At 45.1% G+C, this 121981-nt stretch overlaps 16 protein-coding genes and 1 pseudogene across 29 annotated transcripts; 7 read left to right on the top strand and 10 right to left on the bottom strand.

Moving 5' to 3' along the window:
- Positions 1–8573: 8573 nt before the first annotated feature.
- LOC133922802 (uncharacterized) lies at positions 8574–10530 on the bottom strand. The gene is made up of 4 exons (XM_062368294.1): positions 10110–10530; positions 9944–10006; positions 9729–9800; positions 8574–9149 (listed from the first exon to the last, which is right to left on the bottom strand). The coding sequence occupies exons 1-4, from the start codon at positions 10455–10457 to the stop codon at positions 8829–8831; spliced, it is 804 nt and encodes a 267-aa protein (XP_062224278.1). The 5' UTR covers positions 10458–10530; the 3' UTR covers positions 8574–8828.
- Positions 10531–14144: 3614 nt separating this feature from the next.
- On the bottom strand, positions 14145–20923 carry LOC133922801 (uncharacterized). Of its 6 annotated transcripts, none has more exons than XM_062368287.1 (13): positions 20489–20923; positions 17816–18012; positions 17687–17741; positions 17070–17197; positions 16843–16984; positions 16498–16750; positions 16336–16414; positions 16181–16247; positions 16021–16078; positions 15851–15932; positions 15352–15639; positions 15093–15257; positions 14145–14976 (listed from the first exon to the last, which is right to left on the bottom strand). In XM_062368287.1, the coding sequence occupies exons 1-13, from the start codon at positions 20499–20501 to the stop codon at positions 14689–14691; spliced, it is 1815 nt and encodes a 604-aa protein (XP_062224271.1). In that variant the 5' UTR covers positions 20502–20923; the 3' UTR covers positions 14145–14688. The 6 variants fall into 6 exon arrangements, with proteins under 6 accessions (XP_062224271.1, XP_062224274.1, XP_062224275.1 ...); XM_062368290.1 differs by having other exon boundaries at positions 14145–14973; XM_062368291.1 differs by having other exon boundaries at positions 16498–16747.
- A 1908-nt stretch (positions 20924–22831) lies between these two features.
- On the top strand, positions 22832–32955 carry LOC133922796 (putative HVA22-like protein g; annotated as a pseudogene).
- Positions 29712–30123, top strand: LOC133922800 (pentatricopeptide repeat-containing protein At3g22470, mitochondrial-like). The gene has a single exon (XM_062368286.1). It carries the CDS (start codon positions 29857–29859, stop codon positions 30121–30123), a length of 267 nt encoding a protein of 88 aa, XP_062224270.1. The 5' UTR covers positions 29712–29856.
- Positions 30161–30665, top strand: LOC133922799 (pentatricopeptide repeat-containing protein At1g02060, chloroplastic-like). The gene has a single exon (XM_062368285.1). The coding sequence runs from the start codon at positions 30161–30163 to the stop codon at positions 30542–30544; it is 384 nt and encodes a 127-aa protein (XP_062224269.1). The 3' UTR covers positions 30545–30665.
- A 377-nt stretch (positions 32956–33332) lies between the features above and the next one.
- LOC133922797 (histone deacetylase complex subunit SAP18-like) lies at positions 33333–35915 on the bottom strand. The gene is made up of 7 exons (XM_062368284.1): positions 35752–35915; positions 35501–35640; positions 35278–35310; positions 34625–34735; positions 34348–34443; positions 33639–33710; positions 33333–33557 (listed from the first exon to the last, which is right to left on the bottom strand). The coding sequence occupies exons 2-7, from the start codon at positions 35612–35614 to the stop codon at positions 33525–33527; spliced, it is 459 nt and encodes a 152-aa protein (XP_062224268.1). The 5' UTR covers positions 35615–35640; positions 35752–35915; the 3' UTR covers positions 33333–33524.
- An 8246-nt stretch (positions 35916–44161) lies between these two features.
- Positions 44162–47650, top strand: LOC133922793 (UTP:RNA uridylyltransferase 1-like). Of its 2 annotated transcripts, XM_062368280.1 has the most exons (7): positions 44162–45060; positions 45184–45546; positions 45757–45980; positions 46081–46144; positions 46243–46407; positions 46630–46826; positions 46948–47650. In XM_062368280.1, the coding sequence occupies exons 1-7, from the start codon at positions 44380–44382 to the stop codon at positions 47159–47161; spliced, it is 1908 nt and encodes a 635-aa protein (XP_062224264.1). In that variant the 5' UTR covers positions 44162–44379; the 3' UTR covers positions 47162–47650. The 2 variants fall into 2 exon arrangements, with proteins under 2 accessions (XP_062224264.1, XP_062224265.1); XM_062368281.1 differs by lacking the exon at positions 46243–46407.
- Positions 47560–66678, bottom strand: LOC133922794 (protein DETOXIFICATION 46, chloroplastic-like). Its single transcript, XM_062368282.1, has 14 exons — positions 66192–66678; positions 65780–65874; positions 63803–63911; positions 63307–63362; positions 58660–58715; positions 57934–58072; positions 57005–57142; positions 56860–56928; positions 56659–56769; positions 56025–56153; positions 54996–55073; positions 48572–48643; positions 48188–48250; positions 47560–48089 (listed from the first exon to the last, which is right to left on the bottom strand). The coding sequence occupies exons 1-14, from the start codon at positions 66556–66558 to the stop codon at positions 47988–47990; spliced, it is 1584 nt and encodes a 527-aa protein (XP_062224266.1). The 5' UTR covers positions 66559–66678; the 3' UTR covers positions 47560–47987.
- Positions 66679–67754: 1076 nt separating this feature from the next.
- Positions 67755–72614, bottom strand: LOC133922795 (uncharacterized). The gene is made up of 6 exons (XM_062368283.1): positions 72355–72614; positions 71048–71169; positions 68926–69074; positions 68562–68712; positions 68295–68454; positions 67755–68169 (listed from the first exon to the last, which is right to left on the bottom strand). Exons 1-6 carry the CDS (start codon positions 72365–72367, stop codon positions 68072–68074), a joined length of 693 nt encoding a protein of 230 aa, XP_062224267.1. The 5' UTR covers positions 72368–72614; the 3' UTR covers positions 67755–68071.
- Positions 72615–72950: 336 nt separating this feature from the next.
- On the bottom strand, positions 72951–79847 carry LOC133922792 (protein ACCUMULATION AND REPLICATION OF CHLOROPLASTS 6, chloroplastic-like). 3 transcript variants are annotated; one of them, XM_062368278.1, is made up of 7 exons: positions 79425–79845; positions 78784–79014; positions 78456–78680; positions 77439–77699; positions 76468–77341; positions 76105–76238; positions 72951–73781 (listed from the first exon to the last, which is right to left on the bottom strand). In XM_062368278.1, the coding sequence occupies exons 1-7, from the start codon at positions 79713–79715 to the stop codon at positions 73488–73490; spliced, it is 2310 nt and encodes a 769-aa protein (XP_062224262.1). In that variant the 5' UTR covers positions 79716–79845; the 3' UTR covers positions 72951–73487. The 3 variants fall into 3 exon arrangements, 2 of the variants coding, with proteins under 2 accessions (XP_062224262.1, XP_062224263.1); XM_062368279.1 differs by lacking the exon at positions 76105–76238 and having other exon boundaries at positions 73636–73781; positions 79425–79847; XR_009910539.1 differs by lacking the exon at positions 72951–73781 and having other exon boundaries at positions 76398–77341; positions 79425–79847.
- Positions 79848–84586: 4739 nt separating this feature from the next.
- On the bottom strand, positions 84587–85812 carry LOC133922789 (uncharacterized). The gene is made up of 2 exons (XM_062368274.1): positions 85168–85812; positions 84587–85081 (listed from the first exon to the last, which is right to left on the bottom strand). Exons 1-2 carry the CDS (start codon positions 85645–85647, stop codon positions 84743–84745), a joined length of 819 nt encoding a protein of 272 aa, XP_062224258.1. The 5' UTR covers positions 85648–85812; the 3' UTR covers positions 84587–84742.
- A 436-nt stretch (positions 85813–86248) lies between these two features.
- On the bottom strand, positions 86249–87127 carry LOC133922791 (calcium-binding protein KIC-like). Its single transcript, XM_062368276.1, has one exon. It carries the CDS (start codon positions 86997–86999, stop codon positions 86601–86603), a length of 399 nt encoding a protein of 132 aa, XP_062224260.1. The 5' UTR covers positions 87000–87127; the 3' UTR covers positions 86249–86600.
- Positions 87128–88377: 1250 nt separating this feature from the next.
- On the top strand, positions 88378–90312 carry LOC133922790 (histone-lysine N-methyltransferase ATXR6-like). Its single transcript, XM_062368275.1, has 4 exons — positions 88378–88952; positions 89076–89383; positions 89471–89784; positions 89867–90312. The coding sequence occupies exons 1-4, from the start codon at positions 88679–88681 to the stop codon at positions 90024–90026; spliced, it is 1056 nt and encodes a 351-aa protein (XP_062224259.1). The 5' UTR covers positions 88378–88678; the 3' UTR covers positions 90027–90312.
- Positions 90313–91029: 717 nt separating this feature from the next.
- LOC133922788 (serine/arginine-rich splicing factor RS41-like) lies at positions 91030–95014 on the bottom strand. 2 transcript variants are annotated; one of them, XM_062368272.1, is made up of 6 exons: positions 94887–95014; positions 93587–93721; positions 92276–92388; positions 91953–92188; positions 91449–91811; positions 91030–91370 (listed from the first exon to the last, which is right to left on the bottom strand). In XM_062368272.1, exons 2-6 carry the CDS (start codon positions 93690–93692, stop codon positions 91349–91351), a joined length of 840 nt encoding a protein of 279 aa, XP_062224256.1. In that variant the 5' UTR covers positions 93693–93721; positions 94887–95014; the 3' UTR covers positions 91030–91348. The 2 variants fall into 2 exon arrangements, with proteins under 2 accessions (XP_062224256.1, XP_062224257.1); XM_062368273.1 differs by lacking the exon at positions 94887–95014 and adding an exon at positions 92570–92902 and having other exon boundaries at positions 93587–93724.
- A 1082-nt stretch (positions 95015–96096) lies between these two features.
- On the bottom strand, positions 96097–100454 carry LOC133922787 (ribosomal RNA small subunit methyltransferase, chloroplastic). The gene is made up of 11 exons (XM_062368271.1): positions 100181–100454; positions 99952–100101; positions 99254–99310; positions 98882–98974; positions 98523–98618; positions 98122–98206; positions 97267–97319; positions 97033–97116; positions 96803–96913; positions 96566–96718; positions 96097–96468 (listed from the first exon to the last, which is right to left on the bottom strand). The coding sequence occupies exons 1-10, from the start codon at positions 100406–100408 to the stop codon at positions 96653–96655; spliced, it is 1023 nt and encodes a 340-aa protein (XP_062224255.1). The 5' UTR covers positions 100409–100454; the 3' UTR covers positions 96097–96468; positions 96566–96652.
- Positions 100455–100540: 86 nt separating this feature from the next.
- LOC133922786 (glutathione S-transferase T3-like) lies at positions 100541–103963 on the top strand. Of its 2 annotated transcripts, none has more exons than XM_062368270.1 (4): positions 100541–101006; positions 102040–102125; positions 102727–103161; positions 103239–103963. In XM_062368270.1, the coding sequence occupies exons 3-4, from the start codon at positions 102742–102744 to the stop codon at positions 103803–103805; spliced, it is 987 nt and encodes a 328-aa protein (XP_062224254.1). In that variant the 5' UTR covers positions 100541–101006; positions 102040–102125; positions 102727–102741; the 3' UTR covers positions 103806–103963. The 2 variants fall into 2 exon arrangements, with proteins under 2 accessions (XP_062224254.1, XP_062224252.1); XM_062368268.1 differs by having other exon boundaries at positions 100541–101631.
- Positions 103964–117049: 13086 nt separating this feature from the next.
- LOC133922785 (uncharacterized) lies at positions 117050–119689 on the top strand. Of its 4 annotated transcripts, XR_009910538.1 has the most exons (3): positions 117076–117138; positions 117257–117352; positions 119283–119689. XR_009910538.1 is itself a non-coding variant. In XM_062368267.1 (2 exons), exon 1 carries the CDS (start codon positions 117515–117517, stop codon positions 118154–118156), a length of 642 nt encoding a protein of 213 aa, XP_062224251.1. In that variant the 5' UTR covers positions 117359–117514; the 3' UTR covers positions 118157–118670; positions 119283–119634. The 4 variants fall into 4 exon arrangements, 1 of the variants encoding a protein (XP_062224251.1); XR_009910537.1 differs by lacking the exon at positions 117257–117352 and having other exon boundaries at positions 117050–117138; positions 119283–119634; XR_009910536.1 differs by having other exon boundaries at positions 117055–117352; positions 119283–119634.
- The last annotated feature ends 2292 nt before the right edge of the window (positions 119690–121981 follow it).

Raw genomic sequence — 121981 nt, 5'->3', positions numbered from 1 at the left:
CGGACGGCGGCGCCCTGACGGGGCTTCCCACTGAGGGCACCGCCGGGGTCCCCTGAATTGAGTTCGAGGTTTCCCCTTCATCCTGTTCGGCAGGCAGGACGGAAGGCCGTGCGAGTCTTTCTTCAAAGACTCCGGCAGGGACGCGCGCACGTGATGAGGCCAGGCGAGAGAGCTCGTCGGCCGGAGCATTGTCGCGGCGAGGGATATGCCGCAATTCGAGGCCGTCGAAGCGTCTCTCGAGCTTTCTGACTGCAGCCACGTACGCCGCCATTTGAGGATCCGTGCACTGGTACTCCTTGGACACCTGGTTGACGACCAGTGTGGAGTCCCCTTTGACCAGGAGGCGACGAATCCCGAGCCCCACCGCAGCTCGGAGGCCGGCGATGAGACCTTCATACTCCGCCATGTTGTTGGATGCGCGGAATTGCAACTGTACGACGTACCGGAGCTCTTCACCCGTTTGGGAGGTGAGAACCACTCCGGCCCCTGCGCCTTTCAGCGAGAGGGAGCCGTCGAAGTGCATGACCCAGTACCCAGGCGCGTCGTGCCCGGGATAGGCAGAAACCTCTTCTGGGAGGACGCAGGGGACGGGCGTCCATTCTGCCAAGAAGTCGGAGAGCGCCTGGCTTTTGATTGCCTGGCGACTGACGAAGTGTAAGTCGAACTCCGCCAGCTCTACTGCCCATTTGACAACGCGCCCGGTGCCTTCCCGGTTCCGGAGAATGGGTCCCAGTGGATAAGTGGTAACCACCGAGACTTTGTGCGCCTGGAAGTAGTGGCGCAGCTTCCGGGAGGCGATGAGCACGGCATAGAGCAGCTTCTGAGCTTGGGGATACCTTGTCTTGGCCTCCCGGAGGACCTCGCTGACGAAGTACACCGGTCGCTGTACCCGGCGGGCCCGGATGGTAGCCCCACCCGGGGGGCTGCCACAGCCCCCAGGGTCGGCGGTATGGTCGGGGTTGGCCGGGCACTCGAGCTCGATTCCTTGGCTGGGAAGAGCAGTGTGCTCGGGCTCGACCCCTCGCTCCGGGGGAGCCACGAGGACAGGTGAGTGGTCGGGGGCCTCTGGGAGCTGGGACCCAGCACCCGGCCCTGAACACTCGTCTCGCTCCACCACCAATACTACGCTCACAACCTGAGGAGTGGCTGAAACGTAAAGCAGCAGGGGCTCACCTTGAGAAGGAGCCACCAGCACGGGTGGCGAAGTAAGGTACTTTTTTAAGTCGTGGAAGGCCTGCTCGGCTTCCGACGTCCAATCAAAACGACCGGATTTCTTCAAAAGCTTGAAGAGGGGGAGCCCTCGCTCCCCGAGCTTGGAGATGAAGCGCCCGAGGGCTGCCATGCAGCCGGCGAGGCGCTGGACCTCCTTGAGTCGAACCGGGGGTCGCATCTGCTCGATGGCCCGGATCTTCTCCGGATTGACCTCGATTCCTCGGCCAGAGACCAAGAAACCAAGGAGCTTGCCCGCCGGGACCCCGAAGACACATTTCTCCGGGTTGAGCTTGAGGCGGGTAGAGCGGAGACTGTTGAAAGTCTCGGCAAGGTCCTCGAGCAGGGTGGCGCGGTCTCGGGTTTTGACCACGAGATCGTCGATGTAGGCCTCGACGTTGCGGCCAACCTGCGAGTTAAGAGTGATACGAATGGCGCGCTGGAAGGATGATCCAGCGTTGCGCAGGCCGAAAGGCATTGACATGTAGCAATAAGTCCCCACCGGGGTAGTAAAAGCAGTTTTTTCCTCGTCCCCTACGGCCATGCAAATCTGGTGATACCCAGAGTTTGCATCTAGGAAGCACAAAAGATCACATCCCGCAGTTGAATCTACGATTTGATCAATGCGAGGTAAGGGGAAGGGATCTTTAGGACAAGCCTTGTTAAGGTCGGTGTAGTCCACGCACATGCGAAGCTTGCCGTTGGCCTTCGGGATGATGACTGGATTTGCTAGCCAGTCGGGGTGGAGGACTTCTCGGATGAATCTGGCGTCGAGGAGCTTGCGGACCTGCTCGCGGATAAACTCCTGGCGCTCTGGCGCCTGCCGCCGGACCTTCTGCTTCACCGGGCGGGCGTCCGGACGCACAGCCAAGTGATGCTCGATCACCTCCCTAGGGATCCCGGGCATGTCGGACGGTTGCCAGGCAAACACGTCCACGTTAGCCCGGAGGAAGGCGACGAGCGCGCTTTCCTATTTGCTGCCCAGGTCGCTGCCGATTCGGACAACCTAGGTAGCGCCTTCGCCCACCTCGACCTCCTTCGTTGGAACAGAGGTGTCGGCGGCGAGTCGGGGTCTGGATGAAGAGGGTCCCGGGCCCCCCAAAGAGCCATCAACCTCGGCCTGCGCTGAGACTAGAGCCATGTATGATTGTTCGGCGCAGGAGACAGCGCCGCCAGAGTCAGCGATCACGGAGATAGAGCCTGCGGGGCCGGGCATCTTAACCGTAAGGTATGCATAATGCACGGCCATCATAAACTTGGCGAGCGCCGGACGCCCGAGGATGGCGTTGTAGGGGAGAGGGAGCTCCGCGACATCGAAGAGGACGCACTCCGTGCGAAAGTTGTCCCGACTCCCGAACGTGACAGGCAGCTCAACCTGCTCGAGGGGCAGGGAGTGCCCGGGAGTTACTCCACAGAAAGGGAGTGACGGCTTTAGGCGTCGGGAAGATACTTGCAGCTTCTCAAAAGCCTCTTTGGAAAGGAGGTTGAGGCCGGCACCACCGTCGATCAGCACTCTGCCGACCTTAACATTGCAGATAGTGGGAGACACAACCAGAGGTAGCCGTCCCACGGCTGCAGTACTGACGGGGTGATCTGCCATGCTGAACGTGATCGGAGCATCCGACCACCTCAGGGGTCTTGTGGCCTCCTCGCTCGGGGTTGCCGAGCACACTTCGCGCCGCATGACCTTGATGCCACGGCGCGAGCAGGGTGTGTAAGCGCCCCCGTCGATGAAGGCAACCGCATGCTCGGGCTCCTGGAAGCCGAGCTCGGCGTTGTTGGGGACGACCTCGGCATCGCCTCCTCCGTGGGACTCGTCGCGCTCCCTCTGGCGCTGCTCCACGAGTCCTTTGACCGTACGACACTCCGTGAGGTCGTGCCATCTGGTCAGGTGTATGGGACACCATTTACCTGGCTCGGGCCCCGCGGGAGCGGGGACCCTCGCTGGAATAGGAGCTCGGCCAGGGGCCGGGGCTCTTGCTGGAGCTGACGCCCTAGCCGGTGCCGGGGCCCTCGCGGGCACAGAGGCCCGAGGAGGAGCCCGAGCAGGGGCCCTGACGGGGCGCCGATCGACACCCGGCCGACGCTCTTGCCGGCGATCGGGCTCTTGCGGCTCCCTGTGAGCGGGGACTTGGGCTAGCTCAACGGGAGCGGCCTCGCGCTTCCTTCTCTTTTTCTTTTCCCGCTTATCAGAGCGGGAAGAACTTGGCTGGTCGGAAACGGGGCGAGGAGCATGCCATGCCCTGGCCTCCGCAGCCTTGGCGCACTTATCGGCCAGTGCGAAAAGCTCCGCAGGGGTCTCGATCTCGTGCGTACCTAGCTTCTCGAGCATCCGCTCATCACGGACGCCCTGCCGAAAAGCAACAATAACAGCATGGGGGGCCACTCGCGGAATAGTGTTGCGAACCTGGCTGAAACGCTGTATAAATCGCCGTAGCGTCTCCCCTTCCTGCTGTTGGACGGCGTGGAGGTCGCACTCCAGACCGGGACGTGCGAACGTGCCCTGAAAGTTGGCCACGAATTGGTGGCACAGGTCATCCCAGGAGCTGATAGATCCTGGGGGTAAGTTCATAAGCCAAGAGCGGGCGGAACCCCTCAAGGCAACATCAAAATAGTTTACCATCACCTTTTCGCTGCCTCCGGCCGCTTGGACGGCCGTCGTGTAGATCTGGAGGAACTCGACGGGGTCGATGGACCCGTCGTACTTCTCCGGTAGCTCGGGGCGGAACTTGGAAGGCCACCTCACCCGGCGGAGCTCGGCGGTGAAGGCACGGCAACCGGTGCCGTACCCCGTAGCACGAGCGGGGGTTCTTGGTGGCGAGAAGCGGCGAGCCGGGGATCCCCGGTGGTCGTGGGCCGGGAGAGAGGAAGCCTGGTCCTCTGCCCCAACCCCCTGCCGGGTCTCCCGCTGACGCTCGAGAGTGACTCGGGCATCCTCGTGGCCCCTCCGCTCGTCAAGGTGCAAACGTAGGTCTCGGGCTTCTGACACGGCCAGGGGGACTGCGCTCCGCCTGGAGACCCCTCGGCCCGTGCGGGTGTTGCCCGCTGAGGTGCCGGCTCTGGCGATACCATGCTGAGAAGTGGTGCGAGGACTCCCGGCCTGCACCTGGCGACGAGCAGTGCCGACCAAAGCGGCGACATCTTGCATCCACCGGCCTTCCGGAGTGTTTGGCGTGGCGTGAATGGGCGGGTGCCTGAGGAGAGCTTGTGCTGCAAGCAACGCGCTCCCTGGGCTGGCCTCACTGAAAGCGAGCCTGCGCCGAGGCGGCACCCGACGTGGTCCAGAGGCGGACCTGACGGCCGGGGTCCCGACCACCTGCTGGGGGTCGGAAAGTACGTCGGCAGCGGTGCCGGCGCTGGTGAGCCCAGCGCCTTGATCCCCTTGGGCGGGAAAAACCGTACGCGCGGGTGGCGGCTGCCGCGGGCACGCAGTAGCGACGGGGCTTTCTCGATCGTCGGGCAGCGCTCCGTTACTGGAAGTGGAGCCGGAACGCTGGAGACGGTGCCCACCGGCCATCTTTTCCTGTAAGAAAAAGGGAAACAAACAATCCAGGGATACTCCCCCCTACCTGGCGCGCCAGCTGTCGGAGAGTAAACTCCTGTCGCAGGGATCCCGAGAGACCCCTTTTTAGAGATTCGGCCGGGGGGATGATCGTGGAAAAGCTTGTTTGGGAAATAAGCGGGAACGGAAATAAATGCGATGGCTGGCGGGAGACGATCACCCTAATGCAAGAAAAAGTGGGTACGCCGGGTTTTAGACAGGTTCGGGCCGCACGGAGGCGTAACACCCTACTCCTGTATGAGCACTATATTTATCCTTGAAGGGAATTCTTCAAGGAGGTATCTGGTTCTAAGGGGAGAACTGTTCACAAAGAGCTTGAAGCTCTTATGCTCTAACTTAACTTGAGCTGGTTCGAGTGTCCGTCGATCTATCTTTGGCCTGGTTCGTCGGAGATTGTTGGTCGTCTGGTGGTCGGGGGCCTTTGCTCCTTGCTTTTAGTGTTCTCCATCCTTTCCTTTTATAGGCGCGCCGACCTCAACATATCCTGAATGGGAAAGAGGGGACGCGAATGCCAAGGTGCCATGGAGAAAGGCGTAATCATTTCATCTTGGTGAAGTGACAGGGGCGGTGGAGAAATGCGGCGCGCATTCGACCACCAGCCGCTGCGGAAGCCTCGGGGCGCCCTAAAAGGGGCCCACCGGTCAGCCTCAGAGGTGCCCAGTGCGCCCACCCTGTCTTGTTCTTCTGCCAGGGCAGGGTGGCAGGCGGAGTGCTTCGATTCTGGCAACGTTATCCCGAGGCACCTGGATGAAACGGGACGGGACCCGTGCATTTAATGGACCCACGGCCCCCTGCTAGTGCATGGCAGGGTCTGACACTGGGGCGTGGGCAGTTGAGAATGTCAGGATGTCAGGATGTCAGACCGCGCGTGCCTATTAAATACGGCATTGGGCCTTTGACTGGATGACACCCTGACGACGGGACCCTTCGGGTCGTTGAATGATCTTGCGCGAACCTTCGGGGCACCGAGTCCTCGGGGGCTGCCACGTGCAGCCCCGAACACTCTCTCCCGAGCACTTCGGTGGGACCTTCGGGGCACCGAGTCCTCGGGGGCTGCCACGTGCAGCCCCGAGCACTCTCTCCCGAGCACTTCGGTGGGACCTTCGAGGCACCGAGTCCTCGGGGGCTGCCACGTGCAGCCCCGAGCACTCTCTCCCGAGCACTTCGGTGGGACCTTCGGGGCACCGAGTCCTCGGGGGCTGCCACGTGCAGCCCCGAGCACTCTCTCCCGAGCACTTCGGTGGGACCTTTGGGGCACCGAGTCCTCGGGGGCTGCCACGTGCAGCCCCGAGCACTCTCTCCCGAGCACTTCGGTGGGACCTTCGGGGCACCGAGTCCTCGGGGGCTGCCACGTGCAGCCCCGAGCACTCTCTCCCGAGCACTTCCTTTTCGGTATTTGGGCTCTGCGGATCATCGGGGAACTAGGGTGCTCGGGAACCAGAAGCGGCGGCCCCGAGCATCTTCTCCCGGGACTTAGCTTCTACCTACCTTGCAGGGTGGTGACATGTGGCGGATGGCCGGCCTGGCCTCGGGACTTAGGGACCCCTGGTTCTAAATACACCGACAAAGTTATTCAGCCTTTAAACCTTCATAGAGATGATGATGAATAAAGATCATAGCCTTAGCTTTATCATGATCAGATGCTTTATTTTCTGCTTTGATTGTTTCACCAAGACCATTGACATTCAAGTGAATTTCAGCATCTAGCACTCTGGGCAAGTAGTTCTTGCCAGTAATATCCAAAGCCATGAAATCAAGTTTGGCAAGATTCGACATAGCAAGCTACAATCTAGGAATGCAAAGCATAAATATAGAACAGATACAATATATAAATTAAATACACTAGAAATAATATTTTGTTGTGAAAAAGGATACGACGATCAGCAAAATATTTTTAAAGAAATGTAATTTGTGATAGCTTGAAATGTCACCTAGAGGGGGGTGAATAGGCAAAATCTAAAATTCTGCGAACTAAAAACAGCGGATTAGAAAAAATGCGGACCTTTCGCACTTTTTTTCGGAACCTCTGCACTTATGCAGAGGTTCCACAGAACAATGCGGATACTCTGGACTTTTGTGGAAAACTCGAACTGGAACAAACTCAGAGATAAAGTGTATCAATTTTACAAGTTACCAAGCACCAATAGATGTATATCAATCTGTATGACCAATTACCTGCAGCTCAAACCTTACAACAAGATGGATCGGGTTTAAACCCTAGAATTCAATTCAAACAAGAGAGTATATCCAAATACAAGAAATGACAAGACTGACACAAGGATTTGTTTACCGGAGTTCGATCACTCCACAAAGAAGTGCCTACGTCTTCGTTGAGGAGCTCACAAAGAGTCGGGTCTCTTTCAACCCTATCCTCACCAAAGCGACCGCAAAGATCGAGCTTTGGGTTTCTTACTCAACTTGTCGGGATGATACAAACATCCTGGGACTCACCACAAACTTGGGAAATCAATGGGCGACGCCTAGCCGTCTAGGTGGACGAACCACCAAGAGTAACGAATTTGAAACCACTGGCTTGACGAAGAAACGAGTGCTCAAATGGATGGCTTTGAATCTCACTAGCACTACTGCTTAATCTCACTCAACCCTAGCAAAGATCTCAACAAGAATCACAAAGGGGAGTGAGAAAGGAGCTTTCAATGAGCTAGAGGCCTTTTGTCTCAAGGTTGGTCAAAATGAAATGCCTGGGTTGTTGCTGTATTGAAAGGTGTGAGGTTTAAATACTCCACTCTCAAAACTAGCCGTTATTCTCTAGAAAGTGCGGACCCTCCGTATAAGTCCAGAACCTCCACATAAATGTGGACACTCCGCAGAATAGTGCGGACCTTCCGCAGTTAGCTGAGAACTCGCTAAAGTGCGGACCCTTCGTATTTTTCTGTTTCATAAGATTTATGGCTAACTTTCTATGACTCTCATGTGTTTGTTTGGACTTTAAGCACTGTTTCTATGCAAACAAGTAAATTTCATGTCCCACTTTACAGTACGACATACTAAACTCAAATTCAAAGCATAAAAGAATTTAAGAGTCATAGGAACCATGCCGTTTTCCTTTTTCCCTTTTTTTTTGGTTCACAACGCATCACATTTTTCACTTGATGGAATTAACATCTGTCCATAACTCATAAAACTCATTAGTTCTTTAATTATTTTGTCATTATCACCAAAACCCACTTAAGAGCCTATGCACTACCATAGCTTATAAAGACAATTATGCTAATAACGTGTTATATACTAACTACTTATTGACTATCGAAAATTAGTATGCAAGAATATAGAGAATAAAGAGAACGAGAGATAAAATCAGATATTCGTATTGTTTTTCTATCATATACATGCATACTTCTATATATATAGCTATACAATATTGTTTCAAGAATTGATGCTACGAGAGTTACATCACTAATACTATAGAGGTTAAAGATTTGATGATATAGAGTTTATGAATATCCACATAAATGAAAATTTCACAACTTATTATTATTATTATTATTATTCATTTTTGTTAGTAGAAGAAGATTAGTACTAGCCGAATTACATAAGAACCCAACCAACATCATGCGGATTACCTTACAGAAAATGTAATCAATTGCTTGAACTCGCCTTCTTCAACAACTGTACTGTGCCCTACTCTACTCGTCTTCTTCAACAATTATACTGTGCCCCTAGTAATGGAAAGATCAGTATGGAGTTCCTGCCGCTATTACTACAACTTATTTGCCTGCACTGGATATAAATTCATTCTTTCAATTTGATTAATTAATCAATCGATCAATCAATCAATCAATTAAATAATTAATAGTGATGATACTAGTAGTTATACGGATCAAAATCTCACAATGTTCCAATTTTAATTAATAGTGACGATCACTCACTCGCAACATCGATCAATCTAGCTAGGACGACATGAATATGATGAATAGCAGCTCCCTATCCCTCTCTCATCGCACAACAATTCTACTTACTATAACAGGTAGTGCTAGTCCGGTTCGACTAGCCTGCCAGCCACGCTCAAAAACCAATCATGCCACCCTCCATCCTCTCACCCCACGCGCCGCGTCCTGCTCGACAGCAACGGCGAGGCAGCCACCTTGGCCCGCAGGATCTCCAGCCGCCGCCGCCGCGCGTCCGCGGTCATCGCCGCCTTCTGCAATGCAGCCCGCTGCTGCCCCTGCCGGTACCACTCCTCCTCTGCCTGCGCCCTCGCCGCCGCCGCAGCCTCCTCGTACGGCGCCCGCGGCGCCGGTTCGTTCAGGTCCAGCCCCAGCGCTACCGCCCGGGGATCCGCACCCGGTGCCGTCCCCTGGCGCTGCGCTATCATCCGCCGCTCCTGCTCCCGCTCCAGCTCGCGCTTCTGCCTCACCTGCCAAAGTGACACGTAGCATTGCTCCGTTAGTTTGTTGCTCTGCTCCCCTTTCCTATTTCTTCACCCTTTTCTTTCTTTGTTCACGTGTGTGTCCATGATAACATGCCATGAGGCCTAAATTGGGAAAGGCAGCGACCGAAAGGAGGAAATGCAGTCAATGGCGATGGGAAATTTTCCTTCTTTTTTTAAAAGAAGGAAAGGAAACTACCGAGACATTGTTCGGAAAGGTCTCGTCTTTCTTGGGACAGTTGGAGTTGGTTGCCGTGCTGCCAACACGCAAGCGCCGAGAATTGAGCGGCAAGAAACTGTACTCCAACTGCGGAACAGTCTCCGTGGCAATTACGAGTACAACTGGATGGGACCTGATCCTCTGCAGTCGGGCGGTGAAGCAGAGTCGCACAGCAAAAACGCACGATGCGTTACTGTAGCGATTTACCGTCCAAAGAAGCACTGTGGCACCCGATGTTGTCCATCCATTTGAGATGGACTGCTCACTCGTTTGAAGTCACTGACTTCACACTCGGAGGATCTCAATTCAACTTGATGAGAGAGAGAGAGAGGGGGAAAAGATCGCACCTTGTGCAGCTGCTTCAAGCTCTGGTTGGTGCTCCTCGAGCTCTGCAGCCGAGCTCGGTACTCCTCGATTCGCTGAAATTAACAAGAAAGAAAAAACAGTGTTAGGAGTTGAATTAAACAGCGCGAATTTCTAATCGCTCGAGGTAAATGGAGCTCACTAATCACGAGACTAATCAACGAGAAAAATTCTATCGGAAAAGATGGGAGGAGACGACCTTGAGGAGATGCGCGTTCTCCTCGGACAAGCTCGCGACCACGCCGCGCTGCTCCTGCACCCACTGCAAGCAAACAACAGATTATTTTTTTTTTCAAAAAAAGGAGTGGAAAAGCAAGCGACGAAGACGAGAAACAGTAGCGGCGCAGATCTCGCAACCGGCTCACCTCCGCGTGCGTCCTGGCCTTGTTGGCTTCCTCCTGCTCTGCCGCCGCGTCGTCCCCGCCGCTCTCCGGGAAGGCGAGCGGCGTATCGGGGCTGGCGGCCCCGTCCCTCTCCGCGACCACCGCAGAGCCAGCGGCGGAGGCGGCGGGCTTGCTGTCCTCCGGCATCGACCTCGGCCTGCGCCGCCCCCACGAGGGTATCTCCGGGACCGACTCGCGCCGCTGCATCCGCCGCCGGTCTCGCGCGCGCAGGATTCCCTTAAGGTTGCAGAGAATGGCGGCCACCTCCAGCTCCACCTCCGTGAACTCCTCCTCCCGTGCCGCAGCGACGCTCTCCGCCGCCGCCGCCATGGGGATTGGGATCTTATCTTGCTGCCGAATCGGGGACGAGGCGAAGCAGCAGCGAGCGATGTGCGCTGATTGCTTGCTCTGCTCCTGGTTTAATAGGGGCGGGCGCGCGGCGTGGCGCCACGTGGCATGGCGGGCGTGGGGATTGGGTGACTGCGGGGAGGATGACAGGTGGGGTCTGGCGGGCGGGGGAGTCGGCTTGCCGTGCGGCCTGCGGACTGCGGTGGGGCCGGCTTGGCTGTTGGTTTCGTGCTTTCCCCGAGATTTTTGGCTCCCCGATTTTTAGGTACTTTTGCTTGTGTGTTTTCTGGCGTTTCCTTTTCTTTCAGCATTTATTTATGTGACCACAATGTTGTTTTCCATGTCTTATCACTCAAGAAATTTTGGTTTCTTTGCAGTTACTACCTCCGTAAAAAAAAAATAGACTCATTTTATTTGAGCTCAGTCTTTTAAATTAGATTTTAATTGAGATTTTTTTATAAAATATATTATTTATAGCTACAAAATATATATAGTGTGAAGTTATTTTGAATTATGAATCTAGCTTTATAATTTATTTGTACAAGACATTATTATAATTTGATTATACATTAATCAAAGTACACAAAAGTTTAACTTTTCTAAAAAGTAATACGTTTACTATTTATGAATAGAGAAAATACGAATCTATCACGTTTGCTTAGTACTGATTGCAGAATGGCATGGTTAACAAAATACCACTTGGTGGCCAATGATATGTAGGACCAGGACTGACATGTCATTGGTGTAGGTGATGATTTTGTGGCAACCATACGGTTTCACCTTAATTCAAGCCGACCCCAATAAACACAAGCACAGATTCAAAACCTATAGGTACATCCTTTTGATGTCTGAAACAATTGCTTATATTTGAAATGAATCGATAGGATAGCCGCCGATTATATTAAGAAGGAGAAGCAAAGTTTATAAAACTGTTAGAAAAAAGAACAAAAAATCCGACCAAAAAGGCCGATCGGATAAGGCAGAAAGACATATTCTTCCGAAAAGAGACGCCCTAAGCAGTGGGCTCCTTTTGATGCCCAATGATTGCCTCCTCTATAATCCTTTGGGCTAAGCTAAGCTAGATTGCTCTATCTTCTTGAAAATCCATCCTTTTGCGCTCTTTCCAAATTTCCCAGCATGAACGAATAATAAGGGATTTTAATCCCTTTTTAGGGATGTTTTGGGCTGGTTAAAAGAGATCTCCACTGTTGTAGCATGGTTGTTAACGGTATCCACGAAGAAGAATGCAAAGCTAGTTGAGCGATCCGATCTGCAATGATGTCACAAACCCTTTTAGAGAATCTACACTCTACAAATAAATAATAATGGCTTTCCAGGATGCGTCTGCAGAGCAGGCAGAGTGGATTGTGAGGCCATCCTCTAAGAGGAAGCCTTCTTTGAAGAGCCAGTCAAGCAAAAAGATTACATTTTGGAGGGGCCAAACCTTCCAAATGATTTCATGAAACTTGGTGTCCAAGGCACCTTAAAATGTGCTTTGTATGCGGAAGCAGACGATTATTCGCCTGAAGATGTGAGCTTTCAAGTTATGTAATCGCAGACGCTTGGACGTAGCTCGACCCGTTGGACTGCAGTCCAAAGGTCCACCATCTCCGTGATAAAGCGAGCAGTCACTCCCACTATGGACTCAGGACACAGTATTCATGCATTATTAGTAAACACCAAAGGAGCTAAATTCTTTGGGTGTTGTCCTTGAAGCCAAGCCGAGCGCCAGAAAATACGCTCACCATTCCTAATAGTGATGGTGGTACACGCTGCAAATAGAAGCTCACCCGTACTATTACCAAAGTCATTTGAGACAAAGGCTGCTCGCAAAGCTCTCTATGTTAAGAAAGCCTAGGCCACCTAGGCTTGTCGGTCTATATATTCGTTTCTGATTAACTTTACATTTGCTACATGTTAGTTCTTCTATGTCTGCTCAAAGGAAACGCATTCTAATCTTATTCGGCATCATAAGGACTTGCTTTAGAGGATTAGTGGAAGAAAGGAATAAGATCATTTGAGATGAGAGAACCATCTTGATAAGGGTTGGTCTCCCACTTGGCACCATAAGCTTTCCTTTCCACCCAACGAGTCAAGCCCGCGCCTTATCAAGCACCGGCTATAAATGCACATGCTTCAATCTCAATACTGTTAGGGGAACCTCAATGTACTTTATAGAAAAGGCAACTATCTTTGCATGTAGTGTAGCGAGGATATCATACAAGGGGAGAACTTTGCATCTTATCGGCACGACCGAAGACGTGTCATAGATGTGTGATTACTGAAGCGGCTTAGGGCATGTACAACCCACAGACAGGGGGTCGTCTCTAAGAGACTAGAATCTGACATACAGACGATTAAAAAGACAGGTCGTACAACCCATAGACGGGGGGTCGTCTGCAAGCAGTTTAATGCATTGCATGAAGCCAAGATCAATCATGAATATCAATTTGTATACCATTGTGTTGCCGTTTGATGGAAGACGGTTCAAGCATAAATAAGATGAACATAATTACAATATTTTTAAAACCATCAACGAAGGAGAAACCGGATCAACGCCGGCCGAATCCCACCAAGCAGTAGATGGTGAAGGGGGGAATGGAAACCCACTGTTCGACGATGGAGCCGTCGCTGCGCTGGGGAAGGCACCTCCACCAGATCTATCAATGGAGGATGGAGGCGTCGCCGCGCTGTTCCCGAGGTTGCGGGTCGCCGCCGTCGAGACGGTTCCGCGACCGAAGGTGTGCGCCGGGAACGACGACACCGCCGCCACCGACGACGCAGCAGCCGGGGCGCCCTTTCTCTTCTTGTTTGCAGCAGCTAGCTTGCTCTTCCTAGCCGAGGCGCTCAACATCGCGGCCGCCAAAGTTTGGGGTGCCCGACGAGGAAGAAGAATGGAGCTGTGTCGCCTTCACCGGTGATATAGGGAGACGAAATTGGCGGGATTGCTCCCTCCCGCGCGCGCCCAAACATCAACCGCGCGCACGAGCGCCCGGGATCCGCGCACCGTCGAGACGAGGAGACGGCCCGTACAGCGCTGCTCGAGTCGTCTCCTTTGCATCGGAGCACGGGACGAAGCCGTCACCTCGCGAGACGACGGAAGAGGCGTCTTCAGGCTGAGACAGGGTTTTTTTTTGAAAAAATAGCTACGAAGGGACGGAGTCAAGAGACCCGTTGTACTTGCCCTTAGAGGCCCTTGGTCGACCGCCATATTAATGAGGCGTTTGAAGATGGTCGATAGCCAAAATAAAGAGCAATAAAGATAGCAGATTGCCCTGCCTTATCCCCTTTCATGCAGAATGGACGCATTTGGGTTCCGTTGAGAAAAACTCTTAAAGAGGCCGTACTCAAAAGGCAGACGAGCAACTTGCCCCTTCCCCTCCAACGATGGCAACGACGAGGAGGCCGTGATGCAGTGATCCCTGGAGAAGCTAGCTAGAGACGAAGGTGCTCGATCGATCGCGCGACGTGTACGTGAATGCCATATTCGATAAACCACGCCGGCGGTGGCGTTGGACCTGAAGTTGCCGCCGGCGACGAGTGCTCCTCCTCCGCCCCGCCGCCGTCGCGTAACCGTCTGGTACCCAAGGATTCATTCAGAGCCCTATTCTACCTTCACTTTTCCGCAGTTAAATTTGATCGTTCCACTTTCACCAGAATAATCAAGCAGATGCCAAAAACATAATGCCCCTAAATTTGTGGACAATCGAACGATCTAACCCGAGTCGTCGAAGGCCTTTCTAACAAATGCGCTACCCATGGGAAGCAATCTAAAAAAAATTCACGCATCCATACATTCTTATTCAATCTCTTTTCGTCGAACTATTTTTTTCGACTACAGTACAGTACACCCATGGCAAATGCGCACAAACCAAGCCTAGAATTACCGAGGTAGGGACGATCAATCTGCGGCCTCCAGTGGTACCTCGCGCTAGAACCAGCTACAATTGTGTCAACTCAGCTCCAATTTTTTAGCAATGGAAAGAACAAGATTGCCAAAACTGAGAGAGAGAGAGAGAGAGTTGTATTATGCAACTGCACTGCAATTTTTGTTAATTATAGTTCAGCCCCCTCCAGCCCGAACACAATCCTCTTGTTGCTAAGTTAAACACAGCAGCAGCAGCAGCATGGATTCTCTTCTGTAAGTTTAACACCGCACTTCTGCATCAGCAGCATCCCAGTAAATTAGTGCGTGCGTCTAAACGCTAGAAGACTAGATCAACCTGAGCTGCTGTGGCTGCCTGCTGCCGCCCTGATACGGCGCGCAGAAGAGCTCCATCTGCGGTGGCATCGCCGGGGGAGGAAGCATGGACATCGGACGCAGGGAAGACATGTTGTGCCATGCTGCTGGTGGCGCAGCATCCGTCCTTGGTTGGTAGTGAGGGATTTGAAACTGCCACATCTGCTGCTGCTGCTGATGAAGCTTCATCATGGCTGATGAGCTCGGGGGATGGCCGGGGCGCGGAGCGTAGCCCGGATTGCACATGTACTGTGGCATCTGCTGCTCCACAAAGAGAAACATAGTGTTGTGAGACCACATTTTAACCGTAACAAATTCCGATCTCAACATTGTAAGAATATTATGACATGTTCAGAAGCAATGAGTAAAGAAAGAACCTGTTGAAGTGCTGCAGCAGGTGCTAAATTCCCTCTGCTATAAGGAAGATGCGGAAACGGGTATGGCATCGCAGTCCGGGGTGCGATCTGAGGATGCATATACTGAACATGTTGCGCCCCTGGTAGCGCCGTCGAAGTGGGCAGGTTCAGGAAATTACCACCGACCTGAAAGAAGCAACATGCCACAGCTTCAGATAAAAGGTTCAGAGGAATTCAGTTAGCATTTTAGCAGAGCCGTAGCGAAAGTAGTCGCGCTCACGATCTTTAGCCGACCAGCACTCATGTCGCAGACGCCAGTAGATGGCTGAACTGGGAGCCGTACATCGAAATGCACGGCGTAGAATGTATCATCTTGTGCATTGTTCTTGTGTAAGGTAGAGCCGTTTGGAGACCTTGAAGTGCGGATGTGTGACATTTCCTCTGGTTTTACTTGGTTTTGTGATGCCTTCTCCTTGTTCAAATGCATTTGGATTATATGACTCACATAGACATGGGTAATACTTCTCTTCCATGCCTTTGTTGGGCCGGCATTTTTAACCTGGGAAAGCTGCAGAGAGGAGTGCTACCGCCGTCAGCTAAATATTCAGAGTCTTTTCAGGGAGTTTTGACCATAACAGTTGTACAGAATAAAATATGAAACCATGAACAATGCAATGCTTGAAGATGAATTTTAGCAATCAACAGAGGATATCCCTGTCAAATTTGTTGAATAAGGAAACGTAAGTGCGTAAGCAAAGAGTGGAAGAGATAATACGAACCTTGCCATGATTTCCAGCTGCAGTAAATTTACAAGTTTCAGAAATAGTATTTGCCCGAGCTGACGATTCGCTTGAAGAGGGCCTGAAAAGGGGCATACATTTACCATATTCGTAGAACCCAACTAAAATTTTAATCGGAAAAGATGTCATTGGTTTAAACATAAAATTACTTTATTAAGTATCCATCTGGGGTACAAGGCAGTGGAGACTGGACCAAAGGCACAATTTCTGACAAAGTAACAACATATTTTAGCAAAGAAGTATTAATAATAACTGGTAGTTAGCATAATGTAGTTAAGCTGTTATGGCATTCTAGAATTGCAGGAGTACCTTGTGCACTGTTATTCTTGGCCTTCTCCCTTTCATGTGGCGCGCTATCAGAGTTGTTAACATTTACCTGTATAAAAATCATATTGCAGGAAACAATGAAGCATTAGGACCAAAAAAAATTACATCAGTACTTCAGACAGATAACAGGGCAGTACCAGCCAAAGAGGAGCCTCCGGCTTCTGTGCTGGATAACTTAGACTATCATCAAATTGCACTTTCAGATGCTTTCGCGCTCTGCAAACAGAAATAAACATGAGAATGCAGTTTACAGAAGGACAATATAAGGTACCTTAGGACATCCTTGAGCAGTTCTCGACCTGTTATTGGAGGAGTCTTTAGGTGGGCTTGGCACATTAGCGACAATTCCCAAAGAAAGGTCCTGTATTTGCTCATTTTCTGACAAAGGTGGATTTATGTTGTTGAGTTGATCTGTACCATCAGGCACTGGATTTACATGTGGAACGCTGCTGCCGGTTCGTCCCACTAGTTCATCTATGCAGGCAGCTCGGCTAGCCAATTCATTAGCAGCACTTGGCAGTATGACTATTTTGTCGCCATCCTTACTAGCTACTGCAGGGGTAATCACACCAGAGTTATAAACATATTCTAAAAACTGCAATACTCAATTGTTAGTACGATAGTAAGAAAAAGTGCAGACAAACCTTCTGAATAAGAAGTTGAAGCAATATTTATGTTTGAGCTATCTGCTACAGCCTTGTCAGCCGCGAGTTCACAAAGAGAGTGTATTTGAGATAGGGACAGCAAAGCATCAGCGATTATTTCCTCCTCTTCTGTAAATAACTGCTAAACAAGAATGTGTATCTCACTTTCAAATTTCAGTCTTTCATCATGACCAAACGATGAAATGCTTGCTGCAGAAAATACTTACCGAGCTTTCATTGAATCTTGTTTCCTGATCCACAAAAGAAACCTGAGCGCTGATAGCCGAAAGATGACGTATCTTCTTGACATGCCGCGATGATGCAGAAACAAATCGCCCGACTCTCTTATTTATGGCTGAAAGTAGGAGGCTAAAAGTTGAAATATTATCCTGAAGCTAAAAAAGATCCCCAGATTATGAAACTACCCCTGCCAATGTCACAATTCGTGATCAATTGCTTATTACAACATGCCGTTTGTGGGTGCACCAGAACACTTGGAAAGAAACAGCAATGGATTATTCGCGTACGCACAATCACTTAATCAGTTAGGTCAGGTTTTAGGTGGTCACTAGCAATTGTCCCCTACCTAAAAATAACAACATTACCCAATTTCTCCAACCCGATGTTTAATCATATATGGTAGAAGGCAAGTAACAAAGTAAACACTATATTATTTGTTCACTTAAAAATACCAGGAATATTTATCGACCATACCATCTGTAAATGAAAAAGATGAAAGAAAAAATGCCAAAGTTGCCTAAAAAAACGAAAAAAAAGGAAAGTCAAAGTTGCCCATTGTGTTTTCGGGCCATGCAAAAGAAGAAACACAGTGGCTAATAAGTACCTGATCTTAATTTTCTTGGAACTGGTGGATCAACAGAATCACAGTGCCCGGCAACCTTTGAAACAGCAAAATAAACATGAGCAAATGATTGAACACGAACAGCATACAAGGCCAACCAAGGGTCCTCACCCTTTTCCTACTAATCAGGCTCCTGAAGCTGGCTGTACTCAGTGAGCAGAGGACTGTATCATCATAGGTCCCTCCTGCATCTGCCTTGCCGTTCATGTCGCTGTTGCTTGATCTCCGCTTCAAGGTCTTAGCCTTCAACTTCTTCTGCCTCAATGCTGCCTTGTGATGTCCACCTTCACTCTCGTTTCTCTTACAACCTGGACACAGTATGAACGGACAATTGACGTTAGAAAGCATGTGGTAATTTAGCGGTTAAAACAGCTAAACACAGTATTTCACTGCTCCAGCTGTTCAACTAAGAGCTTTTTAAATAAGAAAACGAAAGGAACAGGTGATGCCATCCAGTCTTTTGGAAATAATCATTATCTGAAAAGTTCAGGATTGTAAGTCTTTAATACTAAAAAAATAAGATAGCAATACAGTGAATCATAGAGAAAAAACATGATTGTAATCTCCCTTAAAATCTGAAAAAGCTGGAGAGAAAAAACTTAAAGTTCCATGCTTTCTTCCATGTATTTATGTTTCATCAAGCTGTATGGATCCATATTCAATAAGGAGCATTTGTGAGAAAAGGACAGCAAGCTCAAGCTAAAGGCTTGAGCATATTTATCTACACGTAGGCAGTAGGTGACAAGCGTTACGATCCAAGCCAACATCACCATATATTGGAAATGTCTTCACGAAAACTTCACCTAATCGAACCATCCAAAATCAGAGAAAAATCTGAAACGCTCCACAGAAAAGGCAAAAGGGGGAAAAATGTCTCTTGTGGTCAGGGGCCGTGAATCATAAGGAACACAACTCATTACGTCAGAGCAAAAGGAACACAGCTCATCGACCGAAGATAGTAATTCATCTTATGCAGTGGCGGACCCAGGGCCCGGCGACCCTGGGCACCCGCCCGGGCTCCACCCCGACTCGCCTCTTTACTTCTATACAAGCTATAAGTAAATTCGTGATTTGGATCGGTCAAATTTTGGGCAAAACACAACTTGTACGGGCACGGTCTGTATTTAGCCCAGGCTCACTGAAATCTCTGGGTCCGCCACTGATCTTATGGTTTATACCTACTGCTATTAATTTTTCAGAAATTCAAATTTAGAGAAATTTGAAATAGTTTGTTTAAGCAAAGAAATTTGAGAAGAATGAGCTATACTGTATAATCGTTTAGTGGAGGCCTATAGGCTATGCCAACCCCTAGTACATGGTATTAGTCTCTAGACAATGCTCTTGACCCATAGCTTAGTCCAAAGCAATAATAAAAGAGGCTATTTTCCCAAGAAAAAACCTTAACACCAATCACAAGAGCACACTATATCAAGGTGATCAGTGGGCCCGGCACCCCCACCAAGTGAAGAAAAGAACAAAAAAGTTTGATACTTCGAGGGTGCATTAGGAAAAGGATAAGGGGCATTTTGGGGACGATGAGAGAGAAAGCCGCAGAGTTAGCTCACTGTAGCCATCTGAACACAGGAGAGAAACCACTGGGCCACAGCAAATGAAACGGCACACACACATACCAGCAGGAGGAGAAGAAGAGGAGCAGATGACACCTTGTGAGCCCAACCACCAGCTTCTCCCCCTTCTCCATATTCACCATCCAAAAAAGTTACCAGCTCAAAAAGATCTCATAACTCTCTCTCTCCTCTTCTATCTTCTCCATACACACAAGAAATGCCGAGTCAGAGAACTTGAGCAGATAGACATGCACATACAGATACGGGCTCTCTCTCTCTCTCTCTCTCTCTCTCTCTCTCTCTCTCTCTCTCTCTCTATTTTTTTTTTTTCTTATGGGAGTGGTGGTACTGCTTGGACTGACTGAGACAAGGAGACAGCATCCAGTGGTCAGTGGTATATTGGAAGCAAAGTCATGACCAAAAGACAGGATAAAAAAGTTGTTAGCAAGCTACTTGGTCCTATGAACGCAGAGGAATCAGATGCTGGGAAAGCCGATGAGGGAGATGGAAAAGGTGGTGAAAAAGATGGATTTTTTTCTTTTTCTTTCTGGTGGTGTTTCTTCCCTGAAAATGATTCATGGATCTTTAGCACCCCCAAGAATCTGAAAAGGAGAGTGCATTTGGAAATCTTTATCCAGACCAAATATAGAACCTTTTCTCAACTATTCAGGTAAAAAAGCAGAGGAAAATCAGATTTTGCGCCGGTTAGCTGTGAGCAGAACAGATGGAACGGACACGATGAGAACTTTTTATTTGTCAACATGATTGTAATATCTTAGACACCGAATTCACCCCCCTAGGAATCGTTTCATTTTAACCTCAAATGCTTGACTCTTTTTTTGGAGGAACTGCTTGCCTCTTTTGAAACAGTAGGATTCATTCAACTGAGCTACGCCCGAAAGATAGAGGGTCTTGTTAGCGCTAAGTTTGTCAAGCCTAAGGTTAGTTAGGTGTAGTAAAAAAACTAGAGGAATCAACAGGAAAAACCACGCAAAAACAGATGAAAACAACATCATAATTAACTCCAGAACTAAAGTTTGTGTAATTAAGAGACAGGGAAGAAGCAAACTCCGGTTGAAACCCCGATGAAATTCTAGCCGTAAAATCGCAAGAAACAGAGCAGAATTTCAGAGGGCGTGAAATGAACACCGACTCCCACTCCAAAACCTGAAATTTCTTCACTCCAATCCGCAAGCCAAGCCAAGAGGAGACTGACCTCCTATCTGCATCTCCTCGAATCCTTGCAGCAGAAAGAAGAGCAGGTAGACGGGAGGACGACGCCGCCGCGAGCGCGAGCAGGGGGAGGAAGAAAGCGGCAGGGCAAATCACCGGGCGGCAGAGAAAGCGAAAGCGGCGAACAAACAAGTGTGCCTGCGTGGGTGGTTGCTTGTGTTCTTCTCGGTTCTGACGAAAGGGGAGGAGACGAATGGAGAGGAGAGGGTGAGTGGTAAATGCGAGGCAACGACGGCGCAGGCAGGCACAGCCACTGCAGCCAGGACGTCGCCCTTTTTGTTGGCCGCTTTGGCGTGGGCAGAAACGGAAAGTTGCAAGCTTTGCACTCGCCCTGTCCTTTCTCTTTCCCTCTCCTCTCTCCAGAGTCTCTCTCTCACTAGCCACTCTCTCTAGCTAGAGAAGAGACACGTACGGTACGACATGCCTGCTGCTGCTTCTGCTTCTGCTTCGATCCCTGCTTAAATATCCCTTTCTTTCTTCATAGTAGAACTTATCTGCTGCACATAAACCTCAATCAAGACTGGCAGGTTATGAGTTCCATCCACCATCTGCAAATTAAAGTGAAGCTCTCCTCGGCCTGAGAAATTGTACTGCGCGGATTTTGCTCTGATCGCTGTACATGTACTACTCATGTACGCGGTGTGTGTACCCCTATCTCCTTATTCAAGTACCAAGATACCAACATGCAGTGCTTCTTCAGCTTTTCCTCGTGAGCTTCAACTACGCTTCAGAGAAGATATATAGTGCTGTCGAGTTACCCTCGACGTACGCGTGTTTGGTTGGTAGCTTGCACATGATCGATGTACAGCTGCATGCATGCATTCATATTTTGATGGGTGTGAAAGTGTATCTAGTTTTTATGTGTGATTTTAATAATTAATGATAATATTTATGGATTAATAATAGTGTTTAGTTTGTTAGTAGGTTGTTCCATATGTGATATATGGATGAGAGATATGTATGAGAGATATGTGAATGGTGAGATTGAAAATGCATCAAGATGAATGAGTTTTAGGTGATGCTCGGGTAAGTGATGACAATATTTATAGACTAACAATCATATTGAGAATTGCTATTAGGCTATTTCATAGAAAATGCATAAATGATGAAGCATGAATTCTTTGAGAAATGCCATGAGTTAAAAGAATTGCATAAAAAATTATTGAGATTTTAGTGATGCTCATAAAAAGAAGAAGAAGCTCAACAAGATTAACAATAAATTTGAAGGCTAAATTACTTATGAAGATCAAGTAACTAAAGATATAATTTATTAATAGAGAAGATATATATAGTGCTGTCGAGTTACCCTCGATGTACGCGTGTTTGGTTGGTAGCTTGTACATGACCGATGTACAGCTGCATGCATTCATACTTTGATGGGCGTCGTTCAGAGCTTTCCTAAATCATGCGGGAAATACAATTTCTTGTGAGATCTGCGTGAAATCGCAACAGACAAAAGAGATATGCTGTGCTCCATCTAGAAAAAGAGTGTGATTCCAAAAAATATAAAAAAAAATATACTACTTTCTGATATATATTTTTTATAAATAAATTATATATTACTTTTTGAGAGATATATATACTATTTTTTAATATGTATATACTATTTTTTAATATGTATATATTATTTTTCTAAAAGCCCGTTAGAGTAGTAACTAGAAAAATGCGTTGCCGCGCTCGGTGATCTCACCTGCTGACCGCTGATCCTCATCTGCTGACCCTCGTTACATGGTAAGACCATCTCCAACAGCTACCTCAAATCTTCATCCTCAAAATACTATTACAGCATCCCCTATCACTATTACAGTATCCTCTATCCCTAACACTGTAGCAGTACTGTATCACTGGATAGAGGATCTATTGGAGATGGATTTCTAGTGCTACAGTATACCGCAAAACACTGTAGCACTAGAATCCTCAAATTTGGAGACTCCGTTGGAGATGGCCTAATATATCATTGAAAGTACAAGCAATTTTGATTATGTTTCAAAAGGCAATTATATGGTAATATGTTCTGTAAGGATTATCTTTCAGAATTATTTTATGATAGAAACTGTGAAGAGAAACTGTTAGAATGTTGAAGAGAATAAAAATTTTTTTGTAAAGAGATTTTGATCCGCAAAGAGAATCCTTGAGGATGCCCAAAAGATTTTTAGGACCTAGCTCGGGCCTGAGATTGTTTCAGGCGAGGCTTTCCAGGCCTGGCCTTTCTTGGGCCCCAACCACGGCCCTGTCACGTCGGATTGCAAGGGCAAGGCGGAAAAAGATATGCTTCCCTTCCCCGACTCTTCTCTCTTCTAAGCTTGGCGGCTCGGCCCACCTCCTTCCGCAGCACGCCTCCCCGCTTCGAATTCCTCCCCTAGACCCCTACTCCTCCTCCTCCTCCTCGTCGCCCTCCTCCTCCCCTCTACTGGTCCACGCCAGCTCTATCCGGACACGGGCGGTTCCTTCTTCTCTTGGTAAGGAACCCTAGCTTGCAGCTTGCTTCCATGGATATGGATTCCCTTGCTCTAATTAGAGTTGTAGAGCTTGTTTGATTGCTGCGACCGCGAGCATTCAGGTACAAGTGTTTAGGGTCTTCTCTCCATTCAGTTCGTCGTCGCGGATTTGTTTGTTTGCTGCGCGGTAGCCTACTAATCCATCCATCCTTGCGTCCGTTCTTCTTCCTGTTCCACTTCTTCAGGTCGCGAGAGATCGATTTTGGTTGACCGCGTAGGACGCATTCGGATGTCTTCGACCCTAACCTAGTGCTACTGCTACCAATTTATCTCCCAAAATAAACATGCCACACGCTAACTCATCCGCTGCCCCTATCCCGTGTAGCCTTTGTTGCGATGAATCCAAGCTCTACATGAAGGGGAGCATATGAAGTATGTCAGTAGCACGATTGAATGGCGCTTTCTAAATGTGTAGCGTTTGCAGTAGTGAGCGGGATAGAGGCGTGGTATGGAGTATCAGTTACTAGTATATCAGCCCCGTTCTAATTATCGTGTTTGCTTTTGCCTGTGGACGGCCATATCATTATATTTCTGCTAGCCTTATTCGTCTATGCTGTTTTTGGCAGTTGCTACTAATCTAACGGATACAGGGCTCAAGATGATTGGTTCGTTCATTACCAGAGCTTTAACGTAAGCAGCAGCACTGATCCTTTTTTATATTCATTGCGATGGGGCAATGTTTTTGGTCAGACCTGTCATCTGTTTGCTATTTTTTTCTCTGTTTGGCAGGCTTGTTCTTGGATATGCATACCCAGCCTATGACTGCTACAAGACGGTGGAGCTGAACAGGCCTGAGGTTGAGCAGTTGCGGTTCTGGTGTCAGTACTGGTTCGTCAAGGGTGCTATTCTGTTTTAATGTGCACTTGAATTTGTTTTTACTTCATCTTAAAGGTCATGGGTTTTGCAGGATTTTACTTGCAGTTCTCACTGTACTGGAGAGATTTGGGGATAATTTCGTGTCATGGTAATACCATGCTCCTTTTGGAGTTGCCATCTTTAGTAACCTTTAAGGAGATTAAAATCAGGGTATAAGTTATGTAGTTGCTGATGGTTCTGTTCTTACACAGGTTACCAATGTATAGTGAAGCAAAGCTGGCATTTATTGTGTACTTGTGGTATCCAAAGACACGTGTATGGTATTCTATTATGCTTAATAGTTAAAAATATGCTTTCCCATGGTTTGTTTGTAACAAAGGGTGATTTCAGGGGACTGCCTATGTGTATGAGTCATTCTTCAAGCCATACATTGCCAAACATGAAACTGAGATTGATCGAAATCTGCTTGAATTGAGGACAAGAGCCGGTGACATGGCAGTTATTTACTACCAGAGGGTTGCCAATTATGCTCAGACAAGGTCCTATGAAATCTTGCAGTATATTGCCTCTCAGTCACAGACCCAAAGACCTCGTCCTCAGGTTTTGCTTCCTTGCCATTTCTTTCTGCTGTTATATCTATTTTAGCCAGTGGATTTGTATCTCTTGCTCCTTAGCTAATGTATGTGTTTCCTGTCCATTACTCGAGACATCAAATTTGTGTGGCTTTTCTCGCATGAGTTACTTTGTGTTTTTTTACAGATATAATGGTGTTAGTTGGGTTTCCTTGAGTTTAAGTTCAGATGTTTTATTCTCACAATATTACTCGGAATTGGGCATGCTTTTCCACATATCTCATGTATTAAATCTAGAAAAGCAGCTTGTATCGATTTCCTCCATTTTTTTTGCAATGTACTCCAGTTCTTGACTTCTTGTTGCTCATGCATCTAATTGCTGAGTGTAAAGAGAGGCAGAGCCTAGTTCACTTTTTTTAATAGCCATAACTTTACTCAGAATGTCAAATACATGCTGATGTTTGGAAAGCATTAATATTTGCATTCCAGCAATTTGACAGAAATAACTACCTGTCAAGTACTAATGCATACCTGTTACCAGAAATTTCTCCGCATGTCATGTCTACCATTAGTCTTCCTATTTCCAATTTATTGAACGAATGCTATTCATTATGTACTTACAGTAAGAGTTAACTAACCACTATTACTTGGGTAAGAAAAAATTGTATTACCAAGCTAACTGATAATTTATTGTGGAAAGTTTTGGCATCTCAGTTCCTCTTAGTGCTTGAAGAATTTGTGCTACTGATTGATATATTATGCACTTATTCTGGTCATGTGTGACTTTTTAATACTAGCAATCGATTAATTCCACAGCATATTGCAAGGTTTCAGAAAGATTTTTAACCTAGTGTCTGGTTGAGTATTCTCTCAATGGTACCCTTTGAAGAATTTATGTGCAGCTATCTAGGCTGCTGGGCTTGAGTTTGTTGTTTATAATGTTCATGTGAACTGATGGAATAAGTTTTACTATGCCATCAGCTCCTAATGGTATTATAGACAATATTATTCCACTGATTAGATTGCAAAATAAGAGATGTCCAGCTTTCTAAAATCAAACTGCTTAAAATTTTCAAGATATTGGCCATTGATCTATTGGTGGTTTCTATTGGTTGCCTGCCTTGGTGGCGCCATCCTCCCACCTAGTGTCTAATCGCTGCGGGTGCATAACCTGCCTAGGCACTGATTAGGTGCTAGGTGCCATGCCGCCACCCATCTAATGCATTATGCATAGCACTTTTTAGAATATTGTGGTTTTGTAGTGGCATGTCCATTCAGTTTCTGCACTGCTATACCTATTGTGAAAAATCTGACAGTAGCACCATTTATCCTATCCATTAGGCTTCTTTACTCTTAAAATATCTTATTGAATTTCTTTGTCTGCATGGACTTCCCGGAAGTCCAATTGGTTATTGGATATTTGGGTTGCATATTGCAATCTTTAAGAAGAGGATAACAGACTGCCATATTATTCTTCCCTCAAGAAAACTAACTATGGTTGAGAGGCTATTTAGGAGCTTTCATGCTATAGGGCCTACCTGTGCAGAAAAAAGGCTTTTCGATGAACCAAAATGAAAATGAATGCTGCTGAATCTAGTTTGTCAGATAGCAATATCTTTATGTGGTTCGTGGCTTCTGTAGTTCCTAGCATGAGATAATGGAAAGCTTCTGACATTGAAGTAGACATGAAAAAAGAGGCAGAGCCTAGCCAAGTGGAACCCTAATTCATTTAGGTTGTGAGGTGTGGCATATCAATGGCGTTTTATCCTTGCTGGTGACTAGTCGTGTCCTGGGAAGTACTTTTGTATCTTTTATTTTTTTTCATTTTATTTCTTTCACTTGATTAATTCTGAGTGGTTCTATAAACGATGTACCACGAGTCAGTTTTTGGGGCATTTAGTGGTATGCTGTGAACTTTCTTTTATGTAGATAAATGGATGATTCATTGACGTTGTGCTCTGTGCTTTTTTGCTTGTAGCCTCCTAGTTTGGTCCATGCGTCGTTTTGATCATGTACTGTTATATGAATAATAGTAAATTTGTTATCATGTACCATTTCTTGAGTTAATGACTTGAGAAGCACAGATTATCCCTCTATTGAAGTGTGATACGACTGATATAGTGATATCTGTTCTACCATTTCATCATGCCATTTTCTGTTCATTCTGTTGACAAATGATGTGCCCTTCATGGTTGTTGCATTATAAGCTGACCTGTAAGAATGTGGTTATGTTTGCTGATGTCCTGGCTAAGTATTTACCGGTTCCAGGATTAATATGATTCTCTTGTCCTCAACTGATGGTTAGCAATATGGATAAGCAAACAATTCATTTAGGGTCTGTGTGTTGATGCCAGTTTATATCTACATGGCATACTGACTTATCTTCACTGTTTCTTCCTTTCTGCAGGCACAGCAACAACAGCGTCCACCACCACCACGGACTCGGCAGGTGAATCCTTCACCCCCACCTGTTCCCACACCGTCGGCTCCTCCGCTGCCAACACAGCCTGCCCAAGTTCCTCCCACTCCACCAAGGCCCCCAATTCCAGTTGCCCCCGCCGGTGCAGTTCTTCCTGCTCAGCCACAGCCACCACCTTTTCCTGAAGCTGTCGCCACGAACGGTCCTCAGAACACCGAGGCCATGCAGGTCGACCCGCCCCGCGCATCGATAAGCAGCACACCTCCACCACTACCACCAGAGGAGACGCTCATCGAGGAGGTGATTCAATTGACGCGAGGCCGGCTCAGGAGGCGCATGGCCGGAGGATCTGGACCGCCACCAAATTAGCAGCTGCCAAGAGTCATTTCTCACCATTCGCTCTATGCCGAGCTAGTTCCGGAGCTGTTGCTCAACTGACAACAGAGGGAATGCTGGGTTGGTCGTACAGAATCCGGTTTTCTCGCGTACTGTGCACGCATTCCTACTTGTACAATCTGGAACCAGTTTCGTGTTGTTTCATGGCTCAAATTATGAATAGATCCCAGTTACTGAAGTAGACGCTGTGATGCCCATGGATCAGATCACTAGTTAGGTACTAGGAGGTGATTGAGCTTGATCTGTTACAAACATGTATGAAGTGGCCGGGTTCTAGCAGTAGTAGGTGCGGCATGTCTGGATACAACAAGGTAGGTCTGGTCCTTGAATGAATACAAAAAATAAAAATAAAAAAATTGCATGTATGCATCAGCAATGATACTACTGATTCGTTATTTGGAATCCAAATATGAAAAAACTGTTGGAATACCAGTGCCTATGTTTACATCTGGGTGTCGGTGTCGGTGTAACCCAGCATGAGAGTCACATTGTGCTGGTAGTGCCATGCCACGTCATCACCTGTGGCAGCAAGTGGGCGCTGACTGTGCAGCCACGCTTGACTGGTTGCGTGTCGAGGCGCTCCGCCGTTGTGGCTCCATCCGCACTTCGCCGGCGTCCAAAACGCTGCTGCCTAGTGACTTTGACCTCCAGGTAGCTTACTGAGCTTATAGTAACTGTGTATATGATGGATATATATACCAGCAAGATGCATAGATTGAATCTTTTTCTTTGTGTTCCTCAATAATGAAACCGTGTGTGACCCTAACCCTAGTGTGATTTTCCTGACGATAATGACTTGGCTAATACTGTCCGACAGTTTCAGGCTTTGAAAAGCATATATGTGCTCACTCTCCATGAAACGCGCCGTACCAGGAGGGCCTGATGAACGTGCAAAAGATTCTGCATCGACGTCGGAAGAGCGGCCGGGAGATGATGGCCAACGTCGACAACCTCAAGCGCCTCTGCATCGACCACTACTTCGAAGAAGAGATCGAGAGCGCCATGGACGCCTGCATGGATCTCGTCCACAGCGATGATCTTCTCGACGCAACCCTTGCATTCAGGCTCATGAGAGAGGCCGGGCATGATGTCTCAGCAGGTCAGTACATATAGAGAGAATTGCTCATCCCAAACATATGAAACTACTTTTCGAGACATTAATATATCTACATGCATCATTAGAAAATAGAAAAAGATACCGATGCTCAAATTTTAAACGGTACCTACGATTTTGAAGCAGGCTATTGAAACGCCATTGTAGCACCGGTTTTGCCATGCACTCCTCTGCCATGTGAGAAATTTGATGTGCTTGAAGTCCGACGTGCTGGAATTTTGTACGATTTCTTTCCTTCCAAATACACCAACAAACGTAGATGAAGATGGAGTTGGCCATTTTTCGAGAGGGTTTGCATGGTCATTGGCACAGAGCAAGATTTTAACGGGCGACAAGTTAGCTCTTAGGAACTGGCCATGCCAAGCAATCTGCTCCTTATGTGATCAAGAGCAAGAAACGGCATTGCACCTGTGCTTACACTGCAGCTATGCTAAACAAGTTTGGGAGAAGGTCAGACTGGAGAAACGACGCCATCACCGTACCAACAGCAGGACAGACCATGCAGGAATGGTGGAGCGGCTCACTGCACCTCGGCCCTGCTCTCCTCATGTATACGGCATGGAGCAAGGGTGCAAATTGGCGTAAGGACACCTACCGATCTTCTTTAGTTTAATTAAGTACATTAGTTTTTTTTAAATTACTTAATTTTTTTAAAAAGTAGTATTATTAGTTTAATTAAAAAGGATGATAGATATCTTTAGGCTCATCAATTTACAATCCTGGTATTGAGCATTTTATTTGGAAAGAGGGTAAGCGGAGAATATTCGAGAACAAGACATGACCAAATTCAAATATGAAATTGCCCTGACAAGATTGGCTTTTGGGCAGAGTAGTGGAAGGTAGTCTGTGGTCTAATTCGGTTCAATCTTTTTTTTTCGGAAAAAAAAAACTCGAGAGGGTTTAGGAGTAGAAGCAATCATGGTTTCCCACCAATCCGCAATTGTACAAAACAAGTGCAAGAGCAAGCGCGATTCGACGTCATTTTCCCTCTTCAACCTGATGATGGCCACGGGCGCACCGCCGGAGCCGGCGTCGGTGGCGGCGGCGAGAAGGCTGCACCACCTCCTACACTCCCGCGACCTCCGCCCGGCGCTCTCCTACCTCCGCACCCTCCCCCCCCCCCCCGGCTCACCTTCCTCCCCAATCACGCCCTCAACGCCCTCCTCCGCGCGCTCGCCGCCACCGGCCGCGTCCGCGCCGCCGCCTCCCACTTCCGCGCCCCCACCCCGCACTCCTTCAACTCCCTCCTTGCCGCCCTCCTCCAACGCGGTCGCCGCCGTGCGGCATCCGCGCTTCTCGCCGCGTTCCTCCGCTCCCGCGACGCCTCCCCCGACGCCGCCACGCCCAACACTCTCCTCCACGGCCTCTCTGCCGCCTCCCCACGCCCGTCCGCCCCCACGCTTCTCAAGATCTTCCGCTTCTTGCCGGTGACGTACACCTTCGCCCCTGACGCCATCTGCTACAACTCCCTGCTCTCCGCTCTGTACCGACTACCGAGCGGGCGACCTGACCACCGCGCGCAAGTTGTTCGAAGGAATGCGCGCGAACGAAGACGGCAGGAAATGCGACGGCTTTCCTTATGTTATCACCTACACGACCATGATCAAGGCGTACTGTGCAAAGAGACTCGCCGACGAGGCGCTCGCGGTCTTCAAGATGATGGCTGCAGATGGTGTGGCGCCGAATAGGATCACCTACAACACAATGGTGCAGGGCTTCTGCGAGGCCGGAAGGATGGAGCTGGTGAAGGAGGTGTTCGAGATGGACTCTTTAAGCCAGACATGTGCACATTCAACACGCTGATGGCTGCACACTGCAATGAAGGGCGGATGTTGATGCAATGAAGGTGTTTGATCAAATGGCAAAGCTCCATGTGAGACGGGACTCTGCAAAATATAGCATGGTGATCCGGGCATTGTGTGAGAGTGGCGAGTTTGGTCAAGCTGAGGAGCTTGTGGATGAGCTCTTGGAGAAGGAGCTTCTCAAGAAAAGAGATGGTTGTGTACCGCTTGTGGCGGCATACAACCCAGTTTTTATGTACTTTTGCGAGAAGGGGGAGGCAAAGAAGGCCAGGATGCTGTTTGGGCAGCTGTTGGATCAGAGGAGCAAAGTCGATGTCCCAGCATTCAAGACATTGATCCTAGGACATTGCAAGGAGGAAGATTTCGAAGAAGGGTACCAACTGGTGCTCTCAATGTTGAAGAAGGATCTTGTGCCTGAGTGAATGCTATATTGCCGTAATAGATGGTTTTCTACAGAGGGGAAGGATGAAGTTTGATTGGGAAGCCCTGCACAGAATGTTAAATAGCAGTCTTCGGCCTAGCACAAGTACATTCCACTTGGGGCTTTTGAAGAAAGATGGCTGTGCAAAAGAAGCTGCCGATTTGATTGAGATAATGCTAGAGAGGAAGATCCGGCAGAATCTTGATCTTTCAACTAATCTGATTGACGTATTATTCAAAAATGATCTGAATGAATGTGCATATAAGATTACTAAGAGTCCGTATGATAATGGCCACTCGGGCATTATTTCCAGAGGAGTTGCAAATGGATCCGCCATTTCATCAAGATGGAAAAACTAATTGCAACACTTTGCAAGGAAATGAAGTTGACAGATGCAGCAGAATTTACTTTGTTTAGCTTGCAGAAACGCCATGAATTGGATGTGGCAGTTCACAGTCTGGTTCTGGATGGCCTTTGCATGGATGGTAGAGCTTCAGACGCGTTCCGGCTTTTCTATGAACTAATTAAGAATGGAAACACTTCAGCTGCTGCACCTCGTGTTAGCAATAATCTTGTCATTAGTGCATATGCATGTTATTTTGTTCATGTGCATGTAGCAAACTATCTGTATAGGCTTTGCATATGGTAGTAGTGAGCGGCACCGGCGAGAATACACGGCAGTATGTGTGATAGGTACGTATCGTGAACCGTGCGATACGGTCAAAGGGAGGTGCCACTATCTGCGACGTGCAAAGGCCGCTGCATCAAGAGTTCGTCTACAAACTAACCTGGCGGCAGTAGCGATTACTAGCTGCGTGGAATCAGTTGTGTGGTAGACCGTTTCCACTGGAAGACACGTTTGCATGTAAGTGTGTGTAAATGGGCATGAAGTGCTCTAGTCCTGGTCAAGGCCGTGAAGAGATTTCGTGGCAGGAGAATAGGCCGGATAGGCTTGCATGTCATCTGCACGTTGCATTAGTTTAGGAGAGTATGGCGCAGTCTACGTGTGGACTGGCCGGCAGTTATCCTTTTGCATGTACTTCAGTTTATATATATGAATGAAAACGACGAGAGCTGTGTGGCTTGCGTTAACAAAAAAAAAGACTTACTTGTGTTGCTGTATTCTTGCGTGTGTGAGTGAGCCACCAAAAGGCTAGTGTGTTTGTGATAAACACCTAGAGAGTGAGGAGTGATTCCAACACCTCGCAGTTTAGTCATGCTTCATCATGCACTCGAGGAAGCTGGAAAAATGAAAGAAGCTGATTTTGTCGCTAAACAGATGAGGCGTGTAACTGCCAGAATTAGGCAAAGGATCTAAGGGTTTATGCAGTTCCAAGAAACATTGCGAACTCTGGACTGCTACAAGTCATCAACATAGTGTGGACTTGAAGAGAGAATGGATGCTGAAACTGGATATCAAGTAAGTTGCCTGATCAGCTGTCAGATAAGGGACAGATCATCTTTCATCAAGGGCTGCTTGATGATGAAAGATTTTAGATTAAACCTATCTACACTTCGTCAAATGATCATGGTTTGACTTCTTGAATTTGCCCCTATCATCAGATGGTACATGATCATCTGATGGTCAGACCTCAAGACAAGCTAACCTGTGTTATCTGATGGTCAGACCTCAAGACATGCTAACCTGTGTTTGCAGATAGTGTGTGATGTGATTATGATCTCACTAGACACTGGATGAAAGGAACTGCAGGCCAGACAATAGGGTTGCTGCTGCTTCTCCAAGGACTCAAGCAAATAGCTGTTGAAAATCAAAGCGCCCAAAAAGAACTCCAGGCAAAAAGCCTATGAGATTTGGTGTGTGGTACTCCTTTCTAGTTTTATTTTCCATATAGAATGTTAAGAACACTCACGATATATACTAAATAGTATTCCAACATTGTCGTTAAACTTTTGGATCTGGTTCTTTCCAGTGTGCAAGTGCTCATGCGTAACCTTTTCCTCTTGCAGAAAGTGCATCTGCTGCTCTGACTTTGAGATATACCTAAGGACTCGGCACTGCCAAACACCCCGGGAAGTAGTCGTGTTTGGAACGTGAAGAAAGGATAGCATAGTGTTGGACTGTTGCGAGCTGCATGTTGCTTTACCCGAAGTTATCACGACGTTGCTTGAGAAGCCATCTCTCTCTCTCAGAATCCTTGTCTCTCCCTCACTGGATTTATAAGAAACCATGTTTGGTACTCAGAACTCCAGACCGAGAGATTTTACAAGCCACTTGGGTATTGGGCTTCAGGCTTCAGAAGACAAATTTTGTTGTCAACGTTGGTTCCGTTGTCATCGTCTAGTTTGCTTGCTGCCAGTCTGCAACATGTGTTATTGGTGTAGAAATGTGGAGCACGTGGTGAAGAAAATGAACAATTGTCCATTTTTTCTTGTCCTGCTTTGAAACTGTTATTACCCGTGCTCCATGCCTCAGTTTATCTTTTACATGCGATGGACGCTTCGTTGTAGTACTATTTTTGATAATTTAAATCTAATAATCTATAATGCAAGTTCGACAAGCACTTCAAATCTAGGAATAGCTGTATCTTATGCATTTGTCTAAATTCCATCTCAAATTTAACATGAAAACATCTTGTGGAACTTTTGTACCGTTGTACCCACATCCTGCTCAACAACATTGAGAGGCAGTAGCAACTGTAATGAGCATCTTACCCGACTCAGTGTTACCAGTTACTCGTCGAGGTGGACGTATAAAATTTGAATACCTACCCTAGTCAGCATGGAGACATTGGCGTAAAATTCCATGAAATATGCAGAATGCTCAGATATGACAACTCCAAAGACACAGGTTATAGCAAGCAATCACACCAGATGTCTTATGTCCAAAATGACGAGTTAACCCCAAAGCTACCACTATTACAGGCAGTTTTTTTGTTTGTTTCAGTTCTCTAGTACTAACGAGAGATACATCCCTTGCCCCAGCTTTAGACATCACGCAGTTGAGCACAATGGGGCATCGCTCACAGGATTGCGACACTCAAGTAATCACCAATCTGCAAAACAATGTGGCGTAGGTCAATAAATTGTGTCAATAAAAACAGATTAATATAGCATAATACAGCACTGATGCATACCTGGAAGCCCAGTTCTGCAAGAGTTTTGGCATCATCCCCTCTTCCATGACCGTAGGAGAAGGTCGAACCCACCTTCAACATCCAATAAGATGAGTTATCACAGCTTGAAAGGTTAGGAAGGCAAAGGAACATAAGTAATGGTACATGATATTTATGACCGTAGCAAGTTTGAAACTTTGAATGACCTAACAAAGTAACAACCAGCAGTTCAATACAAACTTGGTGACCATCACAGTGTGAATGGACTCTCTGGGATGGCCACAAGGAAAGGGCCTAGTTGGGCCAATGCCATTGCTAGGTGTGCATGCCTATGAACATAATTATTTAATGGTGCGAGCTGCAAATACTAGTTAATTAAGGACAGACCAAGAATGCCTACAGGATTTGATATCAATGGAAGTATACAATGAAGTAAGCTCATAAAAGGTATTTTAAAAATGAAACTTATGGCCAATGAATGTTTGACTCATTCCCAACAGTAGAACTGGCAATTTCTATCATCAGTCAAAGAATGTGGTGGTGTCAGCATAAGAGCCACAGGCTCTGCATTTTAGCAATGGCACAAATGCATCACTAATGGATTCCTTAGAAGGATAGACCTTGACTATTGATCTACATATCCAGTACAGTAACTGAATTGCTTGACATTTGTAAATTGAAGAGAAGAATTGGTAATGGCAAGATGGTTACAATGGGAATAAACTCTTACCTGTCTGACAACAAAACGACCATTCTTATCGGGGTATACGAAAGCAAAAGACAGCCTCGCATTTCTTTTCCTTGCTGCAAGAGCAACCTCTTTCACCTGAAAAGCAAACATATTGTGCTGATAAGATATTCATTCATAACACTGGTGAGTAATTGACATGTTGTCCCAGGCCCCATTAATCAACATCACACAATGTGAACTTCCACTTTCCCAGTGGTATAAATCAAATATTATTTTCCTACAGATGAAAGAGGTAAAATCTGTGGGGGGAAATTACGAGATCAGTGAGCTCGCGGAGTGTGGCATCCTTCCACGTGTAAATCTGAACCTCATCTTTTGGTTCCTTCCCTCTCACAGCAAACTCTTCGTTTTGGTGATGGCCACCAACCTGTAAGTAAACCAACACGATCAGTTTTCTGCAATCCAGGGAGTTTTTTTTTTAACAATCTCTAATACAAGACACATGTTTTCCTTCTGGCCACTGCTAAGGCTTTATGTCAATACATCCCAATGACAGAAAACCAGATGATAGACAAATGCTTGGGTTTCTTACTGCATAAAGTTGATTATTGGTAGTTAGTTTCACCATCAAACAATTCTATTTGAGTGTAACCTACTACTGGCGCGTAGGTGCCTTATGGATGAACTTCTCTTTACAACTCACCAAAACACTGCAGCCCATACTTCTATAAGGATGCCCAGGCCATGAGCCCAAGTAAATTGATAATGAGATTGCATTTGTAGTAGTGTAGTTTGAATAGCGACACGGATTTTTGTAATTTTCTTATGGACAATTCATACCACAATCCATTTCAAAGTTCAATTTGTCAAGTATTAACAAATAAATAAATGTAGAACACTACAACTTCTCTAAGTCTTAACACACTAAGGTGAGGTGCTCATGAGCACTAGTAGCTGGAGCATGCTTACCTTTGTGAAAACCCGAAGCAGGAGAGGACAGGTCTGCACAAAAGTCGGGTAATCAGTGAGCATTCTGTCAGCATTCACATCCATAGATGCAAAACCTAACGTAATGCAGTAGAATTGCACATCCAACAATCCATCTACTTCTACAAGCACAACTACACCGCAAGGGCCATGCCATGATCTGGAACAATGGCAAGCAGGCGCTGAGAGGGGGCGGGGACCTGACCTTCTCACGGTCGATGGGTTCGGGGCGGAGGCGCGCCATCGGAGGCGGCCCTCGGTGCTGCATAGGCGGGCCCGGCCGCGCCGGCCTCATCGGCATATCGCCCATGCCGGCCATCTCTCCTCCTTAACGACGACAAGGCTCTGCCGAGATCGATCAGCGGATCAGGGAGGCGCGTAGAACACACGCATCAATCTACTGCTTTTGGTCAGGAGCGATGAATCACTAGCTGAGAAGCTAAGGATCGGGCTGACCTGCTCTGCTACCGCGTGGCCGTCGACAAGGGAAGCCGTTCGCCGCCGCCGCCGACTTTTCGCGGGGAGAGGTGAGTGGTGAGGGGAGTCGACGGTTCTGGAACCGGAAGCGAGGCAGATAAAACCCTAGACTTTTCAATTTCCCCCTCTTTTTGATGGAAATTCCATACTACAGCTCGGGAGCCTTCAGAAGTTTGTCAAAGTACGAAGCAAACAATTGTTTTCAGATGGAAAGAAGGAAGGACACACCTAAAAACTATACATATCATAATTTAGACTTACGATATGTATACCTATTTTTAATAAAAAAAATGTCTAAACATAAACATCTTATTCTATTTTTGAATTTTTTGCATCCGAACCTACAACACTTACCTATGACATACTTCAACATGTGGCAAAAATAGAGAAAATGTTTGATAAAAAATCCATCTATATGCCTGCTCTTAAATGCATTGATGCAAGCAACTTTGTGAAAAATTGTAAGTAACTTAGAATGGATCTGTGATCAATTTAAGAAAAAGTTTAAGGCAATTTAGATCGGATGTTCAATAAATTTGTAAATAAATTAGAACAATTCAAAGAAAATATCAGATCTAGCTGCTACATATGTTCAATAAAAAATTAAAACAATTTGTGAACAATTTTATTACAAGCAAATTTTAAAAAAGCAAATTGATTCAAACTTGTAAATACTTTTGTATACTTCTAGGAGTAAAATAGTTGTGCGTGCTATAAGACTGTCACGGCTAGTGTTTTCGGGAACCAGAGAAGAACACACAAAATTAATTAATTAATTAATTAAAAATATCTTCGTCTCTCTCCCCTCGGTTTGTCATCAGGCCACATCGTCACCCCAACTTTATCACCGTCCTTGCCATCACCATGACCTCATCACCGCCAACGTCATCGAGTCCTCCCCGCCGATGTGACCCTTCCATCGTTCGCGTCACCGTCCTTTTACGCTGCTATTGCTTCTCCCCGCTGCCATCACCACCAACCACCCACCATCTTGTCGCGTCGCGATGTGCACATCACGCAAATCACGTCAGCACCATGTCCTGGCACCATGCGGTCGTCCTCGATGAGCCCCTCCTGGCCACCTATTTAATGGGCCGAGCCCCTATTCTTCCTCATTCACATCGAGCAAACCATCACATCTCCCTCAATCCCTCAACCGAGCACCATCTCCACCCAAACTCGACACCCGAGCTCGCCAATCCGAGTCACGCCACCGCTGGTGAGCTCCCCCATCTCCTTCCTTCCCTCTCACCCAAAATCCCCAAACTCGATCCACATAATGTCGGTGAATCAGGAACCAGGGGTCCCCGAATCCCGAGGCTAGACCAGCATTCCGCCACGTGGCGCCCTCTCGCGGGGGTTATCGCCGCGAGGTAAAAAAGATTAAGTCCCGGGAGAGGGCGCTCAGGGCCACAGTCAGTGGTCCCCGAGTACCCAGGTTCCCCGATGATCTGCGAAGACTAAGTGACCGGGAAGAAAGTGCTCGGGGAGGTGAACAGTGACCCCCGAGCACCCAAGTCCCCCGACGACCAGGAGAACCGAGTACCGGGAGGGATGTGCCCGGGGCTGCGAGCAGTGGCCCCCCGGGCACCCGAGTACCCCGAGGACCCAAGGAAAGTAGTTCCGGGAGAGAGTGCTCGGGACTGCGAGCAGCGGCCCCCGAGCATTCGGTTCCCCGAGGATCCATACAGTCAAGCCCGGGAGAGAGTGCTCGGACCATGAACAGTGGCCCCCCGAGCCCTCGGTTCCCCGAGGACCGAGAGAGGGCGTTCTCGGGAGAGAGTGCTCGGGGAGGTGAACAGTGACCCCCGAGCACTCGGTTCCCTGACGACCCAGGAAGCCCCCCGTCAGTGGCCCCCACAGGGGTCCAGCGATGAGGTGTCAGCCAATGAAAAGCTCGATACTGCATTTAAGAGCGCGTGTGGCCTGTCACCTCCAACTGCTCCCGCCACGCTCGGTGTCAGTTCCTGCCATATTCTGGCAGAAGGGCGTGGGGACATTTAATGCACGGGTCCCATCCCGTGCCATCCGACGCGCCTCGGGATAGCATCGCGAGACCCGAGGCGTTCCGTCTGCCGTGTTGCTGTGGCAGGAGAACAAGACCGGGAGGGCACGCCGGGCCGCTCTTTGGCTGCCCGGTGGGCCCTCTCCACGGCGTCCGTTGCCAGCGCCATCATGACGACTGAAGACCGGGCGCGAGGCGCGTTTTCAACCCCCGTCACTTCGCGCAGAGGCCATGATGACGCCCTTTCCATTTATGGCGCCTTAGAACTCGTGCCCTCTCTTTCGGGGCACGCTACCGCCGGCGGGTATTTAAAGCAGTCGGCAGCCCAGACAAAGACAGAGGCAGATCGAACACAGTCTACGGCAAATCCAAGCTCAGATAAGCGCACACAGAGCCAACTGAGTCCAACAGAGATCGGAAGCTCAGACAAGCACGCACAAGCAAACAGAAGGACTTAGAACAGAGGGCGCTCGAACTCTCAGACTCGCTCAGAGATCGAAGAGCCCGAAGCTGTAGGATAGACAGACATTCTTGTAACTAGCACATTCCTGAGAGTCATTCTCAGAGCATTTATAGCATCCACACAGGAGTAGGGTATTACGCTCCGCGCGGCTCAAACCTGTCTAAAAATCCCTCCATTGCATTTACTGCGTTCTGCATTAGATCATTCCACCCCACCTGCCATCGCATTTACATCCATTTATTTCTCCAGCAAACATATTTAGAATCATTCCCCCGGCCGAATCTCTAAAAAGGAGTCCCTCAGGATCCCTGCGATAGGAGCTAACTCTCCGACACATACCTTAGCCACATCGTGAGCTGCCTCCACCATGGTGTAGATAGGGCCGTCGTCGACCCATTTTGGTCGGTCGTCGGAGCCCGCCGCCATCATCTACCATCGGAGCCACCGTCATCCCATCTCCTCTCTCCCTCTGTCTCGATTAGTCTCTTTGCTCGATTCACCTAAGCCGTCCAGAGCTGTCGCCTCCTTATCCTCCCCTCTCCCGCCTGACGTGTGGGCCTCACCTTTAGCCGCTGAGCTGAGCCGTGAGCTAGTGAGCCGAGCCACCTCCAAAACCGAGCTGAGCCGACCCAAAAAAAATGAACCAACCGAGTGGAAGGAATATCCTTTATTCTGTTTCCAAATTAACCTCTCGGCAAATCTTTCGAAGTACATTTCTCCTTCGTTCTAACTCTGTTTATGATGATTCTTCCACCGATATTCATCTAAATTCGATATCTACCCAACCATATCAATTTCATAATTTTTTTAATTTAATTAGTTTTTAATATAATTAATTGTTTGATTGTTTGTGTATGCTTTTTGCCGTTTGTTGCGTATGTTAGAGGAAGGCACGTTTGAAGAAGACCCGAATGATCTGGAGTTTGAAGAAGAAGCGGATGAGGACTTTAACGAAGGTAAGTTCTACACTATTAATCATATTGAACCTATATTTTCAAACACATCCAGTAGAGCCATTGTTTCAAACTATAGTAATATGCACACTTAAGTTAATAACTTTATAACCTAGCTTGTTTATTCCATATCTTGTTATTGTTACATTTATTCCGTTGAAACTCTAGAAGGTCCCTAACATCAACTATATTGATTGTTTGTATGAATAATTGTTTACTAGGATGCTTAGGATTGCTTTGCTCAAATGAAAGAACTATGATAAATACACATGTTAATTACGTCTTTTCGAAAAGTATGAAATGTTGTGTGATTGATGTGTGTGTGTGATGAGAAATGTGTTAATGGAAACCATAAAGTGTGATTTGACAGGGGCGAGTAAGGTGTCCGATAAATGTGAGAATTATTTTGGAGCAAGGTTCGCCTTCATGATGTTCTTGTTGGAAGACACTTGCCTCGATCGTATAAGAGCCGATTCACCGTGACATCCTATCTAGTATTCAGTCATACAACCATATGTCCTGCATGTGGCATGACCTGACCTAACCCTTTAAACTTAGTTCGGTATCCACTCGGAGGCCGATAGTGAAAACGGAGACCATGAGAGGACCCAGGCTGTACATAACCCGAGGTCCAGCTGGTGTTATTGTTAAAGGCATGTTAGAGCCTTGGGATTACTATTTAATGGTCTTTTCCGTGATTATTCTAAGGCCTCCAATATCTTAGTACTCCGCGGGTGGATATCGCGGCTATGTTGTGAGGACGTTACGTTTTATTATGATAGTTCCACTAGTTGTTAAGGTTGGAGTCTATGCATATCTTATCTGGATATCTGTTTATCGTGATAGTTCCACTAGTGTACAATATCTGCAGATAGTTTAAACCTATTTGGATAGCCATGTCCACGGTTATGGACATGCTATGATTTGATCATAATGATTAGCTTTTGGTGTGAGTATCTCCTTGGCATGTAAGTGGACAATATACCTGTATTTTCATAAAGTGTATGCTCTATGCCTTGAGTTGGCTCAAACTGTGTGTCCACCAATAACTAAAACTTAGAAACTGGATAGAAGTATCTCCCCAGAGCTAAGAACCACACAATATTAAACTCAACTATGTTTTTCTTAACTGTTTAAAAAGGTTTTTGCAAATTGAACCCCTGCATAAAAATTTGGTTTTCCGCAAAACCTAAAGATGCTATAACATATTTCCTTGTTCTACCCATATGCATCTACTTATTTCCCTTAAGGTGAGACTTATTTATTACCTTATGTACTCACTCCTGCTATATTTGGATTCGGATGAAGAATCATAAGCTGATTTCATCGAAGATGAAGATGAAGAGTAAAAAAGTTATGTTTCATCTACACTCAAGTTGCTTGTAGGGCTTAGTCGCTTTTGCGTTATTTCCATTATGTTGTAAGACTCTGTTTAATTAAAACTACGTGCTATGTTATAATGAACTATGTATTATACATACCATACTATCGTATTTTAATCGATGTATGTATGTGATGACTATTTTTGTTAGAAAGATGTGCGTAACAAATATTAATTTAAGAATTAATATAACTTGCACAAGGTAATTCGAATGAGGGGTCTGACAAAGATTAAAATATGCACGTGTGGTTTTTAGATTTTACCGAGAAAGAAATTATATTAACTTTAGGCCGACATAACATTGGCGAGGGAATTACATCTGCTGGAGCAGAAGTGAGCCACGTCGCCACCTGACCCAACATTAGCTAGCTTATGAGCCACTCTAGAGGGTTATGCAACATCAGAGGGGCCAGTAAACACAATAAACTTAATTTCTACTTCAGCCAGTCCTAGAAATATTTGTTTGTCAGAGAGCAGTAGTCAAGTTTCTAGAAATATTTGTTTGCCAGACAGCAGGAGTCAAGTTTTTTTTTAAGTATAAGACTGACATATGTATATATCATATTCATATCCACACATATATAAATGCATCTTAATATATATCTAAATATAATTAGAATTATACCTTCATGTAGCGCGAGCATGATCCATCTGTGTATATACTATTTCTCTTAAGATTTAATTTTAAAAATACAAATACCCGTGATGAGTTTAGACTGACCTAGACGAACAGGTTCCGCAGCAAGAATCTAACAAACTGACCTCAGTTCGCCACGAGTGGAGTTTCTTTTTATGTCCTGCTCGATCTATTTGACCTCCTCGCACCCATTGGAACCTTTCCTTTACCGTCGTATATTGGAGGTTGTTTGGGAGCTGCGACAGGATTCGCTCAAGCATGTGTCATCGCCTGTTTCCACTCGTTGCCTTACCATGCTTCTACAAAACTAGAAAGCCTGCACCATGCCTCAAGAGCACATGCATCCACTTAGGGCACATGCATCTACTTAGGGCTTATTTGTTTGAGTTTTTATTTTTGATTTTTCTGAAAAATTGTGATTTTGATTTTTCTAAAAAGTTGTTTTTGGAAGTAGACTGATGGTTTTTATTATAAAATTTTAGCTTCTCAGGACATAACTTTTCAGAAAAGCTATTCTCAGCAAGCTTCTCGGTTTCTAGTTCATTTTTCTCAGAAACAGCTTCTGACTTCTTCAAAAATCACTTCTCAGCAAATCCGTTTGTTCTGACTTCTAGCTTCTAGGCTTCTGACAGAAACAGAAAAAAGAAGTAGCTGGAAACAAATAGACCTTTAAAAGTAGAAAGGACTTGTGTTAAATAAATGGGTAGTGAAGCCTCGATTTGACATTTTAAACTCTGCTTGTTTCGAAGCGAGATATCACCGACGCAGGTTTGGTACGTAGGGGCACTTGTTTCCAAATTCCTTTTTCATCACATCATTTAAACTATTTTTATTAAAATTATTAGTAGTAAAAATGTTATTTATAGTTGAAACTGACTGAAATAATGGTTTATTATAATCGGTTTTTAGCCTTTGGTCATCCTAAGTCTATAAACGGATTAGAATAAAAATATCTAAGTGGGTTTTAAAAATGGGAAAACTGTAAAAACCTCCCCAAAAGTCACTTGGATTTTGACTTTCCCCCAAAAGTTGTTTTGTTACAAAAAAACCCTCCAAAAATTTAACTTTGTTGCAAAAAACCCCCTAAAAATTCAAAAAAATAAAAAAATCATTAAAAAAATTCTAAAAAAACTATAGAACATTCTAAGACCTTATGTGAAATTTGTTTTCAAAAATAATATCCTTTGCATCATATTTCATGGAGAGGAAGTTTGGAAAAAAAAGAAAAATGTGCAACTCATTTATTAACTCATGCTATTTTAACTTTGTCATGTCTACCATTATTTTTCCTACACAAATAATTGTTTAAGTAAACTAATAAAAGTGGTTTCACTAATTTTGGGGGTGTTATGGATTAGTTATGAATTAATCTATCTGCAACACATTTACTCAATCCTGCACGTTACAATAACTATTTCAAGATTTCGTGTATTTTTATAAGATAGAGAATCATGTAATAAGACTAAAAAAATTGTGTTTCATGATTTTTGGATTAGTAAATAATTAACTATGCATTTAACTCGAATTAATAAATGAGTTGCACGTTTTTCTTTTTTTTTTCAAACTTACTCTCCATGAAATATGATGCAAAGGATATTATTTTTGAATTTTTTTTTCACAAAAGGTCTTATAATTGTCTCTAGTTTTTTTTTTAGAATTTTTTGAGATTTTTTTAATATTTTTTTTGAATTTTTGGGGGGTGTTTTTGCAACAAAATCAAACCTTTGGGGTTTTTTTTGCAACAAAACAACTTTGGGGGGAAAAGTCAAAATCCAAGTGACTTTTGGGGTTTTTTTTGCATTTATTCCTTTAAAAATTGACTGGATTGTCATTTTGGAGCGGGAAAAATGCACAAACCCCCATAAGTCACTCCATTTTTAAGATTCCCCCCATAAACTATTTTGTTGCAAAAACCCCCCACCAGTAATTTAGATTTGCAAAAAAAACCCCAGCAATTGTTTAATCCAGAAAATAGATTTTCTTTAATATAAAAAATATGTAAATTCTTTAATAATTTAGATAAAGGTTTTAAAAATGATTCCTTTGGTGAAATAAATAAAATGAAATGTTTTTAATTCTATTAATCTTATATATATATATATATATGTTTTTCAATGATAAAATAAATGTTTTAATTATGAGAAAAATTTAGAAAATCTAGAATAATGTTTTAATAGGTTTTCTATATTTTTAATTATGGAAAAATGGTAAATAATTAGAAAATAAAGGGAATTTTTAATTTTTCTAGGTTTTCTATGTTTTTAATTTTAGATAACACATAAGACAAACGTATAAGTTGCAATGGTATAAAGGAAATCTTCTCTAATTTGTCCGGCCGGCCTACCCATTGGCATGGCACTTGATCGCATTCCAGCGCTGGGCCTCTCTTCCGTAGATGCAGAGAGTTCGGCAAGATTTAGCATCAGTCTCCATTGATTTGTCGTTATTTATGAACACAAATAATAAATAAAATTATATCCTTATTCCTCTAAAGGACATAATTAAAATATTTATTTTATCATTGAAAAACATATATATAAGATTAATAGAATTAAAAACATTTCATTTTATTTATTTCACCAAAGGAATCATTTTTAAAACCTTTATCTAAATTATTAAAGAATTTACATATTTTTTATATTAAAGAAATCCTATTTTCTGGATTAAACAATTGCTAGGGGTTTGCAAATCTAAATTACTGTTGGGGGGTTTTTGCAACAAAATGGCTTATGGGGGGAATTAAAAAATGGAGTGACTTATGGGGGGAGGGGTTTGTGCATTTTTCCCTTTTGGAGGCCACTAAGATTATAATTTTCTTAGAGTAACTTAGTTTAATGCACATGTTTCACATGTCAGTGAGCTGCAGCATGTGATGTGGGTCCACACGGGGAGCGGAGCAGAATAAAAGGCGAGCGGGATTTTTGGAAGTAGAACACCGGACGAACGAAATAGTATGTGTTTTTTTTAAATAGTACATATTCGCATTGTGACCCGTCAACCCGTCAACCCGTTGCGTACCTGGACTCCACCGCGGCCGATTCAAAAGCGAAGCCGAAGCAGTTCCAGTTCGTCCCCACTCACCCCAGCCAGCCTCCCTCACCTCACGCCTTCCTCGCTCGCAGCCACGACGCAGCAAACCACCACCACCCTGCCTTCGCCGCTGCCGCCATGGATGGCGACGCCCATGCAGGCGAAGGCAAGCCCCTCGCGGACGGCTTCCTCCGCTTCCTCCTCCCGGCCCCCAAGCCCCGCCCCGCCGCGCCCTCCGCTCCCGCGCGCCTCGTGCCGCCGCACCGCCTCATCGCGCCCCCGCTCCCGACCCCGCGCCTGCGACCAGAAGAACGCCTCCTCATAGTCCCGCCCACGCGGCCCGACTGGCTCCCACTGCCCTCTCCGCGCTCTCCGCCTTCTGCCCCTTCACCGGGCACGGCGGCGAAGCCGCGGCCTTTCCCGCCGCGGAGCGAGCCATGGACGCGCGATGCGGGTCGCTTCGTTGGGAATGGAAACTGCGCGACGGGGAGGAGCTCCGCGGCGTTCCTCGCGAATGGACGCCGCACTGGTTTTCAGAGGCCTAAGGCGGCGGCGCCTCAGAAGGAGAAGAAGGCGTGGGTCGCCGTGGAGAAGAAAGACGAGGATGCCGGCGACAAGGTTCGAGCGGTGGTGAGCGAAGGATATTCGAGTAGGGATGAGGGGGGTGTTGATGTCGAGGAACAACTCGAACTGGAGAGCGAGCCGGAGCGCGGTGGTCATCGCCGGCTTCTCGATCGGGAAGACAACGTGAAGAATTCTCTTGCCATGGCTGGTAATCAGGAGTGTCCTGACAAAGGCGGCGGCGAGCGGCCAAGCGAGGTAGGACAAATCTGCAAAAAAATATCTTGACAATGAAAATGCAAATGCAATGCATTCATCGATCGATCATATTTGATTTGCTAGAACCTCTTGCTGAATTACGGGTGTTAATCTGTTCCGCAGCACCTCATGTCTCAGTCGAATCAAGCACCGCGCTTTCAGAGTAGAATGCGCAGATGGCAGGTGGAATGCCGCCACGACATTGATAACTTCACTCCTGGCTTGCTCGCGCTCTACGAGTCCCTGAAGCCATCAGAGGAGCACAAGTCCAAGCAGAAGCAGCTTGTGGACTCCCTGGCTAAGTCTGTCAGCAAAGAGTGGCCCAATGCTCAGCTTCATCTCTATGGATCATGCGCCAATTCGTTTGGAACATCTCACAGTGATGTTGATGTTTGTCTTGAAATGGAGATTGGCACCGCAAGCACGGCTGAGGTTCTTTTGACATTAGCAGAGATATTGCGGAACGACAATTTCGAGAATGTGGAGGTAATCCTTCTTTGTATATGCGTGGAGTTTTACAGTTGAATGTTGCAGCATTCTCATCCAAAGTTTTTGCGTGATTCTTTACTTGGTGTTCTAATTCTTATTGCATATTTACTCTGGATTTTGAAGATTTGCTTTCTCTATCTTTGATTGATTTAAGGTCTGCTCATGCTGTTATTCTTGGTCTTCTAATGCGCTTTAACATTTATGCAGGCAATTACCAGTGCTAGAGTTCCGATCGCAAGGATGTCTGATCCAGGGAGTGGCTTTTCTTGTGACATATGCATCAATAATTTCTTTGCTGTTGCTAACACAAAGCTTCTCAAGGATTATGCCCAGATAGATCAGAGGTTGCTTCAGCTGGCCTTTCTTGTAAAACATTGGGCCAAACTGAGGGGTGTGAATGAAACATACCGTGGAACCCTCTCTAGCTATGCGTGAGTAAAATGATATTTGTGCATTCTTTATTTTCCTTCTCATGACTATGTGGTTTTGTTGAAAATTTGGGGCCTGATCTTTGTCTATATGAACTTGCAGGTATGTTCTTATGTGTATTAACTTCTTGCAGCTACGAGAGCCGAAGATTCTACCATGTCTGCAGGTTTTGTAGCTAACTTTATCGAATTCATTTGACATCATATTTTAGGATAAGATCACTCCTCAATTTGCCCTGCATTTTGGTTCATGATGTTGATGTAGGTAAACCAACCAATTATTTGCATTCAACCCATTTCAGTTTTAAACCTTATTTCTTTTCTATTTGATGGTGGAGTGCTATGCTCAATTCGCCCTGGATTTCCACCATTTGGCACTCCCTTCATATGCATGCTTCTTTTTGGATGGCTCGCTCATCATTCAACTATGGTTGGTTGCTTTTTCTTTTCCTTTTTTACTCCCTTTTCCCTTTTTGCGGCAAAGTAGGTCCATTGTTATGTATGCTTTTTTCCAGTTATTATATGATTCAACTGTGAGTGCATTTAGAACTAGAATTGCTCGTATAGGTTGGAAGGAGCAGTCGACGCCAAAACACTATCTTGTTTTGAGCTTCATGCCTTATATTGGTTTGTCGATTTCATCCTGATGCAGGCCATGGAACCAACATATACCCTGAATGTTGATGGCACAAAGTGCACATATTTCGATGAAGTTCATCAACTCCACGATTTTGGTGCTGAAAACAAGGAGAGCATCGCGCAACTGCTCTGGGCGTTCTTCCGCTACTGGGCATTCCATCACGATTACAGGAACGACGTCATCTCCGTCCGCTTGGGGAAGACGATCAGGTAAGAATAAACGATATTTTCTAAATCATAAACTTCCAGCATCGGTTTTGTCAGATTTCATGCAGGATTCAAAGAATTTTACAAATTCACTTAATTCGGTGCGATGTGCTATGAATAATAGCAAGCAGGAGAAGAACTGGACGACCCGCATTGGAAACGACCGCCATCTAATGTGCATCGAGGATCCATTCGAGACCGGCCATGATTTAGGCCGTGTGGTTGACAGGCAGACGATCAGGATTCTCAGGGAGGAGTTTAAGCGAGCTGCTGCCGTGCTGCAATATGACGACGACCCCTGCGTTACTCTTTTCGAACCCTATGATTACGAACTTTGATCAACATAAAGCAACTGACCTGAAACTCAGATATCAGTTCACCCAACCGCAGAAAGGAGTTAGCATTCAGATAAGAAACTCTTTTATTTGGTAACAAAAAAACGACTGGTTGCATTCAGAAAAGAGGACATTGTGTTAGGTGCATTTACTTGTCATAATAAGAGTATAAGATTCTTTATGATACGTTTCAGAGAGAACGATCGCAAGGACCGTGAAGGACGTACTGTAGCTGCAGGCTGCCATGAGTCACTCGCACTTTCACGTTCTATGCGCCGCACTCCTGAAAAGGCAAGTCAATTATCTGATTTGGGGGAGATGCCAACACTGATGGCATCAACTGTATTTAGTTACAACTGGAAACGCCGGAAGTGGCCAGCTTTGCAAATTTGCAAATTCAATTTCCCAGATTTCTGAACAACTTCAATAATGTGAACCATCTTGTATTTTTTAACATTTAACAAAAAGAAATTAATCGCTTTGTAAGGCTCACTTAACTCCACTTTTACTGTGTTGAGTGTTTGACAATGGAACCACTAGCCTTCTCGGTACCAGGAATCTGAGGCATAACTCCTAGAACAAAAGATACTGAAAACATGATGAATTCTACCCTAGACCTAGAGAGCCAAATGGACTTTCCTAGCCCCAATCTCCTTGGCCAAGTATCCAACTTCGCTCCCAAAGAATATCATCCGCCGCTCCTGCGCACGCACCAATCGTAGAGCTAGGCCAACTTCTGAATAAAGGATGACCACGAAGAATGATCTTTCCAGGTTGGTGAAACTCCTTGCATCTTCGTCATCACCGCAGCTCAGCCAATGGTATACCCTCACGTGGCCTTCGCCTTGACATACTCAAGCTGATTAAAGTTTTCATTGTACAACACGCCCGTTGGAGAAACAAGCCGTTGTAAACCACTTCCGAACCGACTCTGGAACAGGAACATTGTTCAAATAGACCAGATTAGGACTAGGTGTGATATTAAATGTTAAATGTAAGATATTCAAAACTATTTAGAAATGACCATACCCACTGAAACAAGACGAGTATCCACCAGCATCCTGGCAAGCTACCAAATTTGTTGCGGAGAAGCTTTCAAGATGAAACAAGAGAAGAAAATTCATCATCATTTGAAGCCTTCCAAATTTAGACTAAGGGCTTTGGACTCTTGCTCTTTTACTTTCTGGGTAGCCAAAATCTCACAGCCCTATCAACTATCAGCATTCAAAAGTGACCAGAAGGTAGACAGTGTATAGCAAACCATGGTCTTATCGTCGATGGTTCAGACCTTATATAAAGGTTCTGATCCTCTTTTTCTGAAGTTGATTTATCATTAATCGAAATGCAGAAAAAATCATGAGGTCTCAAGGCAATGAAACATCTCAGGAAAAAGGTGAGAGGAAACAGGCATACCATTAATAGAAGGGTTCCAACGCAAAAGCATGCACCCATTGATTGGCTCAAATACCTTAGATCCCTTCCAGCCTAAAAGCAGGAAGCAAATATATATAAAAAATGTCATCACATTGTCCAGCATTCAGCAACTGCAAGTGCTAGTCAGCTGATACACCATAAATTGTCGAAAATTGTTCCCAACTTCCCATTATTACGCTGCTAGTGCTATGATTTTTAACAAGAAAAATGGAAAACAGTAGGGGAGAGCCCTACTGGTCTGCTATTGCTATGCTTATTGCAAAAGGAAAAACACTTCAGCATGCAGATTCATTTCTTGGTGTTTTTGGTGCACCCAAATCAACAATGGAAAATTTTGGCTAGCCCCACGAATTGGTGCTCCTTTTGATGATTGCCAATTTTTTTGGCAAACTCTTACTACTTGGTCATATCCGATGCAATTTCTTGCAATGCTTGGTCAAATGAGAACAACAAAAGCCAACACTTTGGCTAGCCAAATTTCGATAGGGCTAGTTTGTTTACAAACCAACTGAAGGTCCATCTAGCCCCTAATTGTGGTTTTAGTAATCAATGATAATACCTATAAACTAATAATTGTGTTAAGAATTGAGTATAGAGGATTAAGCATGGATTTATTGAGGAATGATACATGATCAAGAGAAATACATCAAGATGAATGAGCTATATGTGATGTTCGGGTAAGTGATGATAATACCTATAGACTAACGATTATATTACGAATTGTTAGTAGGTTGTTTCATAGGAGACGCATAAGTGATAAAGCATGTATTTGTTGAGGAATGCTATGATATCAAAAGATACGTATCGAGGTCATTGAGTTCTAAGTGATACTCATGTGATAAATAAAAAGCTAGAGAGGAAGAGACCTCGAAATTTGAGGATCGTCTCAACAATATTGATAATAAACGTGAAGACCAAAGCTACTTGTGGAGATCAAATAACTAAAGATATGGAGTCATCAATTGAGTTTTATGGGCTAATCCATGTGCTATGTGCTTAAGAGTAAATTAGGGTTATGTTACATACGAAGACATATTGAATTGAGATATTCAATGTGCTGAGTTAGAAGAGCAAGATCAAAACAAGTTTAGTGAACAACTTGTGTTTCATGTTTGGTGGTAAATCGGATGAAGATGATGTAAAAGAAAAAGTCTTTTATGCTTAGTGCATGGTAAGTGAGGATGTACATAGTCATCAAGCTCAAGTGAAGAGTTAATGGTAAGTGTAGAAGAGCTATGAGAAGCATTGAGACTTGGATGATGCGTTTGTCAAGTTCGACGGGATAGCACAAGGCAAAGGTATATAGTAGGACAATTTTCTTTTGCCGGTCATGAGGTGATTAAACTCCGCCTATGTTGTCTCGACATAGCCGGTCCCAAGCCCGGGTAAAGGAGGAGGGTTGTGATAGGCTTGGCGAGCCAACATAAAACTCAGCCACTCTTATGGAGATGAAACCCGAAAGAAAATCGTTGGGGCGTAACCCTCTTAGCGACGCGCTACATTGGAACCCGGATGTGGTGTTAAATGAGCAAGGGCCGGGCCGTCACCCCCTTAGTGGCGCGCCGTATCTTGATCTGGATACGGTGATAAGTGGGCAAGGATCGAGTCGTCACATCCTTAGTGGCGCGCTACATCGGCGCCCGGGTGTAGTGAAAAATGAGCAAGGGTCTTCGCATTTGACTCGACGAGTGCGAAGGGTAAGGAAGCTAGCCGAGCCAAGTAGGATCCGCTTAGGTAGCTGGAACGTAGGGTCCCTGACGGGTAAGCTACGGAAGTTAGTTGATACAGCGGTGAGGAGACGGGTTAATATCCTATGCGTCCAAGAAACCAAATGGAAAGGACAGAAGGCGAAGGAGGTGGAGGATACCGGCTTCAAGCTGTGGTACACGGGGACAACTACAAATAAAAATGGAGTAGGCATCTTGATCGACAAGAGCCTCAAGTATGGAGTGGTAGACGTCAAGAGGCAAGGGGACTGGATTATACTGGTCAAGCTGGTCGTTGGGGACTTAGTTCTCAATGTTATCAGCGCGTATGCCCCTCAAGTAGGCCACAATGAGAGCACCAAGAGAGAGTTCTGGGAAGGCCTGGAGGACATGGTTAGGAGTGTACCTATTGGCGAGAAGCTCTTCATAGGAGGAGACCTCAATGGCCACGTGGGTACATCTAACACAGGTTTCGAGGGGGTGCATGGGGGCTTTGGGTATGGAAGCAGGAATCAAGAAGGAGAGGATGTCTTAAGCTTTGCTCTAGCCTACAACATGATCGTAGCTAACACCCTCTTTAAAAAAAGGGAATCCCATCTAGTGGCCTTTAGTAGTGGCCAACACTCTAGCCAGATCGATTTCGTCCTCTCGAGAAGAGAAGACAGGCGTGCTTGCCTAGATTGTAAGGTGATACCTGGAGAGAGTGTTGTCCCTCAACATAAGCTTTTGGTGGCTGACTTCCGCTTTCGGATACGTGTCCAGCGGGATAAGCGCGCTAAAGTCGCTAGAACGAAGTGGTGGAAGCTCAGGAGGGAAGCGGCTCAAGCTTTCAAGGAGAGGGTATTTAAGGAGGGCTCTTGGGAGGAAGGAGGTGATGCAAACAATATGTGGATAAAGATGGCGTCTTGCATTCGGAAGGTGGCTTCCGAGGAGTTTGGGGTGACGAGGGGAAGTAGAAGCGAAGCGAAAGATACCTGGTGGTGGAACGAGGATGTCCAGAAGGCTATCAAGGAGAAGAAAGAATGTTTCAAACGCCTACACTTGGACAGGAGTGTTGACAACGTAGAGAAGTACAAGGTGGCGAAGAAGACCGCAAAGCGAGCAGTGAGTGAAGCAAGAGGTCGAGCGTATGAGGACCTCTACCAGCGGCTAAACACGAAGGAAGGGGAAAGGGACATCTATAAGATGGCCAAGATCCGTGAGAGGAAGACGAGGGATGTCAACCAAGTCAAATGCATCAAGGATGGGACAGATCGACTTCTGGTGAAGGAAGATGAGATTAAGAATAGATGGCGAGAGTACTTCGACCAGCTGTTCAATAGAGGAGGTGAGAGCTCTTCCATTGAGCTGGACGACTCCTTTGATGATGCCAACAGGCGTTTTGTACGAAGGATTCAGGAGTTTGAGGTCAAGGAGGCTTTAAAAAGGATGAAAGGAGGCAAGGCAATGGGCCCTGATGGTATCCCTATTGAGGTGTGGAGATGCCTTGGAGACATAGCAATTGTATGGCTAACTAAGCTTTTCAACCTTATTTTTTGGGCAAACAAGATGCCCGAAGAATGGAGGCGGAGTATATTAGTACCAATCTTCAAGAATAAGGGGGATATTCAAAGTTGTACTAATTACCGTGGGATTAAGCTGATGAGCCATACGATGAAGCTATGGGAGAGAGTCATTGAACACCGCTTACGAAGAATGACAAGCGTGACCAAAAATCAGTTTGGTTTCATGCCTGGGAGGTCGACCATGGAAACTATCTTCTTGGTACGACAACTTATGGAGAGATACAGGGAGCAAAAGAAGGACTTGCATATGGTGTTCATTGACTTAGAGAAGGCCTACGATAAGATACCGCGGAATGTTATGTGGTGGGCCTTGGAGAAGCACAAAGTCCCAACAAAGTATATTACCCTTATCAAGGATATGTACGATAATGTTGTGACAAGTGTTCGGACAAGCGATGGTGACACCGATGATTTTCCAATTAGAATAGGACTGCACCAAGGGTCAGCTTTGAGCCCTTATCTTTTTGCTTTGGTGATGGATGAGGTCACAAGGGATATACAAGGTGATATCCCATGGTGTATGCTCTTTGCAGATGATGTGGTGCTAGTCGACGATAGTCGGACGGGGGTAAATGGAAAGTTGGAGCTGTGGAGACAGACCTTGGAGTCGAAGGGTTTTAGGCTTAGTAGAACTAAAACTGAGTACATGAGGTGCGATTTTAGTACTACTAGGCACGAGGAGGATGAGGTTTGCCTTGACGGGCAGGTGATACCTCAGAAGGATACCTTTCGATATTTGGGGTCGATGCTGCAGAAGGATGGTGAAATCGATGAAGATGTGAGCCATCGAATCAAAGCCGGGTGGATGAAGTGGCGCCAAGCTTCCGGCGTCCTCTGCGACAAGAGAGTACCACAGAAGCTAAAAGGCAGGTTTTATAGGACGGCAATTAGACCTGCGATGTTGTATGGCGCAGAATGTTGGCCAACTAAAAGGCAACATGTCCAACGGTTGAGTGTAGCGGAGATGCGCATGCTGAGATGGATGTGTGGTCACACAAGAAAGGATCAGGTTCGGAATGAGGACATACGTGATAGAGTTGGTGTAGCACCAATTGAAGAGAAGCTTGTCCAACATCGTTTGAGATGGTTTGGGCATATACAACGCAGGCCCTCAGAAACGCCTGTACATAGCGGAAGAATAAAGCGTGCGGATAATGTCAAGAGAGGTCGAGGTAGACCAAACTTGACATGGGAGGAGTCTGTAAAGAGGAATCTGAAAGACTGGAATACCACCAAAGAACTAGCCATGGACAGGGGTGCGTGAAAGTTAGCTATCCACGTGCCAAAGCCATGACTAGACTTGCAAGATCTTATGGGTTTCATCTCTAGCCTACCCCAACTTGTTTGGGACTGAAAGGCTTTGTTGTTGTTGTTGTGGTCATGAGGTGATTAGAGAAAAAAAAAGACCAGATTACTAGAATAAAATACTGTACTATTAAGAGAGATCTAGACGATTGCTTGAGTTTTACCATGTGTTGATAAGCTCAATCTTGTATGTGCGCTCTTTTTCGTCGGATGCTATAGTTTGCAAATATGTTTTGAGAATAGATCTAGACGATTGCTTGAGTTTTACCATGTGTTGATAAGCTCAACCTTGCATGTGCGCTCTCTTTTGTCGGATGCTATAGTTTGCAAATGTGTTTTGAAAATAGCTCAAGTCTAGGTTCCTACTCAGTGTAGCATGCCACTAAGTTTGCAAATGTGTTTTGTAAGTTGTTATAGTGAATGTTTTAACTCTTAGTTGCATGGAACCATCAATTTGCAAATTTGTTTTGTAGATGATTGAGGTTCATGTAGTTTTCCTCGTGGTGGATATTTGGACTATGTTTCTAGCTTTGATTCAATGTGTTTGGGAATTGGGATCAAGCAATTAGTTGGGATGTGTAGCCCTTTGAATAAACTTTCCGTAGAGCCCAAGATCAACAAAATCGGACATTAGGTTCAAAAGTTATCACCTTTTTCTATGCGTCAGCTGTGCTGATCCGGGAGTAGTGATCTGACCGCCAAAAATGTCGGTTTGACCGCTAGAGCTGATAGAGAAATTTCGTTTTCCTGAAGAGTTTGGTGGTCTAATTGCCAAGGTGGGCGGTCTAACCACTGGAACTAACAGATAACTTTCATCTCTGGAACGGTTGACGGTCTGACCGCCAGAGGTTTGAAAAGGCTGTAACGGTTAGTTTTATAGCCGTTGGGCCAGTGGCAGTTTGACCGCCAAATGCGCAAAGAGATCATCTCGGGTATAACGGCTAGTTTTGATGGTATGGTCTATATATACCTCTTGTCCAGCGATTTGGAGGAACTCTCTTGCCTCCATTGAGCATACTTGAGCTAAGTAAAGTTCTCCTCACACATTTGTGCATGTGTTGCACATAGAGAGGGTTGTGAGGCAAGAATCAAGTGTATTTGTATTCGAGATTGAGCTTTAGGTACTTGGTGAGAGTCAAGTTCGTTTTGACTTGTTACTCTTGGTGTTTGCTAACACCTAAACAACGCGCTGGCGTTGTGATCTTCTCAAAAAAGCTTGTGAGAAGGTACGGTGTGATTGTGAGAGGCTTTGTGCACGTCTTGTCGGAGTAGTAAAGTGCAACTCTAGTGGAATTGAAATAGTAAGTGGTTTATTGGATTAATCTAGCTCAAGATCAAGTTGCTCGTAGTGAGTCTCTTCTCATAGTGAGAATTGCATACTTGATAGAGAAATAGTTAAAAGAACCCCACCTTAACATGCATTAGAGAGACCGACAAGTCTCTGAGACCACAGTAAAAAAATCGATGTCTTCTTTGTGGTTTATCTACTAAACTTATTTACATTGTGCAATTTATATTCCTAGAATTATAGTTGTTTGCTAGTCACTCTAGGATTGCAAACCTTGAATATAGACATAGGGTGTTGGTGCACTAGTTTGAGACATAGAATTTCGGGGGTTTAGTTATCTTGTAACCGATTGTTTTTAAATTCCGTATTAGAATCGGTTAAATCTTGCTAGAATTTTTAGAACCGGCTATTCACCCCCTCACTCCCTCCCTCTAATCGGCCTCCTTGATCCTACACCAACAAGCCTGGTTGACCCAGTGTGCTTTGCAGGAGAATCGGTGCATGGTCAGCCAAATGAAACGAATCAGATTACAGCTTACCAATAATGTTCCTTCAAGGCAGTGTACTGAAGGAGTCACCAGCAGTACACCGAAATATGGAATCAGAATTTTGTGCATCTGTTGACAACATAAAGTAGAATTAATGAGTTCCAGACAAAATTTAAAGCACCAGGCACTAGCGGTGGTGGAAGTAAAGCCTGAATCTTTTTGCAGAAAAGCTGAGTTCCACAAGACGAATTGAGATTTCCAGTACGATGTGCAAGTCAATTCTTGATCCTCTAAAGAGGCTAGCAAATTATGTATATAATAAACTGTAAGGGTACAAGAGTTTTTTAAAGAAAGAAATGACCAGACACTCCTAAAGAGCAGCAACTTTTTACAATCAAAATCAGGGTCAGAAACAAAAAAAGTCGGCAGATTGGTAATTGGTTGATAAATTTCTATCTAAACATCTAGGGCCATGACACCGAAGTATAATATGGACAATGAAATGATCCCAACTTGATCTGACATGAGCAGCAACTTTTTACAATCAAAATCAGGGTCAGAAGCAAAAAAAGTCGGCAGATTGGTAACTGGTTGATAAATTTCTATCTAAACATCTTGGGCCATGACACCGAAGTACAATATAGACAATGAAATGATCCCAACTTGTAGACAATAGATATAGGAATACTGAATTTTCAAACAATGCACATGGTTTTTTTGGGGAGAATAGACAGGAGAACTGTGTCTTCACATTACAGACCAAGAGTAATGTTGTACAGGAAAAAATAGAATGAATAGTGATACTAGATATACAACATATAGTGATGTAGATACAAGTTGCAAAAGTAACACTTTGCACAAATAACTGATGTAGATTCTAGAGAGTTGATATATAGTAAAGATAGTCTCTATACTATTTATCAACAAGGTTCGAGGGTCTCCTCTAAAAAAAACGAAATTATAGCAACTCGGAAATAATACCACAAAAGAAAATCACCGCTATTGATAGTTTCTGAGAATAAGTTCATATTGAAAGTACTTCCAGAACAATATGTAAAAATTTAAAGCATTGTATCAGACCTGCTGGACAACCATTTGGTCATTGGTAAAGATACTAGGAAAAAGCCATGGAACAAGTGTTCCTATTGTCCCCAGAGTCACTCCAGTTATCATTCCAATGATTACAAGTGACTTCAACAGCATCCTTGCCTAGATTAAAGTTAACTTCAGTATCTTTCAGAATAATTAACATAATGTTCATACAGTTTAGTATTAAAATGAATTTGGAGTAAAACGGAGGCATTATTTAGTCAATCAATGCAGCAAAGATTAAGTCAAGTATTTGGTAGTGCTGACCCACATTCAACTGTTTATCTACTACAGGAAAAAGATTGAAGTTGTGTACAGATAGCAAATTTCATGCAAAATATATTGAAGAGGGAAATTCAAAAGGAAACGTCTGCTGAGAACCAAACTGCTGAAGAAAGGTTGACTTTATCAGTTGATTCGTTGGCTATAATTGGTTTCATTTATCTGAACCATATGAAATAATAACAAAAACATATGAAATGTGCAAGCACAGAGGTTCATCAAACACCACATTTCACATGTTCTCTTTGGGTAGGCACTGATAGTACAGCTATCAATACCATGAAGTGCAACAGTAGTATGGCATCATTATTCACATGAAATTGAACACTGCAGTCATAAGTACCTTGATCAAATTACGATTAGCACCATATATCAGCTCTGGCATGAATGACTGTGCAGTTTGTGACAGAGGCTCACCCCAAACAGTGCACATGCATAATATATTAATCATAACCTTCACAAAATAAAGTAAATATTTGTCAATTTCTTCTTTTTATAGATATGCCCTCAAAAGTAATCATTCCATGAGTTATAAAGTATGAACCTGATGGGCTGCAAGAGTTATTGCTCCCATAGAAGTCACGGAATATGTAAGCAATGCATAGAATGCTACCTGAAGAGAATTTTGAAACAAGTCATTACAATGACGTAAGGAAAGGATACAGATCTTTGGGTCCCAAAAATTATACCTTGGATGTCATTGTCACAAAAACAGGAGCTGCAATTTCAAATATCTGCAGAAGCTCTCTTGCTGAGGGGACCATGAAAGAGAAAGCCCGAAACCCCTTACTGTTTAGATTTTGCATCATCATGAAAGCTGCGACAATCTGATAGTGTGTCAAAATATAGCTACTTGACAAAAATATGTGATCGGATAAACTCAACTATTGGCCATAGGATCAAATCGTGCAGAAAACAAGGAGTTTACTCATCAACATAAGTAGGCAGAGGTGGAGGGTATTGTCTAGTGCATTACAGATTGAGTAATCAAATCGTGAAGAAAATAAGTAGTAGACAAGGAAATCCTTCGATATCTTGGACATGGCAAACAATAAACAACAGAATATTATATGGATCAATCAGAACAGAGGGCATTTTACATAAAAAAAAACGATGAAGTTCCAGATGTATATCTAAACCAGAAAGGCTTCAGAGAAGGAGTGTAAACTTGCTTTTAAGCAACATAGTGTTTCATTCACTTGATAACAAAATCATGTGTGTTTATTAAGCTTAAACATGGATGATCAACAACTTTCTGGAATCATGCTCAAGTTGTTATGTGATAGATTGGAAGACAGACAGCCGGCCGGGGCTAAGCCCTAGGAGTGGCAAGAAGTGATTATTCTTCAAATTCTTGATTGCCCTTTATCGATAATTTCCTCCCCTTTAAATACAAAGGAGTTCACTAACATATGCAACTAATACATACAAAACAATCTTTTAAAGGAAACTAATCTCTAACTTCCTTATCTCTCAATTCCTAACTTAATGGGCGATACAACTCAACAATTCTGCCTTCCTTTAAATAGAGAGGAGTACCATAACGAGGAGTACCATAACAGACGATAAGAATGCCACCAAGGTGATATGATCTGGTGATCGGAAAGTATGTCTGTACCTGTGAAACCATAGTTGCCCAGGCAGCACCAGCAATTCCATAGCCACATACAGAGCAAAGAAGTATATCACCAACACCATTTATAACACTAGCAGCTGCCAATGCCTTCAAAGGACCCCAAGAATCCTTCATGCCTAGACTGAGTTATAGCAAATAAATTATATAATAAGAGAAGCATCCAATCAAGATAGTTGTAATATGACATCATACAGAAGACTTCTAAGTGCACAATGCTGTCTAAACCATCATACTCATGAAAGTGTGTAACCCGTGTTTGATTATTCCATGTTAACATGAAGACTGGGTGATTGACACACGCTGATTAAGTCAACCATATTATTGACAGTATAATTGTCAAAGACATTGCAACTCAAAAGAGATAGCTACCAGTGTTCCACTAGTTCTCACTGGAGCTCTTGAGATTGATGCAGTTCTTCATGGCTCTACTACAATTATAGCATTTTAATGACAGGTTGGGATCTAAAGTAGAGATAAAAATTAACCCCATTCAAAATTTCGCTTCATGACTTGGATTAATTTTGATCTTTTTCTTCAATTGTGCATAATTTATTTTTTTAGTGGAGAAGTAACAACAAAAGTAATAAATTTATACTTCCACAACTAGTAGTTTGAGAAGGAAAGACAGGACAGATTGCAGGCATAAGGAAAAAAGAACTGTCAGAATTATCCAATGAAATAGGAGAAAAAGAATGGCACAACTTGTACCTAGCACTTTGAGCAACTAAGCCAACAAGAACTGCAGGCCATGCGAAGCCTCTTATCTGAAAGTGAGTATAAGTATTTATCTATGTTACTTGACATGAAAAAGGGAAAGTTAATTTTATATCCTATAATATAAGGTATGAGAAGAACGCAACAAGCCTCCTAGCAATATAAAACAAGAACCCCACTCAGTTAACCTTGCGGTTAGAATCATCCATGAAATTTGCTTGACTATGTAAAGTCAATAAGTAAGAAAAAGGATATATCCAGACTGTCCACGAAGAAGGTAATAAATGTGTATAAAAGAGACCAGCTAGGTAAATTCAAAAGCCACTTATACCTATGAGATTACGATGATAAGCGATGTCTATAGCTAAACAAGCATGTTAGCACTACTTGAAAGGCCGTCTATGCACCTCAATTGGTTTTTGCATCTTCATATAGGTAGGAGATGCAATCACATCACCAAAAAACAGATGTTCACAGGGCATACAAAAGCACTGGTTCCTCACATGTAGAATTTGTATATGCAGAAAATATGATTTTTTTTTTCTCAAACACGTAGGAGAGCTGCGTATCTTAGATAGAGGAAAAAACGGTCCCTTAAAGGATCCTCCCAAGGGAGGCACACACAAAAACTCACGCACGCGCACACAAAGAGGACACCCACACTCTAGTTATGCCAAAGCTCGGCTAAACCTTTGGCACCTGCAGCACACCAGAGTGGGATTTCTTCTTTAATTTCACAAATTAAAACATCCGACTAAGAGGTTTGCCCATTGAAAACACAGTCATTGCGGTGTTTCCACAACCACCAAGCCAAGGATGGCAAGAGAACCGAATCCTTTCCTTCAGCCTTTCTCCACTCGACGATGTGCCCAACGCCACCATTCTAAGAAAATGGTATTCTCATTGGATGGTGCAAGGTGCTGCAGGTTCATAAGGGGGGAAAGTTCAAACCAAACTTCCCTTGCTAGAACACAATCCGTCAAGATGTGTTGGGTTGTTTCATCTTCTTGATCACAAAGGGAACACCGATTCGGATGAGATAGCCATTGATGTGCCAATCAATCCGATGTCCAACAACGATTACGAATAGCCAGCCATAGAAAAAATTTACACCGTAATGGTGCCCACGAACGCCACAGCCGCTTCCAAGGTTCGAAAGATACGACACCAGTAAAGTAAGCCCTGTATGCCAATCTAGAAGAAAACTGACCAGATGAGGCGTGCTTTAAGAAGTGGACATCTTCCATATCAGGGTTCAGCACCACCTCCTCCAATATTTTTTTTTTTTTTGAAAGGGGTAAACTCAGCAGGGGAGGCCCCTACTGAGAAGTATATTAAAAGATAAAAGTAAGTAAGACTATACAAAACCCAAAAGAGGGTGGAAACTCCGAGGCAGGGGAAAAGAGAGGCCAACAGGTCACTAACAGAAGAGATTTAACTAGGGCAAACTGAGATTGTCCATTCTAGAAGCTCAGTTCTTAAATCTTCCTTGATTCTATTAGCTTGAAGTAGAACTTCATCAGCAAAGGTCTTTTTCCAAGAGTGGAGAGAAGGCTGCTTCTGATCAAAGATCATATTATTTCTTTGCTTCCAGATTCCCCAAGCAGCTATTATGAAGATTTCCATAAAGAAAGGCTTGTTAAAACTTTGTCTGGCATTTTGTATCATACTGAAGAATGGCAGAGTGCGAGTCCATTTTAGACCAATTGATTCCCAGCAAGATCGACTGAAGCTGCATTCAAAAAACAAGTGGAAAGCTGCTTCCTCCAGCTGACGTCTGCAGAGGACGCAGGAGTAGTTGTTTCCCTCAATTTTGAAATTTTTTCTTCTGAGTAGAAAGTGCATCATGAATATCTCCGATCCAAGTGCAGTCTAGCATGGCATGTGCCACAGTTCGCCGGTTCAAAACTCTTTTAGGAACAACAGCGACCAATGCAGGAGCAAGTTCAAGTAAAGACTGGCTATAGATCCACCGATCAGTTCAGAATAAAGTATTTTCACCGTTCCCAATCTGAATTGTTATCGAAATGGCGAACATGGCCAGCGTGTTAGCATGGAAAGAAAGTTGTAGGCCGTGCCAAGGGCGATCCAAATCCGTCCTTTGAAACAACAACCACCTCATGCGTAGAGCCCAGCGAAGGATCTCTAAGTTATGGATTCCAAGACCTCCAAGATCAAGAGGTTGGCAAACTTTATCCCATGCCACAAGACAATTGCCACCATCTTCCTTCTCGTGACCCTTCCCAAGGCCGGTCCTAAGATTTAGTGGCCCGGGGCGAAACTAAAAGCAGGACCTCATTGAACATAAATATTAAAATATTTATATATCAATTACAAAAGATAATAGTCTGGGTAGAGTCCACGAGCATTTACGATAAGCTTGAACAACTTGAAATGCATCCGTTACGGTAAGCTGGAACAAAATTATCGTAAATGCTCGCGGGAACAAAATTGTGAGGGATCGAAGTACATGGACGTATGCTTGCGTTAATGCATGCTAGCTAGGTAGAGATACTCACATGCCTATTTACAACTTGTTGTGTGCAGCTCTAGTTACTCATCGATACATGCAGCAGGTAGCTTGCAGTCATAGTAGCTTTGGAGCTATCTGTTCGCAGGTGCTAACACCACAATACAAACGTTGGACCCATTGATCGTTGGAGCAAGCGGGGATATTTCCATATTTCAAACGTGCGATCTCAGCAAGGGTCGAATCCATTTGAGGTGGAGTAGAAACTATACAGGAGAAAAACCAGCGACGAAAACTCATATGACAATGGCTGACGTATGTCCTCGATCGAAGCTGCGGGCTTGCGGGACACCTTGGAGCCGTGGTCTCACGGAATGCAAGAAACTAGACTGTCTAGACAGAAGAAAACACAAAACAGGCAAGCAACCAAATAGACTAGGCAGGCAGGTCACTTGATTTTTAATGGACCGGAGGTACCAGGCCACTTACGTTCTACCGTGCAGACTACTAGGCCTAGTTGTTACTTTAGACCTAGTTCTATCTGTTGACGCACGGACTGTTAGACATGCATAATATACACAGGTACATGAGCAGGAACCCCTCGGCTTTGGGGGCCCGGGGCGGCCACCCTGCTTGACCCCCTTAGGGCCGCCCCTGACCCTTCCATGGGAAGGCTCTTCTTCTCTTATCAATTGCTTGAACAACACATTTCGGAATGTCAATAGCAATGAGTATACATATGAGGATGGCTGTGAGTACCATACAAACCAGAATAGTCCTTCCGGCTTTATTGAGGAGAGATGCCTTCCATCCCCGCAACCTGCCCGCTACCTTCTAGATTAAAGGCAGCAACTTGGAGATTTGCAGCTTTCTGTCTGACAAAGGCAAACCAAGGTATCAATAAGGGAAAGTAGCCGTGGAGCAAGGGAGAGCAGCCTCAATGATATCCATCTCACTCGTGTCACATTGAATGGGGATAACCGAACTTTTCTGTAGATTGGTATGAAGGCCAGATGCAATACCAAAGAGCTCGAGCATGGACTTAGTGAGACACATCTCCTCATTTGTCGACTGAATAAAGAGTACCACATCGTCCACATAAAGAGATAGCCTGTGCCTAGGAGCTCTGTTAGAGAGTGGTTTGAACAGCTCTAACTCACTCGCCTTTGACCATGCTATTTAACACATCCATCACAATAATAAACAACATGGGCAAAAGGGGTCCCCCTGGCGAAGCCCACGATAGTGCTTGATCACCTCACTGGGTTCTCCATTAAGCAAAACCCAGGTGGTAGCCGAGGAGAGGTGGGAAATGAGGTTACACCAAGGCCGGCCAAACCCCAAGTAGCGCAGCACCTCCAAAAGAAAAGACCACAAAACCGAGTCGAAGGCCTTTGAGATATCGAGTTTTAGTAGCAACTGTGGTTTCTTTTGTCGATAAAGGAGCTTCACTGTTTGTTGAACCAAGACAAAGCTGCCACGAATACAACAACCTAGGACGAAAGCATTTTGATTTGGAGAAACCAAGGAAGAAAGCCGAGGGGCAAGACGGTTAGCCATGAGCTTCGCAACCAATTTAGCAAAACTATGAATGAGACTTATTGGTCTAAAGTCTTTTGCATCAATGGCATCGGCCTTCTTTGGAAGGAGAGTCAAGAAGGCAGCATTAAGTAACCCCAATTGCGCCCATCTCTTTAATGTAACACTACCAGAGCTGCCATCAGATCAGCCTTTATCGTCCCCCAACAACAAAGATAGAACCGACCGGTATAGCCATCGGGACCCGGGGATTATCAGGTCTTATCATCCATTATTGACCACATGTGTACATATTACTCTTCACAACTATTTGAATATCGAAAGTTCTGTGTGAAGGAAGAGCTATCAGAGAAGTTTAAATGGCCTTCACAACCTATTCGTAACCTCCCTTAATTTATACTTTTCCTGCGTGTTTTCCAATCCCATGCACAATCCTATGAGGCTTTATTTCATGCACACCACAAAATTGAAGTCTAAACCGTATCCATACTAGTAAATATGCTTATAGAGTATACTCAGTAAAATAAGGTCAACCATAGCAAGTTAGCTATACATCACAGAAATATGCCTTTCTTCTAAATTCAACTGGGCAACAAATAATATTGCAGAGAGAGATGTCGAATTGTACAAACCTGTGCATATGTATTGGCAGCAGAAATAATATCGTAATTCCCTGATCCAGTAAAAGCTGGAGAGGAAGAAAAGGAACAAGAAGCTATAGTTAAATGAAGTATAAGATAATCAAGGTACCACATGTGACGTTAAATAAATGTATTGTGTGGAGCAAAATATGACATGCGAAGCAATAAACCGATAGAACAAATACAAGTGTGTCTTATCTTTTTCAATAACTACACATCCTAATTTGAGAATCAAATTAAAATAAGAACAGAAGTGAAGATAGAAGCAGTGCATAATCCCAACTTCAAACAGCATTTGCACGCTTAATTGGTTGAGTCTAGGAGAAGGCAAAAGGGACTCCCCAACCAGGAAATCAGATAATCTTATGATAAAATAAGTAATCCAGCTTTTCATTAGAAAATACAAACTGATCAAAGCTTCAAAGGAAGTATGAGAAACTAGATGATAGTTGTAAGTTCACAGAACATTTTTCTTTCGAATTCTTACCAGTCAAAACCTGAGTACCAAAAACCTTAGTGAACAAAAACATTCCTATGCCGCAAGCAAGGGCGACAAATAGCAGCATGGACACTTGATGTCGTGCAAGTTCTTCATCCTGCATATAGTAACTGCAATCAGAATCAGCTTAGCAATACAGCAAGAATGTAAAAAACCAGGAATGAGGTTGATAATTGATAGACAATTAAATACTGACAACCACTAAATCCCCAATAAGTCAGGACTGTAGGAATGTGTGAAGTAGTGCCAACACTCTTGCTGCAAAACCAACAATTCAAGAAACTTAAGCTCACTTGATTAGCTCAAAATGCTTATCTGTGTTTGGCGGCCATGACATCTGATACATGGTTTGACACAACATTCCTCAATATGCAACTATACAGCTCTCACTCGCTCAGTGTAATCACATCAGCTCAAACAGCATAGTATTGAGGGGGGGGGGGGGGGGACCACAAATTTCGGGCAGTACACTAGAAATGATGTCCAGAAGTAAAGCATATTAGATTTTGAACTCTAATCTTACATATGCTAGTCTGCATAAGCCCGCACCATCGCCTCCCGACCCTGGCAAGACGCTATCGGAGGCCCCATCTCATCCCGCACACCCCTATTGACCAAACTGAGGGCGGCTGATTGGAGCGACGCGTTACATTGGAGTTGGTGAACCACACACTTCCGATTTTGGCCCAGGAACCGGCAAACTATGCGCTCCCGATTTTCAACCTAGGAGTCGGCGAATCTCCTTGGTTCTAGGGTTTGATGGGTAGATGCGTTTAGAACTTGCGCTTGCGCTGGATGGAAGGTGCGGTGGCTGTCGGCATCGGCGGATCGGCAAAGGCAACGGAGAATGATAGGAGGGCTTTTTTGTAAAATTGCGATCTAATTAGGGACTATTTTGCAAAATATCAAATCATGATTAATAATTGTGATCCAAAGTAGGGGTTATTTGCAAAATATCATATCTCGATTAATAACCGTGATCCAAAATAGGGGGTTGCTTGCAAAATACTGGATTGCGATCCCAAATAGGGGTGTTATTGCAAAATATCATATCGCGATTAATTACAGCGATCAAAATAGGGGGTTATTTGTAGAATACCGGATCATGATTAATAATGCCATCCAAAATAGGAGCTAATTTGTACAATCTTCAAGGCTGGGGACATGGCGGCCACCGAGGTCGCGCTGCCACCGGCGACCGTCGCAGATCCCTAGGCGCACCGCTACCTTGGGCACCAAGCCACCACCTTCAACTAGAGCCAACCTCACCGTGACGCCACCCTGGATAAGAATGAGAAGAAGAAAGAGCACGGGCACCCTCACCACCATGGTGGCCCTCCTCTACTCTAACCTCCATGGCGTGTCGTCACCCCATTTCTTGCAAGTGAGGCCAGGCGTGGCTTGAGCCCAACAATCAAGCTAGACTTCAACGCCACCAGCCATAGGCTAACCCTGCATAGTATTTGATCAGGCTTCTGAGCCTTGCCGGCGGCGGGTGGCTACTGTGTGGGCTTCTACATACTAGCATTTGAAAGACTCGTGCTCTCATGTTCAACATCCAATATGCTTTACTTCTGGACATCATTTCTAGTGTACCGCACAAATATTGTGCTCATTTTTTGCTTCGATAGTTGTTCGAGCTAATCAAATGATTGGAGCTCATTTGATGTAGGGTGCAAACTTATTCAAGCAAGCTGGAAAATGAACCGTTTACACAAACAAGTTTCTTTCCAGATCCCCTACGGTGGCATGCTTTGGTCCTTCTAAAAAGGGGGGATAAAAAAGTTTCTTTCCAGATTCCCTACGTTCTGCATACTGAAATATAGTTTCTGAAGAATTCAAAGCGGCTAAACCAATGGTGAGCCATGATCCAAAACTAAGGTACCGATGGCTTATACCATTGCCCATATACACTACAACAGACTTCATTATAAGTTGCTCATGATCTAATAATAGATTACGCACCTTTTTAGCTACAGAGGTGGCCACCATGTTGGAGGTTGCAACCGAGAGGAACATGAATATGTAGCACAGGTAGTCGCAGAACACTGTCCCAGGCCCTGAAAGTGAAGGAAAAATAACCGAAAAATGAGCACGTTGCATTGAGCTGGGAGGTAAGATAACCTATTTTGTGAATTTACGGGCATCACAATCTATCGAAGTGCGCAATTACAGCGATCCGCAATGGGCTTACCACAGAAATGATGAACAAATGGAATACGAGAAATTGCTGCTAGAAAAACGTCGCATTTGGGCAGGAATGATCATACGATGCTTAAGATTGCGAGGCTATGAGTAATGGAGCTGCTAAATTTTGCGTTACGATATCAAACATGTGCTGCTGTATGGAGATGGATAAAGAGAGTAAGTGAAGGACCTAGCGCGGCGAGCTGGAGGGAGGATGTCTGGCCGATGACCATGGTGTCGATGAGGCTCATGAGCGGGCCGCAGATCCAGAGTCCCAGCGCCGGACCCGCGAACACGGCGATATCCCGCACCTGCTCCCATAGCCCCGCCGCCTCCTCATCCACGCGGCCCTCCCCTACGCCGGCTTGCGAGACCGCCGAGCCAGCGCAGCGGACGGCGAGCGAGAAGCGCGGCCTCTCCTGGAGCCGCAGCGGCCGGGACAAGCGAACGCGGGCGGCGGGAGGAGGAGGGAGGCGGAGGCGGAGAAGCTGGAGGGAAGTGGGGGCGGGGGCGGGGGCGGGCGCGGGCGTGAGGAGGAGGCGGAGGTGGGCGGACATGGCTGCGTGCGTGCAAGGCAGGCGGGCGCAGTGGTAGTGCTCAGGTTGCCGTGCGGGTGCGGGTGCGGGTGCTGCTCCGAATCGTGTGGAAGCCAGGAAGGAAGGGGATGCGGCCGTTGCTGTCCGTGTCCATCTCTCCCCTCCAGAGGACGTGTACGGTGTACGTATACATACGCAAAGGACGGGTACGTGTACGGGTATAACATAATCATCGAGTATTCCTTCCTGTGTCAGCAAGTCCATCTGCAACTTGAAAGCGTCTTTCTTCCAGGTCAGATCCGGCCCCTCTTTGCCTCCGGCTTGATACCGGTGTAGCACATGCGAGGGATCTATCTATGTATAGAAGTCCTTTTAGTTTTCGTAGTTCTAGTTTAGTTGAGCTCTTCTCGTCAAATTCAACCGTCCATTGCCGTTGTCCTGGTGGCGATTTGTTCTTCTCAGTGTCGGTAAGGATCTCTATATTGTTTTCCCTTGAGGGTGTTGCCATGATGGCCATTGTCCCCGTCGGCTTCCTCCTCTACTATGGGTTATTCAGATTTACTATGCTAGAGTGTTGCATCTACAAGTATCGTTGGGTCCGAAGTTCACAAGATCTACAACTCATAGCGGCTGTGCTACATGCTGGGTAGATCACTGGTGCTAGTCGCTATAGTTGATCCTCAACAGCTTCTGTCATCCTCCGCTCCTGATGAGCAAAGGAGGTCCCTTAGCTCCTTCGGGCCGGATCGGTCGTCACCATCTGCAAAAGAAGCAGTGCCCTGGGCAGATTTGGTGTTTCCGGGAGCTCTTCTCTGTCGGTGCTGTCTGCTGCAAAAGGACTTGGTTGTAATTTTTATTTTCTGCTATGTCCTTTTAAAATTTTCCAAAAATTTATAAGGGTCCGAATGTAATTAGCAAATCCCTGAGGGGCTTATTTGTAAGCAACCTCGTGCACGGCAGTTTCCCGAGTGATCCAGAGCTTTAGCCCGTGAGGGCGTAGTACCTTCAACAACAACAAAAAAACTGGCACTCCAACAGCATCGCGTTGACGCAGGAACCATACGGGGCATGCTACCCAATTGGGCAAACTACTACAATCATACATGTTCACTGATTTAGCGCCATTCCAAAATTAAACATGCTCCACAAGGACAACTAACCAGATTACCAGAATGGCAAGTTCAGGCGTCACATCTAAACAACAGACTCACGGATGATTAACTCCAAAAACAAGCGAGGCACCCTCCAGGATTACTTGCATGACTCCAATATAACCAGATACATGTTATAGTACAGTTGGCCAAAAATAGGTACGAACTCGCAGAAAGAAAAAACACAACGGCCCGATAATAAGAAAAACACACCACAAACGCTTTTCTCACTCTCTAGTCTCGAAAAATTAACCTGAAATAGATAAGCAAGGTCCAAATTCAAGCGTTTTCAGGAGCCTCTGGAATTCCAGCTATGCCGCAAACTCTACTAATCTCTGCTTGCCAAGGTATAAAAGACAGAAACCTACTTTCCTCCCAGCCAATCACATGAAGTCGTATTCATCTGGATCATCAAAACCTCCCCGACCAGGGATGAAGTCATCGTCTGCTTTCTCAATGTGGAGCTGCTTCTTTTTGCCTCCTGCAAATTTCAGAGTGAACATCAATAATACTGTATGTTTCCACTTAGTACTGAGTACCACTACCAGGTCTGCCTACAAATTAGAAAGCACCGATAGAGCATTAGAGCCCAAGACTCATTGTTACCTTGTTTCTTTTTGCCCGCTGCAGCTTCTTTCTCAGCCTTGATCTTCTCATTAGCAATTGCTGTGACAGAGGAAGATATTTCTTTAGCATCCGCACCTTTCAAAGATGTCATGGAAAGTCTCATGACATTCTTAAGTAGACCCATGTAGTGAAAGCTTTTCTGCAAACATGAAACCAACAAGGTCAGAATAAGATGCTGTGGAAAGGGGGACGCCATTTTCCATGTCTCAATAAACAGAGACATAACAATGCCAATGTTAAACAGACCTCATAGGGACGTAGTTTATTTGCGATAAGCTCCGCATATTCTGCAAAGTCACTCTCGGACTTTGGAATAAAAGTATCTAGAGACTTTTCAGCGCCGTCCTTCTTTGCAAAAAGTTCTGTGGTTGACTTGAAGTCAGCTTCTTCAACGAGCCTGTAATAAATAAACACCGTCACTGTGAACAAACAATATGCATGCAAATCTGAATAAAAGAAAGAGATATACATATCAGGGTTGCTGCACAGAGTTTGAAAGACTGTACTTGATACGAAGGCAGAAACAGAAGCATCACATGTGGATGCGTACAAATTACAAAGTTTCTACACAATGTCTAAAAGTTCAACAGGCCATGAAAACAACATGTACCTTTGCTGGCGAATTTTCTCTGAAGTAGGACTAAGAGGAGGCTCATCTGGTTCTTCAACACTCTTTGAAGCTAGCTGTTTTCCTTTTTTTGCAGGAGCCTTAACACTAGGTTTTGCCACGTCCTTTTCTACAGGCGGTGGCTTAGGTTTCTGCAAGATGAATTAAAACAAAAACCAGTGTTGAATCAGTAACAATTCAATATTAAGTGGTAGGCATCCATAAACCAAGCATTCAACATTCTCGGTATTTCGGAGATCGTTTTTGAACTTTCCCAACTGTAGCAGCCGGAAACGATATATCGGAAAAACGAGAACGGAAACGTGAAAACTCTTGGGAAATGGTAGCGGAAACAATTTAGGCCATTTCCTATCGTTTTTGAGTTCTTCCGTTTTCAGCTGGAAATTACCGCCGGGAATTCCCGTTTCTCCTTCCCGTGGTTCATCTCAATTCGAGCACGACCTATAGCCCAACAAGCAACAGGCCTCCCAGACTCCCACCCTCCCAGTCCAGCCTCCCGTTGTTTATTCACCCAGTCGCCCGTGGTAGACTAATGATCAACCCCATGCAATCGGCCAGTCCAACCCTAGACAGGCAGATAGCCGCCATCGCCGGAGCGCCTCCCTCCGCGAGTCCACCGGCGGCCGGATCCCACCTCCCAGATCCACTACCTTGAGCCCTCGACGCCCTTCATCCTCCACCCTCCATTCCCTGACGCGACGCCACGAGCCCGCGAAGCAATAGAGACAAACTTACCCCTAAAATAGCCAGGGTTGGATATCACAATTCATCTTTTGTTGTTTGTTATTATCTGAAATCTTTGGATCCATCTCTTCCACTGTCATATCCAAAATCCTCGCAATCCTGAAACAATTTAGTTAATGTAATGAATAAAGATGTCAATGGGGACCTGATCCCCGATTCCCCATGGGGAATTCCCCTATTAGGGGACGAGGATGGGGACATTTCGTCCCCCGCGGGGATACAAATGGTAGAAAAATTATCCCCGTCAGGTCTAGCGGGGATAGGTATGGGGAAGCATTCCCTGTCCTGTTTCCCCGTGGGAACCCATTTAGACTAATACTTGTATATGCATACATGTATTGTGTAACTGTATACGACCCATCCATTCAATGTCTTGCACTCCACCTCATCCCAAGGCCCAATCGGTCAACAACCCAACACCCAACTACCCATCTCAAGCCCATCCATTCAATTGTTAACGGGGACGGGTTCCCCATCGGGTCCCTATTCCACACGCGGAGACAATGATGGGGAGAAAATATTCCCCGCAAGCGAGGGAGGGGACAAGGATGGGGAACCATTCCTCGATAAGGAATTCCCTGTTGACATCTAAGTAATGAACCTTGAGGTTCGGTGCTTTTGGGTTTGAATTATCGATTCCCGATTGATATTGGCATGTTTCCGTCCCGACAACACCGTTTTTGATTTTCTTGTATTATCGACATTGTATTCGTTTCCGGCATTATCATTATCAACTTCATTTCCAAGAGAAAATGTGAAACTGAAAGTGGTTTAGGCCTTTTCCGATCATTTTCGTACCGTGTTCATCCCTAATTAGCATAAACATGAAAATGCTGCTCATTGTATTGCATATCGAAACTAGCAATTATCACAATGGCATGATCACTGATTAACATTTCACTGGAAGTGTATTTTCATAAGAAACAATAGATTAGTGGATGACTACATAGCAAGCTCCTGAGCTGATGATCAGCTGTTTGAGTTCTTCAATGACTCATGGAGACTGTACAGTGAATCAGCAATTAATAGAAAGTCAAGTATACAAACAGAACAACAAAATGTACAAGTAATCACCCCTATATTGCAAAGATAAACATACAGAGCTGAGGCATATACCATGAGTCATTCACCAAATATTGTTTCTAACAAAGAACCGATGGAAAATAATAATTAGATAAATGATTAATGCTACCAGCACTTGTGATTATAACCATCATGACTACATAAAAATAAAATTGTGTACGAAAGCAGAGCAAAATTACTTTTTTCTAAAATAAATAACAAAAAAAAGGATTTTACATAATGTGTTAGTACACAAAAAGTATGCCTTAAAAAACTTGGGTATAGATTTTCACTTCACCTCCTCTTCTTCTTCTTCCCATGAATCTTTTACATCATCTTCTTCAACATCTTCATCAGCCCACTGACTTTTAAGTGGCTCGGCTTTCACAACAGATGCGACTGGCTGAAAATCTTCAGAATCTGAGATGTAGTGTAGATTTGATTTCAGAAGACACCAGCAATATAAACGAATGTGCCAGAATAACTAACATCAGAACTGATACTTAGATTCAATATTAACATTTCTAATTAAATCTAGGTTTTCGAGCAACCTGAGGTAAATTGTGATTATGCATCTATGATAACTAGAAATAAGTGATCTCTTTTAGTATGTGTGATGGCAAAGAATGGGATATATCTTTTGACCACTCGACATAGATTGCACAAAGGCACTCTGGAGAATCTCTCAGTATTCTCACATTTTCGTGAAGCAAGTTTGAAATAGAAATATGGGCGTCAAAAAGTTAAGCAAACACGAAAGGCACCTAATACAACAGTTAGCAGGTGACCTGGATTTGTCTACAATACTGTGTCGCTACACCAGACTAAGTGAACACATATAAGATATTCGTATCTGTTCCATCTTTAAGTGAAAGCCCCAACCATCGAGCTCTTTAGATGCAGCGCCACATTTGCTATCAGAAAAAATTCAGGGACACTTTCTATCATAAAAACAAAAGAAAAACATATACCATAACAGCAATTTGATCTAATGAATGCCTCTTCTACGTGTAGTAACAGATGCCGAGTTATTAATGTTGGACACGGAAAGAAGAGACCAATGATGCTGTACGAGTCTTCGAGTAGACAAAATAGACAAAAGCATGCGAACACTGCTTTACACTGGATAAAAGAGATGCAAAGGACTTCTGATATCCATGCTAGGGTATGGAATATATCACAAGCCATGACCATTTGCCCAAAATTATAGCATAACCCATGGCCATTTTCCTAAAATTAACAGATATCGACACAATTCACAAACAAACCCTACAAATCGTAAGCCCAAAACCTAACCGTAAGTCCTCTTGCTTAACTACACCTAAATTTGACGAACGTCGTGTGAACCACGAACCAATCGTCTGCTCAGTGACAGACCTCGAGTCGCGAACATCTTCGGATGAGGAATCTGTTTTCGCAAAAAGAGGGTGCGGATTCGGAAACCGTCGCGTAAGGCAAGGTCTCATATGAAACGCGCATCGGGAACACGAACTACTCAAGTCGGATGGTGAGCTGCGCCATCGGGGAGAACACCGGTAGAGACTCCCGTGCAGGAAAGCTACTCAACTACGGATTGGCAGTCGAGAGAGAGAACGAGGTGCTCACCCCAGTCCTCCATCGAGGTCCGACGGTGTCGAGATACGATCGCTTTAGCGGGGGCGGCGGCGGGGAGACGGCGGCCGGAGAGAGGAGGGGGCGGCTAGGGTTTCCGCGGCTGTGGCGGCGGCGGCGGCGGCGGCGGTACGGGAGGAAGCTTCTCACGAGGGTTGTGGAAGGGGGAACCGAAAGGATGCGCTTCGCTGTGCTGGGCTGCTGGCTCGGTGGCTCCCCTCCGCTTTGGTTGATCGCTTCGGCTTCGCTCCCATTGGACGGTGATGATCCTCCCACTCTCTATATGCAGCTGGTACAATTTCACAGGCAAAACCGAAATGGACCTTTTTTTTCACTCCGAGGTCGAAACGGAACCGAATAAATTTACAGTACTCCTCCGTTCATTAATATAACACGTATTTTATTTTTAAAAAAAATCATATTTTATATATTTTAACTAACAATTAGTCAAGTTATAAATATATTCAGTGTATAAAAATTATACGACTAGATTCATATTTCAAAATATTTTTCACACTATATTGTTTTTTAACTGCAAACTATATATTCTATGAGAAAACAATAATTAAAGTCTAACTTTAAATACCGAGTTAAAATATAATACACCTTGTATTTTTATACTGCAAAAGTATCTTTCTAGGCGAATCTAATAAAGTATCATTCTCCTTGGACAAATCTAGGAAAGATGAACATGCCCAAACGAGAAATGGTCTGAATCACAGCTCACAGGCAAAGGACGATATCATACGATCTTGAAGATGATCTTAAACAGTTAAACTTGTCTGATGAAGCAAGCAGTGATGCACTCATGCCCTCCGATAGAATCTCATCTTGTACTGCCTTTTCGTTACAGGATCTGACCCAACAATACTGTCTCCGCAGCGATCTGATCTGCGCATCTACCACTGTTTGTTTCCAAGGATCTCACATAGAGACAATACCAAATTACCGATACTACTAATAATGCATCCCCTTCACGACGCATAAGCACAATTCTTGACTGGAGGACTCAATCGCCTATCGGCCTAACCAAACTCTCTAAAATACTGAAAACAGCCTGCACTCACACTGTTTATTTACATTACAAAACTGAAAAGGGAATTAAGCTACTTCTACTGCACACCGTTCTATGACTTGAGGACTGCCCCTTCGGTTATCCTCCAGCCTCCCGATTTCGAGTAGGACATCTCATACCGAGTGGTGTACTTAGTGTCATATGAATCGTTGTTCTTAGGGTCTGGTACATCGGTAAGTTGACCCACCTCCTCAATCGTCGCCTCCACAGTTGCCCGGTGACCATCCATGGAGACAGTGACACTATCAATCGTCACATCAGATAGTGTGTACTCCCAGAACCAGCCATGGCGCTCAATCTCTGCAGCTCGATCGGTCCATACCTTCAGCATATTGCCATCAAGAACCTGTTGGAATTGGAAACATCAGTACCAGTGTATGGCTAACATCATCGCAGAGATAATTATGCAGTGACAATGAAGTATTACAACAAATTAAACAAGCAGGCTTGAGCATTTGAGCGTTCTCCAACACAGAATAGAGTAAGCAGTTGTTCCATTTATCTTAAATGACTAGGCTACAAACAGTTATCGAAATGTGAAATTTCAATTCCGGTGTTGTGATGAGAATTTGACAACTCCCCCTTCCAAAAATAAAATATATCAGACTTCTCCACATACAGTCTTCTCAGTAGGGGCATAATTCATGCAGCCATAATTCCAAAGGAGTGCAATCATCAACTCAGGAAGGCACCATATATGAAAATCCAGTAGATAAGACTCAACAAATAATTCAGATTTCAAAGTTTTATCACTGAACTGCATGCCAGAAGCACCACTTACATGTGTTTTGTTTACCTCACATGTCCCTGGACTAAAACCATTTCTTCTCCATGATTGCATACCACCAGACACATATTTAAGGCATATTGCTTTGAATTTCCGAGGGCTTAAGGCATTGTGCCCCCATGGCGGCATTTTGTCATGCACCAAGCGAGCAGCATCAACACCATACTTCTCAAGGCAGCAGGCACTTACTTTCCATGGTGGCCATTCATTGAACACCCAGCCAGCACATCTTATGCTAGATTTCCCAGGGCTAGATGCACTTCTTCTCAATGGTGGCACTCCATAGAAAACCAGAGCAGTGATCATGGCACTCTCATAGCCTCGTGTCAACATAGGGTCAGCACAAGTACCGTTGCAAGCAAGGAACATGACAATCTTATTATCATGGTCGAAACACGGGTTGTAGAGGTCAGTGTTCACTAGACCAAGGAACTCATGTACCTTGTTTCCCATAGATGTTTTCATATTTGCCAAACTACCTCCATGCCATTCCCGATTTTGCCCATTGGTGCCATGCAAGCTGGAGCTGCGTTCTACTAACTCATCCAACATTTTTGCTCCCTCGCCCATGATGTGCATTTCATCAACCACTTGGTCTGTCTCGGCCATTCCAAGCTCTAGGGGTAGAGATGATTCATCAACATTGGTGAGCATATTGTCAGTGATCAGCGCATCAACCGGCTTTGTCTTCTCGTCATCCCTGTACTCTCCGCCCAAAGCCAGCTGTTGCAATAAGTCATCATAGGTGTCAGGGTCGGAAGACATCTCCTCGTCCAACACCACAACCGTGCTAGGCATTTCATCGAACACCTCATCCACAGAATCCATGTCAAGCTCAAAGACCTAGGGAGCATCACTGACATGAGTAAGCTTGTAGTCAATGTCCAGCTCGGTAATTGGTTTCCTCTCCTCATCAACCACGTACTCTTAAGACTGAGCTAGTTGCTCCAACAAACCGTCGTGTGACTCAAGATCGCAGCAACTCCTCATCACATATGACATTCAGAGGAAGCATTTCATCAAACACCTTGTGGGCAACTCCCATCGACGCCATCGGAGCCTTGAACATGAACTGCTCAGCCTGTGCTGCTGTGTCTTCCTCAAGAGGCATTTCATCGAACATCACGTGTTCGCTCCCTTGGTGTGAAATTTCAGCAAACAACTCGGGGGCATGATGCAAGACAGGTCCTGGCACCAGTTAAGTGACGCCATCACCTCCCCTGCAACCCGAAATCAGATGGTACGGTGATGGTGAAGGGAGAGTGTGCTCTACCACACCTTCGCTGCCTACTGCTTGGCCGCATGTGATCTGAGCGACTGCTGCAGCCATCTGCTTCGCAAGTTGCCATTGGTTTGCTCCCACCTGCGTGAACAAAAAGTCCAGGCTCTCGTTCGCCGTCACCCACCACCCACCACAGCTCCGATTGCACAGCCGTCTCACCCATCGCCACCAAGCCAATCGCACCTAGACCCACGCCGAGGAAAGCAGGCTCTGAATACCAACTGTCACACCCCGTGGCCGGCAGTGGTGAGGACCAGGACGTGAGGAATCCAACGAGCTCTCATCGGATACAATTCCCGTGGCCACTGGATGGATCACCGAGACGTGAGAGGAAATTGCCGAAGATGACGAACAGGAAGGGGATAAGTTTCATTTGATTTGTTCATTGATCTCCTTCTCAATGCTCCTGGGTTCTCCTTTGTAGAACTGTTGATCCTCTAGCTTGGGTCGTGAGCTCATTCTTGGTGGCACAACAACCCAGCTCATATGAGCCATGTGTTACACTATATGACTATATCCTAAGTGTCTCTAACAACATACGAAGGTAGTGCATGGGATGAAGCACAAGCCAGCAACAAAGGTCAAAATTTTGAACCTCACCTCTTGCAATGCCGCAACAAAATGATCCGGCCCCAAAGCCTTGGATTTGATACTCTGCCACTTGCTAACAATATCTCCAGCCAACTTTGCATCCATTCTAGGAATTTCTACTGGCTCTTCATATACTACTGGATCTTAAACAGATAATAATGGACAGATTAATTTTCCATAACAAACATTATATAATAAATAATAAAAATTGTGTAAAACACTTCTGTGATTTACATTACATTATAATAAATAGAGGGTATTATGGTCCCAGAAACATTTTATGTGTAACGTTTGGTACATACCTTTGTGGAAACATCAATGAAAACCTGGTGACTCCAAGAAAGTAATGCTATTTGATCAAAGTTTACTCACCATCAACAGAGTCAGCAACTTTAGCAACTGCAACAGAGCCATGCTCGCTCCTAATAGCAGGAAGTGACTTCTTACGAGGCAAGAACTTCAGGCCTATTACTGCAAATAGCGCGAAAAATGCGCCAGCAGAGATAATCTTCAAAGCTGCATTTTTGGAATCGTGGATGGCACTTCCAGCAACACTTTGCTCGGCAAGTTTTTCAAGAGATTTCTTGAGATCATTGCTAGGATTATCCGTGCCTGGCCTATCTAACTGTTCGATCAACGGGAAAACCTTGCTGAATGCTTGAAGAGCACTTGATTTCACCTTACCAAGTGCAGCTGTGGCTTGAGCGCCAAGTTTTGCTATAGCAGCAGCTGCAGCCAAATGAGAAGCACCACCACCTTCCATCCTTTCTAGGTAGCTTAAAACTTTCGGGTCATCGTAATAATCTCCAAGTCTGAATTGTATGCCTTGAGTATCTCTGCTTCTTGGGAAAACCTCGGAGACAAGCCAAGTCTCCAAAAGCTTGCAAAGCCCTGGAAGAAGATCATTCTCTTCGTCGATGCTAGAGTTATTCACAACAAATTCGATAATTTTGGGATCTCTATATGGCGAGGACTCACTGTCAATGCCAAGCCACATTCTGCAATTGCTAATATCTCCCACCAGTAACGAGCAAAGCGCCCTTTCCGGTGCGAGGTCCATCTCGTTATCATAAGGATATTGAGAACCTACATTGAACTTCTGAAGTTGTTCAAAAAGGTCATCTGCCATCATGATGAATTGTGGTCTTTTACTAGCAATTGCTTGAGCAATATGTGCAAGTGCCACGCTATAGATTTCAAACCATTCAGGTGGTATGCTATTCGGTGTTTTAGAGAAGAAATCCATCTGAGATGTATAAAAAAGAAATGTGTAAGACTTCTAAAAAGTGTGCTCAAGTACATGCACAGACTGCTGCTGCTCATGAAAATTGGTATACACAAACCTGCTCAGCTGACGTCATCCGCAAAAAAGCCTCATTCATGAAGGCCTCGCGAGAAAATCCTCCTCCAATAGTAGCAATACCACCTCTACCAACACTCCACAATATGTTTCTTGCACCTTGCAGACCTTCTTGGCGTTTATTTTTATGTATTTCATCAATAGGAAGAGCAAGAAGCTCCAATACACAACGAGGTGTAATCTCCTCCAAAGTTTCATCAATCTGTGCAAGCAGTTCAGGTGCAAGATTGCTTGCACCATCCTCCTAAAGTACAATGTTTATGTTAGTACTTCGTCCAAGACATCTCTCTAACCAAGATACAACCTATGGACTTCAAGCTGATATTCGCAAACTGATCTAATTCTATCCCATTCAAATACCATCCAAGTGAAAAAGTAGATATCTAAAGGTAAATATGACTACATGTTTATTTGGTCATTTAGCAGCAGCCTTTCGAGGTGCTAGCAGTTCACAATAATGCGCCGGTAAATTCATTATCTCTAAGCAGTGTCAGTTAACGGCTTAATGCCAGAGAGGCGTTACAGCATAACAGGCTAATGGCTACACAATAGTGTAGCTAACGATTAAGGCCAAATTGGAGTGATTTCAAGCTTTTGAAAACTGGCATCGATGCAAGGCCTATAGAGCTCCTAACTACAGTAAAATATACTGTTACATCTGATGCTTACCACAAAAGGGCAGGCCTTCGTTTACCAAACGAAACAATTGGTAATCAATATCAACAGCAACTAGATAAATCTTGAACACGCTGATCTACAATGTATAGTGTATACAATGCTATAACAACACACAAAAATTCCCGATCTGAGAACATGTCACATTAAGAATAATAAACAAATCAGTGTACAAAGCCACCTTAAGACATGTTAGATCTGCAATGCAACATCTAATGGAACTGATGGGTGTGCGTGTGGTGTGAGAGTGTGTGTGTGTGCGCGTGCGCGCGTCATTCCTCATACTCTCAAAAGAAAAAAATCTGATGGAACCAAATTAGTTCACCTGCAGGAGCTTGAGCGCCCTCTCAAGCACCTCACAGCAGCGGATTACATCTGGAGGGTTTGCTGTCATCGCATCTCTTGATAGGTCCACATAGGCCAATGCCATCGCAAGCACCACATCCTGCTTGAACCACTTGTGCGGCCGGTCCTGAAGCAGCTGCTCTCCAGTTGCAAGCACTATCTGTGCCTCCCCAGCCTCCTGAAGCACACACAGCACACCTGGAACCTGCTTGACAAACCACCCAAGAGAGGCAGCAACCAGTTATATCCAAGTGCTATTTGAAATCCTAGAACATCAAAGTGCACTGTTTGCTTCCCTACAACCTCACCTTATCCCAGGCAACATCCATGGTGAGTGCCACATCACGGTCCTCAGAAAGTGCACGGTTGTACTCGGTACGGGAGCTCTGGTTTGTGAGAGTATCATGGGCAACCTGCAGCATTTGCCGGCGGCCAACAAGAGCATCTGTGCTGTATCCATACTGAGGTGGCTTGGCTATCCGTGCCTCAAAGGCCCTCCTAATTCCATCGCCTAGAAAATGTGGCTCCGCACCGAGAACCTGAGCAGAATCACTCCAATAAACCATTTCCCAGAATAATCAAAGACGCAGGATTTTTTTTGTTCCCACTTTCGAACCCAAACATACAGTTCTCGATACAATGCCATCTTTACTGAATTAAGTAGGGTGCAATGTAACTTGCGGGGTATGGTAGATGAGAAACCCAAAGAATTCATATTGCAATTAGTAAACCAGTCATACAAGAACAGATAAGAATGCAATTCTTCATGAGATTGCAGTTGTCAGTAACCTAGCAACAGTCCTAGAGAAGGGCGGAATGTGCAGCCTTTCTACAGCCCAGTATAACAACATACTAAGTGCTAAGAAACCTATCCTCATTTCCCATGAAACAACAATACTAGGACCAAATGAATCACACGAGATGAACAAGAGGAAACTCAGGGCCTGACCTTGTAGAAGTCGACTGGGAGGGGGACGGCGCGGTCGGCGGCGTCGGCGAAGAGCGGCACGAACGGGGACGCGGAGGAGGAGGCCGCGGCCGTCGGGTCGGGCGGGGCGGAAGCGGCGTTGGGGAGGAGGTGGAAGTCGGCGAAGAGGCGGTCGGCCCAGCGGCTCGCGGCGCGGCACGCGAGGGGGGTAGGCGCCGGCGGCTGCAGCTTGGGGCGCCGGCACGGGGGCGGGAGGGAGAAGGCGAATGGCGCGGAGTTGGGCCGAGCGAGGAGGCTGTGGACGCCCTCCATTGCCGGCGGACCGCGACGGTGGCGGAGGCGGCGAGCTCGTGAGAGATGGTTTTGGAGGCTGCCTACCGAGTTGCTGTTTTCTTTCAGATTAAGGAGGCACACCACACTCACACGTGCAAATGCTCCACTATGGTTTCGTTTGGCAGAGATCTGGAAGCTGATTTTGTGCTGGAATTGTTTCTAGTGTTGTTGGGTTGATCAAGGAGTGATTCTTCGCAGAAATTACTTCCCGTTTTGTATAGCGATGTGAGAACTTAAAAAACTAGCTTTCACTGATTCTCAACTGATTCTCCTCGATTTCAACCCAATATTCTCTCAGAAATCACTTCCACCACTAATATACCAAATAATTTTACAAATAGAATCACTTTCACCACAGAATCATTTCTACCCTACTTTCAACACAGAATCACTCTCACCACAGAATCAGAACTCTACCAAATGACTCCTATCACACCCCTATAGCGAAAATCCTGTTCCGCACGAGAGTTAGGAAACAATTTATATAATATATTGTCAATAAAGATTCTTATGAGATCTTATTTATATCATCTATATTGTTATTTAATGATTAAGCTGAAGATAAGAGAGTGGACATATTTTATTACAGGAGAAAGAGTTTTTCATATGATCATATAGAATTTACTTTCTATGAGTTGACGTCTAAGTTGCAGATGACTGTAGCATAAGCTCACGTAAAATTTTCTCAAAAACTTCTTGAAAAAAATTCAGGAAACTTTTGAGCAAAACTTTTCTAGCGGTATTTTTCAAAACCTTTTTAGTGTAAACTTTTTCTTAATATTTTTTAGTCAAATTTTTTCTCAATATTTTTTAATCAAACTTTTCTCATACAAGTTTTATCAACAATGAAAAAACACGAGAGGAAACAAATTTCAAAAACAAAAATGGTATGTTTGTTGGATTCCTTGTACGCGCGCTAAATAGCAGGTGTTGGTTAGAAGTCACTAAAACAGGAGAAGCTTTCAACCATTGAGAGAAAGAGTTGAAGACGACGAGACGCAATACGTATTTACGGGAAGATGAGTAGTCTCTTTTTTCTGTGTTCTATCAGTTATAGTGTTGATCTATTTATAATTCATACTCAATCATTCCACACCATGATTTACATTATTATCTCTATAACTATCATATTCTCGACACATTTGGAGTATTTTGGTACCATTGAGCACATTTGTATATTTGTAATTATACCCTAGACCGCTACACGGGCTTCGACGAATGCACACCTTTGCCCGAATCCCCATGAAGCCAGCCACACACGGGCCCTCAGGGCACCTTCGACCAGCCTCGTCGCTACTTCTCGAGTCACCCTTCAATCTTCGCCTAAGGTCCCGTCAGAGATTTCGCCTGCACTGATATTTAGCGTCGCGGGTCGACCTTCGGTCTCTGTCAAGAGACCTGCCAGATGCTTCGTCCGCGCTCTCTGAAACACAACTGTATTATTCGTCATTGAACAGTCACCAGTAAACTTCGTCTCTGAATCCAAAAGGACACGTAAAATCATTTCCCAACAGTAGGCTTCCCTATAGAAAATACCACTAAAAATACTTTATATATATATATATTATGTACAACAAAATTTAAATCGATAAGTAGAGTCATACCATGACACCTTTGTCGCCACGTCTCAAGAGGTGGTTCCCAAGTTGTTGTTTGCTTTGTTCTTGTTGGGTGATTTGGACGCACGAATGCCAGACTGGGATTTGTCGTGTGGAAGAATTTGCTCAGTGCTCGGGGTTTCTTGTTCTTTTGTGGGGTTTTCGGGGGGTTTTTTTTACCGGTTTTAGTCTCGTTTGCAGACCGAAATTTATTTCTATTTCTTCGGCAAACAAAATGTAAAAAAAATTACATTTTGACATACGAGTTGTGAACCATTAGCATCTCGTGTGATTGTCGTCTCATGCTTCACACATGTTGTGCCTTGACTTTTACTGACAACAGTGGTGACAACAACGGTGTGAATCGATTGCGAGAATCAAGCTCAGATTCGGACGGCTTTAGGCCTACAAGACGGCTGGGGAGAACAAGAAGGGTGGTTGCAGGCCGACGTTGCGGTGAGTAAATTCGCCGTCGGGCTCACCTTTCAATCTTCCATGGAGATGGCCGAGTCCCTGCCTGTCCATAGGAGGCTGAGCTCACGGCCATGGACGCATACGAGGCAGCCAAATCAGCTGTTGGAGCCGGATCATATTCAGGCGATGTGATGCTCTTCGGGGCCAAGAAAGGCCTCCTCGGTGCGTACGCGTATCCTCTGACTTTGTTTCATGAAGTCACTGGAATGCACAGTAATATGAGTCTGGTGAACAACACACCGTCATTATTTGTGGTAGCGACGCTACAGTTCGTGGAGGTACTGTAGCGGGTGATATGATACGTCCATTCTGTATCGAACAGTTCAATATGACTAATATCACGGCACTATTCGCTCTCTGACTTTGCTGAGGATACGATTCCCCTCTGTGCACACCGATGATGTCACATCGCTAGTGACGGGTGCCATGGAAAAAGCCAAGAGGTGGTGGAGGTAGTAAGGGAGGAGGAGTCAAGGAAGAAGCAAACTCGCCGTTCCGCCTGGTTTGCTCCTCCCGGCCACTCCGACCTCTGTCGCAACCGGCCACTCGTCGTTCTTGCAATAGCTTTGGCGCCAAAGATTTGGCCGTGCCGGCGCCGCTATCGTCGACGCACTCCTGGGTTTGGGGTTGGAAAGGTGGGGGCTCACTGGTCAGTACACACAAGAGGCAAGGGCATTAACATCATTATTAAAAAAGAGAGGACATTTTTCAAGGCAAAAACGATGACACTGCTGACGGATTTGACGAGGGTGGCGAGGAAGAGATACAAATTAGAAACGATGACAAATAAGGAAAGCTAAAATTTTCAGTGCCACATAGAATATGACATTATCTTTCTGATGGTAAATAAGGAAAGCTAGAACTCGAGTAATTGAGCCCATCGACCGGTGAGACTTGTAACCAGCTATATGAGGATAGATCGGCAGAGAGGTGGGCATGGTTGTTGTTGTGAGCCTTCCTTCTCTGAACCTTTCTATCTGTTCTGAATTCTACATCTGAATCTATGCTAGTGCTATCTGCTTAACCATCTATCTACCAATTCCTCTACTGCATCTAGGTTGGCTAAGAGTAGGTAGCTTTTTCGGTTAACAAATTTGTCGGTTACCGCTCGGTAACCGACCTTATCGCTCTGATTCGATAATATAAACCAATCGGTTACCGAATTTGAATTAAAAATTTCAAATAAATAAAAAATCAGAAAAAATCCTAAAAAACTAGAAACAATTCTAAGAACTTCTGTGAATTTTTTTTAAAAAAATAATATCGTTTGCATCATATTCTATAGGGAGTACGTTTGAAAAAAAAGAAAAAACTTAAACCACACAACTCATTTATTAACTCATATTAAGGAAAAGCTTAACATGCAAATACATACTTTTTTGTGTAGAATGTATCTTAAGAGGATCTTTAAAATTAGTTTTACTTCAGTTAGAGTTTTATTAATTTCTTCATGATTTTACAAAGTTTGAAAGCATAAAGTGAATATGTTAAGAAACAACATGGTAATTAACTTTTTCATGTCTATCATTATTTTTCCTACATAAAGCATACTGTAAGTAAACTAATAAAATTGGCTTCACTAATTTGGAGGTGTGGTGGGTTGGTTATGAATTAATCTAGTTGCAACATATTTATACAATCCTGCATGTAACAACAACTATTTCATGAGTTCACATTTTTTTTATAAGATATAAGATCATGTAAAAAGACTAACAAAATTGGTTTCATGATTTTTGAATTAGCAAAGAGTAAACTATGCATTTAACTTAGTTTAGCAAATACATTTTTATCACAGAAAATATTCAACTTTTTTATGAGTATAAACACTTTTATCATGTAGATCATGTTACAAGGAAACCAACAAATTTTGTTTCACTTGATTTGAAGCTCAGATGAATTAGTTATTGATTTTACAAGGTTGAGATATTTTTTTTAATTTTTTTATTGAACATCACTAAAATTTGAGAAAACCGCTCAGTACATTGCTAAAACCAAACGGTTACTGACAAAACTGAGCGGTTACCGATAATGCGGAAAATTTGGAAAATACGCTCGATAAATCAGCGAAAACCGCTTGGTAACTGGTGCAAACCGAGCGGTTACCGTTCGATCGATTCGGTCTGAATTCTCGCCAAATTTCAAATTTGACCGAGTAAATTTTGAAGGAATTCTCGTCGAATTTCGAGCGGTTATCGCGATAACCACGATTTTCCGGTTACCGTCGGGTCTCGATTTTTCATGCTCCAAATGGTTTTGTAAATCTTGGATAGCTTTGAGGATTTGACCTAAGTTCTTATGCAAGTACCACATATCAGGTGAGCATTGGCGCCAGGTTGGTATTTGCAAGCATGTTAGTAGTTATCGGTGCAAAAGAAGTCAGTGACAGCATTTTTCAAAAGAAGTCAGGGAGAGAGAGGCACGAAAGAAGTCAGTGAGAGCATTTTTTCAAAATTAGAGGGTAATTTTTCAAACTCAAGTGGCGATCAGCGGTTCTTTTCAATTATCACACTGCAGTCGTCCACGGCTACGATTTTCCGACATCTTCGACCATCTAGACAACAGTAGTTTAGAATCGACCATGATTTCTACTCTCGACACTCCATCTAAGAGCTCTCTCATGCCTTGTTTGGAACGCAGAATTTGTGGCGATTCATGCATCAATTGAACTATTTCCGGTCAATTCTCTGTGAAATTTGTGTATTGCTGAACGAGCCCTTCCTTATTCGTGGCATAAAAAACTTCGGATTTGACAGTCTCGCAACCTTATGAACAGAGACAGGCCAAGAAAAGCAACCCTGTAGATGGAGAACGAACTGAACACGCGACTATCAACAAGTCAAGAACCTAATGGAAGAGAAAAGACATGCACAGCGAGGAAGGATCGATGTGCATCAGCAGTTCAGCAGATGCAGTTTTCGTTCGTTTACTGGACATTCATGGCCAGGTGGTGAACTCGAAGACCTTGCCGACGATCTCGAGGCCGGTGGGGATCTGCCAGATGAAGAGCAGGACGTTGAGCGCGTTGAGCGCGATGTGCAGGTTCCTCGCCGTCTCGTCCCCCTTCTGCATCGCCGGAACCAGAGCCGCCGCCGCCGCCCAGAGCACCGTGATGGCTGCTCCGGCGAAGAGGTGGGGTCCGGGGAAGAGCTTGCCGGTGCGGAACCAGGTGTTGAGTGCGCCGCCGACGGACTCGAGCACGCCGAGGCCAAGAAGGATCGACCCCGCGTTGAAATGCCGGTCCCGGAACGACCCCTTGAGCAGCTTCTTGCGCTCCTGCGTCCATCGGCATGCATGAGGAAGCTGATTAGTCTCTGCAATCTCACTAGCTCACTCTGTGATTGTTCAAGTCGATGAATTACCTCGGTGAGCTCCTCAATCTTGATCTCGACCGGAGACTTGGCGGCGGGCGGCGGCGGCGCAGAAGAGGCATCTCCGGCGCCGACCGCGGCCGGCGTCGCCGCGGCGGGCTTGAGCTGCTTCTTGAGCTCGTTTATCTCGTCCTGGATGGTGCGCACCCGTCGCCACTGCCAGCCGAGGTAGCCCGCCCAGAGCGTGTAGGCGAAGAGCCCCCCCATGACGAGCGGGTGCAGCAGCGCGAAGCTCCGGCCCTCGAGGATCCCGAACTCACCCCCCGCCGCCAGCGCGTCCGGCGGCAGGGCCAGCATCAGCGGCACCATCGCCGCCGACGCCGCGGTGCGCAGCGACGGCAGAGGAGCAGGCGTTAGCTGTTGCGGTACCTGCTGCTGCTGCTGTTTGAGATTGTTGTTCTTGTAGGGGGCGGCGGCGGAACAGGAGACGGGGAGAAGGCGGGCCCGGACGGCCGTGAGCGGCGCGGCCATTGCTGCGACGCCTTGTCGTGTGATGATTTCCTTTTTTTTTTCTTTCGCTCTGCTTTCGCGCGCGATCAAGGTGCGGTTTGGTTGGTGGGATGGAGTGAGCCGAGCCGCAGAGGAGGAGATAAGGGGACGAGCCGAGTGGACGGGACAAGTGTGCACTCTGCTATGCTCTCTAGACTCTCTAGAGGTGAGGAGAGGAGAGGAGAGGAGAAGCGTGTGGGGGCGGGAGGGGAGAAGGGAGGCGGCGAGGGACGTGGCGTTCACGCGCGCGCCCAGCTTTTGGTTGGTTGGACAGGGGCGCGGTCGGAATGGGACGTGCGCGCGCCCTGTAGATGGACGGCCTCTATGGCTTCTGTAGTTCTTCGGCCCATTTATCAGTCAAGTCACCTCAAGTTGCAAAGCCCGTAGCTCTTTTTAGCAAGACCGTCAGATACAGGAGCGAAGCCAGCAGCGAGATGCACGGCCCCTTAGCGTACCATCTACGCATCGCACCTATTTGTGATTTAGAGCTACTAAAAAGGATTGTATTGTTTATCCTGAGTAATCAATAAATTAAAGCACTCATTCCTTGCAAAATATATATAAATAAAATTGTTTTGACAGATCAAACGAGCGAGGGAAATCATTGGAGGCCTGAGCACCAAAATGTGAAACCAAATTCACATAGTCCCGTGCATGTGACTTATTGGCATGCACCAACAGCTAGGCGGGTTACATGCAGGCACAGCATGATCGAGTGAGTACTATACGTACGTCGAGCATGAGTGTTCATCACGTACGACCATGCGTCACGGTGAACACAAACAGTTCACAATCACGGCACAGCAGGCTAATAATACACCTGCATGCGATGGTGTATATATAGATCACGTACTAGCAGTAGGTATATATGCAGGGCTAATGTATTAGAATCGGCGGCAAGGTGATGATCGAGAACGACCTGCGGCAGCGAGCGCCTAGGCAGGCGGCGGCTGCTGCGAGCGGGCTGCCGCCTGCAGCTCGTCGGCGATGGCCTCCTCGAGCCACGCCTCGGCGTCGGCCATGATGCCGGGGCTGAGCCGCACCATGAGGACGCAGAACTCGGCCTCGCTGAGCGCGCCGTCGCCGTCGTGGTCGCCCTCCCGCACCATCGCCGCGGCCTCCTCGGGCGTCATGCCGCGCACGCCCAGCGCGGCCTCCGCGCCCCGCCGCAGGCTCTCGGCCGTGATGGCGCCCCGCACCGGGTCCGCCAGTAGCCGGAACCCCGCCCGGAGCTCCGACAGCAGCCCTGCCGCGCCCAGCCGCCCCGCCATCACCGGCAGCAGGTCCTCGTAGGCCTCCTCGCCGCCGCCGCCGACGCGGGGGCTCGCCGCCATGATCCGCACGTCGTCCTTGCTCTTAGTTTTCCAAGCCGCGACTAACAACTGCTAGCAAATCAAACAGAGAAATAAATTCTGTGTAGTTGACAATTGCGTGAGCATCGACGTCGCTTCTGTATAAAACGAAGACAGCTTTGGACGGCACGAGGATCATCTATGTGGCTGCGGTACGCTGCGCCCGCGGCTCCCCGTGATGGGTCAGGTCAGACCTCACTGCTCATCTAACAATATATATAAATTTATATGATTAATATGAACAGGTTATTAAAATATTTCACTCACCGTTCATCTAACAATATATATAAATTTGTATCATTAATATAAATAGATTATTAAACATATTTCACTGGTCTATGGCTCATCAGAAAGACGCATGAGAACGTCTCAACCGATCCTGAGTTCGAATCCGGAGTTCGAATTTTGGGTTCATACCTCCGTAAAGATCTTCAAAGAAGATCGGGCAAGGAGCCTCTAAAAAATCACACCAAAACTACGTGTGGAGGGAGGGGGTTTAATTAATTTGGTGAAGAACACGCACGTACGTACGTGTAACTGCTGTACGCGTGCAGAAGGAGGGTGTGCTGGAGCAGGATAAGGTCCCATCCTGGGCCGTGAAGGTGGGACAGCGTAAGCGACGTCAGGACGATCCTATCGGAGGAGGGCTTCCAGGAAGCTTCGACGAGCGGAGATTTTTGATGGGTCATGATCCACTGTATGGTTGGGTCTGTCCGCTGATGCAGCCACGCACATCCATCGCAGCGATCGGTCAGTCGATCGGAGATCCCCAGTTGCGAATGGGTCGCTGTCAAAGGAAGCTTCCAGGAAGCGGCCGGCCGGCCGGCCGGCCGGCGGGGGATCCTGTACGTAGTACTCCACACGAGACGCGGGCGGGCGGCCGGCCGGCGGGAGTCACGCATGCATATCGCATTCTCGCCGGCGTCGACAGCAGAGCAGCTTCAACCGTGGAGAGAGAATGCATGCATGAGTTGGATTTGGACGGGAAATTGGCAGTCCCGTTCCATGGCAACAGATTGGTTGGATGGCCCAGCCCACTTTCTTCTAGGAAGGCCTCCGCCAGCTTCGGAGTCGGGTGACTGCGCTGCCAAGATCCGACGCCGACCCGGACCCGCTGAGGAGAGCAACAAAACTTGGCGCGCGCTGGCCTCTCCGTCCCCCACGGCTTTCCCGCGAAGCCGAACCCCCCCCCCCCCCCACCCGAAACGAGATACTCCGACGTTGGAGATTTTGACGTCAGAGAGCATTTGGGCAGTTTTGAGCCGTTCGATCACAAATGGGCGGACAAGATCTGACGCTACAGTAGGTATGCAAACAGTAAAACCGCTACAGTATATTGATGAACAGTAAAATCCGTTACTGTGCGACGTCAGAGAACTGTAGCACCTCTCACGAGTTACTGTACACCTCTGACGTTGCTCCACCAACGTCAGAGGAACCGGTTCCCCCCCCACCCGGCCCCGGCGCCAAAATCCCAAAGCACAGAACCTCTCCCGCCACGCCGCCTCCATTACTATTTACCCACCACTTCCACTTCCACCTCCTCCAATCCCGCGCTCCTCTCCACGCCGACGCCCGCCTCCTCACCTGAGCCAGCCCTCTTACTCTCTGTCTCTGTCCTCTCGGTCGCCCCGGCGCGCGCGCGGTCTAAGACGCTGCGGATGGGCGCCGCCAGTCAGCTCCGCCGCCGGACGCGCGCGCGGCCGCCGCCCCGGGAGGAGGCCTACAGCGACGACGACGACGTCCGCTGCGAGGCGTGCGGGTCCGGGGAGGCGGCCGCGGAGCTGATGCTGTGCGACGGATGCGACAGGGGGTTCCACATCTTCTGCCTCCGCCCCATCCTCCCGCGTGTCCCCGCCGGCGACTGGTTCTGCCCCTCCTGCCACTCCGCGTCCTCCAAGTCCGCTCCGGCTCCCTCTACCAAGAAGCCCAAGCGTGAGTAACCAACCAATGATTCCCTCTCTCATCGATGCGAATGCAATATTGCAATGCCAAGGAGGCCATCTGCGTTTTTTTTTTTGCTCAGTCGGGGATTCGTTTCGACCTCTTTGCGCGCAGAGTTCCCACTGGTCCAGACCAAGATCGTGGATTTCTTCAAGATCCAGCGGAACCCAGCGGCGGCGGAGTCGTCGGAGCTGAAGAAGAGGAGGCGGAAGCCCGCGGGGGCGCTGGTGGTGGCCAAGAAGAAGAGGAAGCTGATGCCTTTCAACCCCAGCGAGGACCCCGCCAGGCGGCTCTGCCAGATGGCGTCGCTCGCGACGGCGCTCACGGCCACCGGCGCCGTCTTCAGCAACCAGCTCACTTACCAGCCCGGCATGGCGCCGCGCTCCGCCAACCGCGCCGCGTTCGAGGCCGGAGGGATGCAGGTTCGTCGAAGATTCGATTTTTACCACAACTGATTTCAGCGCAACGCCTGCCATGTTGCTGAATCTGAATCCGAATCCCTTCATCAGGTGCTGCCAAAGGAAGACGTGGAGACTCTGAATCAGTGCAAGAGGATGATGGAGAGAGGGGAGTGTCCTCCCCTCCTCGTGGTCTACGACCCCGTCGAGGGGTTCACGGTGGAGGCGGACCGGTTCATCAAGGACCTGACCATCATCACCGAGTACGTCGGCGACGTGGACTACCTGCGGAGCCGGGAGCACGACGATGGCGACAGCATGATGACGCTGCTCTCGGCGTCCTCCCCGGCGAGGAGCCTTGTCATCTGCCCCGACAGGCGCAGTAACATCGCGCGCTTCATCAACGGCATCAACAACCACACGCCGTAAGTAGAGGAACTCAATCGCTATCACATTCGATGCGTTGCGGTGGATCTGTGGCTGAAGCTTGGGACATGTTGATTTCAGGGAGGGGAGGAAGAAGCAGAACCTCAAGTGCGTGCGGTACGACGTCAGCGGCGAGTGCCGGGTGCTGCTGGTGGCGAACAGGGACATCTCCAAAGGGGAGAGGCTCTACTACGATTACAATGGCTCAGAACACGAGTACCCGACGCACCATTTTGTGTGAGCAGCGAGCTGAGCTTCCCTGCAGTTTCTGTTATCAATGTTAGCAAAAAGCTTGTGCTTGACAAGAGAGGGTGGATTAGAGTAGCAATCTCTAACTTGCAGATTCATGTAACCAAAGAAAAAGCGATTTTAGCCGAGTGATGTCCATCTGATTGGTAATAGTGGATTGTTAAGATCAGGGTAGGGAATTGTATTGTCGATGTCTAATATTGTCCAACGTTTTGTACGAAATACTGGATGAACCAGTATTCTTTGAAGCAATGGCAAAGGGGGTTCTGTTCATTTCATACTAGATATCATACGCCCACCTTTTGCTTGTTTGTCATATCTCGCTATGCCATTAGTCTTGTTGAGAAATGATCAATTCTATAACTATGAAAGGATGTCTCTCCAACGGTACCCTTCTAATTTGTATATATTCGAAACATCACAATACAATGGAACAATCTAATTCACTTCCTTCATTCTCTATTCTCTATTACAATTACACTATAATATGTCTTTGTTTTGTGCAGGGGCGAAGCTATATAGCTTGGATGGTACATTGGCACTAGGGTGAGGGAATTTTTTATTAGTAATCTGCTAATATCAACTGTAAATTTATGTATGTTTTTAGAAATAGAGTGAAGTGACACCTGGATCATTTCAGCTCGAACTTTGACAGTGAGGCCAATGTTAGCTGGTGTGATCTCTCTGGCATCCGTCTCCAGCTCATATTTAAAGGTGCCGGTTGGCAAAGGCGAAATGAGCAGGCAGCAACAGCTTGTAAAAACTTCGCAGTATTGCACTCAGCACCCGGCAAAGTTTCTACACGCAACGTTAACCCTTGAGCGGTAGTTGCTACTGTGCAGCAGCCAATTCTGCCTTGCAGCTTACAAGGGAAAGAGACTACAAGAATTGCTGCAAGTAAACAGACCACAACTCACTTGCGAGATAATCAGATAAAGTCGGAAAAGAACGACAGTGAATAAATGACCACCGCTGGGCGTGAATAACAGAGCAAGGAAAAAAACAACATCGAGCAATCTAGACATTCACCAGTAAATAATAGCAGAGTCAAGGTAGAAATATAAATACGCCAACAAAAAAGTTCTACCGAGTACAAAAAAAGTTCTACCGAGTACCAGTCAATAGACGAGTTACATTCTCGAATTCTTCATAGTGAAGCGGGAAAGATTTAAGCTACCATCGTAAGTCAACACAAGCTAAGAGATAGTACAAAAGTTCCCTGCTGCCTAATATTACCAACTTCAACACAACATCAGCTCGCAAGTTCATCCAAAGCAGGTGGCTTTAACAAAGCCTGGAACGCCTCTAATCTCTCTAGTCCCTTGCAGGTGAGCGGCTACACAATGCAAACAAGTAATTTAGTGTGACACTTCAACGCAGTGTGCAAAGATAAGATGACACCGAGCATACTAACCTGAGGGGCCTGTCATAGCCAGGACTAGCTTCACGGCGCTCACGACGAGGACTGGCTTCACGGCGCTCGCGATCATAGTTGGGGCTGCCCCTATCATCACCTCTACCCCCACCGTTTGGGCTTGCGCCACGGCCATAATCAGGGCTACGTCTGTCACCTCCCCTGCCGTAGTCTGGGCTCCCCCTCTCCATGCCTCTGCCGTAGTCCGGGCTACCCCTCTCCCGTACTCTGCCATAAGGACTAGGAGATCGCCTTCTACCTGGGGATCTCTCACGACCTCTCCGGTCTGGACTGTATCCGTTCCCTCTTTCATCATCATCACGAAGTGCGTACTCAACAGATATGACCCTGTCCATAAGAGTGCTGCCACAAGAATGACAAATTCAATGAAGATGCAACGTGTAAGTTTCTACTGATGGTGGGTAATGGAGCAAACTAGCAAAAAAACATCATGGCTAAAATAATCTGAGTAATAAGCATATGAAATGAAGCACGAGCTAGTACCTTCCATTAGTACCCTCCAGTGCTCTAGTAGCATCCTCTTGTAACTCAAACTGGACAAAGGCAAAGTTCTTTTTTATTCTGACATTCGCAATCCTGCCATATTTATCAAAGTGCCTCTCCAAATCTCTAGTTCTTGTGTTCATTGGATCAAAGTTGATCACAAACAAGGTTTTGGTTGGTCTTGCATTGTTTGGAGATCTCCTAGAGCTGCCTCTTCGACCAGCACTGCGATCCTCCTATGCAATGATAAAATATAATTGAGTATAACTAGACAATAAGTTACTGAGAGCTAACTGGCCAATATTTTATCTACATCCACGCACCTTAGTCCACTCAACTCTGATTCTCCTTCCTTTCCTGCCAAAATCAATACCATCAAGTCTATGGATAGCATCGTCAGCATCACGTTCATCTTCCATGTAGACAAATGCAAACCCTTCATGTTGAACATAAAAAAAGAAGTGACTGATTGTTCAAAGGAATCACAGTGCGGTTCAAAACCTAGAGTAAACAGAAAAGGCAACGAAATCAATCATGATGTAATCTCTACAAGGAAATTTTTGTAAGACCACCTCGCAAATCTACAGACAGATACGCTAAAATAATCAGGAACGGACCTTGTATATGTTGAACTAAACGACGTCACAGAACAATAATCCAAACATTCGTGGTACATCAAAGAATTGGTGGTGCAACCCTCCACTCTTCTCCAGCCGGCCATGAGATTGGCATGGTTGGATTGGCGAGGAAATGGTGATCAGGCAGGGGAGGAGAGTGCAATGTTGATCGTAAAAGTAAGACATCGGTCACGAGGTGGTTGTTTCCAAGTGAACAGATGCCATGGTGGACTGTGAACTCCTGGAGATGGACAAGAGATGAGGTGGGGCTGAGGCAGGAAAGGTAGAGCTCAGTCCATCAACCAGGAAGAGCACATATGCTCCATGATATTCCTGCGGCAAAGAAATAATTGAGTACTGAACCTAAATTTCAAGAAAAAACTTCTTTTCTAAATTTATCCTGATTCACACTTGTCCAACGACTTGACAATATAACATAAACATTATCTGATTTTGCTGAAACTCCTCTAGCTTCACATGGATAAAATAATAACTTGGTCTATTTGCGACGTCCTACACCAGGCGTGGCTGAAGGAAAATTGACAATATCTGCCACATCATCGGGTAGCAGTTTCCACTTGAACCCACCAGATCTTGTTAGTCAATGAACACTATCTCTGAAGAGTTATGTGACGATCACGTGTTTGTTCACAGCCCATAGATAATTAAACCAATAGAGTAAATCAAATGGTAAACGAAATTTAAAGAAAGGCATTTTTTGTTTTTGAATTGGCTAAATTATTGATAGTTTAAAACAATGCAAATACAGATGAATTGTCATATGAATCCATTCAATAATGCTTCAGGAACTAAAATGAAGAAACAAAATGAAAAATCCTCAATTCTGAGCTGCAAATATCAGTAATGCAGTAGTTAGTTGACTCTTGATGTTTAGTCCCTTAATGAACTAAACCTCTGGTCCCTTGACTCAAAACAACAGACAAGTGCAACGGCAAATAATATTTTGCAAAAAAGACACCAAAAATTTAAGAACAACATGGCAACAAAAATACGAACCTGTCTTCAGATCCACTCGTTCCACCCTTCCATATTTGCCGAAAAGGCGCTCAATCTCGGATATGCGAACATCATAGTCAAGGTTCCCACAAAAGATTGGCCTCATTTTACTGGACAGAATACTATTATCTAAATCTATAAAACAAGGAAAAAAATATTAGCTCGGGATAAAAATCAGGAATCCAAAATTCAGCACGTTCTAACAGGATTCCACCAAAAAAAAATCCCGAAGAGGCAACAGTCAATCAAACAGAAAATCAACGATTAAGATAATTGATATATCAAAACGTCACTTCCAGATTTCCCAAAGATTAGCACATTTGTGGTTGACACAAGCTATGCTAGCTTCAGCTTTATGCCCGATTGAGAAATAAAAAGTAGCGACGACTACATGTCTGAAAACTTATAAGGTGTTCCACAGAACATATCATACAACCTGTCAATTGGTCAATGTTGATGTGTGTTTTATCAATACATGTAATTGGTATTGAGTTCACATACACTTGCAATTGGTTTTGAGTTCACATACCAGGCCCAAAAGTTCACATATTCTGCATTAGATTACATCAAACAGGAGTGACGGAAACTGAACTAGCTTATGGTCAAAGCAATAACTAAAATGAGCACTAGCAACAAAGTGAGCAGAGATCAAGTTTTAACCAACACAATACATACTACCTTGTCACTTCTAAAATGACAGACAATTACATAACGATCACTACAAGCTAGTCTGCAAACAAAACAGCAGCCGCAAGGCCATTTGAACATACCAGCTGCTACAGGGACTCACTCACTGAACCTATTCAAACCCCCCAAATTTCTTACTGACTGCCAAGGCAAGCATCAAGAGGATAGAACGAGCAAGGTGCTGCCCAAAATTAATTCAACGGGCGATACATAGCTCTACCGATATATTTAGATCTCTCCTTTCTACAATCCCGAATTCGCAGCAAATCCAACTTCTTCATCTTACCGGCAACTTCTTCATCTTACCCAGTGGTGAAACCAGAACTCAATTACCAAATCAACGATTAACCTCGCAGTAGCTATCACTTAGCAGGAACCACAAACACCAGGCTAGAATTCAAATTTCAAACGGCATGCATTCCCGACAAGCAGGGTGGGTGTCTGCTTCACAGATCTATCTCAGTACGCAACCAAATCCGCAACAAGCTGGATAAATTGGTGCGTCCACCCGCAGAGAGAAAGATTTGAGTTCGAGGGTTTCACAGCGAAGAGAAGAAATCATCCGGAACGAAAGGAGGAATCCATACGAGAAAGCTAGGATAGCGTCGCTTACCACTGAGACGTCGATTGGTTGGTGCCTCGGCCCCTCGCCGCCGCCGCCGCCGCCGGTGGAAGGGGAAGAGTTCGAAGGGGATTAGGGCTGGAGGGACGACTGAGCGTTTCTGATATTTATTTCGTGAGTCTCTTCACGCGTAACTTTGGACGTTGATTTGGTTAATTTTACAACTTTGCCACTGGATTTTGCCTCCATTTCAAATTGCTTTCCAACTTTGACTTGCTGTTCAAACTTTAATAACATAATTCTCTAAATATTCATCTATGTTAAAGTGGAAATAGTATTATTAGATTTTTCATCAAATGCGATATAATATAGTTTTATAAACTTGTAGAGTCAAAGTTGTCAAGTACCGTGAAACGAGAAAAAGTTTATGTTCGATACAACTAGATCTTTCAGATGAATGAAGATCTTTACAACTATAGGTAGCATGCCAATGTTTTTCTCCACATTTCTATGACAATGTTCACGTTCCTGCAAAATTTATCATTATCCTAACAATTCCTTCCCAGTGGCGACATGAATGTGGGTTGGTTGAACTTGAACGCTACAGTAAAGGCACCATGCACTGATGTACATTTGGTTTACCATGTTTTTTTTTATCCGTCATGAATATCTTAAGAGCATCTTCAACCGGCTCGGTAAAAGATTTTCTATCGCAAATTTATCGAGCCGATCTGAAAAAATGTCCCCAATCGATGCTCTATATATTCTTCAAATTTAGTCGCTGGCTATTAGCTCCAGCTCCCTCGCTACTTCCAGCGAGCAAGTAGAAACTTGTTATCTCAGTTCGATAGTAACGAAGCAAACCATGACCGGTGGACTCACGGTTCAAAATAATGGTTTTTGTTGCTCTAAAAATTATAAAAAAAATTTATATGTTCTATAATCCATGTGCTACTTATTTTAACTGGATTCACTCAAAAGTATATGTAGAATTTAAACTTAAATTCTAAAAAAAGACTATTTTTATAACTTCTAACAATTTTTAGGATCTCAAATAAATTTTCAAAAATTTAAGAAAATTCACTAATATTCTTCTTATATAATGAACTAATTTATTTATATGATACTAATAAAATATAGGTGAATAAAATTTAGATAGAGAGATTTAGAAAGTCGGTTGAAGCGCGAAGAGAAATAGAGAGAGAAATTTTTGTAGAGACTCTTTATATGAAGATATAGAGTGGGATTTAGAGAGTCGGTCAGAGATGTTTTAATACAATAGCCGTAATAGTACCATGATAGGAACATAAAAAATTATCTGAACATTTCTAGAGGTCAAAATACAGCAAGACCTCTATCTACCAATACAAACTATGCTCCGGCCAAGCATCATCCTCGCTCTTTAGTCTTCCCATCGTACTTACATTGCCTCCTCTATATAGCGAAGAGGTGAACCAAAGGTAGATCCAGTAAATTGTAGATACGTGATACATATGGCACCCTTCTTTTCTGCATGGTCCTGCAATTTCCATGGCATGGAGATCGACTGCTTTGAATTCTGAACACCATCATCATGACCATCCACGCACGCCAATACATCGCACCAATATTGTTGCAGCTGGTCTGAAGGCACCTGTAACCGATGGAGAAAATCAGCCGGGCGCCTCAAGTTAAGTTGCCGGATCTGTATTTTAACAAGCCCACTTCCCATCTTAAGGGTTATGGTTTACCTCCGAGTAACTCTCAGGTCCAAATCACTTCATCAGTCATCACCATGCCAACAAGCAACCCATAGGCGTTTCAAAGGCACTGTATGCTCATACTTTTGCGAGATGATTGTGCAATCTCACGAAATCGTCCAACATCAGATCAGAAGGTCTAGCCTGCCAGCAATAGAGAAGTGAGCACATGCACGCAGAGAGGGAGGGAGGGAGGAAAGAATAGAGAGGAACGACGAGAGAGCTTACTGTAACCGGAAGACCAATGTTGTGGAGAGCGGCCTCAATCTCAGCAGAAGAGCATAGGTGCTGAAGTGATTTCCTAAGCATCTTGCGCTTTCCATTGAAAGCGGAATTCACCTGGAAGTGAAGGATAAGAGCTAATCTTAATGGCAATTTCCAACATGACATGTGAGGATTAATTTCAACCACAGAAAGCAATTTAAAGATAGGATTTGTTTCTGCTCTTCATGACTCACCATTGAAAAGAAGCTTTTGTGGGAACCAACTGGCGGATAGTCCTCAATATTCTTCAATTTAAAGCTGATAACAGCACCATTAACCTGCGAATGGAATTGGCTAAGAGTATAGACTTGTAATGATGTTCAGGAAACCCCAAGCAACTGGCTAACAACAAATATTATGCTTTAAACTAAGCCTTTGAACCACATTTAAACTAAGCCTTTGAACCACACATGTAAGAAATTGATTACCTTTGGTCGAGGGAAAAAATTTTCTCTCTCAACTCTGAACCTGTATTCAGGTTCTGAAAAGAACAAACAAAATGTCTGTCTGTCAGTAAATGCAAAATGACTGTGATCCATGAACTGACTAGGCATACTAACTAAACAATCAAAGCTTGGCCAAAATTTCAGGTTATTGCATGATATTGAAGGATGTGGAAGAATAGCTACACAAAAGTTGTTAAGGTACTCTTGCTTGCATTCAAAAGGATTTTGAATAAACCCTTTGAGCAGAATCCTAAGAGAATGGCTCTCCTAGCAATATCAATGTGTATTGACGTGTGGAGGCCCTAACAAACAATTGGATGATTAATTGTAGTAACAAATCTAATCAGCTGCACCAAATAGTAGTAACAAACTGATTAAAGTGCAGCATAAGTATTCAAGGAATAATGGAATGATAGATATATTTCATTAGATTCTTATCATCAGCCGCTGGATAATCTTGAATCACAGTAACCAGAGGATTTTTAGGAAAAAAACTGTGAAATGTAGGGTGTGAACTAGTAGTTCTGTGGAAGAGGTATCTCCATTGTTCTATGAGCAACATAGAAGAAAACTTCACAGCATAACTTAATTAAAAACCTTTAAGCTGTAAATTTGTGTTTCCCCTCAACTTTTGCCATCCCTCCCTCCCTCATCTTTTTCAGTAAGGATCTTCCTATTCTTCCTCGAGAGTAAAAGGGATACGCAGAAGCCAAACTATGTATGAAACAAAATAGATAGGACAGTAACATACTGTCAAGTTTGTATGAAGCGTTTTACAGACATCAAGTTAGTCAACTATAGTGGAAGTCCCTTGAAGAGTTCCATACAAAAGATTACCTGAGTAGAAATTCACAAACAAATTGATAGGTCGGTACTCTGGTGTTTGTATCGAAGCATCTGCAAGACGCGCTGCTGTTTCATCCTGAAAATGAGAGTATGAAAAGTGAAACTTTTGGGTTACAGGTATAATGAGTCACTGACAATATAATCTAACTAAAAACGCACATCTAACAAAAAATACATTCAAAGTGATAATATAGGCACAAGAATATAGATTAAAATTGTTCTATTTCTCAATAAATATATGCACAAAGTTGAGTAGTGCTTCTAACTAGATCACACGAAGCACCTGATAATATCGAAAATTCCATATCTTCTAAAATTTGAACCATCATTGGTTCGTAATTAACTGGCCCCAACATGAGCCATAGCATGTGAAAATAAGAGTTGGTTCAAACCTGAAGCATAAGCACCACGACAGAGAAAACATCCCCCATTGGGAGAAGTAGTTTGACAACTTCGGTGCTGACATTGAATGGTAAGTTTGACACAACCTGCAAAGTAGAAACTGACACATGGTCACAAAACAAGCTTCCTTATGTCCAATGGTTGTCCAGCTTCCCCCCAGGTGTGGTTTCGGGGTGGTGATGTAAGCGCTGGTGTGTCCCCGTTGGGGTTGATGCATCGCCTCGTCTTGGCTTAACTCCTTTTTAATATAATAGGCAGATATCCTGTCTGTTCGTTTCAACCAAAAAAAAAAATCCCAGCTCCATATAAACTTCTGTGGAATACAGTCAAAGCCATACATCAAGCTCACCTTTGCATGTTGTTTTGTGGCATGGTATTTCTCCTTCATGAAAGGAAGAAAATGGGAGCGGATATGAAATTTTGTGATATCTTCTTCAATGATCTGCATCAGCTTTGAAAAATCAATACAGATCATGTGAAAGGTAACTGTTTAAGTTTGAGCAAAAGCAACAACATATTGCCAATACAGTTTGGAGTTCTAGTTTCACATTTATATAAATGACAAAATCATTCATCTGTGATGAATGATGACACACAGAAACTGCAAAGTGTTAAAAGGACAACATTGTCCATATTGGTGTCCAGGAGAACAACATGAGGATATTGCACATCATTTTTGTTAAGGAAAGACAAACATGTCAATTTAAGACAAAGATGCTACCTTCAATCGTTCTGTAGATCCAAACCTATCTTTCACAAGGGTAGCCATATGCTTATCCTGTTACCAAAAAAACATAGAACAATATGATGCTGGAGATTATGGATGACAGGACTCAGTTAATGTAAAGAATTTCAAGAGTTCAACTGTATAAACTCCCAAAATGAAAAATAAAAATCATAACTACTTTCTCCATTCCAAAAACAGTCTGTAATTTCAAGCGAGCCAATGTCTATTTGGATTGATGCACCTCAAACTCCGCTTTAATTTATATTGACATCCTGACATGTGAATCTATAAGTGTTTAAAGGAACAAAAAAAACTTCAGTTAAACAGGTATTTCTTCCAATCTTCTGTATGTAACCAAACAACCACCCTATCGGGACATGATATAGCAACGCCTCTTGGGTCAGCCTACATTAAAAATCACGAAGCCGAGTATGATCACAGTTAGAGCTTCCAATGACGAAGGCAAACTAGTCACACTAACTAGAAGTTTATAGCCATGCCCATCCAAACAAGAGCTACAATTTATGGCATCAATGATCAATCACAGAGACACCAATCGCAGTGCTACACGCTAGTGATGAAATGGCTTCACCTGAAAAACGCTAAATAATTTCACACAATCTCAGTTCAGGAGCTCTCACGCTCAGCGGCCAGCACAGTTAAGCTAAGGAAAATCAAACAATGTCACATACCTTCTCGACGGCGAAGACGGTAGCTCCGGCCTCGAGCAGCGCGGCGGTGAGCGACCCGGTTCCCGGGCCGATCTCGAGCACGACGTCCCCTTCCTCCACCCCCGCCGCCGCCACCAGCTCCTCGTTCACCTTCGAGTTCAGCATGTAGTTCTGCGGGGAGATGAGAGCCACGTCGGTACGCGATAAGATTGCAGCGCTTAGGGGTGGGTTTCAGGGTGAGCGGCCGGACCTGCCCGAGGGATTTGCGGGGGGCGTGGCGGCCGCGGGAGTTGAGGGAGCGGATGGTATAGTGGTAGTCGTCGGTGCCAGGGGTGGCAGATGTGACAGTCGCGGCGCGGCAGATTCGGGCGAGAAGTGAGGAGTTAGGGAGATGAGGTGACGGTGGCCGGCGGCGAGGAGTCGCCGGAGACGGAGAAGGACGCGGTGCCGCTGGGGATAAGGAGGTGAGCGCCACCATTTTCGAAGTTTTTGCCACTCTCTTTTTTTTTTTCCGTTTTCTTTTTTGCTAAGGAGATGCTTAAAAAACTGCCATAAGAGCATCTCCAACCAGACCCTTAACTCACCCCTCATCCTATTTTTTAGGAAAAAAACGCTCGAACGTCTCTCCAACCGATCCCTCATCGGCCTCCTCATCTTTGAGGGATCCCCATTTTACCTCCGTCGACCCTCAAATTTAGGAACCGTTGCCGACTCCCTATCCGTCAACGACCTCTCCTTCCCGTCGCTCCCTCCCGCCACGGACATTTCCGGCGACGACGCGGCTTGCCCCGCGCCGGCTCCTCCCTTGGCCACCCGCGCCGCCGGCTCCCTTGACCACCCGCTCCGCCGCCCCCTGGGCCACCCGCCCCCGCCCCTGTCTCCGCCCCTCCCAAGCCGCCCCAGCAGAAGCAGCAGGAGGAAGAGAAGGAGCAGGAGGAGGCGGCGGCGTTCGTGTTTCTGGAGCCCGTGCAGGTGGGCGAGGTCACGCAGCGCTCACTCGGCCCTGTGGTCGCAGAACCTCGCCCGGCTGGCTGTTGCCTGGGAGCAAGCGGTCGAGATCCATCCCCAACCCCAAGGTGAGCTTGCTGCCCCTCCGGTTCCTGTTCTTGCTCGGTTTGGTACTCCTTGTTCGCAATCCGCCGACACGGTCGCAATCCGTCGCTGACGATTCGTCGCCGGCGAACTTGGCTTCTCCGCCGACGACCTCCATCCCCCCCGGCGCTTCCATCTTATCTCCTCACCCACCTCCCTGCTGCCCCTCTCCATGCTGCTCTCTCTCTCTGCCCACCCTCTCTCACACTCGGCTGAGCACAACCGGAGCAACAACAACAACACTTCCCTCCTCCCTGCGCAGATCCACCACAAAGGAGCTGCCAGAACCTCCTCTTCCCAGCCCCCATCTCCCTCATTCTCCCTCCTGGTCTCTTCCTTTTTCTTTCTCGGCTGCAAGGAGCAGCAGCTGGTCCTTTCTTCCTCCTTTCTTCTATCGGCCAAGCACAGAACAACAGAGCAAGATGATGGTCCTTCTTGAAAAAGATTAGCAGTACCGCATGTTATTTGAGCCTTAATTCAGTACCATCATTATTTCCTATCTTCATGCTATCGTTTTTCCCTGTGCTTTCAGGCGCTCCTCTTCTTGGATCTACTGAAGCAGTTAGAGCTGTTATTTCTGAAGCAACTTTTGGTCTTCTAGTCAGCGAGGTCAGTCTTTCTATATGAATTTCATTTTATCCCAAAAATTCTCATCATCGGGTGCCCTGATCTGCTATTGCAAGTTTCATTTTCCCCCTTTTCCCTACAACGTAATTAGTGTTGAGTTTATGGTTTTGCAGTTGACAATTCTGTTTTGTAATGATCAATAGTTTCAGTGAACCTGCTACCCAATCTTTATATGAAAATTGTGCTTTTACTCAATCATGAAAAGAGTATGCCATGTATATCATGTAGCCGCGCCGTGCCCCTCCTGCTACCCCACAGACAACTTGAGATCATATATCAATTTCGCATCTGCTTATTTATTTATGCTCCCAAATAATCTTGTCTTTGTTCCCCGGTGAATGTGCTAGATCCATTGAAAAACTTCCTGATGGAAATGTATTTTTTTTCAAGATTAATCCGGCTGTCAGAGAAAGAATCACAGGAGTAATAAAGCAAGAATTCCTTACGAAGGAATTGTAAATGTGATCGAGCCAAAGGTACTAATCCTAAACTTTGCTCATGGTAAAAATGCAATTATACATGTTCAGAATAAAAAGTGTGTACATTTCAGTCTTATCGTCCACTACGGTGACAATGGAAAGTTTTCCTAAACTCAATGCTTTGGGGGGAAAAAGAAAAAAGGAGAAAAGGCTGCTGATGGAGTGTTCCTAAGAAGATTTCTAAGTTAGCAGTCAGTGTATTCAGATTAGCTTCATCGTCCAAATGAGATGACCTTGCCAAAACATAGCGCAAAATAATGATCAAATATTTTATTTGGAGGGGAAAAAATATATGCAACTTAAATAAGCATTTCTTACATGATTCCTAACTCCAGTATAGACACATATCCTATCTAATATAACAAACAAGGTACCATATTCCACCATTAAACAACTAAGGACAATATTCGGAAGATATCTGGCTGGTTACTTATGAACTGAAGCAAACACACGTCTAAGTCTCAGGACTATGCTATCTAATTGAAACAACTACACATACTTACACCCGGGTTGTTCCCCAGTGTTCATGAGCAGATCCATAATTAGTTTATTTTGCAATGCTAGAAATTAGTTTCATGGTTCAATTTGTGTTATGTAGGTGCAGGTTATAAGAATGGATGGTTTTTTGGAATTGATGAGTGAACAAAACATTGAAGACAATGGACCGTATTGGGATGATAGTCAATTTGTAAGCCCACATGAGGAGAAACAACTGTCACATGTAGAAGCTGGTGCGTCCCAAAAAGCAAAAAAGGCTAGATCAAAAAATTTCAGTGTAAAAGAAGACAACATGTTGGTGTCGGCATGGCTAGAAGTTAGTTTGGATGCTATACAAGGGAATGAACAATCCCGTGCTACGTATTGGCAAAGAATTACTGATTATTTTCACGAGAACAAGGACTTTGCATCTGATCGTAATTCCAATTCTCTCCAGCACCGTTGGTCTATCATACTAGAAGGTGTTAACCGGTTTTGTGGATGTTATGTCCAAATTCAAAACAGGAGGCAAAGCGGCGTGACAGAACAAGATAAGGTATAATGTTCTTTTCTTTATTTGATTGTCATTTCATATGTTGGTGCAAGTCTAATAAGGCGTATTTATATGTCTAGGTAATGCATGCATGTGAATTGTATAAGTCAAAAGACCCCAAGGGCAGATCGTTCGGATTGTTGCATTGTTGGAATATCTTGCAGCACGAGCAAAAGTGGAAGGATAGGTGCGTTCAGAAAAAACAGAAGACATCCAGCACTGGAAGTCTGTCGTCCACTCCTGAGACCAACGAGAGTCATCTAGAGGATGATGGGGAGGGTCATACTTCAGAGCCTGTGGTTAGGCCAGGAGGTAGGAAGGCGGAGAAAGAGCGACAACGGCGAGGTAAAAATCCTGTCTCTCCTGGAGATAATCTTTACATGGAAGCGTTGGAAAATATGTGGGCTAAGAAGAAAGAGGCAGAAGCCCTGAAAGAGGTTGCAAAAAAAGAGCGCTATGATGAGAGACTTGCACTTGAGAAGAAAAAGATTGAACTGAAGGAACAAGATATTGCGTTAAGGAGAAGGATTGAAGATGATAAGGTGATGAATATGGATCTTAGTGGTATGAGTGAGCGACAACGACAATACTATACGAGTTTGCAGGATGAGATCATCGCTCGGCGGTTTGGCACAGGCTCGGGTTGAGCTACTTCATATATGGAACTTTAAGTATTTTGTTGGCACTTTAAATATGTTGTATGAACTTTAAGTATGTTGTATGAACTTTAAGTATGTTGTACGAACTCTATGTTAGTTGTATGGACTATCTATGTTAGTTGTATGGACTATCTATGTTAGTTGTATGGACTATCTATGTTTGTTGTATGGACTATCTATGTTAGTTGTTGTGTGATGAAAAAACTGCATACATTACCATACGTTATTACAACTGCATACATAATAGGTACTGACTACATTATTACAAGTGCATACATAATTAAAACATTACATGATAGGTACCGACTATATTGGTACAACTACATACACTATACCCCACCATATTTTTCCCACAGGTGCTCGACTAGATCATCACGAAGCTGTGAGTGAGTTTCCCTGTTAGTAATGGCTAGATGAGTTTGAAGAAACGCTTGTAGTTCAGCCGTAGGACGATGGGAAGCTGTCACAACTTCTCCCATCCCATCGAAATGGTGGTCACCTTCTGCATCTCGCTCATCTTCAACGATCATATTATGCATGATGATACAAGCTGTCATGATTTGTCCTAGTGTGTCTTGATCCCAAAATCTTGCTGGCCCACGAACAATGGCAAAACGAGATTGCAGAACTCCAAATGCTCGTTCCACCTCCTTCCTCACCGCTGCTTGTACTTTCGTAAAATATTTCCTCTTATTCCCTCGTGGAGATGGTATTGGCTTAACAAATGTGGCCCATTGAGGATATATGCCATCTGCAAGGTAATACCCCATTGTATAATTATGACCATTAATGGTGTAGTTCACTTCTGGAGCGTGCCCTTCAGCTAGATTTGCAAATAGGTGAGAACGATGCAGAACATTAATATCATTGTGAGATCCTGGTAAACCAAAGAAGGCATGCCAAATCCAAAGATCATGTGAAGCAACGGCTTCTAGAATAATGGTGGGCTCGTGCACATGACCGGTAAATTGACCTTGCCATGCTGCAGGGCAATTCTTTCACTTCCAATGCATGCAATCTATGCTCCCAAGCATACCGGGAAAACCCTTTTGCTCTCCAATTGCAAGTAATCTAGCTGTATCATTATCATTTGGGGATCTCAGGTACTCATCACCGAAGATTTCAACAATAGCTTTCACAAACCTTTTAAGACTCTCTACAGCAGTACTTTCTGCAATCCGAATATAATCATCAGTAGCATCTGCTGCTACTCCATAAGTTAGCATCCTAAATGATGCGGTTATCTTCTGCAAAGGAGATAACCCAAGACGTTTGATTCTATCTCTTTTCTGCACAAAATAATCATCATGTTGTTCTACAGCTTGCAGTATGCGAAGAAATAGAGAACGAGACATTCTAAACCTGAAGAAAGTAATAAGAATCAGCCGAACCCAAGAGGATGCACAAAAATGACGAACAAACAAAAACAGATCATTTACAAACCTTCGACGAAAGAAAGTTGGACCGTAGGTAGGAGCATCTGAAAAGTAGTCTTCGTATAGCCTCCAATGCCCGGCTTCTCTGTTGCGGTTGATATACTGACGTCCAGGCACAGAACCCCCAGGTCGTGCAGCATTCAAAAGCGCATATTGAGTGTGTGCTTGGTGTAGTGTAGCAAGAATGAGTTCGTCGTCATCATCCTCCGACGACGACGATGAATCTACCAGAAAATGATGACTCATTTCGATCAGAGAGGGAACTACAAGGGAGTGGGACTTGTGAATGGCAATAGGGCACTGGCCGGGTTTATATAGAGTTGGAAGTAGCCGTTAGAAAAAAGTAGCCGTTGGAAAAATATAGCCGTTGGACAAAAGAGTAGCCGTTGGGAAAAAATAGCCGTTGGAAAAAATAGCCGTTGAAAAAAAACCGTTGAAAAAAAGTAGCCGTTGCAAAAAATAGCCGTTGGAAAAAAACCGTTAGAAATATAGCCGTTACAATTAATTTGGTAGTTAAATGATAGTATTAAAATATGGGTGAGTGAAATATAGGAGGTCAGATTTAGGGGGTCGGTTGGAACGTACAGAGAAATAGGGGGTCAGTCTGGATAGGGAGAACCCCTGTATGAAGATATAAGGGGTCAATTTTAGGGGGTCGGATGGAGATGCTCTAACACCGTCGACGAAATATGACCATTGGATCTAGATATGACAGACCACATTCTTTCTTCTTCACAGCCCCTTCTTCTTCTTCCCGACTGCAGTTTCTTCTTCCTCCCAAGTGATGAGCCACATTTTGGTTCACTTTCCTGCCTGGCTCGTCTCCTCTGTCTCCTTGCCTTCCCGCTATAGCACCATGGTATTGGAGTTTCTCTGCCTCAACATCTCGCGTTTGCTCCCACACCATCGTCGGGCCAACCTATCTTCTCAGGTATCCCTCTAAACCTAGGGAGTATCATCGACAAACCCTTGATCTGTTGGAGGTGTGCAAAACAACTTTGAATGCAAAAACATCGAATTTCAACGGATTGAAGTTTAGGAAGTGTGTTTTGTTTAATGTATAAACCACTTTGTTCATATAAACGTGTGGATCATAGTGTTGTTCTAGTCCAAGTTGACCTTCTCTCTGACTAATCATATAGTTTCTTTCATGCTTTTGCTATGACAAAAGGGAAATGTCTTGTCACCTACCTCTCGTTGTGCTTGAAATTCCTATGAGAATTTCATTGCTTCCTCTGAAATTCATTTTCAATGTTGAATTAGGTTTTGTTTTTAAGTTGCACTTTGGGCAAGGTAAAGCAAGTAGGGAATAAAGAGGTTTGGAAGGAAGCTGACTCGTAGCAATTGGTAGTGTTTTTAGTTCTAAAATAAAAAAGGTAATTGTGTATTTGCCACTGATTTGAACGATTATTGTGAATCTACCATTAAAAAAGGCATAACTGCACATTTGCCATTACAATTGGTCAACCCCAACAAACCGGCCATTTAACTAACACCATTTGGCAGTGTGTTTTCATGAAAAATAGGACAGAAATATCTTGAAAATAATTTGCAAGTTGCCATTAGAACTTGACGAAATTGCAAGCAAGACATTTTTTTTTTTTTGCATGACACCTTTTTGGCCTGACAGCTGGGCCACACATAGGGTAAAACGTAGTCCAGGCATAAAAACACACAATCATCATGTAAAATCATAGACATGCCACATTTTCCAACATAATGATAGCAATGCATTTAGAGCTTGCTAATTTAAGGTTCAAATCACAATACAAATACATAATCTAGTTCAACTTGACAACACAAAACATATGACAGGACAACTAATTTAAGGCTCATATCATCTTGTCCAACATGACATTCAAAAGATGAGTACATATGATATTAGTACATTATATAGATCAACCAGAAATCACAAGCACATTAGGACAATGAGTTCCAGAAGATGACTACATAGGACTGAGGCCCATGACTCATCAAATAGAGGCAGCAACATAACCCATATTTCCCTTCCGCTTCCCCCTCCCTCTTGGCGGCTTTACTGTCACCTCATTTGCAATGCCACTGCAACAACATTATAAGTTATGGTACATAGGGTACAAGTGATTACGAAATTGGCAATAGGATGCTAGATACTAGTAGAGCTTTTCTTGAACCTTGGCCTTGATACCAGACCATACACAAAGGATGGATTATTGCTCCCTTGATCTGAGCGAGTTGTTGACGAAGATTTTTTTCCTGCATAAACAAGTTAGTGGCCAATTTACAAATAAAAAGGAATCACATAAAAATGGATGAAACTTACCTTTTATTTGCTATAGGTCCTCCCTGACAAATCTTTGCAAAGTGGCCTCTGTCACCACACTTATGGCATATCCTCTTCTTGCTGCAACTAGGCTCAAGAGAAGCTTTAATCCTCTGTACCCTTGGTCTCCCAGGCTTTCAAGGTCGAAGTCATCGACATCAGAATCTACTTCCTCATCAAGCTCATCAAGATCATAGTCAGAGTCAGTAGAGGAGGCAACTGCATCACTATCATAGCTGATGCCGATGTAAACCTCCAAATATCACAATATGGGCATAGTTTTTCATCGACTCAAACTTCCACATCATCATCATTAGCTCTGCTGTAATACCCAGAATAATTGTTGTCTTTGATTTTTATTCCCTTCAAGTCGCAGCGAAAGGAAGAAAGAAAGGAAGAAATCACAAAAGAAAGAAAAGAAGAAAAAAATCAGTTTGGGGTTGTCTCGGCCGCCCATGGACAAGCCCTAAAGCCCAGCCACCCCTCTCATGCACCCCGTGAAACCCTAGGCAGCCCCTCCTCTCCAAACAGCCCCCTTCCCACCCCCTCTCCACCCTTGGCCGCCCCCTTGCTCAGGATGCCTACTGGGCGTCCCCATCTCTCCACCTTGCTGCTGCAAAGAAACGAGAAAGAAGAAGGAAGAAGAAAGGGAAAAGAAAGAGAGGGATTTGACGCCGTGCTGCCCTAAGTTTTGGAGGAGATCAAGGTGAGATGGAATCCATATTTTCCCCTACAAATAGGTGATTTTTAATGGTTTTTAGACTTGGGGAATAGAGGATTTGTGGGGAGAAATCTCATTGGATTATGATTCTCCGGTTTCAAAATTCTAGTTTTCTGTAACTCTGTTCGGGTCTCTACTAGAGCATGTTCGAGGCCGAAATAAATTATCCAACTATAAGGTTCTTCATAGGGTTCTTGCTGGTCTATCCACTATAAAAAAATTCAGAATTTTTGGTCAAGTAGTTTAGTAGATATGAATTTTAGAATTCGTCTATCAGATTCTGGCAAGATTCTAGACATTAATAGATTTATTCAGTTTTTGGGCATCTTAGATGCCGAACCAGTTTTTCAGAATAACTAGAAAATTGTAGAGGATTCGTTAAGCTTTCCAATGGTGTGTAGTATGAAATTTTCCATTGGATATAGCTCCGGTTATGTTGTTCTGAATTTTCTGCAATTGATAATTGACAGATTTCAGTATCGAATATTCAAAGCTTGATTAGGTCATGATAATGATATTTTCTGTAGATCAAAGTTATACAAAATTTGAAGCTTGTGTTTTGATACACATGTCCATAAAGTTTTAGACTTTTTGGAATTTTTTTTAGATATAAAAATATGAAGCTTGCTGTCTGAAATTTTAGACAGATTCTGAAGTCTGTTTTTAGTTGCAGTTTAGGCCACCTTAATGGCAATATAAAAATATGGTATTTTCATGAAAGTTGTAGGTCCTGTTCTGTAGTTTTCAAAAATATATTTTTTTCCTATCATTTCTGTTGTAAATAAAAAGATACGAAAAAATGAAGTAGTATTGCTGCAGTTAAACGAATGTGATGAGTATCAGTTTGTTCGTTGGATGGGTTGCGGGGCGTAGGACCATTGTCGGTGATATAGGAACCAGGGGTCCCCAAGTCCCGAGACCAGGACAGCAGAGTGCCACGTGGCGTCCTCCCTCGGGGATTATCTCCCCGAGGTCCGAGAAGATCAAGTTCCGGGAGACGGTACTCGGGGTCATGAACAGTGGTCCCCGAGTACCCAAGTTCCCCGATGACCCGAGAAGGCCAAGTTCCGGGAGAGGGTATTCGGAGCCATGAGCAGTGGTCCCTGAGCACCCGAGTTCCGTGATGACAATAGAAGTCAGTTCCAGAAGAGGGTGCTCGGGGCCATGAACAGTGGCCCCCGAGCACCCGAGTTCCCCGAGGACCCGAGCAGTCAAGTTCCGGGAGAGGGTGCTCGGGGCCGTGATCAGTGGTCCCCGAGCAACCCGAGTTCCCCGAGGATCAAGAAAGGGCATATCCGGGAGAGAGTGTTCGGGGCTGTGAACAGTAGTCCCCCAGCACTCACAGTTCCCTGAGGGTCTAAGAAGTCCTTCACCGGTGGTCCCCACAAGAGTTTGCATACCTTGCATTATATTACACAAAGTATAAATTTTGCTCAAATTTTACCTAGCCACTTTCAAGTGTTCCCAATAATGAAAAATTGTGAATATTTGCACCTATGCTAAGATAAGTGACTAGATGGCTTAAGTTAGATACTTGTTACCGAGATGTCATTGAAGATTGAAATAAACCAACAAACCACACTCTTGGCACTTCTTTCCAAACATCATGAGAAAACCCAATTTGAAAGAATCTTGAGATGAGATATTCAATATAGTTCTTCTCAAGTAAGCCAAGTCTTCAATTGCATCTCCAAGTACCTATTTAGCAAATTAAGCACTTTGTGGTACCCAAACCATGTTGGGTCCTTTAAGTTTAGTCATGAAAGATTTAGGCACCCAAATGGCCTTTGTGCTAGAAAATGATGAACTAATCACCTTAGTAGCACAAGTTCCATTTTTAGCCTTCCTAAGCAATAAATCATTATCAATTGAAGAGTTAGGCTTAGGAATGTTACCAATAGGACAATTTTTACCAATATGTCCCTTGGCCCGACAAGTGTAGCAAATGCGGTGCTTATCCTTGCAAGATGCCTTCTCATCTTGCTTCTTGCTTGCTTCCTTGCCGGTGAGCCTCTTCCTTGATGACATAAGACCTTCATTCTTCATGTAGAGGCATGATGCAATTTCATGTCCCTTCTCATTGTATCCATAACACTTCCTCTTGCTTCTTCTTATTTTCTTCTTTGGAAGTGTGGTCTTGTCATCAACCTTGTTGGAACACATAGAGGCATAGTGTCCCATGCTTGAGCACTTGAAGCACTTGATATGAGCTATCTTCTTATTGGATTTTGCTTCAAGTCCATGATCTTTGTGCTTCTCACTTTTCCCTTTACTATCAATATTACAAGTAACACTAGGGAAAATATTAGCTTTAGAGCAACAAAGATTAGTAGGCAATTCATCTTTGGATATAGAATTGACATAAAAAGAATTGCTAGAACTAGCACATGACAAATTTACATTAGACAAAGAAGATGTGCTAATGTTCACATGAGGTTCATAGGATTTTACCGTTGTGATGATCACCTCATGAGCTATTTCTAGCATGGCATGTGAGTCCATAAGATTTTCATGAGAGCACATAAGCTCATCATGATTTTCTTGCAAAGCCACATGCTTGTTAGTGAGCTCTTCAAGTTGAGCCTTTAGCTCACTATTTTCTTTCTCCAAAGATACTACATAAGAATTAGAGTTAGTAGCACAAGCATCATCAACGGGAGAAATAGTGGATTTGTCCTTAGATAAAGAATTGCAATTAGGACATGATTTTTCTAAATCCACTAGAGGCATAGCATCTAATTTATCAATCAAAGAAATATGCTTAACTTTAAGATCTCCATAAAGATTAGATAAAGAACTATGAGATTCTTGAAGCTCTTCATATTTCACATTTAAAGTATTAAATTCCTCAATTTTCTCAATGAGGAATTCCTCTTGCCTCTCTAGGCTTTCCTCATGATCTTGTATTATACGCAAGAGCTTGATCATTTTAGACATATTCTTTTTGCTCAAAAGATCAAACCCAAGCTCATCACTATCACTAGCACTAGAACTAGCATTAGTATTATTTATCTCACTTACCAATTTCCTTTTACCTTTTGCCATAAGGCATAATGGAGAATCAATGTGAGAGGATGAGCATCTTGGAGAGGTGGATGCTTCTCCACCTAGGTTTTGTCTCTCAAAGAGTTCTATTTCCTTCAAAATATTAGTCTCACAAGTACTAGTGAAAATAGATGCATCGCTATGAGGACCAAGAATTATATCATCATGATGAATAGAAATTTTAGCACTAGATGATATACAAGGCTTAACAACATTACTAGATATGGAAATTTCGTTACAAGTGTTGTTAAAGTCCAAATAAGAGATTGGGCACTCACTTATCGCATTCACCATTTCATTACCTTGCTCATTGTTAAATGTTGGTGAAGTGGATGACGGAGTGACATCCTCTTGGACAAGAGAGGAAATCATTTGGAGTTCTTCATATGTGAAGATGAAGTAGAGCACTCTCCAAATGATGTCTCCGGAAGAAATTCTTCTTCATCACATTTGGGCTTGTCATATCTTTCTTTGAGAGTAGTCCAAATGAGATGAGCATCCTCAAGCGGCAAGATCGATTCAATAACATCTATGCTCAAATCATCAAATAAGACATTAGTAGCTTGAGCATTGAGATGTATGCATTTCTCTTCCTCTTCGGGTGATATGAGTTTATCATTAGGAGGAGAAATACTCACATCTACAACTCGCTCTATTTGAGGACCCATGGCCCTAAAGATATTAAGCATGCGAGTACTCCAATCACAATAATTAGAACCATCTAAAAGGAGTGGCTCTACGTGCACTAATCCACTAGTCGACATCTTTACTCTCTAGGCGGTAAAGCCCGAAAAGAGAGACTTGGCTCTGATACCAATTGAAAGGACAATGATGTCGCCTAGAGGGGGGGTGAATAGGCGTTTTTACAAAAATTCAACCCTTTCTACCGTTGGAATAAACCTGCAGCGGAATATAAACTAACGAGTTTTTCACAAGAGAAAAACCTAAATATGCTAGGCTCAACTAGTGCACAATCACCCTATGTGTGGAAATTACAATCCTAATGTGACAAAAATTACTCAATTCTAGCAAGAGATATGCAATAAAACTTAAATTGAAAAAGGCTGAAAATACTGTTCATATGCCTGGAATTACTGTTCATCCGGAGTATCCGGTGTAGTCCGGATACTCCGGTGTGTACAGGTCCGGAAACTCCGGTAAAGGCCGGATTCTCCGGGTTCTGTACAGAACTGAGCCTGAAACTGAATATAAATGATGAGTAGAGAGTTCTAGCTCAAACCAGGTGATGTCGTGTGTTCCCGGAGATGATTCCAAGTAGATTCACAAAGAACCTACACTCAAATACACACAAATAAGTATATCGAGCAATATGCACAAAGATTTGAGCAAGAACTTAAAAGTAAGGAAACAAGAAAGGAGACACAAAGATTTGTTTCCCGAAGTTCGAATTTACCACCGTGAATCCTACGTCTCCGTTGAGGAAGCTCCAACGAGCCGGGTCTCTTTCAACCGCTTTCCTCGATCCACTCTTGATTTCTTCCCTTGCGGAGGCGAAATCGAGCCTTTCACAAACTTCCGCGGCAACCCACAACCTTGGGTGCTCGTCGGCGACGCCTAGCCGCCTAGGAGGTTTCACCTCCAAGAGTAACAAACACGACAACGAACTTCTTGCCGAGAACTCAAGTGCTCAAGATTGGATTTTGCTCACTTGCACTCAATCTTCCAATCTCTCAACCCAACTCTCTTTTCTTCTCAAATCACACACTAGAATGGAGTGGGAGAGGTTCTTTTGGCTCTAAAAATGTGTTCTTTTCGTGCCCTTCCAGCAGCCCCAAAGGATGGGGTGAGTGGGGTATAAATAGCCCACTCTAAACAACTAGCCGTTACTGTTTTTGACAGAACTGGCCGGAGTATCCGGTGAACACCGGAGTATCCGGCCCTAAATTCAAATACGGCGTCAGAACGGTCACAGAATGTGTCAGAACTAGCCATTACGCTCTTTTCTGGACTTTTACCGGAGTATCCGGCCTACACCGGAGTCTCCGGTCGACACTTAACCCAGAAAACAGCCCCGGAGACTTCCCGGAGTCTCCGGCCACTCCAGGTACCGGAGTATCCGGACTTCACCGGAGTCTCCGGCCTTTCCAGGTACCGGAGAATCCGGTCTTCACCGGAGTCTCCGAGTACAGCACAGCTGACCTCCGAAAAACGGCGATAACTTTTGATTCCGGAGTCCGATTTCGACGATTTTGGACTCTATGGAAAGCTTATTCAGAGGGCTACACATCCCAACTGAATTCATGACCTAAAACACATAGGATCAAATTAGTAACACTCCAAAACCCATTTTGGACACTTCCGCACTTTCCGCTCCGGACTCTTAACAACAAACTCTCACTTTGGGTTTGGTTGGGAACTCTTGAGCACTGAGACATGACAATTAGCTCACGTTGCATCCCTCTTAATAGTGCGGCATACCTATACTCAAATTCAAAGATAAAACTCGTTTGAACCACTTTGAGCATTTGAAAACTTTCAAGTACCGCTTCTTTTCTTTCAAACCTTGAGGGTTGCTAACTTCCATAAAATCTTCACTCCATCTCTTCTTGATTCTTCATATGATTTATGTGAATCATCCATAGCTTTTCATAGCCTCGCACGGTCCATCGGCGCAAAGCCTTCACTCTCTCTTCACCACCGCCTTGGTCCTTCGGCGCCAAGCCATTTGCTTGCCCTTCACCATGGATGGTCCATCGCAGCCGAGTCTTGCTTGCCCTTCACCGTTTTGCCATAGAAAACCACTTTGTATTCGACATCTTCAAGGAATTCACTTTTTCATATATGGAGTCCACTTTTGTTCTTCACTCTTGGCATATGTGATTTCAATTCAATTTATGCCTTCTTATAGATCCTAACCCCAACTCACTCTCAAGCACAAAGCACATGGGTTAGTCCATAAAACCTAAATGACAACATTATACCTTAAGTTACTTGATCTCCACAAGTAACTTAGCCTTCAAGCTTATTGCTAATCTTATTGAGCTTCTTCTTCTTATGAGCATCACCAAGAGCTCCTTTATTTAGATGCATATTTCTCCTCCATGCATCACATCCGAGCATCACCTAGAGCTCGTTCATCTCGATGTACTTTCAATCTTCCCATTCACCTAGAGTTCATGCATGTCTCTTCACCTAGGCTTCACCTATTGAACAACCTACTAACAATCTCAATAACATTGTTAGTCCATATGTATTGTCATTAATTACCAAAACCACACATAGGGGCTAGATACACTTTCAGGGACAGTGCTCCATCGGGTCGACCGTGGCGTGAGAGCATGGTGGTAGCGGCAGTAACAGTAGGGGTAGGGGATTACGCTTGCTCGCTCGCTGCGCTCCTGCTACCGGTTGCTGCACGTGGCGGCCGTAGTGGGTTGGCCGATCTGGGAGGGGAACGAGGCTGACTAGTGGCGAAGCGAAGAGGGAGGGGGGCTGGCCGGATTTGAGAGGGGTCAACCTCGCTGGAGCACTCGCAGACCATCGCAAGATCCATCATGTGTGAGAGGGTAAGAGGGGGATGCGAGATTAGTGGGTTCTAGCGATGTCTGGCTGGAGTGAGGCCGCCTTCATTGTAGAAGGCGGAGCCGGCTGTGGTAGGTGGTTAGCGAGTGCGAGCGAGGAAGGGATTCGCGGGCACATGCAAGGATGAGAGCGGTTTGCGCGGTAGTGGTAGGAAGAGGAAAAGGAAGGAGCGAAACGTGGGGGACTGGGGATGACGAGATGGGAGGTTAGACCGTCCAAACCATTTTTCTCTCATTTCGTTTTCTTCATAATTCTTTTCTTGTTCTCATTTCTTTTATTTTTCTTTATTTCTAATAATTTCTCTTCGAAAGAATTCATAAAAAGAAAGAAAAATAATCCCGTCTAGAGAATGATCTTAGGAAACTCTTAGTAAAGGGAACTATGAAGTGAAACCATTGAAGCGCTGAAGGAAACGAAAATTCATTCACGAAAGGATTCTAGGTCGCGACGGAAATCCGTTGGGCATGATCTTAGATATGAGATCGTGGTGATGAAGCTGCTCAACGCTGGAACCACATGTTGGTGCATGATTTCATAGAGGCACAAACGTGGTGGGAAAAAGGTGACGATATATGTATTAGCAAACTTTTAAGTAGGAGAGAAGTTAATTAAGTGGAGTGAATCCAAAACTTACACCCCTTTTTATTACCAAAAAGCTCTGGATAACGAGATCAGTTAGCTTAGCCAAACCTAAAGGCTAAAATCAGCACAAGGTCGTGCAACACAATCCACTCATTATTAATCCGAGCGGAGCACGCGCCATCCCGCACCGGCTTTGACGTGAGGCGGTCCCAAATTTCCCGTCGCGGCTCCGTTCCCGCGCCCTGTTCCCGGAGCACGGGACCAAGCCAACCCCAACCGGCGCCGGGGAACGCTACGCGTGGTGCACGTGGACCCGTATCATGATGTCAGACGCAAGGCATAGCGGCTAATCCTAATCGTACGAAGGCGGTTGATGAGGCCGCTTCCCGCGAAAAAGTTTGAATAGACTTGGTGTGCTAGATCAGCGCCATTCCTGACTGACGCGTGCCTGGAATGGTCTGTAGTGAAAACAATAAAATTACGGAGGAGTAAAGTGTGAACAGGTTGGTAGCCCGATGGTAGGATCGATCGTTTCGATCCCTACCCACGCGCTGAGGTGTGAACGGGTTGGTAGCCATCGTGTCTCACTGGGGTGTCTTTCAAATAAAACCGTTATCTCTGGCACACGCTGAGTTTTGACACGTTAAATATCGTTGTCTAAAATTATCTGTTTAAAATAGATATGTAAATATAAATATAGTTTGTAAGTTATAGCTCGTGTGTTCATAGTGTATGAGTGGATACATACTATATAAATATATGTGTGAATTTTAATACTATAATTTGTACTTTAAAGTTGTGAAAAAAACAAGAAAATGACCTATACAAAACCTTACTGCAGAAATGAGGCATCGTATCTAGCAAAAAGCTTCAGCACAGATTTTTCTTCTCGTCGAGAAGCTTTTAGCACGGGAATTAAAGTTGTTTGCTGTGAAATTCCATTGAGTTTTTTTTTCAACTATTCAACAGCCAAGTCGAACGTGCTCGGTATTGTTTAATTCTTTTACGATCCTGCACAATCAATAATAACTAGTGAAAGCAAATAGTTCAGTTGGATATAAGAGGAGAGTAATATCTTAGCCGAGATAGAGCCAAAAATTTATTTATATATATTGTATATTTACCGGTCATTTGAAACTAAGCTACAACTTTTAGACAACAACGATTTTAGAGGGCTTAACGGCGGGGTTTCAAAGGCCGAATTTAGAGGGATGCCCAGTGAAATATGTTGGCTTGGCAGAAGAGACAGGCGTGGGAGCGAGACAACGAGTACACTATCGGCTGCATATGGTGAAGGACAGTCGGTAGACGGTGCCGACGGTGAAGAGATGATGATGCAATAGGAGGTAGGCGGTGGACGGAGGCGAGCAAAGAACAACGTAAGGGAATAACATCGGACACGTCAAACGGACGAGGCGGGACAAAGGTTCAAAAAAAGAAGAACCATTGGATATAGATTAGAACGATCGTTCATCAATTAAGATAGTTCTAAAATGAAGAATAGTATCACCTTTATTTCCATGGGCCGTCGTAGTCGTAATAATTTCGCATTTTGGTGATTAGCATAATACCCGCGCGAGCCATATGATTTCTGACAGCGACGGCACCACGACACAAGCCCAAGCCAACCGGGCTCTATCCTCTTCCACCCACACAGACCACGGCCGCACGGATTGCCCCGCCATGGACCAGGTGAGCCCGCCAGCCCGCCCTTTCTGATCGCGCTGCTCCCGCTTCCTCTCTCTCCGCCTCCTCCATTCTCCAATCCGTTAGAGGAACGAGCGGTGTGCGTGTGTGCACGGTGGCGTAGTACGAGAAGATGGAGAAGATCGGGGAGGGCCAATTCCGAGACGGACTCGACGGATGCCTCCATTGCGACTCCGACTCCGACTCCGAGCAGAGCCAGGTTCGCCTTCGCTTTATTATAGATAGATCGAGACAACCCCGCTGCCTCCTCCCAAGTCCTCCCACCAAACCATCGAAAGCTAGGGTTTGAATTTGCGGAGAAATCCCGTTTGTAATTGCTACAAGCATCGAGATTTCCCGGCGCGAAGGTTCAGGTCCGCCGATGGCCGGTGAGGAGGGTTGGCTCAAGAGGTCCACCACCAAAAGCGTGGAGGTGGCGGAGGTGAGCGGACTGCAAGGTCCGTTGAAGAGGTGCTCCACCAAGAGGAAGGCGAAGAAGGAGGCGGAGGCTGGTCAGATGCTGCGTCCGCTGAAGGAGTGCTCAACCAGGAGGAAGGCGAAGAAGGAGGAGGCGTCGACCACCGTCGCAGAGGCAGAGAAGGGGACGGGGGCAAAATATCGGTTGTCGGCGAAGGAGATACGGGAGGTCCTGGCCCGGAAGCCGATTACCGTCCCGCCCCGCTACGTGGCCCTGAAGCAGAGCAACCCGGACCTGACGCCGCGGTCGGGGGAGGAGGTGGACGAGGCCAAGAGGAGGCTCTACATCCTGGCCAAGGCGTTCTACAGCATGCAGGAGCGGCTGCCTAAGCTCCAGGAATGGGTGCGCCGGGAGCTGGAGATCAACGGACACGTCGATATGGATGACGAGTGGGTCAAGCGCAAGGCCGAGACACAGGCGGTGATTGACAGAGAATGGCCCAAAATCCAGGCCAAAATCGAAGCCATCATCCTCTCGGAGACCGAGTGTGAAGACAGTGACAACTCTGATGAGGAAGAAGACGAGGAGGTGTTCTGGAATCAATAAAAAATGAGGATTATATTTAATTAACCGCACATCTATCTCTCTAGTATCTATGTATGTATCCTTGCTGTAAGTTGGGCCTAGTTAATTGTGATCCATGATGCTTGTTCTAAGTTAAGCGCCGATGAACGCCATAATTTACTAAGTTAGAACTCTTATGTGCTATTACAATATGATTATATTGTGTTGCAATGTTTATGCCTAGAACTGGCTATGCTACATGCCATGAGCTTGCAGGAGCCAAGTTGTTGAAAAATTGCTTTAGTTTGGTTGGCCCTGTGACTGCAATTTGGTGGGTCCAATGGTTCATACCCCACCAGATTTAGTCTCAACACTGAAATGCTTTGGTTTGGTTTATTCATCATATTTTGGTTTATTTCTATTTTGTCTGCATGGTGTGATACTTGGCACTGCCTGAGCATGCCCCTGTTTCTCCAATTTCAGTTGTTGCAGCTGATTTGTGCATTTGAACTGTATGCTATTGGTTCATTGCTTGAGGTTGTCAAAGCTTTCGCAGGTGCTGTTCACCTGTCCTGTTCTCATTAAGCATACACACTTGGAGGTGCCTAGTGATGTTTCCTTGCATCTTCTATTCCAATTTGTTTGACATGTGATTGCCTTATTCTGTGCTGAATGTGTGGTAATGTGATTCATCAGCCTTTTTCTTTCATTCGAGTTAATTGTTAGTTTGTTACCCTCGCTCTTTTTGTATTCCTTTGGGACAAATTTGTTGGCGCCATGCTCAGGTAGGTGGTGTAAACTGTAAAGATATTTTTTTTCTCAAGAAATTGGCTTCATTTAAATACTGTAAGCTCTTTTGGATGAGATTAGAATGCACATTGAGGCTTCATAGTTCCTGTGCTATTATTGTGTTGAAGTTATTATACTATATGCAAAAGAAAACCTTCACTAAAAGATGATTTCACAGGCACAATTTCTTTTCTAAGATTTTGTTTTTTTTCCTTTTAAACTGAAAATGGCTATAGAATTAGGAGCATTGCTTGTGATATCAGTTCCAACTGGTGCATATACGTTAGACATGTCGACACTGAGCATTTCTTCTTTGCCAAATTGTTGTGGTCTGAACGATGTGCACAGAATGATAGAATTGATCCTTTTGATTTGCCAGGCATACACCGAGATGATAGCAGAGAGAAGAAGAAAGGTAGCCAGTGGCGCTGAAGATACCTACGGAATGGAGAAAATCCAGTGAGGAATTTCCAGCAGTTCTGCTCCAGACCTGTCCTGTTGCAGGCCCTAGCACATAGCACCATTGATCTGTAGATCGTATTTGCCAGAAATTGCAACAACATCATGGCATCATGCTGTTGTTGGTTTGTTGATTTTGCATGCCCAGAAAAATAAACAGAGTGGCTAATTGCTTCTTTCTGAAACATGTGTTGGTGCTTATGTATGACATCTCCTGTCACCTCAGGATTGCTGGGGTAACCGATATACCGAAATCTGAACACGTTTGTTTAGTTCGGAGTTTTGTTGCTGATAAATTTATGTAAATCATTGCAACGACGGAGCTAAGATTTGTGCTTGACCTTGAGTAAGATATTTGGAGACTCATGGTGCAGAATGCTCACTCCTGAGCCGAATACCTGCGATGTTTTGAAGCCTTCGAAGGGTGGATGCAGTTCGCGGTCTAGACTCCAGAGTGTACCAGCTGTGACTTCGATGCGTATACAGGAGTCAGGAATACGGTGATGCGGCGGCGGCGGCGGCAAACGCGTGTTTGCTGACTTGCTCTTGCCGCGCACCATTTGAAGTGTACTCTGGAGCGCAGATCATGCAACGACGCCTTCCTGACTTGATGTACTGCATCCAATGTATACCATATTATAGCAGTTCTGTGTCATCCAATGTACTCTGGAGCGCAGATCATGCAACGACGCCTTCCTTAAAGTCACGGTGACTTTATAGTTTGCCTGAAGCCATGAAAAACGGATCGAGTAGGTCCATCGCTACAGCGGCCAGTGAACAGTAAAGCACACACTAAAACTAACTGCAAACTTACTGTTTATCCCTATAGCATCACACACATCTTGCTGCTGCCCCCGTGACTATACCACCCTCAAGCCAGAGGATCCGTTTCCGTATAAAATACATGTCCGTACACGATTCAACAGCAGGTGAGCAACGGCGAGCTCCATGCTTCGTGGCTAGGAGCCGTTAGATGCCTTTTCGTCTTCCTATTAGACTTGAAAGGAAGCAAGAGAAGCTTCAGCAGGGAGCACGGAATGCAAAAGGGTGCCAAGAGTTGTGGGGGAGCCAAGCGAGTGATAATATCCGGGAGCATTTCCTAGACCAGCCGGCGTAAAGGGCTGTCGTCCATGATCGATCAACGCCCCTTGTTAGCAGTTTCAGCTTCCAGCTTCAGGACTCGTCTGAGTCACGGGCGTCGGCGTGTTACCTGTCAGGGGTGTCACGTAACGTATCAATTAGTCCGTTTTCTCGTGCCGTATTCATCACAGTGTTTCTTGCACTACTACAGCATGTAACGCCCGTGTGGACCTGGGACCTTTTCGGATATAATTGCTTTGGAAATCCAACTGTATTTCCCTTTACGTGAAATTTACTCTTTTTGGTGGGTTTATAAAATTTACTCTTTTTTTACAGTGAACTCCAAATTGGTGCCAAATCCTCCTCATCGAGCACGGGGCACATTTGACTCCTGTGCATTCTACCACTGCTCCAGAGGCGTTGGTGGCCGTAGGGGGCGGATGGGGTTGACGACAAGGCCGAGGGAGGAGAAAAACGACACGTAAAAGAGGTCGGCGTTGCTAGGGTTGTCCACGTGGGCCACGGGGCGGTCACGCGGCCCACGGTGGAGCAGGTCCCTGAAGAGCCACCACTCCGCCAAGTGCTGGTGCATCGGGTACTACAACTGCTCGTTGGGGAGCGTCGCGGCCGGGTCCGAGGACCCCGAGGGGGTGCACGCGGCCATGTAGCCGTGGACGACGTTGTAAGTGAACTTGGTGGGTAGGTCGTACATGTAGATCTTGATGGGGGTAGGAGGGGCGGCTGTCGCGGGTGAGGAGGAAGCAGAATTGGGGGTGGAGGCGAGGGAACTGGAGAGGTGGGAGACGGAGGGGGAGGAAGGGGAGAGGAGGAGGAAGATGAGGGCGAGAGAGAGCACGAGGAGGAGGACTGGGGAGGGGCGGCGTGAAAGCATGACACGCACGGCGAGCACGAGGAGGGATCTGGGGAGGAGAAGAATCAGGTGGTGGTGGCGGCACGAGGACCGGGGACGGTCATGGCTTGCGGGGTGACTTGACGCACTCCCACATGTGGTCGGTCGCGTAGTGGGGTGGGCGGGGAGGGAGTGCGGCGGAAGATGAGAGGAGGGAGTGAGGCGAGGATGGACGATGGTGATTGGGGGCGAGTATGACATACTGGGGCGCAGGAATGGGTTGGAGCAGCCCAACAGGCCCAGGCGGGTGGCTATCCGGGGGGGGGGGCAGGATATGGATGCAGGACATATGAGTTGCACGAAGTACTATGTATTTTTTAAGTAATAGAGATTCAACAGCCTAGCTGATAGTCATCGATATTGCTTAATTATTTTACGATCCCTATACAATCAGTAACAACCAGTGAACACAAAAAATTCAGTTGGATATAAGAGGAGAAGTAATATCTTAGACGAGATAGAGCTCATAAATTTATTTCCACACACTTTCTAATTATCAGGCATCTGAAATACTCAGGCGATGACGATTTCAGAGGGTTAGCGGTGGGGTTTTGGAGGTCGTTGATGTGCTTCTGGGCTTAAATGGATGTCTAAAAAACAAGTTGGCTCGACGGAGGAGACAAGTGTGG

This window comes from Phragmites australis, chromosome 6 (assembly GCF_958298935.1).
Source record: "Phragmites australis chromosome 6, lpPhrAust1.1, whole genome shotgun sequence".
NCBI classification, from domain to species: domain Eukaryota; kingdom Viridiplantae; phylum Streptophyta; class Magnoliopsida; order Poales; family Poaceae; genus Phragmites; species Phragmites australis.
The sequence above is the reverse complement of the archived record's forward strand: the minus strand, read 5'-3'. Positions and strand labels throughout refer to the sequence as shown.

Coding starts and splice junctions, on each gene's coding strand:
- LOC133922785 (XM_062368267.1), top strand. CDS start 117,515: ATGGCCGGTGAGGAGGGTTGGCTCAAGAGGTCCACCACCAAAAGCGTG.
- LOC133922795 (XM_062368283.1), bottom strand. Junction 68,713..68,925: donor GAGAAAATTCGCCAGCAAAG/GTACATGTTGTT, acceptor TATTTATTACAG/GCTCGTTGAAGAAGCTGACT. Junction 68,455..68,561: donor ATAAACTACGTCCCTATGAG/GTCTGTTTAACA, acceptor TCATGTTTGCAG/AAAAGCTTTCACTACATGGG.
- LOC133922790 (XM_062368275.1), top strand. CDS start 88,679: ATGGGCGCCGCCAGTCAGCTCCGCCGCCGGACGCGCGCGCGGCCGCCG. Junction 88,953..89,075: donor CTCTACCAAGAAGCCCAAGC/GTGAGTAACCAA, acceptor CTTTGCGCGCAG/AGTTCCCACTGGTCCAGACC. Junction 89,785..89,866: donor GGCATCAACAACCACACGCC/GTAAGTAGAGGA, acceptor TGTTGATTTCAG/GGAGGGGAGGAAGAAGCAGA.
- LOC133922800 (XM_062368286.1), top strand. CDS start 29,857: ATGCGCGCGAACGAAGACGGCAGGAAATGCGACGGCTTTCCTTATGTT.
- LOC133922799 (XM_062368285.1), top strand. CDS start 30,161: ATGAAGGTGTTTGATCAAATGGCAAAGCTCCATGTGAGACGGGACTCT.
- LOC133922788 (XM_062368272.1), bottom strand. CDS start 93,692: ATGAGGCCAATCTTTTGTGGGAACCTTGACTATGATGTTCGCATATCC. Junction 92,389..93,586: donor ACGAGTGGATCTGAAGACAG/GTTCGTATTTTT, acceptor TTCAACATGAAG/GGTTTGCATTTGTCTACATG. Junction 91,812..91,952: donor CTGGAGGGTACTAATGGAAG/GTACTAGCTCGT, acceptor TTCTTGTGGCAG/CACTCTTATGGACAGGGTCA.
- LOC133922787 (XM_062368271.1), bottom strand. CDS start 100,408: ATGGTGGCGCTCACCTCCTTATCCCCAGCGGCACCGCGTCCTTCTCCG. Junction 100,102..100,180: donor CCCGCAAATCCCTCGGGCAG/GTCCGGCCGCTC, acceptor ATCTCCCCGCAG/AACTACATGCTGAACTCGAA. Junction 97,320..98,121: donor GTTTGTGAATTTCTACTCAG/GTAATCTTTTGT, acceptor TGTTCTTTTCAG/AACCTGAATACAGGTTCAGA.
- LOC133922792 (XM_062368278.1), bottom strand. CDS start 79,715: ATGGAGGGCGTCCACAGCCTCCTCGCTCGGCCCAACTCCGCGCCATTC. Junction 77,342..77,438: donor GGATGACGTCAGCTGAGCAG/GTTTGTGTATAC, acceptor TATACATCTCAG/ATGGATTTCTTCTCTAAAAC. Junction 76,239..76,467: donor AGTTGCTGACTCTGTTGATG/GTGAGTAAACTT, acceptor TATCTGTTTAAG/ATCCAGTAGTATATGAAGAG.
- LOC133922791 (XM_062368276.1), bottom strand. CDS start 86,999: ATGGCGGCGAGCCCCCGCGTCGGCGGCGGCGGCGAGGAGGCCTACGAG.
- LOC133922797 (XM_062368284.1), bottom strand. CDS start 35,614: ATGGCCGGCATGGGCGATATGCCGATGAGGCCGGCGCGGCCGGGCCCG. Junction 33,711..34,347: donor GTCGTTTTGTTGTCAGACAG/GTAAGAGTTTAT, acceptor TGGATGTTGAAG/GTGGGTTCGACCTTCTCCTA. Junction 33,558..33,638: donor TTGCAGAACTGGGCTTCCAG/GTATGCATCAGT, acceptor ATTGTTTTGCAG/ATTGGTGATTACTTGAGTGT.
- LOC133922801 (XM_062368287.1), bottom strand. Junction 16,751..16,842: donor TTCAACTTCTTATTCAGAAG/GTTTGTCTGCAC, acceptor TTACCCCTGCAG/TAGCTAGTAAGGATGGCGAC. Junction 14,977..15,092: donor CTGCTGCAGCACTTCAACAG/GTTCTTTCTTTA, acceptor TTTGTGGAGCAG/CAGATGCCACAGTACATGTG.
- LOC133922794 (XM_062368282.1), bottom strand. CDS start 66,558: ATGTCCGCCCACCTCCGCCTCCTCCTCACGCCCGCGCCCGCCCCCGCC. Junction 63,912..65,779: donor CCACCTCTGTAGCTAAAAAG/GTGCGTAATCTA, acceptor TACTATATGCAG/GATGAAGAACTTGCACGACA. Junction 56,770..56,859: donor TAACTCTTGCAGCCCATCAG/GTTCATACTTTA, acceptor TATTTTGTGAAG/GTTATGATTAATATATTATG.
- LOC133922793 (XM_062368280.1), top strand. CDS start 44,380: ATGGATGGCGACGCCCATGCAGGCGAAGGCAAGCCCCTCGCGGACGGC. Junction 46,145..46,242: donor AGATTCTACCATGTCTGCAG/GTTTTGTAGCTA, acceptor ATGTTGATGTAG/GTAAACCAACCAATTATTTG. Junction 46,408..46,629: donor TCGCTCATCATTCAACTATG/GTTGGTTGCTTT, acceptor ATCCTGATGCAG/GCCATGGAACCAACATATAC.
- LOC133922786 (XM_062368270.1), top strand. CDS start 102,742: ATGGATGGTTTTTTGGAATTGATGAGTGAACAAAACATTGAAGACAAT. Junction 103,162..103,238: donor GCGTGACAGAACAAGATAAG/GTATAATGTTCT, acceptor TTATATGTCTAG/GTAATGCATGCATGTGAATT.
- LOC133922802 (XM_062368294.1), bottom strand. CDS start 10,457: ATGGCGGCGGCGGCGGAGAGCGTCGCTGCGGCACGGGAGGAGGAGTTC. Junction 10,007..10,109: donor AGGCCAGGACGCACGCGGAG/GTGAGCCGGTTG, acceptor GTTTGCTTGCAG/TGGGTGCAGGAGCAGCGCGG. Junction 9,150..9,728: donor GCTTGAAGCAGCTGCACAAG/GTGCGATCTTTT, acceptor TCACTTTGGCAG/GTGAGGCAGAAGCGCGAGCT.
- LOC133922789 (XM_062368274.1), bottom strand. CDS start 85,647: ATGGCCGCGCCGCTCACGGCCGTCCGGGCCCGCCTTCTCCCCGTCTCC. Junction 85,082..85,167: donor AGATTGAGGAGCTCACCGAG/GTAATTCATCGA, acceptor CGATGGACGCAG/GAGCGCAAGAAGCTGCTCAA.